Source organism: Misgurnus anguillicaudatus, chromosome 22 (assembly GCF_027580225.2).
Source record: "Misgurnus anguillicaudatus chromosome 22, ASM2758022v2, whole genome shotgun sequence".
NCBI lineage: Eukaryota > Metazoa > Chordata > Actinopteri > Cypriniformes > Cobitidae > Misgurnus > Misgurnus anguillicaudatus.
The window spans coordinates 19,998,394-20,142,572 of NC_073358.2; the positions used below are offsets into that span (position 1 = coordinate 19,998,394).

The 144,179-nt window shown below is 37.6% G+C and overlaps 3 protein-coding genes across 8 annotated transcripts; 1 reads left to right on the plus strand and 2 right to left on the minus strand.

The window, feature by feature from the left end:
* Positions 1-1,373: 1,373 nt before the first annotated feature.
* LOC129440676 (uncharacterized) lies at positions 1,374-6,909 on the minus strand. 3 transcript variants are annotated; one of them, XM_055200163.2, is made up of 10 exons: positions 6,592-6,909; positions 6,153-6,255; positions 5,817-5,951; positions 5,410-5,540; positions 5,159-5,295; positions 4,935-5,028; positions 2,720-3,055; positions 2,466-2,631; positions 2,080-2,216; positions 1,374-2,001 (listed from the first exon to the last, which is right to left on the minus strand). In XM_055200163.2, the coding sequence occupies exons 2-10, from the start codon at positions 6,244-6,246 to the stop codon at positions 1,660-1,662; spliced, it is 1,572 nt and encodes a 523-aa protein (XP_055056138.1). In that variant the 5' UTR covers positions 6,247-6,255; positions 6,592-6,909; the 3' UTR covers positions 1,374-1,659. The 3 variants fall into 3 exon arrangements, with proteins under 3 accessions (XP_055056138.1, XP_055056139.1, XP_055056140.1); XM_055200164.2 differs by having other exon boundaries at positions 1,374-1,983; positions 6,592-6,908; XM_055200165.1 differs by lacking the exons at positions 6,153-6,255; positions 6,592-6,909 and having other exon boundaries at positions 5,410-5,457; positions 5,817-5,954.
* A 737-nt stretch (positions 6,910-7,646) lies between these two features.
* Positions 7,647-16,931, plus strand: ccnh (cyclin H). 3 transcript variants are annotated; one of them, XM_055200167.2, is made up of 11 exons: positions 7,658-7,805; positions 7,901-7,930; positions 8,047-8,178; positions 8,342-8,464; positions 8,555-8,628; positions 8,703-8,913; positions 9,249-9,412; positions 9,515-9,585; positions 12,624-12,726; positions 16,526-16,589; positions 16,659-16,931. In XM_055200167.2, the coding sequence occupies exons 3-11, from the start codon at positions 8,062-8,064 to the stop codon at positions 16,689-16,691; spliced, it is 960 nt and encodes a 319-aa protein (XP_055056142.1). In that variant the 5' UTR covers positions 7,658-7,805; positions 7,901-7,930; positions 8,047-8,061; the 3' UTR covers positions 16,692-16,931. The 3 variants fall into 3 exon arrangements, with proteins under 3 accessions (XP_055056141.1, XP_055056144.1, XP_055056142.1); XM_055200166.2 differs by lacking the exon at positions 7,901-7,930 and having other exon boundaries at positions 7,647-7,805; XM_055200169.2 differs by lacking the exon at positions 12,624-12,726 and having other exon boundaries at positions 7,651-7,930.
* Positions 13,627-102,592, minus strand: rasa1a (RAS p21 protein activator (GTPase activating protein) 1a). 2 transcript variants are annotated; one of them, XM_055200162.2, is made up of 27 exons: positions 102,075-102,591; positions 101,609-101,964; positions 57,639-57,791; positions 54,548-54,683; positions 51,745-51,815; positions 50,968-51,085; positions 50,823-50,854; positions 48,429-48,481; positions 44,529-44,679; positions 38,500-38,578; positions 38,304-38,427; positions 37,182-37,338; positions 36,997-37,084; positions 34,031-34,111; positions 33,468-33,625; positions 33,309-33,385; positions 32,897-33,069; positions 32,508-32,667; positions 30,397-30,539; positions 29,180-29,295; positions 28,842-28,925; positions 28,689-28,756; positions 24,745-24,833; positions 24,542-24,619; positions 24,318-24,452; positions 21,032-21,111; positions 13,627-15,106 (listed from the first exon to the last, which is right to left on the minus strand). In XM_055200162.2, the coding sequence occupies exons 2-27, from the start codon at positions 101,857-101,859 to the stop codon at positions 15,058-15,060; spliced, it is 2,904 nt and encodes a 967-aa protein (XP_055056137.1). In that variant the 5' UTR covers positions 101,860-101,964; positions 102,075-102,591; the 3' UTR covers positions 13,627-15,057. The 2 variants fall into 2 exon arrangements, with proteins under 2 accessions (XP_055056137.1, XP_055056136.1); XM_055200161.2 differs by having other exon boundaries at positions 101,609-102,592.
* Positions 102,593-144,179: the final 41,587 nt, after the last annotated feature.

The following is a 144,179-nucleotide window of genomic DNA, read 5'->3' on the forward strand; positions in this document are numbered from 1 at the left end:
GCCATTGGACTGATTCTACATATGTGCTTCAAATGCGTCTCACAGAGGCGTTCCCAAAGCGTCACCTTGGTGACGCGACGTCTCATTCCCTTTTCAGGGAACCATGGTTACATGTGTAACCTGAGACGTTTGTTTGCTGAATGGTTATTTAACAGTTTTGAGAATCTCAGTAGATTGTATGACCTCCCACACAATCATTTTTTAAATATCCTCAAAGTTTTTTAAAAGACAACTTCTCCATTCATTTAATGTTGGGTTTATTGTGTCCCTAACACACTCTTGCTCCAAAGAGTTTAACTTATTATCCTGCATCTCTTCATATGAGCAATACCATGATAAGCATTGTAAGTTGAATTCAATATCCTGACACACAGAATTAGTTTACTATTAACAGATATTTATTATTAACACTTTCAATAAATTCAATGAGATTAAGAAAATGAAGCCAGATAAATTAAATGTCTTTATTCAGTTGCTGCCACTGGCAGAAATTATATGTAAGTTCAAATTCAGGGCTTTTCAGGGAGACTAGTTGAAAATGCCTGAAAAGGTTGAAACAGCAGTACGGTGATGTATGTATATTTCTTTCAAAGTTGACACCCTTCCCACATTAAAATAATAGTGATTTACTGTTTAAACATTTTGGAGATTGTGTGTGTTGTAAAAACAGAATTGCTTACTATCTCTTGTAGGTGGATCATGAAAGCTTTAAAAAGTTGAAAAGCTGCAGGTCGGCCAGTGGCTTAATAACAGTGGTTTATGTGAATTCAGTGACACAATCATGGGTAAGAGAGACCAAGCATGCACCTTATTTACTGCAAATAAGGAAGCTCAATCATAATTATACTCAAACTTCTGTTAAATCATGTTTTACATAAAATATGTGGAAATAACAGCCTGTGTCTCAAGATCAATATGACAATAGCAGACCCTACTCTTGTCTGACTCTATGCTCAACATCATTGCCACAAAACAAAGCTGATGCATTTGATGCATTTTGAAATGTCTCTTTTTACAAAATGCCACAGAAATTTAACTGTGTGCGTGTCTTTATGTGTGCACGCATCTGTGTGAGCTTTAGACCCCAACCCTTTACATCTTTGTTCTGCATCTGTCGCTGTATTTTTGCCAAATTCTATAAAAAATGCTCTCTGTGGCAGTCATACCTTTGTGTGTGTGTGTGGTGTCTTTTCTATACTGCATTTGCGCTCTAGTATCAGGCCTTCTTTTCTGTGTTGAGATGTTTAAATTTATTCTGGACGCATAGATTTTTTTGACAAATTAAAAAAGGAGTTTATGCATTTCCCATTCATTTTCAATTGGGGTCATTTTGACCTCCAAGGGCCTCTTCTGTAAAAAAAACACCTTCAGAGTGAATGAATCAAGCCAAGTTTTTATATGAATATTGACAGATAACGTAGAAAAATCACAAAACCTTATTTTACTGAGAGGAAGGGAACCATTATTAACTGAGGAAAGGCTTGGGGGTCATTTTTACATAAGGGTTAATAACAATCACAAAAACAGTCTGGTTTTTATTACCATGACATAAATAATGCCATGCATGGTCTACACATACATCCTGTTTATTGTATTACTGTACAAGTAAAGGCGATAAAAAAAATATGTAAACCTGCTTTGACCATAGCTTTATAAAAATCAATTCTTTCCACTCAAAAACCTTGCTCGCAACTCTCTGACTCTTGGCCTTTCTTTGGAAGTACCAGCATCAATGTTGTAAATGGCAGTTTGGATGAAAGTGTAGAAGCTTGACAAACTTTCACTGTATGATGTGCTAAACACAAAGTGTGCTTTAAAAAGTTCATCAAATGCCCCCACAGATGTCTGAGCCTTGCACGGAATTGCTTTCATGTCCACAATAACGAAGAACCTCTGTATGCTCTTCTTATTTTCTCCCACACATAACAGGAAAGGCTGTGCAGATCCAAAGCTCTCCAGAAATGCTGGAATGCTAGTTCCCTTCTGGAAAATACAAAAAAACTAATGACAATGAAAGTAAATCTCATGAATAGATTATGCAAGTGTCAACCTTTCCTAGCTTATACATTAAGAACATACCTTCAGAAATCTTACTAGATGGTCAGCTGCTTGAAGGGGACTAATTTTGCCTCCCTTCCTTTGGCCTTTTGAAGTTGGGGGTAAGAGACAGAGGAGCAACAGTAAGGCTGAGATGTCGCTGTCCCAACCAGTTGAGTCTACGGGTAAAACATAAACAAGTTTCCATCAAACCAAATGTTAATTCAACATGTTAACTCAATTGTTTTTGGTAATAACTTGCTTGACACTTATCTATGAACCAAAAAATATAAATAAAATAACGAATTCTAGTTTTAGTCAAATAATTGTCAAGAACAAAATTCAAAATGTCATCAAGGATCAGATCACAGATCATCATCTTTGGTGCTTGTGTCTATATGATTGCTGTGAATGTTATTTCATCTTACCGTCATCAGATTCATATTGAGCATCTCTGATGAGTTCCTCAATGAGGTAATTAGGAGACAATCCTTTGGCTTCATTGATTACTTTGGGTTTGAAGAATGTTGACCACTTTGCCAGAAACTTTTCGGAGATCACTTCTCCAAACAGCATGGAAAAATCCTGTTTAATCTTATACAGGAAAAAACAATAAAAATAAACAACAGCTGCAAAAATACATTGAGGGTCAAGAGTATGATACAGACAAGTTTATACTTACAAGGCCAGGTGTGTCCAGAAACCTAGGGAACAAGTCTAAGACCTCTTGGGACATCTGAGGATTACGAGCCATAGACTGTCTGTATTGGAAAGTTGCCTTCATTTTTTCCGTAACTACTCTCTCATCCGAAGTGTGTTTCATAACTGATATTGCCTCTCTGTACTCATCACCGGTCAGCTGTTCTGTGGTTGAAAAGGGTTCCCTCTCAGACAATGGACCACTGCTGGTGTCAGGTGACTCAGGTCTGTGTTTTTCACCAATGTGAGTATTTCTCTGCACTGTCTTTAAACGCCAGGCCAGGTAACCAGTACCACTTGACGCATCATAGAAATGTTCCTAAAATGTAAAAATGAATTAGCAAAATTAAAATTGGATTGCCATGAAACAAAAAAAATTATTTAAAGGTGCCAAAGAATGCATTGACACAATTTGTTCAATTGTTCTCTGATATCTACAGAGAAAGTATGTGGCTTTATTAAGTGCAAAAATTATCCAGAAACATTTTTGCATTTCCATTTACAACCCTGCTCGGCTCTGATTGGCTTTTTCTCAGAGCAGCTCCTTCAGTAGGTGTGTGTGTGTGTGTGTGTGTGTGTGTGTGTGTGTGTGTGTGTGTGTGTGTGTGTGTGTGTGTACAGATCTTATGTTTGAGCCTTTATCAAACGAAGATAGAGAATTTGAGGAATCATCAATTGTTTATAGGTTGTTAATGGACGTTTAATTTAATGTTGCGGCATATCATGACTGTAACGTCGCAGTTGGTGTTATGTTAAGATTGGCCTGTTTTCCAGCTGTCAGGGAGATGGCTGACGCAGTCTCGTCTCTGTCTCCCCTTGAGGTACATTCACATTATAAGCTACTTTGTCGCTGTGTGTCGCTCGTCTCTTTCAAAAGAGGCGTTTCTATATCTGGTTGTCATAAACAAATGAGTAACGTCTACTCCAGAAACTGACGAGAGGATGACATGAACTCCCCTGGCCCCATCCAGTCGCCAAGGATTACTGTCGCTAATAAAGCCGGAAATCGCCAAGCTTCCATTGAAATCAATGAGATTGCGTCGCTCTGCTACTGCTAGTCTGAATGCAGCTTAACTCAACCGTTTTTTGATGACGCTCGGTGGGTATCAATTTGTAGTGTTAACCCCACTGGTCAGTGGCGGGACTCTGTAAGGGATTCAGTGCGCTGGCCAGTGACTTATCCTAGTTCTCCCTGCCATAGTGAGGACACGCCGGTCATGACAACATGAAGTTGGTTCAACTCTTTAAAATGAGGGATTTACATACAATAAAACATTCATGACGAGAAATGTCAGCAAACTGGACTGACGCAGATATCAGGTAAGTTAGCTTGTCACTTAGCGCGCTGAAGCGGAGTTCGTTCAGCAGCATAAAAAAATAATATTGTGTGATGTGCTCATTTGAGCTTATAATAAACAAAAATGCCCGTGCGTCATCCCAACAAGATATATCATTCAGCTCCTCAAATGGGGGTTTTAAATGCATATTAACAATCACGATGAGAAATGTCTGAAAACTGGATTAAAGCAGAAATCAGGGAGCTCGTCAAATATCCAATCTGAAACTGAGATCATTCACCAGCATAGAACGGTGCGTCATGCGCTCCTTTATAGTCTTATCATAAACAAGAATGCACGCCAGTGGTTTCGGGAGAGAGAAATAATAAATATGCAAACTTTAGACGCTGCATAGAAGATAGTGCAGGACTTTCAACGGATCACTTGTCTTTCCGGGACCTTGCAGATGCCAGCAAATCATTGGCAGTGTGAATGAAGAAAAAACCAAACGATCCCCCCAGATGCACAGGATGGATTTTCCATGTATTTTCCAGAATGTCTGTGTGAAAAGGGCTACTGTATCTTCAATACCTAAACTGACTCTGTGTTCTCTCAAACGGGTATTGTTTACGAATAGTGAAAACTTGTATCTTGTTATAAGCACCTTTTGTACTATTGCCTCCCTATGACACATCACTTTTATGGTTTCCTAATCTTTGTAAGTCGCTTTGGACAAAAGCGTCTGCTAAATGCCTAAATGTAAATGTTTTTTTTTAATGCAAGGTTTATATAAGAAAGAGAAAACAATCGTATTTAAGGCTCACGATATCTCATTACCATGTACAGAACTTTTAATATTCTATGGTACCTTTAAAATAATTTACTGAACTATATAACTGTGTATAAGTAGAAGCAACTTACATATCCATTTTTAGAGTATGGGTCCTCCAAGTAAGGAAACACAGAAACAATTCCAAGAGCATACTTGGTTCGCACAGTTTGTGGAGGTGCCCTTCTGTTTTAGGTAATGGAGTAGAGAGATTGATTGAGAAAGAGAATTGAAAGCAACAACAAAAAAAAAACTAAATATTTTTTTGTTACATTAAATGCTATCAATAGTCCACCATGTATATTTTAATTCTTACCCATATACTTCAATCATGTCAGCAACAAGCATGTTAACCAACTGTCTGCGGGTGCTGTCTGACAAGGTTTGGGTTTTACTGTATTCAAACATAATTTTGGCTCCACCGGGTTTTGACATCAGAACCTCATTCACCATCTATAACATAAAGAAACAGACAAATGTAGATTAAAGATGCACATATGTACTACTATTACCATAACGGAAATCAGCAACAGGCAACGATGAAGAGTTTGTTTTGGAAAAGCTTACATTTTTTGCTTCTTGTTTATCAGTACAGTCTTCTGTCAGTCTTGGTTTCTTTGTTGGGGGATCATCAATAAACAAGGGTGATGCGTTAGAAGAAAATGATGCATATGAAGACATTGAAATGTCTGACAAATCTAGACAGAAAAGTGCAAAACAAAAATGCAGAGAAGTTCAAAAACTGTTCAGAAAACAAAATGCTTAAAAAAATATATGTACAGCCATGGACGAATGTTTTGAGAATGATACAAATATTATTTTCACAAAGTCTGCTGCTTCAGTGTTTTTAGATCTTTTTGTCAGATGTTACTATAATATTCAGATTATAATTACAAGCATGTCATAAGTGCCAGAGGCCTTTATTGACACTGTTTATGCAAAGATTTGTATAAAGCCAATGTACATAGACACACCGTCATCCATACAGGCTGTGAGAGTGACATTGCCTTGCAGCAGGAGTTCACTGAAAATGTCTGCATCAACCTCAGTCTCTGTTGAATCCTTGTATATCACGTCAACATCATATGGTAGGCCAAATTTTTTAATCACTGTGTTGGGATAAGATTGATTTAGATATCACTTGATAATGTTTATATAGACAACAGGGAGACTTATATTATTATTATATATATTATTATATTATTATTATTAAGGATAAAAATTAAATGTATTAATTACCATTACATTAAAGTGTACATAACAAAGATTCTGGCTATTAATTATACAGGTTATAACAACGGATTTCAAACCTTCCTGGTGAAACTGATGATAGTTATATTCTCCATTATTCTCAGTCACCTTCACATACTTCTGGGTTCCTCTGCATGCCACCCTCACTAACATACTTACTGTCTGAAATACAGATAAAAGACAACTGATTAAGCACAAGTTTGCTGAATGAAAATCACCTATAGCCTACCTGTTTTGTTATTATGCCACTATTGTACTTTAAAATGTATCTCATCGTTTTAGCTTGCAAATGTTCTTGTAATAAGTTAAATGTAAAATATCTTTCGCAGATTTTATCAGATAAAGTTAGTTGTTACTGAAACCACAGTTGCTTACATATGCATAAGACTATAAATAGCAAACCGCTAGCGCTCTTTCTCTCTCTCGCGCACGCAAACAACATTAAACATGCTGATACATTTCAAACTGAAAATGCAGTATAGCTTAAAGTCATCTTACCCTACTGCTGCTTCTTTAAGAGTTTTATGGCAGTTGCCAAATCGGTTTAAAGGTGCATTTACTGCCAAGCTTACAGTGCTGATCTGAACTGTATACAATATGGCGGCAGCTCAAAAAAGAATTGATTGTAAAATTGGTGTGGTTTAAAAGATTGGGCGCAGCCACAGATAAAAATTTTAAAACGGCTTTGATTATACTTGGGTTATGCTAGCGATGGTCGCTTTCGAAACACTGCTTCATGAGGCTTCGAAACATTTACGAATCTTTTGTTTTGAATGATTCGGAGCGTGTTTTGAACGGGCCAAGTCACGTGATTTTAAGATCCGATGGTTCACCACTAGGGAGAGGTGATTACTAATGACCAGTGTCTAATATGGTTGGTTCAGTTTTATTTATGCAAGTTTTATAAAACATTTATCCTTCTGGCTAATAACACTCTTATTTTGCCTACATTTGGTTTACTGACAAAATTATTTATTTACAAAATGTGGATACACTCTGAATACACTGCCTTAAATTCAATAACAAATCTTTGGCGCCTTCATGTGGCCATTTGCGAGAGGAACACTGCCACCTTCTCTGGCAACGTCTCCGTTACTCATAGCATTCAGATCATTATACAGATTCACAAATTTGATTTTGGTTGTTAATCTTCGTTGTCATAATAAAATAAGGTCATAAAATTGTTTAATGATATATTCTGTTATTTCTCTCATTGTAAACAAATGATGGAATATATAAAAAATGTATTCATTTTATTGGCAAAATATTTTCATAAATGTCTAATTAATAAATAGTTAAATAAATGATCAAATTTAATTTCGAAGCAGAAAATGTGACAAATCAGACCAAAATTCTCTGACAATGGGGCATTTGAAGACAATATGATGAATTCAGTAATACAATTACAGAAATTGCAATTCAAATAGTGTTACTAAATGTAAATACAATTTCATTAGTGAGGTATATATTAAGCAAAAAATTTAAAGGTAGTTCTTTAACTTTGTTGCGAAAATGCGAAAATGCGTTTTGATGACGCGCCGGTGACGTAGAATGAGCGTAAATAGCACGCGACACGTTTTCGCGATGCTTGGAAACACGCGAGTTCTGTATTGAAAAAGATAGCAGCGGAATTCTATAAAACCGGTTCATATTTGTTCTTCTGTTATTGGATTAAAACGCGACAGAGTCATCCTTTGCCTGAAAGGGACAAGGTTTGTAACGTTTTTTAGAGTCGCTTTTTGGAAAAAGTCAATTTTTAATGGGAAAGTGGCGCTTTTGTTGTAACTTAGTTCTCTCGGTAATACAGCAGTCTAACTTCAATAATCGTAACTAGTCGGTAGGTATTATTTTGCTTTTGCTTGCTTGCCTTATACCTACTGGCTTTACTTAATGACTGGTCGATCGCACGTAACTTAGTTGTTGTATAATCATAAATGTATTGTTTATCCTCAGTCTTGTCGGTCAACCATGTTTCACAACAGCTCCCAGAAGAAATTCTGGACATTTGATAAAGAGGAAACTTTAGACAAATTAAGACTGGAAGCTAATCAGAATTTCTTCAATAAAGCTCTGTCCAGCGGTAAGGTAAGTTACAATATATATACTGTATGAGGTTGCAATGCTGAAAATCATGACCTAACACTTTGTTAAGATCAGTGCACTTGAGTTACACAGCCGAACCTGCATTTTAGCTAACTTATATCAGTATTAAGTAATTCCAGTTCTCATAATTTCTGTTGTTTTCCAGCCCGGTATAAATGAATCAATGCTTCTCGATCAAAGGGAAGAGAAGGTGCTTTTTAGGCACTATGAGAAAAGATTACTGGACTTCTGCAGTATATTCAAGCCTGCAATGCCGAAATCGGTTGTGGTAATTAATTGCATATTTATAATAAGTTAATCATGAACTCTACTAACTTTTTCCATTATTGCCATTTTTTAACCCATATCTTTCTTTCAGGGCACAGCCTGTATGTATTTTCGTAGATTCTATTTGAACAACTCCTTAATGGAGTATCACCCTCGGACAATAATGTAAGTATATGAGCTTTGTATGTACTAAGTGAATGAATAGTTTTGGTGACATTAATTCCTACCTTTCTTTGTAGGTTGACATGTGCTTATCTCTCCTGTAAAGTGGACGAGTTTAATGTTTCTAGCTCGCAGTTTGTGGGAAACCTTCAGGAGACCCCAGCAGCACAGGAGAAGGCTCTAGAACAGATTTTGGAGTATGAACTGCTTCTCATACAGCAGCTTAATTTTCATCTGGTTGTTCACAATCCTTATCGACCCTTAGAGGGCTTTCTTATTGACCTGAAGGTGAGCGTGATGTAGAAGAGTGGCATGCCATTCTGTGCTGTAGTGCTGTACAATATTGTTTATTTTCTTTAAGTTCCAGGTTGAATTACTAAAAGTTGTGCACAACAGTGTTTTATACATCTAAGTCTGAAGGAGTATATGTGTCCGGCTTATACTTGTATTTATTTGCAACTGTATGACTTCTATGAGAAGTGTAGAGTTTTGTCATATCTGAAGAGATGATATTGGTTAAGCCAATGTAGTTCTACTTGCTATTGCACCATAATTGCTCTCTTTAAGAAACTTCTCAAAATAGGTCTTCTGTTGATATGGTTGCACCTTCTGTGTATCGTCAGACAAGATACCCATTGTTGGAGAACCCCGAGATGCTAAGAAAGAGTGCTGAGGACTTTCTCAACAGAGCAACAATGACAGATGCTGGGCTCCTCTTCTCTCCATCCCAGATTGCCCTCACCTCCATTCTAAACAGTGCTGCACGCGCCGGGCTCAAGATGGAGACGTAGGTTCATTTTTTTTTTTTTTTTTGCATTTAGAAATCTTTCATTAAACATAACAGTGGAGGTGACTGACAAGATGATGAAAATATTTTTTTTATTTATAGTTATTTGATGGAATGCATCGGACTTAAGGCGGACAAAGAGACCCTCTCAAAGATGTATGATTCCATGAGACGTAAGTATTTTTATATATTTATTATATATTATTATTATTATTATTTTTTTTGAAGAGTTTGCTCCAAAACGCAATAAATGCCTTTTTTTTTTAAACAAATTTGTTACTACCAAAGTCAGTATTGTATCTGGTCAGTATTAAAAAGTAAATTTTTAATTTTACGCAAAATTCAATATCCGCTGTGTTATTATTTAATATTTTCTCTCTTTTTCCATAACACGATAAATGCCAGTCCTCCAATAAATCTGCTTAACAAATAACATTCCACGCACTGTAAACAACATTGGTGGCACTTTGAATACACACAGAATCCTAGTTTTCCTCATCCTCTTTTTACTTCATGATCACCAAACAAACAAAAACAAAGTAATACTAATAAGGGCCTGGTGACTTATTTGTGTCCAACGATCTGAGTGCTTTATAAACGTCTGAATTCTTGAATTGTTCAAACCTGAACTTTTTTAAACGACTTTCTGCATTTATAAAAAACTAGAGCTATTTACTTCCTCTTAGCAATTTTATACTCTGCCAAAATTTCTTCTGATTATTTGAGCTAGCAGTATTTGCAATAAAATAATCAGCCTTAGCTTTTCTCATAGCAGCTGTACACCGATTTTGAAGCTGCCTGAAGCATATCCAATCTGAGCATGAGTCGGATTGTCTAGCTGTTGCCCAAACAACATCACGCTCACGAATAAGAGCTGATAGAGTTTCAGAAAACCAAGGGTTATCTCTACCTTTAACTCAGATTTTTTTTAAAAGGGGCGTGCTTATTGATAAACGACATTAAACCTTCGTAAAAATATTTCCAAGCAGACTCAACGTCAGGAATGAGGAAAATCTTTAATTTAATTGCTTAGTAAAGAGCCGCAAACATCGTCTTGTAATAATACGAGGCTTATACTTCGGTAACTTAGTATCTCTAACTGTAGCAAGGACGCCATGGTCACTAACACCATAGAGGGTTTTCACCGACATCACGTTCTGGGCGTTAACCCGGATGCGCGGCCATTGTGGAGGCATTCGGTGTAAAGAACTAAACGGAGTACAATGGATTATTGTGCGCTTAGAATACTTTAAGTGAATGTAGACATGTCTAAACAACAGAAAACGCATCCAAGATGCAAATGCATATAGGGAAGGACTTGGACCACAAGAAAAGGCACGATATTTCGAGAAATTACAATTTATAGGCGGTGCAGATCCTTACGAGTTAGCTCCCTCTTCATTGGATCCGTGACGACCCGGCGATTCTTTTTTCAGTTGCATATCCCGAAGTATACTTTTAAAAAGTACATATTAAATACTCTTTAAATAAAGCACAACAAGTAGATGCATACTTGTTTTATACTTTATGTACTTCAATCATATTTCTAATACAATACTACTCTTTTTCTTGAGCTTTGCCAACCACAAGCACCTCCTCTGATAATTTCTTGCATTCCTTTCCCTGGTGTTTAATAACTTTTGAAAGTCGATAATATTCCAAATGTTTTTCTCAATCTGTCCTATTGGTACAACCTCAAACACGGCAATAATTAACCATTTTCCTTGACGACGTTCGGGATATACTTCAGTGCCTGTGCTCTGTTGTGATGCGGAGTGCCTCCAATATGGCAACTACCGCTCTGATGGCACGTCGTGAAAACCCTCTATTTGCAAACACTGAGACATAAGAGTACTTATGGGGGGTGTTACTAAAAATTAGTAAAGTAATGTGAACTTTTAAGGATCCTTCAAATTTGGTCTAGTAGGAGTCTCTACTAACTGAATTCAAAGTATCGCAGATACTGCGCATGCCTCGGCTCCAAACTGACGTTTTTACGTAACATGGCGGCGACCGTGGTCGGACATTTTTGGCTTCAATTCATTACAAAGGTGGGAGGCGACGTCGCGTCATCCATATTTTTTTACAGTCTATGATCAACACATGTTCATAAGATGGCACTTCTGTTTTGGCCAAGTTATTAAAACAAACAAAATGCTAAATATTTAGCTAACGTTATTTAAAGAGTCACAAGCAGTGGGTTTGAGCAGTTGCATTTAATAAAAAATACGTGTTACAATCGTCAAAATTGTCTAAATATTTATTTTTATAACTCATGTGTTTAGGGTGATCAGAAAGGAATGAATGAATCAATCAATAACTTACATTTACAAGTTAGTTTGTCAGTGTTAGCATAAAAACAAGACAATTTAAGTGGTTCTGCTTTCATTAATCACAAATTACTGAATGACTGAAAATGCAGCGAACACACTCTCGCTGATGCAGGGATTTTTTTTTGAAAAGTAAACGTTTTTCTCCTGATTGCAGCAGGCAAACCACGCGATCCGGCGTCTTTTCGTCAGCTCCTGCACCGGCTTCCTTTGTTTTTTCCATGAATAAAAGCTGAAAAAACGTATTCCGTTGTTCAGTTTCCTCCCTGAACGATCGCGTGACCTGCTTGATCGAACAGCACTGACAAAACATATCGAAGTTTATTAAAATCTCGACAGAAAATACAAAAACAACCTCCAACACATGAACTCAAATACAGCGGGATAGGACGCGTGCCTGCAAATATGGTGGATTATCCATATTGCAACACCGCGTGACGTCAACTCCACATTCCCTATAGAAAACACGTTTTTACCGAAATTAATCAAAATGGACTTTTTGCGTTTGGAACTAAATTCTTAATTTATTCTTGTGGTAAACTATTAAGATATCACTAGGTAAAAAAGTCAACACTTGCACTAATAGCATTCTCAATATCATTTGTTGCATAATGTTTATTACCTCATATATCACTCTTTTTTTATGCACTTAAAACAGAAGTAAAGGTGACATTTACTTTAAAAATCTTTGAATATCATTGATTTAAAATTCCACTTCACATAACTGTATTTTAAACCTGATATGTGCCGATTGCCTGTGATTTTGTTGCATTGCACAATATTGTTTTTTAAGTGTAGACAGCTATATCATCCATGGTTAAGGCATTTCATAGTGACTCTGTTCTACCCCTGGGCCATCATATTATCATTTTTAATTATAGGTATGACAAGTCTTATTAAAGCATATGAGCCTCCTAAAGCTGAAGAAGTCAATATCTGCAAACAGAAGTTAGAGAGGATTCATGCTGAATTTGCTACAAACTTGTGAGTATAATTAAGGAAACTTACCAAAAGCATTGGTGGGAAAATGTCAAATTGATGCCACACAAAAGAATAGTTCACTCATAATTTACCGCCAGGTCAGCTCAGATGCGTGTGACTTCCTTTCTTCAGTTTATCACTAACAAATAATGTTATACTTAAATGTTGGCATTTTATTTTCCTGTACATGACTCAACATGTTGAAGCACTAAGAAGCACATACATAAATTTATAATGCAAATAATTTAAATGACTCCAGTGGATTCCTTTTATTATAGATGTACCTCTTAGAAGACAAGAACATACTATTTTGGAACTTTTATCAAATTAATTTATATATAATTGAATTGAATAAAGGAAGTTGTATATCTGTGATGGCATAAGGGTAATTAATGAGATGTTTATTTTTTTAAAGGGATAGTTCACCCAAAAATCTAAATTCTGTAATTTTCTTAACCTAATGTTGTTCTAATCCTGTATGAATGTCTTTTTTCTGATGAACACAAAAGAAGATATTCCGATAAATGATGGTAAGCACATAGTTGACTTCCATAGTAGGAATAAAAATATGATTGAATTCAATGGGTACCATTAACTTTGTGCTTACTATCATTTATCACAATACTTCCAAAAAAATATTTTCCTAATATAGAAGTCAGTATGTTTAGAACAACATGAGGATGAGTAAATGATGACTAAATGTTTGGGTGAACTATCCCTTTAACATTCTAGGGTGTATTCCAGAAAGCGGGGTTAACTTGCCACATCCTACTGGTAACCAAGAGCACACGGGGACCATATAAAGGCATTTTCAATTTCAAACCTACTCGTATGTCACATAGCCAGCTTTCTGGAATACCCCCCTGGTTAGAGGATGGTGCTAGTTTAAAAAACACACAAACCTAATCATAATAAGTGTTTTATTTAGCCAGGTTAGTCACTTGCTGTTTTGTATCTAAGATGCAAAATTGTGTTTTGTAAGTATAAAATAGAAAAATAAAATACATGAGCTACCTGAAATAGAAAAAAACCTGTTACATCTGTGTCATGCTGTTTCTGAGATCTGCTGGGTCATAAAATTCAGCTAAATGTACTGTAAAGAGTCCCTTTCCAGAACAGCAGATGACAACAACAAACTAAGTGAGATTTTTCAAGTCAGCATTAATGAGTTTACATCTGTTTTCATTAACAAAAAGTACAGTGGGAAAACCATGTATTGTTTTGGACATGTACCATGATAATATCGTGATATTCTTAGAAGCAACTTGGAGATACCACATTCATATTTCATAATCATCATTCAAATTACCATGACATTGCTATTACTGATCCACTTCATTGTAAGGATCAGCACATAAAGGACAATGTAAGTACCTGTAAAGTTGACCTTACATGACTGAGGTTTTATGCAATTAAGATCCAAGGAATAATTATCGACATCCTCTCAAGAAACTCACAAATAGACTCCTCGTGTAAATCTACTAAACTTGATTGTGATATAAAATGTAATGTACTTAACGGTCAGTGGATTTTGGGGTTTTTCATTTATTTCTAACAACCAGAAAGTCCATGTACTCCGCTCATTCTGAAGTAAAGCAATATATTTAAGTTGTTGCACCAGGTTAGGTGGAAGAACGGAGGGAAAGGTTAAGTAGACACATGAACCAAGCGAAGTGCCACAACCATAATCTGTTCTGCAAAAAAATGTATATTTCTCACTGATCTCTCACATGGTACATGTCATGCCACAAACAAATATCAGTTTGGAGATAAAAGGCAGGATGCAGCATCTTGTCAAGCCAACCAGCTTAGAAGGTAAGATCTGTAGAATCAAAGCCTACATGCACTTGAAACTGCAGTTAAAAACAGGAAGAGGTTGTGAGGTAAAACAGTGTGTAGACATTTTTAAGGCTTGCACCGTAAGTGCATCTTGCTTCCCTGATGGTCAAGAGCAGTGTAGTGCGAAAGATCTCATCTAATACTCGTGGCTCCAAGGTTGTAAGCTGTTGATGTCCTGACCATCATAATTTTCAGTGATGTAGTTCAGTGTCTGGGTTGTTTCTGTTGGTAGTCCTGGAGGTGGTCGGAGTCTCTCTAAGTGGAAACCAGACAGCATGTCTGATCTTTGAACATTTGGTAAAATAATACATTTTGGATTCTCAGTGTAGGAAGATCCAGAAGAGAATTATACAGAAATGTCTCTTAACTGTCCACTTGATGGTTCATCTTTGAGCTAAAGGTGAATTCGGTGGCAGTGTGTCACCTAACTAGTCGTGTAATCCTTTGCATTTGGGTAGAAATAAGTCTTGCTGTCTTTGCTATCAGTCTGTTCTTTCAGAGGACCTGGATAGTAGTGGCTACAGCCATAAAGGTACATTCAGTTCTGCAAAATATAAAGAACAATTTACATACAGTGAACTTTCAGGATCTTTAACTTTGAGGATCTGTTGTGTGCAATAGCAAATAAAAAACACATACTATAGTAAAGAGCTTGTTGCTTTTACTGTTTTTTTTTTTCATATACACTCACCTAAAGGATTATTAGAAACACCATACTAATACTGTGTTTGACCCCCTTTCGCTTTCAGCACTGCCTTAATTCATACTCGGCATTGATTCAACAAGGTGCTGAAAGCATTCCTTAGAAATGTTGGCCCATATTGATAGGATCTTGCAGTTGATGGAGATTTGTGCCCTGCATGCACATCCAGTGCACGAAGCTCCCATTCCACCACATTCCAAAGATGCTCTATTGGGTTGAGATCTGGTGACTGTGGGGGCCATTTTAGTACAGTGAACTCATTGTCATGTTCAAGAAACCAATTTGAAATGATTCGAGCTTTGTGGTGCATTATCCTGCTGGAAGTAGCCATCAGAGGATGGGTACATGGTGGTCATAAAGGGATGGACATGGTCAGAAACAATGCTCAGGTAGGCCGTGGCATTTAAACGATGCCCAATTGGCACTGAGGGGCCTAAAGTTACACCATTACACCATTGCATTAATGAGAAATTGAACAGGTGTTCTTAATAGTCTTTAAGGGGAGTGTACATACGCTACTAATTCACACCTTTTATTACACGGCTCACTGGAATTGTTGATTCTGATTGGCCAGTCGCAACATTTGCAGGTTTTATTTCCTGCTTAAAACTAAAAATGCAAGGTAACCCAGATGCTGCAAATAATTTTGATGGGTACAGTTTAATATTACACAGAAATTAAATATAAATATATTTTAACATAAATGACATTTTATTTACAAATATCTTGTCTTAAAAATCTTGTCTTGGGTAAACTGGTTTTCCTTCGCGTTTTTCGTCTGCATTCATTCAAAATAAGCAAATAAAAATATTAAATCGATATTTAATGTTATTTACCCTCCTTATGAGATAAATAGTCATGTAATAGCCGGGACAATGTACAGGCAGCTGGTTATCACCACAGAATAAGCTCCTTCTTTGCGATCTGCTTTGCGATGGGCCCTGATCACACTGTCGGGGCCTATTCTTGTGATAACAACCGGCTGCCTATAAATTTTCCCTTATTTAATACCTACCGTGTGCTTTTCTCTTGATGCAATTTTCAGTTAAATAACAAATTGACATGGACATTAACTACATGTATGACCTTTAACAACAGAGATATGAGCTACAAATGATGATGCACTAAATTGCATGCTTGTATGTGTGAGCAAAAAACAGTCAAAATGAATGTAATCCTCGGATGTGAAATTATTGATGGTGCTCTGATGTGAAGAATTCTTCATAAATGGTTCTCTTCTCTTCTGTTCCTGCCCTCCAGGAAAAGAAAACATGGATATGAAGATGATGATCACGTTGTGAAAAAGCAGATGATTACTGAAGAAGTAAGATTTGATTTGTTCTTCAGACGTGCTTAAAATATTCTGCAGTCTCATTGTTTGTTTATTTTGCAGGAGTGGACTGATGAGGATTTGGACGCATTGTAACGACATTGTAGCTTTTCCAGTGTTTTTAAAGCGGCGAGAGATCCATGAATTGTGGTTTTTGGACAACCTGTGTGTGACTCTTTCATGAGCAAGAGTTTAGGATGTGGACATTTACATATGAATTTGGTATCACTAAGAGTAAAGGGCAGGATCTTCAAGCCAATCAAGATTGTAAATATATTAAAAAAAGTTGTGTAATGTGAAACTTCTTCTCCTATGAAAATAAAATATTTTTTAATATTCAGTGTTTTTTTATACACACTGTCCTAAATGGGGTGATTTCAGGTGAAAAAGTAGTACTTAGTGCATTTTCACCTGAAATCACCCATTTTCTTAGTCCAAAACACACTTATAGCCAATCAGCAGTAAGGAGGGTGTCTACTAACCGACATCCTTGCCGGGTTGCGTATGTGTGGGGCAGGTCTATCAACAGAAGGTCCAGATTCTATTAGGGTAGGGGCGTGTTTGTTTAGGTGATTGTCCACTTGCGGTCTTGGCCACTTGAGAGCGGGTGCAGGCGACATGAATTAAGTGCGCAAGACTGTCCTGTGTTTTAACTGGCAAAGTGCACTGCCCTAAACCCAATCTCGAATATCGCTTTGGAGCGGTACTTAAACTTAATTGTATCTCATCAAACCTTGCAAATGTCGTTAAAAACTTTTAATTGCGAGTTAGTAAATGGATTTGACATTTGACATTTATTTTGGTAGTAAAACGGAAAGTGTTGCACATTTTATCGGTGCAAACATTATGTATTTTGTAAAACATCTGCAACTGCTTTTATCATATAGTTAAAAACAACATAAATAGTGTTGTTTATTTAGGGACTACTGTTTATTTTGTTCATGCACCTATATTAGAGTTTTTAACAGGTGGGGACGATCACGCGCATGTTAACATCTAGGGTAAAAAATAAAACTTTAAAATCTCTATAAAACACATCTGGGGCCTCATTTATAAAGCATGCGTACACACAGATTTGATAGTAAAGTGTACGTAGGCAAAAATCCACAGCAAAGTCCATATTTATAAAAACTGTCTTTGACGTAGAAAAGTGCTTGGCGCCACGTCAGGGTCTGAGCAGACATACGCACTTTTGCTTGTTCAATTGCTGCAGGTTTTTGGAAAATAAGCCATTTTTGCAGCTCGAAATTGGGTTTAAACATTGACAAGTGCTCTTTTATATGTCTGACATTAATTACGCATCGTTTAAAGGCAGAAATCTGGAACTGCTCAGCTGCACGCACAAGTTCAAGTTCATTTGCGATTTATAGATTTGAAAGGGGTACACACGTTTTCTGCGCGTACGTTCGGTTTATGAATCGCATGTACGCATTTTTGTTAAATGATCGTAAGATCAAATGTTGGATGTTTTTTAGGCAGCATTTTATAAATGAGGCCCCTGGTATTACCAATAACTTAAAGTTTACAAAACAGGTTAAAGTTTGTTTCTATGTGCCGTAGATCAGCATTCTGAAGATGATGACAAGTGGAGGGGTCAGGCATTATGGATTTGTGCATTTGTGCTCTTCAACAGCTCATTACAGTTTTTTACAGATGCTAGGACACACCTCTCAATACTTAGGTCACTTTTGCAAAACTCTTCACACAGTTCTCCTAACCAACTTTCAGCTTGGCAAAGCAGTTCATTTTACATTCAAAATGCACTACAACGACCAAAACACTTTATTCAGGTCTCAAATCAACTCATTCTTCCAGAACACTAGCAAAGGTTGACAGCTGACAAACACACTTTGTCACCCACAAAACAATGACCTAAAACACTAACAATATGTAGGATAGCACAATGTTTTTTTGTGTAAAACAAGGACAAATCTCTGTTTATAATTCACTGCAATATATGTGAATGGAATACTGGAATGAATCAGACATGATGCATAATTTGTCAATATTTTATGTTGTTTATTAATTTTTTTTGCACTGAGTAATTCCAAAATACAAGAATTACTGTAGAAAATATTACTGTAGAAATGTAGCAAATTGCTGCCTTATTCAGTTTTGTATCATGTTATTGTTTTGAACATAAGTGTAACAGTTTTGAAAACAGTATGTAAGCATGTGCAAATTGGCCTGTATGTAAAAAGAGTTTTGGCACTTGTTGTGCCCGAGTGAGAAAATAACTCATGAAATTTGAGAGATGTAGTCATTGAATGCATTTTGTGCCAAAGCAATGATAATTAATCCTCAGTTTAGCCCACATAGACTTCTGTTGTGCTCACTGTGAAGAGTTTTGCAAAAGTGACCCAAGTATTGAGAAATGTGTCCTAGTGTCTGTAAAAAAACCTGTAATCTGAAAGTAATTGTGAAAAATTTTACAAACTTTTTTCTTATTCTATTCTTGTTTTATGTTGTACATATTTCCCTTGATATGGTTTTGACATAGAAATGATGAAAACATATATATAAAGGGGTTTTAGAAAACTTTTAAAATGTGCTGTTCTGTAACTCCGTTACCAAAAATGCATTTCTTTTTCCCCTTCCTCAATGGCATTAAGCCCAAAAATAAAAATAATTCCCAAAAGAAAGCACCATGGTAGGACACTTAATTTAGTATATTTGATTTGAAATATTTCATCCAAATGTGGGAGCTATTCTTAGGTTAAAATGTGTAACTCCGTTATCTCTATATCTTTGACGGAGATGTTCTGAACTGCCCCATATTTGATGTGCATGGTCATGCTGATATCCTCAGGGTGAATGCCAGGTTTCGTGGAATTCTGTCCATCGGGGGCCTGCAATAATTTGTACAAGTGTACATCTCGTTTATTAGTTGATTGAATCCAAGAAACCATTTCTTGACTCTCTATGGTGGTCTGCATCAGCCATACCAGCCACTCACAGCATTCACTGTGTACGCACAGTTGCTTTCGGTCAGGTGCAGGTGGCAAGGATTTCTGTGCAGCAGGGCAACTTCAAACTTTGGTGCCTCAAACTCCAGCATCTACCAGAGTGCCAGTCACACCACCAACACAAAACTTTATACAGTCTAGGACCTCCTTCCACCCAGGGGACATCAAGGCTGGTGACTATGTTGGAGTGACAGAAGTGATCTCTAAAAAGTACTTTTTGATTGTCAATAAAATTGTAAGGAGTAAAAAGTACTTTAAAAAAATGTAAGTATTGATTTTTAATTGCACTCAAGTAAAGTAAAAATCCCCCAAAATAATACTTAAGTACAGTAATCAAGTAAAATTACTCAAGTACTTTACACCTCTGGAGCAGGGTCCTCTCTAAAGGCCCTGGGCATACAGTACATGGATTAACTCCCATAGGTTTTGAATTAAAATTTTGCTTACCAGCTATCCCACAATTGTTGCGCTGGGATTATTGGTTACTTTGTCAATATTATGCAACAAAAACGATCTTTTATTCCAGAACTGAAATCTTGACAATACAATACAGTTAGAGGCAGCACAACAGTTGTCGCATTATATTCAGAAGCAGTTTTTTCACAGGCTGATCTGAGACAGAAGCCAGTCAATACTTTATAAAACGTGTTTAATAAGTGCATGCATTCCTGATACAGTCTGGACTATAGTAAATCTAATGCTGTAAACATTTTTTGCCTTAAACGTTTCTCCTGAGAATATTTCACTTCTCACTTCTCCTGGCTTTAAATTTCTCTCAGGGAAGACTCTATCAATTAACTATATTGTACAATATGAAAAAAAAACAGGTTACCTCAAATTATATACTCATGATTCCAGCAAGAGAATTTATTGTTCTGATATAAAATAATCATACTCTCTGAGGATGGTAAAATGAAAAGATAAACAAATCCAGTCTACAGCACAATTCAAACTGAACGGAACGAGGGAAAAAACACATTTTTGCATATTCATGGCCATGTAAATCAGTAACAAATTACAGTATAAAAAGCATTATAGCTCATAATCCAGTTATAGAGAAGGATTGCTACAGCTGTGTCAGTTCAGATCAGTTTCAGATCAAGCAGACAAAGAGATACACTTTGGCAACCTGTATTTAAAAACACCTTTCTGCGAACTTTCCGGGTCGTTCGTTCGACCCGTTTGTTAGACTGATATGTACCCAAGATACTGAGAACAGTCAAACCGAACAATTTGGGTGCAGGATTATAAAAGTCATTGGTGTCAGACTTCAGAGTCCAGCCGTTTTGTTTTGCAGCTGTAGTTTGCATAGTTCTCGTGGCACAGGCAATGAGACAGAGGAAATGTGGTGATGGAAAATATGGGGAGGGGCAGGAGTTGGCATGGTGATGAGGGTGGAGCATGCTGGGGTCCCATTGGCTACTCCAGGGAGACGGAGACAAACTAACAGACAGACGGAGGTGGAACTACCTGTTGGTGTTGGACATGGCATAGTGCACCTGTTTCTGCTGGAGGAGCTCAGTGATGGCCAGCAGTTTTTTCAGTACATGCTGCAGAAAGAGACGGAGCAAAATCAAGCAAATATCAACAAAAAAGAATTCCATATAATACAATACAATTTCCAAAAATTAGGATTTCATGTCTATTCATTTGGCAAAAACAGTGGCGGATGCAGAAAGTAACATATGGGTGGGCATGGATATTAAGCTTAAAGTCGCCATGAAACAGAAGTAGCGATTGCCTTATTTTCCCCGTGGTGACGTATATCCAAATGAAACGGCTTCTGAGATGAAATAAGGCAGGGCTGGATTTGAATTTGTCCATCGAGATATGATTGGATCGTTTGAAGTTGGGTCGTGTTCCTAATTGCTAATCTCTGCGATCTTCTCCCAGACCCCGCCCACTTGCCTTACTTATGACTGGAAGTGAAGAGAGATCGTTTTGAGGAGGGGAGGGGATTTGCATTTTTGATTAACTCTTTCCCCGCCATTGACGAGATATCTCGTCAATCTGCAATACCGCTCTTCCGCAACTTATAAAAAACGGAAGTATTGCCCTAGGGCAAACAGCTGTAAGTCCGTGTATGTTTTAAAGATCGCTCTGCATCTGATCTCTATCAAAAGTCCTTCACAAAAATTGGGTTTTCTCAGCTTTTTGATTAAACCTACACATATTTGAGAGGTGATAAAAACAGAACACATGAAGGTAGGATGAAACGGATTTTTTTGTTTGAAAGCAGAGGGTCTGTTCTTTTATTTTATATATTATATGTTTATGTATTTAAAAAGGAGCATTTTCTGGAAGGCATTAAACTTTTGTGAAAATCATGAAAAATGCTGGCGGTGAAAGAGTTAAAGATTATGAGCACACACAATTTTTTTAAAAATAATGTAGCTCACATTTGTTAATAATACCACAATATAAAAAAAAGTTTTTCATTTCAATTTAATTGCGACTTTAACGCTACGTCGTTCTTATGCAGTGGCGTGTTTACCCACCACGCAAACCACGCAACTGCGTGGGGCCCTGCGGGCTTGGGGGCCCCCTACTGGCCACAAGGTGTGCGAAAGTATGTTACATTTATTTAGACCCAAATATAAGGTACGGATAAAGCACACACGAGGGAGAGATGTGCAAGTATGCACGCAGAATAATATTGGCGTGCATCCTCGCGAGGGCACATATAGGCTACTTCATAAGCGAAACTCTACAGGAAAGCGCACCTCTGCTCAACGCGCACAAATGCAGCCACACAAGTGCTGGAATGAGCGCTTGCTCGACTCTCTCTGTGCTCTCATAACTGCACTCCATTAACTCTATGGTTAAGTTTACTTTAAAGACTTTGGGCTTTACACCTGTTATTGGTGGTTTGGTTTGATCAATGACACGCATCTTTTGTTTCACGCTCGTACAGGTATAAACATGATAAAGGCACCACGCAGGGGATTAAATCACGTCGAAAATACATCAATCATATTCTGTATCTCATCATTGTCATTAAAATCTCATCTTTAGTTTATGTCTATATGCTTGTTGTATCTCACAGTAAGCTTGTTTTTGCAATATGAACATGAGAGTTATGTGAATCCCATCCATAAATTCAAGCAATAACCAACTTACAATGTTGTTTGCTGGTGTTTGTTAGTTCAGTTCAGTTTTTTATTAAGATGTCAGACACTGAAGTTGCAGTATTAATTACATTGTTTTAAATACATTCTATAAGACATTTGCAAGCAAAAGATATCTGAGAGGGGCGTGAAACATTTTTTTAAGCCAAGAAATTTTGTCACACCAAACTGTAACAATTTAGTGTTATTTTAAACATTGTAAAACAAAATAAACATGTTTTATATATATCTCAATTAATTCTTTATACTGAATATTGTTGTTGTGCAATTCAAATGAAAAACCTTGGGCAATGCTGGGGCATGGGGGGCCCCGGTTCTTGGACTTTGCTTAGGGCCCCTAAAAAAAGTTATTGGGCTGTTTACACAAAAAAGAGCCTGCACACAATGACAGGAAATATAAATAAACACAAAAAACCTAACACTTTTTAAATAGTCCATTAAATTAAAGTGGGTGAATAATGTGTTTAATTATGCTTTCACTTCATTTACTGACCGTTTCACTTGTTACTTGAGGATACTAATGACTGACAAGACGACGCCGAATTACATACAATATAGACCCCTTCACGGTTCACGTCACAGGAAGTTTCCACTGCGCATGTCAGGGTCAGAAAACCCATTACAGCAGATTGAGTTGCGTATTATTCGGTATCGTCAAAAATGCCTACTTACGTCGTGGGCTGTGAAAATCGCAACAGGTCTTCCGTTAAGTTTTCGCGATTCATGCAGAATCTCAAAAACAAAAAAATACAACATATGCGGCTGCAAGCAATTAACGTGCAGACTGAAACAATACAAATATCAAAGAGGCTTGTGTTTGTAGTGCTCACTTCATTTGAGGTAAGTCATCATTTTTCAGCCCTGTTAGATTACATTATAAAGCCTGGATGGTATGAACAGTTTGACCCCATGCTGCGCGCGCACCCGATAGTCATTCAATGTTTACAAACTTTGAAGGGGTCTATAATTACCTAACTAAATGTGAGAGAATGCAAAAACATTACAATATATTTTTCCTCCCTATGATAGCCAGACGAGCAGGGTGCAGATACATTTTGGTAGCCCGGCAGGAATTCGCAATAGCCCCGGGAACGTTGGGGCTAGCAATTTTGCGAGCCCTGCATAGGTTTGTTTTGTAGAAAGACTTTCTTTAAAGTGAATTTCGTTTTGTATAAACTGTATCTTAATTAATTATTCAAAATACGTTTTCCACTTGCTTGCAAAAAAAGTTCTCAAAGTGATCATTGCTGAAAACTGCTTTGGAATATTTTTCTCATTAGAATCATACTGTAACACAACATTCAAACTGCTTTATAATAGTTTTTAAATAGTTATCAGGCTTACTTATAATTTTACTGTTTTTAACATAACATGCTATAGATAAAATACACCACATAAAGTAGTATCCATGTTTAACTATACAGAGTAGTATTTTTTTTTTTTTTGATTGGCCGGCCAGCTGTGCCCACCCAGGCCCACCCATAAATCCGCGCCTGGGCAAGAAGCTACTGTATGAAATGAACAAGATAATACACAATCCAGCCAAAACATTACCATCAGGCTGTCAGGGTTTATGTTGCAAAAACAAACAGCTGCCTATAACTCATATAACATACAGACACCCATACCTGCTGGGCTCCTCTTTCATTGCTGAGGGTGCGGAGTTCATCAGAATGAGTAGCACAGATCTCATGCAGGGCAGCAAGGTCACGGGACAAATCAGTCCTAAAGTGCTCAGTCGATTCTGGAAGATCAGGAACATTCTGGAGGAGAGAAAAAATTTATTCAGACAAATTAACCGAGCTGTAGGCAAATGCATGCTGGTACGGAAAATGGATGTAGGGCCGTTTACCCCCAGCTCATCCAGAAACATGATCATCCTTTGTTTGTTGTTCTTGATGAAAGGATTCACTCCCTCCATGTAGGGCTCCTGCAACACAAAAACATCACAATGAAATCTTCTCAACTCCTCTGTCATGTACTATCCACAGTGACTATTATAATGTCTGTGTGTGTAACTCATTCACCACAACACAGCATGAGAAATAAAAGTACCTTAGCACCAAACTCCACCAAGTTAGCCAAGTTCTGCACAGACTTGGCCACCAGGGTGAGCGTTCGACCTGCTGTGGTTGATGGAGGGTCTGTAAAGAAATACACATCCATTTTTTTGTCATAAAACTGTCTGTGTTACTAGATGGCATAATTTTCAACAAAACTGTTTTTGTTATTACATTTCTTTATCAAGAGTATGTATCATTTATATCTAGAGTGGTCACTTGCATTTATATTGGTAGGTAATCTGTAATTTTGATGATTAAATATTTTCACAGTTTAATTTAAAGTTTTATTCAAAATTAAATTCACAAATAAAATGCATTACCTACGACTTCAGTGTTTCCCACAGATCTGAAATTTACTTGTGGTGGTAGCTCGTGAAAAGGGCAATCATTATATCCACCGACAAAAAATGGTCTACTATACATGTGACAAAGAACTAATAATGTGTGACACAACACAATACTTTGATTTATTAATTTCACATTATAGTTCATTAATCTAACCACCCCAAACTTTCTTTGCCATAAACAAAGCTGACACTGTTTGTTAAAGCACCACGAAAACACTTTATGTTTTACTGATATATGAAGCAATTTGATGACCCCTTTTATCAAACTCAATTATATACAATACTATGTACAGTATATTAATAGACAGTGCAGGTCTATAGATTATAAATGTGACTGATGTTATAATGTTAATAATTTCTATTAGTTAGGCACTTTTACTGCTTCTGCTTTCTATTTCTCTTTTGCCGATTAAAAAAGCTTAATCCGCTCATTATTTCAGATTTAAAAGTCTACTTGCTGTCCCGATGACAGACTTTACATTACAGCTTTGCGTTTTTTATATCCTGAGTCAGCTAGAGCTTTGCTCATTCAGTATTAGCACTGCTTTTTGCTACAATCTCCGTGCAAACTGTTTAGATTTTAGTAAAGATACGGTAGGGCTGGGCGATTAATCGAAAAATAACCGAAACCGAAATTCAGAACCTCTAACCGACATTATTTTATCATGTCGGTTATTTCGGTTTTTAATCCTGTTAATCCTTTCCCTTTAAAAACAAACTGCTGCATGTGATGTTGCGTAACTCCGCCCCTTCCTGTCAGTGGCACAGCGAAACATGGAGAAGAACTCAAACACTGTTTAACTGAGCAGCAGGATCATCTAGTGCCCGAAAGAAGCACAGTACTTTTTTTTAAGAAGTACTCGCGAATGTGCAGGCACCTGTGACAAAAATACGGAATGCGCGATCTGGTTTTTACCGCACACGCGCTCAGTTTAATCTACCGATGGGTCTCTAAGCAGCCCGGGTAATGTCATCACATCTCACTCACTCAAACCCGCGAAAAGACGCGCCCGCGTGAGTTTAATTAGACACTTCAGAGATGACGGAGAGAGAGAACGGGAGAACTTCTAGTCTACATTAACACCAAAAGCATTACAGATGAGAATAAATGTCTTAGACATCAGTGCCCAGTTAAGAAAAATGGATTGAATACAAGAAACGTGTAAAGGATACAGTCCAAGTATGTATTTTGCCCTACTCATCTCATTACAATATGCTATCTGGATACAACTTATTATGTATGTATCTTATGTCTATAATTAGTCATGGGGGTTGTATGATTCTTTGGTTCATAACTTCCCATTCTGAAAGTTTCATCAATTGTACATAGTGACATGCAACATCTGCATAGAGTTAAGTCTATTTAATATTTTTTCAGTAATGCAGTTATTTTGGGAAAAATGTGAATAATTGCATTGCAGGCTGATTTAAGGTGTGCCCTAAACTTTCCAACCTTGTCAGGGAACTATGAGGCAAAAAAATAATCGTTTATTAATCGTAACCGATGTCAAATGTTAGATTAACCGAGGTTTTGATTTTAGGTCAAATCGCCCAGCCCTAAGATACGGTCTATTAATTGTAAGATTATAAAAAAATGGAATAAAGAAAAAATGAAGCGGCGCGTGGTCGTGACAAGAGCCAGCTGTTATCGCCAAAGAAACCGGAGGCACGCTGAAACAGCACTCGAGCTTTGCTCTAGCGGCCGTTCTCCGATCGACTCGGGTTTTACACACAATATTAATCAGACTTGGGACCCGAATTAATGAACTAGGACCGACCCGGACCCGTACGGGTCCCGCATCCTCAGTGAAGAAAGACCTCTAATGGTAAAACTCTGCTCAAGTTCAGAAACATGAAAGGATACAATGTGACACTGAGGTTGCTTCGCGTCGCACCCAATTCATTGAGAAACAGAGAGCACGTGAACGGACACTCAACGGGAGAGACACAACGTGCTTGCACGCAAAATGAAGCCAACTTGGATGCTATAAACACATATGCACATAAGCATATGCGACCATTTTGGTCGCAGTGTAGTTCCCTGGCTGCTCAGTTACCTCAGTATGTGCTGCAGTTGATCCAGTTTGCCGCGCTGGATGATGAGTTTATGACGCGTGCATCATCTTCACGGTCACCCGGCCCTCACCTTTCTATCTCTCGCTCGCGCTCTCTCTCTCTCGCGCTCTCTCTCTCTCTCTCGCTTTCTCCAAAACACGGGTCATCCAGTCGAGTTCAGAAAATACGGAAATTCGTAAAGTGATTTTTTTTACCTGGGCGGGTGGGTCGCAATTTACCTGGGCGCACCGCCCAAGTAGAGCCGATGTATGGGAAACACTGGACTTTTTTTACCTTTAAATAATGTCTCTAAAATTATTTCAGTGATAGAACAACTTTTAACTGGACAAATTGTACTGTTGCTGCAACCTGAGCAGCCTCCTAGCTGCTACAAGAACACTCTGAAAGTGGCGGTGGAGGGTAGGAAACACAGCCCCGCCCCTCCCACTGCCTGCAGAAGAGAGTCTGATACCAGGCACTTTTGCGCTTTTCAACCACATGGGGGAGCTGTAAGTCATTTTTACATGGAAACTACATAGTGTTGCTTTAATCTCCCCAAACTACAAATATTTCAAAGGTCACTTTTTATTCAAATATTTGACCACTTGTTTATGATGTTCATGCTAGATCTGTTCCATCTTCTTAATTTATAAATAAACCTCTTCCAGTGGTAAATGACAAACCATAAATTCTGTCTATGTTACTTGTAGTTAGGCTAAAGTAAACATTTGTAAACAATATTACATAAAGTTGTATGACTGCATTGGTTTAAGATACAAATAATGCTGTGAGTCCACAAACACCGTCAAACAAAAATATAAACACCAAACGAGGGTTTATTTGTGAAATGAGTAACCATTGAGACATGCAAAGCCCACTTACAGTTTTCTCCAGACATGACGGACCATGTCTTGTCTCATTTTGGCCGTGTGGCGCGCGTGCACGCTCGTGGTGTGATGCATGTCCGCGCTATTCTCCGAGATGTTTTATCAACTGGCTAGTTATCCTCGAGATAGTGACAGTCCGGACCATGTCTTTCTCTATCGGCTGTGTGGTGCACATGCCTGCTCGCGGTGTGAAGCACGTTTACGCTATTCTTTGAGATGCACTTGAAGGCCTTTTGTGCATTAATTTTATTTTTATTTTTGGACGACCTAGTTAGGGTAGGGTTTCCCAGCTTAGGCGGGCCACCCGAATTGCAAAGTGCTGCAGGAAACCGTGGTAGTACATGTCATGCTGTCTGTAACAGTTCAGACATGCAATGAGTACTCCAAAACATAATCTCAGACAAAACCAAACAGAGCACAAACAAATACAAAAGGCTTTAACTGTAAACTAGTATAACATATTACGACTTTACTCGAGCTTGAAGCTATAAAGCAACACATTTCATCCATTAAGTCCTATTATGTGAGGCTCTTGCATGTACAAAATAGAAAAATTACAAAATGATATATTGAAATGTACAGTTGGTACTTGACCTAAATGGGTTGCAACTGTAAGATAAAGCTTGAGATGAAAGCTGTGCACTCACCAGCGATGATGTTGAACATCCTGGGGTTGAGAATGGCAGGACAGATGAGCCTCAGGAAGACAAAACCACTAGAGAAGAGAGATAAACACATTTTGACACTCTGCAATATGTTCCTTAGTAAACATATGCAAATGCAGCTTAACAACGCCTTACCTAACAACCCGGGTCTTCATTGTAGTGTTGGGCCATTTCTGCTGCACAGACCTCTGCAGACAGCCGTATATGTACCTCAGGGTCCTAGAAAAGAGATAATCGAGCTTGCCATATGAACAGTGTATTCCTGCCACAAGGTTGTATAAACTGTTGTACTGCAATATAAAAGTGTACTATGGTACAACTTAGCATTATATAGACAGATCTGCATAAACACAATGATAAGACACACAAATGAACAGCTCGGGAGAATCAGTATAGATCAGTATAGACCGTTTGGTCAGACAGTACTGCTATCAGACTGCAGTGTTATTTGAACTATGTGCTATTGTACTTACGGAGGCAAGATCTCAGCAGCCATAAAGATCTTCTCCACCAGCTCAGACAGGATAATGAGCAAGTTAGCTAAATTCATATTAACATCCTCATTCTTTTCCAGTTTAGATGGATTCAGCTGTAAAGGGAGACCAAGGAAGACTCAACATGATGGCCAAGAATATGGAGCTAGTACAGTCTATTAATCCAATTAAGTCAATTGAAAATTAAAACACATTTTTCCTCCAAAATTTTTAGAGTAGGGTTGGGCGATAAATCGCCTGCCCGATTTATAGTTGTGCGTAAGCTCTACGCCGTAGGTTATCCGTAGCCTGTGCGTAGCCTGACGTGTACCTCACACATTTTTTGACAGCACATCAGTTCTACGTGGACCGCATGCGCTGTGATTGGTCCACCAGAACCCCTCCGGACAGGTAAAAAAACGGCGTCATAGGTATTTACGTTTGCGACGGTGAAATCAAAGATGGGCCAAGTTAAGGAGTGATTTAACTCCAACTGCAACAAAAGTCGCTGTTTATTTACTTACATCATTGCTGAGCTTCTCAAATCATACACAACAAGTTGCTGTTTCTTCTTCTTTTGTGGGTTAACTTGCCAAGCTTCTTCTTTGACAGTCACGCTGCTACTGTGGTTACATGTGTGGATACTGCCTGCCAGCGGTCTGGTCTGCGCGTGTGTTTGCACGACGACGCGGACGACGACGCAAAAGTAAAAATGAAAACCGATGCAGAACCTATGCCGTTGCAGCTACGCCGTAGGACCTATGCACAACTATAACAAGCCCTTTATGCATATCTCTTTTGATAAAATCGCATACATTATCGGGGGCGTTTTGTCCACAATTATGAACGCAAATTTGCCTAGTTTCTCTGTGAAAAATGGCTCTGTGTAGTAAATGCCGCTCCATCTGAAAGCAAGTGATGGCAATTTACTACTAATCACAAAACCGGCTTTACTGATGAGAATCGCAGAGGATTTATCGCCCACCCCTAGCTTAGCGTAATGCATTTAGTTTTTTTTATAATTTTATTTTAATGTGTCATATTAAAGTAAAGAGTTTTTGCAGGGAATGGTCCAAATGTTCAAGGAAATAATGTGTAGAATAAAATAATCTAAAAATGAAATGCATATCTGTGATAATACAGAGCTTGAGATGCTCAACAGAAAATGTAAGCCAGTAACAACATATGAACCCATATGGCATGTTTCGTTACATTACCTCACAGGACTGCTTGCTCTCCATGATCTTCAGTATGCTGTCCTTGAGGGCATGATGGACGAAAGGTGTTGCTGTGGCCTTCATGTACTGCTCCATCAAAGTACTGGCAAGAGTAGTGGCACGAAACAGCGTTGTCGCTTCATCTGCAACACCAGAACAAAACAGCTATAGGTCGGCTTTAAACTAGGAATGTCAAACATATCGATACTTCAGTATCACCACAGAAAACTGTCAATCAAGCTTTTGGGTTATTAACAGTAGTGTAGCAACCTTGAATAGACCTGTCAGAATAGCTACTTTTCATAAGTCGGTTAATTGGCCCAGAAATAATGGCAATAATGAATATTATTGTCATTTTAAGGCCATTTTATGTTGTTGACTGTGTACTTGCTATTTTATGGTCGTTATATAGTTAGAAAAAAACTTTCCAGTTTTATGTCTTGATATTCCTAAAAAAAGTAATGCAAGAAAAAATAAACATTTCAAATAATTAAAACATAAAAAATTAATATTATAAAAGGTATACCAGTAATTGGTTGAGCTGCACTGGAGTTTAAAAGAGCTAATAGTCATTGTTCAGTGTAGATCATGGCTTTATGGTTTATTGCTTTAGACGAGTGTTACTCTGATCGCATCTGTGAGTATGTGCCATTACGTGTGGTCACATTTATAATATTTATTTTATTTATAATACATTTATAAGCATGTAGAACGCCTCAGATCTAAACACTTAGGGGTGGATTCCCGGACAGGGATTAGACTAGTCCTAGACTAAAATAAATGTAAGAGCGATCCAAACTGACAACAACTTGCACTGAAATATCTTAAAATACATCAATGCCTTTTGTTTTGCCTCAAAATGCACACAGTAATGTTTTTAGTAAGGCGTGTGTGTTAAAACTAGTTATCCTCATCAAACTAATGCCTAGTCCTGGCTTAAGATAATCCATGTCTGGGAAACCATCCATAAATGTTATCTTTTTGAAGCGATTTCATGCATTCTGAAGCATTTTGAATTAATAACACTGTTAAAGAGTTGGATTCCTCATGCAAAACATAGGCCAAAAAAGCTGTATGATGTATGACGGAGTATTTCTGTGCCGAATGCGTTCGTATATTTTTCAGAACTTTTTTTACATAAAAGATTCATATGTAACAATCTTGCTTTATTTTTTTATGGGCAATTTCAGTGCAGGAAGTACAGTGAAATAGCACATGCACACATCAAACCAAGAGCTGACATGAATTCAATGTCATAAAATAAGTGTGTTGTTGTTTGTGAGGGAAATTTAAGCTTGTTTAGCTTCTTAAAGAACCCAGCATAATGAAAACAATGGATATAGTTTGTTTATCCGGGGTAGCAGCGGGGATGTGCATGTGTGTCGCAGGCGCCAAGTAAAACTGCATCAAATGTCTGTGTTTTGCTGCCAATCGGCACGTGCATATAATGTAAGAGACAAAGTAGTGAATCATTAGTTATTCAGACGTAGTGGCATTATGTTTTGTGTTCGTTGTTTGCGACTCGCTCCGCCCGTGATTCATGCCTCAAGGAGCTCGGGCTTATACGGAAAGAATCAGTACAGCTGATTTGCCTTTTATAAATCTAATAAAACTAAAGACTTTGGATATATGAAGGATGTAATACTACTTTATAGATACTCAATATAAACATAAGTTAAGCAAAAACAGTGTGTTATGTGAGCGTTAACTATCTGACTTTATTAAAGACTTAACTTATGAATATTTATTAGCTCATGCTGACATGGCTTTATAACCTTTCAAGAACGTGAGGTTATACAACCTAATAAATAATAAAAAGCTAAGCTTTCACTTTAACAGGATTCATAAATTCTTTACCATGACAGCCCTACTCAGCTGCACATTTTGGACTTTTATTGACACAATCTACTCAAATGAATCAATTTTCCAAGTCTATCAGCAAAATAATAAAGTTCTTGAGTAAAGGCACAAACAAAACTGTAAAGGCTTTGCTTTTCACAGTGCCTACAGATAAAACATGATGAATCAAGCATGCTGTCCAGCCTCAATGCAGCTGTGAGATGTTTACTGATAAATACAGCACTGTGAATAATAAACGGAGTGTGTCCTACCCTCCATATTAATTTCTCTGTCGTTCAGCGTCCTCAGTAACGGAGCTTCAGCTCGCTCATGCCTGAATATCCGGAGTAAGATGCTGGCCAGCAGGGTACGGTCCTGCCCACACACATGAGCCAAACCATAGATCACATGAAAGTCTTTCTGCAGGATGAGCTGGGAATGGACAAACAATGCATTTAAGGTTAACATGAAGGCAATTTAAATTATGCCGTAAGATAGCAGTTTTCGGAAGTATCAGGTAAGCTGGGACATATATCTGCTGTGTTTTTAACGTGAAATTTGTAGTGTTGCTACATTATACCTTGAATGCACTTGTAATCGTTTTGGATAAAAGCGTCTCTTTGTGCATAAACGTAAGTGTAAATATTTTCCTTCATATCACCTCTTTGAATTCACTGTACTCTTCTTCCGGCATGATCTTCTCCATGGAGTAGCGTGCTCTCACACGAAGCGAGCCTGGCTCAGTTCCCTTCAGAGGCACATAGGAGCTCAGAGGAAACCACTCATCTATCATCTGGCCCTTCTGCAGCTTGCTCAGCTGGCAGCGCATGAACACTATCCAAAAATACAAAAGACTCTTATAATCAATCTTTCCAAACACCACCAGCAGATGGCACACTTGTGCAAGGAACTGGAGTAGTATTCTACAAAGAGATTTTTATGGTGTAGGCTACTGTTCTGAAGACAAACACTAGAAAATGTTTTACAAAAGTAGTACACTACATAAAAAAAACTAGAACCCAACTAGTAGGTAACCTGCTTTCAGAAACAACAACGTAACAAACGATACTCACAGATATCACTTTCTTTGCTCTTTTTGGTCTTGTTACTTAAGCTGATTTCAAATCTGTTGATTTCGCTTGACAGATCACTGTGAGGGAGAAAAGCATCAGCACTTCAATCATTATATGCATCTCCAAGATGCATTCTATAAGATGCATAACAAAACTCACTCAAAAATGAACTCCTCCGTAAACACTGGGTTCTGTCCCTCTCTAGGATGAGTTTTGGCCACCTGCACGCTGTTCAGTGATATGTTGCAGTATGGGTTGGTGAAGTGCTTGATGGGAAGTTTGTGGGCCTCCTCCACATACAGGACTAAACTGCTCACCTATTAGGAGGAAATGGCACACAGACATTACAGATTTTGTTATGCTTCACAATTATTTTGGCCAGAGAAAATAAGGCTTGAATCGTTCATTGTTAATTTCCTGTGTATATCAGTGAAGCTTATTTTGAAATAATCTCTATTGTATAAAGAATTATGTATTTTAAATGATGAATTGTATTTTCTAAAAATATCTCTGTGTTCTTTTTAGATGTAGTCCAGATCAGGGATCAGGTGGTGTTAATGAGGCTTACATCCCCAAGCTGACCAACATCGAGATGGCTCAGCTGTGGCCTTTTGTCACAGTAAATTCAGAGCGTTCCAAGCAACTCGATTCAGAATTACAGCAGGGCAACAGCTTCAAATTCATAAAAACAGAATTGAGACCCATCAGTTGGTATCTCTTACCTGACGCAAACGCTTGTTGGATGTGGTCTGTATGGGTTTCCTAAGGTTATTGCAGAATGTCTGCAAGCATTTCATCCAATCCTGTGAATGCAAGACACATTGTTAGTCTAAAGATTAATATGACACGCCACAAAGGTGAAATTTGTAGGCCTGTAACATTCTTTATTTCCCAGAAACAGTGAATTACGTAGATTAAGCACAGCATATGATGGAATGTGCAAAACACCGTATTTCCAAAGATAAACAAAAGAAGATGGGACAATGACATATTTTGCTTCTAATTGTAAGTTGTAGTGAATGACATGACAGTGACTGTAGATACAGTCTAAATCAGATGTCCCCAACCACTGGGTCGTGACCCACTACCGGGTCGTGGACAAGTTGCCACTGCGTTGCAAGAACGTACTGAAAAAAATGTGTATAGTAGTAGGGCTGCACGATTTGGGTAATTTTTCCCATTGCGGTTATTGCTGCTAATATTGCGATGTGCGATTATATACTAAATGGTATCATGAGTCAACTTGATGGGTTTTAAGGAAAATCCACACACAGTTTAGCTAAAATGTGTATTTGTAAAACTAGAAATGTTTTCTTATTGCCACGTGATGTAGAAACTGCTCAGTGTCAGTAATCCTAAATCCAAAATACCGCCGTACAACAGACATAGTTTTTTTTTTGCTACCAGATCACTGTCAACCTCCTCTGCATCCATCTTCGCTCTGGTATAAGTGACGACGCACACCACACACGTGCATGCCACACGGTGCACTGCCTTTTTTGTTCGTTTTTCTTTCTTTTTTTAAACAGCAAGGAAAATCATCAAACTGTTATCAGAAAGTTTGTGTTAACAAGTCCTCACATTTATTTATTTAATATAATTGCAACATTTTGCTGTCATATAATTGCACAGGCTGACATTGCGATTGCGATGCGATTAATTGTGCAGCACTTTATAATAGCTAGTAGAAATATGTATAGTAGAAAATGTCTTATATCTTTCAGCTGCTAAACAGTAAAGTTACGGGGTCCACTTCCTTCAAGTCCAAAAAATGTGCATATATCCTTCCCCAAAGAAATCCAAACGGCTCCAGGATGACAAACAAAGGTCCTCTAAGGGCAATCCGCGCAGTGTTGCCGCAAAAATATCCACATCCAAAACTTCAAACGAAAATAACTACCTTCCGGTAGACTCCTCTGTATTCAGGAGAGAGTATTAGCATAGTGTACACACTTATTTTAGTGACGTATGACAAATTCGGAGGGCGGGGGCACAGAGCAGCAGCAGAGAAACCTCCGTAAGCTGCGTAAGCTCTAATCCTGAATGCGGACGCGACTAATGCCGAGTTCAGACTGTATGATTTTCAAACTAGTCGGGTCACCCGTGGATTCACACTGCGTGATTATCTGGGGAAGGGTTCAGTCGCTGCTGTTTCAGACTGCATGATGGATTGGCGACAAGGGTTTTCATACTGCATGACTTTACCGTAAGAAGAATCGCCGATAACTTTTTCCCGGTCCGCAAACTACATCTCACAACCAAACGCACGCGAGAAGTGACGCGTAGGAAACAACGCGAGGTCACGCGTGCAAGACCGGAGTTCTCACGTGAGACTGGGATTATTATTAAAAATGGTCACCCGCAAGAAGTTTAACATACAAATTGCATGTGCGCTCATTTGCAGCAGAAAGAAGAAGAAATAAAAATTATGAAGAAGGAAATGTTTTGAGAGACTCCTCCCCGAACTTCCAGCTGTCCTGTATTTGCTCTCTCATTGGATGTAGGTCATCGCCGATGTTATTGTCAGTCAAAACACATTTCACACGGCATGATTTTGAATCGCCGACCGGTCCAGATATTTAGCATGCCAAATATCTCACGGGTGTCGGCGACTCGTCGGCGATCCTCTCAGAACGCGTCTTTTATAATTCACACTGTGTGATTGTCACTCGCGTGCACGAGCATCGATTTGCCTGTGATTTCGGGCATTTGTCGGCGATATCTCAAAACCTGTCGCCGAGTCAAAATCAGGGCTAAAATCGTGCAGTCTGAACTCGGCATAAGATGGCAGCATTACCGGAAGAGAGTTATTTTAGTTTATAAAGCTTTATATGTGGATATTTCCACAACAAAACTGCACGGATCACCCTCAGAAGGCCCCCGTTCATCACCGTGGAGCCGCCCGGATCTATTTTGTGAAGGATAGATGCACATTCGAAGAACGTGGACCCCACAACTTCACATTTGATTAACTGAAAGATCTAAAACACTTTCTAAAATAACTGAAAATGTGTTTGTCTGAAAAATTATGGACATATGCATCTCGGACAGCTTCGGGCTTAGTAAATCGTGTGTTTAATATCATTTTTGGCCGAACTATCCCTTTAAGAGCCGACTTCAAATAACATTGATTATTTCTAATGGCCCGCGCTCTCTCTTTTTCTCCGTCTCTCTCTCTCTCTCTCTACAAGCGCAACTACAAAATTATCCAGCGATCGTGGCACCATGATCAAAATAAACTCTTTTACCGCAGTAATAATATTTTAATGAGTACACTTTTACGTAGGTTTGAAAGGAACCCAAACATTTAGTCCTGTGTCAATCATTATTAAAATCATATGGCAAACGAGAGTCTCGTGCCTCTGCACCCACATACACGCATCTCTCCTCCTCCTCATCGCCTCCATTACTGCACATTTATTTTAATATTACTGCAAAAAAAGTCCTGTTCTGTTACTTGAGGCTCGAGTCCGACCTGCCTTCGACACCTGCCCCTCCAACCTTCCCCCCCCCCTTTTTTTTTAAGCTGAAACTGGTCCGCAGTGTAAAAAGGTTGGAGACCCCAGGTCTAAATGACTGGACCTAATTTCATAACAAGCAAGAAAATCGTTAATTTCAGAACATAAATCAAATTTGAGTGCTATGTAAATAAAACCAGCAGTATCACAATGATAAAAGTAAAGTGTACCTGGGCCTGCTCAGGTGTTTCCCCGGCAAAGTAGAAAATGTACTGCTCTTCACTAAAGTGCTGAACCACAATCTGGAAACAGTTTGGCCTGCACATACAAAATAACAGTTTAATGTGTTAAAGTGGTTTTTTGTGCTTTTTAAATATATTTGTGATGTATATGCTAATGCACTACAACTGCTTACCTGCCAAACAAACTGTCATGAACACTATACACAGAACACACACTCAAGTCAATTAATCCTTTGGGCTTGGTGGCTCTTTTCTCACTCTCAAAATAAATGAGCTGAGCGTCGTTCCCCTCCAGAATGAAGTACAAGTTCTTCCAGCGTTTTCCCTTACCTGCACATGTGTGTGAGATAAAGCAATTAAGACATCTCTCTCAATTTTTAAGGGGTTCACATCAAAGGTTTTACATCAGCCGTCAGCATATGTTTTCAATTGTTTCCAATGGAAGCATGGCAGTTTTTTCGCACTGAAATTTGGCGCTCGCCGCAGAGAGTTGAAAAATATTCAACTTTGGGTGAAAAGCTCAGCTCGTCACATGGCCGTCCAATCACAGTGGAGGAGGGGCGGGACAAATATCACAAAAACCAACCGGTACATCGTACAATGACTGATTAACAAAGCAGAAGTTTCACAGCAACTAAAGCGCTCAGCTGAAGAAAGCTGTCAGTCGGCTAAAAAAAGCTGTCTGTGGGCGTCCGTCTGGTGTTTTCAGCCGCGTTTAAAAGCTTTGGTGTGCACACCCTGAAAGCTTCAGAGAATTTTCACATTTCTTCAAGACTTTACTGGTGTTTGGTGCACTGCAAGTTTTGTTTCAGATACAAAAATTTAGCTAAATACTGAATTACTGAATACAGCATTCGAATATTAACAAGAAAAGGTGTCAGAGCTACGCCAAATTCGTTTGAGTACCCAGAAAGTCACTTTTTCCTTTGATCGTGGCATACAACCTACCAAGCACCAAATCTCTTAAGCACAGGTAGGAACAGACATTGAGCAAGACAGCTTATGCAGAAAACCCATTTCAGGTAAACGCTTCGCTTTTTTGTTCTGCTTAGCTCATTCCTGATCTGTCTGTGAAGAGCCCTGCTGTGTGGTTCCTGAGGTGATCAAAGCTTCTATGAAAACCACAGACACACCGGGCTTACGTGCGCTACAGATTACCCACATCCTCCTGTGATCAACTGCACTAAGTGTGAGCGATCATTAAATACAAATGCCTTACAAACACATTTACTGTGCAGATGATTAGTCAATAAATAATTTGTGAAATGTGTTTGAATTGCTTTAGCCTGCAGTACCTTTGTTGAAGAGAAGATATCCTTTCTTCACAATGTTTTTATAGAAAGCATCTTTTGTTTTGCGTCGAATAGTGTTATAGATTTCTTTGCCGTCAACCAGGTCGGAGAGGACTTGTTCCTGTTGCTAAAGAACAAATAAATGTTGGTGTCATGGTTGCAATTCACATCTTTAGTAGTATCTCTGCTTTTTCTTTACCTGGACCGATACAGGATCTTTCAGCGTGTAGCCTTCCACAATCTGCTCTTTTCGGTAATGTTCGATAATTTCATCAACGCTGCCAGGAAAAGCATTCAGGCAAAGCTGTTAGACAAATCCGCTCTAGGTAAAGCTAGATTTTCATTATTGTTGTTAAAACAAGATAATATTACATTCTAACCAGCGCTGTGGCACACAAATAGACCGGGGCTTACCTTTTAAATACAGGCAGATAAAGTCATTTATGTCTTTTGTGGGTGTAGTGCATATGAAAAACATGGCAATTTTGCAATGGCAAAAGTTTTAATTTCCAGTCTTTTCGAGACTTAATCTATTTCAGACCACATAACAATATCAGATGCGAGGAATAATTGCTGACGGGCCGTTGAATTAAAAAAAAATAATGCACACATAAGGTGGTAATGCAGCACGACATTAGCAGAGTGTGCATTACTTTCAAATAATTCAAAAAGTAACTTTTTTTCAATTACTCCGCTTAAACCACGGTTAGCACAAACATTGCTCTGGTGGTTATTTTAAGGCATTTGAAATGGTCAGGTCAGGTGTGCGTTTATTGAAACAACCCCCGTGTCTCTACGATGTTCTGATGCGGAGATATAAGGCTTTGTTTACTCTGTTGCTAGGGTGCTCAAATTTGGTTGCTAGGGGCGTGGCTTGGGAGTGGCCAATGATGTGCCCAATTGTTACACCCCTAGTCACAAGTAAAACGGTCCAACCCCCGTGTCTCTACGATGTTCTGATGCCGAGATATAACTGTTTGAATTTTATGTTGCTAGGGTGCTCAAAAGTGGTTGCTAGGGGCGTGGCTTAGTAAGTATTTAAGGATCCTGAGAGACTGATTGGATGCCTGAGTAAAATGAGCCCACCCCCATGTCTCTGTGACAATGTGATGCAAAGATATCCATCTAGGCATTTTATAATGGCAGTGTATGGGATAGGTTGCTAGGGTGCCCAAAATGGTTGCTAGGGTAACCTTACACCCCCTTGTGGGGGACGTCCTGACAAAGTCTAGCACCCTCTTCAAATTTAGTAACCCACATGTTTCTATGAAATCCTCACTCGGACCTATGACCCGTCAAAATTTTTGCAATGTTAAGTCTATGGGATTTTGCCCCATTGACTTTTCATTGGGCATTTTTGGGCACCTCTTACACCCCAGGGGTACAACTTACACCCCATTGTGATCCATGTTCTTACAGAGCCTACCACCCTCTTCAAATGTTGTAACCCACATGTTTGTACAAAATCCTCGAGCGGAGCTATGACTCGTCAAAGTTGGGCGCAATGTTAAGTCAATGGGATTTTTCGGGTGGTTTTTCGCCCCCCTTTTGGAAATTCTGCACCCGACCGCTTATAAAAGTCATAGCCACCATCTCTTCAATATACCGGTCGATTTGAGCCCTCTTTCATGGGACTACGGCAAACCGTGCGGGACGAGTTACGCGCCGAAAAAACGTGCAGACATAAGAATAATAATAATAATAACTAGATAGGTACATTTCCTGAAGAAAATGTGAAGTGGTGCTTGCCGTGGCAAAATTCTGGGGACCATATATGATTATACTCCAAGACAAAAGTAAAACGATCCAACTCCCGTGTCTCTACGATGTTCTGATGCGGAGATATATGGCTTTGTTTACTCTGTTGCTAGGGAGCTGTATTTGGTTGCTAGGGGAAAAAATGGCATCCACTAGTGATTACCCTCCGAGTCACTAGTCAAACGGTCCAACCCCCGTGTCTCTACGATGTTCTGATGCGGAGATATAAGGCTTTGTTTACTCTGTTGCTAGGGTACTGTATTTGGTTGCTAGGGAAAAATTTGGCATCCCATAATGATTACACTCCGAGTCACGAGTCAAACGGTCCAACCCCCATATCTCTACGATGTTCTGATGCGGAGATATAAGGCTTTGTTTACTCTGTTGCTAGGGTACTGTATTTGGTTGCTAGGGAAAAAATTGGCATCCCATAATGATTACACTCCGAGTCACGAGTCAAACGGTCCAACCCCCGTGTCTCTACGATGTTCTGATGCGGAGATATAAGGCTTTGTTTACTCTGTTGCTAGGGTACTGTGTTTGGTTGCTAGGGAAAAAATTGGCATCCCATAATGATTACACTCCGAGTCACGAGTCAAACGGTCCAACCCCCGTGTCTCTACGATGTTCTGATGCGGAGATATAAGGCTTTGTTTACTCTGTTGCTAGGGTACTGTATTTGGTTGCTAGGGAAAAAATTGGCATCCCATAATGATTACACTCTGAGTCACGAGTCAAACGGTCCAACCCCCGTGTCTCTACGATGTTCTGATGCGGAGATATAAGGCTTTGTTTACTCTGTTGCTAGGGTACTGTATTTGGTTGCTAGGGAAAAAATTGGCATCCCATAATGATTACACTCCGAGTCACGAGTTAAACGGTCCAACCCCTGTGTCTCTACGATGTTCTGATGCGGAGATATAAGGCTTTGTTTACTCTGTTGCTAGGGTACTGTATTTGGTTGCTAGGGAAAAAATTGGCATCCCATAATGATTACACACTGAGTCACGAGTCAAACGGTCCAACCCCCGTGTCTCTACGATGTTCTGATGCGGAGATATAAGGCTTTGTCTACTCTGTTGCTAGGGTACTGTATTTGGTTGCTAGGGAAAAAATTGGCATCCCATAATGATTACACTCTGAGTCACGAGTCAAACGGTCCAACCCCCGTGTCTCTACGATGCTCGGATGCCGAGATATAACTGTTTGAATTTTATGTTGCTAGGGTGTTCAAAAGTGGTTGCTAGGGGCGTGGCTTAATACCTATGTAAGTATCCTGAGAGACTGATTGGATGCCTGAGTAAAATGAGCCCATCCCCATGTCTCTATGACACTGTGGTGCAAAGATATCCATCTGGGCATTTTATAATGGCAGTCTATGGGAGATGTTGCTAGGGTGCCCAAAATTGTTGCTAGGGGCGTGGCTTAATAGCTCTGGGATGATCCTGAGAGACTGATTGGATGCCCGAGTGAAATGAGCCCACCCACTTATCTCTACGACACTGTAAAGCAAAGATATCCCATCTGGAACTTTTTTATTTCCTTATATGGGCATGTTTCCTGCCCCATTATAAGTCAATGGGAATTTTCGGGCTCCTCTTACACCCCAGGGGTACAACTTACACCCCAATGTCATGTATGTTCTTACAGAGTCTACCACCCTCTTCAAATGTTATAACCCACATGTTTCTACAAAATCCTCGAGCGGAGCTATGACCCGTCAAAGTTCGGCGCAATGTTAAGTCAATGGGATTTTTTGGGTGATTTTTTGCCCCCCTTTCGGAAATCCTGCACCCGATCCCTTATAAAAGTCATAGCACACCTCTCCTCAATAAACCGGTCGATTTGAGCCCGCTTTCATGGGACTACGGCAAACCGTGCGGGACGAGTTACGGTGCCGAAAAAGTGTCCAGATATAAGAAGAAGAATAATAATAACCGAAAGCAATAATAATAGTGATGCTTTGCATAAATGCAAGCACCACTAATAATAATAATAACTAGATAGGTACATTTCCTGAAGAAAATGTGAAGTGGTGCTTGCCGTGGCAAAATTTCTGGGGAACAATATATGATTATACTCTAAGTCACGAGTCAAAACGGTCCAACCCCCGTGTCTCTACGATGTTCTGATGCGGAGATAAAAGGCTTTGTTTACTCTGTTGCTAGGGTACTGTATTTGGTTGCTAGGGAAAAAATTGGCCATCCCATAATGATTACACTCCGAGTCACGAGTCAAACGGTCCAACCCCCGTGTCTCTACGATGTTCTGATGCGGAGATATAAGGCTTTGTTTACTCTGTTGCTAGGGTACTGTATTTGGTTGCTAGGGAAAAAATTGGCATCCCACTAATGATTACACTCCGAGTCACGAGTCAAACAGTCCAACCCCCTGTGTCTCTACGATGTTCTGATGCGGAGATATAAGGCTTTGTTTACTCTGTTGCTAGGGTACTGTATTTGGTTGCTAGGTAAAAAATTGGCATCCACATAGTGATTACACTCTGAGTCACGAGTCAAACGGTCCAACCCCCGTGTCTGTACGATGTTCTGATGCGGAGATATAAGGCTTTGTTTACTCTGTTGCTAGGGTACTGTATTTGGTTGCTAACTCATAATGATTGCTAGGGTACTGTAGGCTTTGGTTGCTAGGGAAAAAAATGGCATCCCATAATGATTACACTCAGAGTCACGAGTCAAACGGTCCAACCCCCATGTCTCTACGATGTTCTGATGCGGAGATATAAGGCTTTGTTTACTCTGTTGCTAGGGTACTGTATTTGGTTGCTAGGGAAAAAATTGGCATCCCATAGTGATTACCCGCCGATTCACGAGTCAAACGGTCCAACCCCCGTGTCTCCACGATGTTCTGATGCGGAGATATAAAGCTTTGTTTACTCTGTTGCTAGGGTACTGTATTTCGTTGCTAGGGAAAAAATGGCATCCCATAATGATTACACTCTGAGTCACGAGTCAAACGGTCCAACCCCCGTGTCTCTACGATGTTCTGATGCAGAGATATAAGGCATTGTTTACTCTGTTGCTAGGGTACTGTATTTGGTTGCTAGGGAAAAAATTGGCATCCCATAATGATTACACTCTGAGTCACGAGTCAAATGGTCCAACCCCCGTGACTCTACGATGTTCTGATGAGGAGATATAAGGCTTTGTTTACTCTGTTGCTAGGGTACTGTATTTGGTTGCTAGGGAAAAAATTGGCATCCCATAATGATTACACTCTGAGTCACGAGTCAAACGGTCCAACCCCCGTGTCTCTACGATGTTCTGATGCGGAGATATAAGGCTTTGTTTACTCTGTTGCTAGGGTACTGTATTTGGTTGCTAGGGAAAAAATTGGCATCCCATAATGATTACACGTCTGAGTCACGAGTCAAACGGTCCAACCCCTGTGTCTCTACGATGTTCTGATGCGGAGATATAAGGCTTTGTTTACTCTGTTGCTAGGGTTCTGTATTTGGTTGCTAGGGAAAAAATTGGCATCCCATAATGATTACACTCTGAGTCACGAGTCAAACGAATAATGCATACCTTTGAAACATTTCTCAAACAAATCAAAATAAATCAAATCAACAGCCCCGTGGTATAAAAATATAAATATTAAAGCTCAGGGGAAACAGTTCTTAGTTTAACATAGCAAATTAAGCTATTAATGGCAGCTTGTTACAGGGTTTCCACACCTTAGTTAACTTCTAATTCAAGGACCTTTCAAGGGCTTTCCAGGTCCAATACCCTCAAATTCAAGGACTAAATGTGGGGACACATTTCAAGTGAGAGCAAGGTTACATTGTGTTACCTTTTAAGATACATTGTTACAGTTCCCTTTCGAGGGAACTCGCACTGCGTCACTGCGGTGACACTTTGGGGATGCCTCCAGGGGTCTGAATGTGTATATCAAATCCAACCAATTGTGAGGCTTAACGACAAAGACAGGGTGAAGCGGGAGCCAGGAAGTATTTCAATCTCTGAAATATTGCCAAAAGACGGCGTTACAGGGACGCAGGAAGTATGGCAAGGGAGACGCAGCATTTCATTCCCTTCTCAGGGAACAACAGTTACATACGTAACCCGAGACATTTTTATGTGTCAAACACAACTATGCAAAAAAGCATTTTGATATGAAGCAACATTCACATGCAGAAGATATAGGCATTTAATGCGAACAGTTTAGCACGTGTGTTTAAAGAGTCTAGAATTTTTATGATATTATCCTACACTACACAGGGAATAATATGGATTCTTTTCCAGAAAACTTCTCGCATAAAATAGATTCAAGCACTTTCAATGACCTGTAGCCATGTATGTATATTTTCAAAAATTTCCCAGCACCGTGATATTTTTCCCCCAGATTCAAAAACTTTCAAGGATTTCAAGGAGCCGTGGGAACCCTGTTGTTAAAAAAAGGCCCAAAAGAAGCTTTCATATATCATCCCAGCTCTTTCTGCAGTCGTACCTGTTATAGTACCGCCCTCCCATCATATACTGGTTGTTGGGAGTCGGGCTGATCTTAAACCTTTGGATGTTCTCATTGGTGCGGAAAAATAGTGAGTAATCCCCCGGCGTGTTGTCTGACGGCCTGACCAGAAAGCTGCATACCTGGCCAACTGTAAAGAGCAAAAGGAAAATAGATTAGTACAACGACATTGAAAGTTTGTCATATGCTTTGTTTAAGTCTCAGTGAGGTCACATGACAAGTGTAATCCTGACAAGTAACTCCAAAGTGCTTCGTATTGTATAAATAATATAAATAATACATTTAAGTTTCCAAAAAAAAAATGAAAATTGTGCCATTATTTACTTATCCTTATGTTACGCTAAAACTTTATGCTGCTGAGAAAATTAAATAATGATAAAGATTTTCTTTTTCATATAATTGTGAAGCTGTAAAGCTCAAAAAAGAAACCTCCATTACTTAAAGGGACATTTCACAAGACTTTTTAAGATGTAGAATAAATCTTTGGTGTCCCCAGACTACGTATTTAAGGTTCTAGCTTAAAATACCATACAGTGGGGCAAAAAAGTATTTAGTCAGCTACCAATTGTTCAAGTTCTCACACTTAAAAAGATGAGAGAGGCCTGTAATTTTTGTCAAAGGTACACGTCAACTATGAGAGACAAAATGAGAAAAAAAATCCAGAAAATCACATTGTCTGATTTTTTAAAGAATTTATTTGTAAATTATGGTGAAAAATAAGTATTTGGTCAATAACAAAAGTTTATGTCAATACTTTGTTATATACCCTTCGTTGGCAATGACAGAGATCAAACGTTTTCTGTAAGTCTCCACAAGGTTTTTACACACTGTTGCTGGTAGTTTGGTCCATTCCTCCATGCAGATCTCCTCTAGAGCAGTGATGTTTTAGGGCTGTCGCTGGGCAACTCAGATTTTCAACTCCCTCCAAGGATTTTCTATGGGGTTGAGATCTGGAGACTGGCTAGGCCACTCCAGGACCTTGAAATTATTCTTACAAAACCACTCCTTCTTTGCCCGGGCGGTATGTTTGGGATCACTGCCATACTGAAAGACCCAGCCATGTTTCATCTTCAATGCCCTTGCTGACGAAAGGAGGTTTTGAGTCAAAATCTCACGATACATGGACCCATTCATTCTTTCCTTAACTCGGATCAGTCGTCCTGGTCCCTTTGCAGAAAAACAGCCCCAAAGCATGAGGTTTCCACCCCCATGCTTCACAGTAGGTATGGTGTTCTTTGGATGCAACTCAGCATCTTTCTCCTCCAAACACAAGAAGTTGAGTTTCTACCAAAAAGTTATGTTTTGGTTTCATCTGACCATATGACATTCTCCCACTCTTCTTCTGGATCATCCAAATGCTCTCCAGCAAACTTCAGACGGGTCCGGACATGTACTGGCTTAAGCAGGTGGACACATCTGGCACTGCAGGAATTGAGTCCCTGGCTGCATAGTGTGTTACTGATGGTAGCCTTTGTTACTTTGGTCCCAGCTCTCTGCAGGTTATTCACTAGGTCCCCCCATGTGGTTCTGGGATTTTTGCTCACCATTCTGGTGATAATTTTACCCTACGGGATGAGATCTTGCGCGGAGCCCCAGATCGAGGGACATTATCAGTGTTCTTGTATGTCTTTCATTTTCTAATAATTGCTCTCACAGTTGATTTCTTCACACCAAGCTGCTTACCTATTGCAGATTCAGTCTTCCCAGACTGGTGCAGGTCTACAATTTTGTTTCTGGTGTCCTTTGACAGCTCTTTGGTCTTGGCCATAGTTGAGTTTGCATTTTGACTGTTTTAGGTTGTGGACAGGTGTCTTTTATACTGCTAACAAGTTCAAACAGGTGCCATTAATACAGGTAACAAGTGGAGAACAGAGGATCCTCTTAAAGAAAAAGTTACAGGTCTGTGAGAGAAAGAAATCTTGCTTTTTTGTTATTGACCAAATACTTATTTTCCACCATAAATTGCAAATAAATTCTTAAAAAATCAGACAATGTGATTTTCTGGATTTTTTTCCTCATTTTGTCTCTCATAGTTGAAGTGTACCTATGATGAAAATTACAGGCCCCTCTCATCTTTTTAAGTGGGAGAACTTGCACAATTGGTGGTTGACTAAATACTTTTTTGCCCCACTGTATAGATAATAGATAATTTATTAAAGCATGTTAAAATTGCCATTTTGTATGTGTGAGCAAAAATTTGTTGTTTTGGGGTGTTTCCTTGTAAATGCAAATGAGCTGAACTCTGCACTAAATGGCAGTGTCGTGGGTGGATAGTGCAGTTTAAGCGGCTGTATTATTATTAATTATTATTAATAATAATAATTATTATTATTATAAGATCCCCTTTTGACATCACAAGGGGAGCCAAATTTCAATTACCTCTTTTATTACATGATTGCAGAGAATGGTTTACCAAAACTAAGTTACTGGGTTGTTCTTTTCACATTTTCTAGGTTGGAAGAAGCACTGGTCATAGCACCTAAACATGTCAAAAAGTCAGTTTGTCATATGTCCCCTTTATATCAAACTTAAATGCTTAAAGCCTTAAACGTTTCCAAAACGTCTTCTGAAGCTATACAGCCTTACAAACTGAAACCATTATTCACTGAAAATCTACCCACTGCAACAGCTCTCAGACATCTTCCTCAATTCGGCATATTCACTAGCATGCCACATCTACTATGAAGCAGATAAACCAGTGATGAGCACGCTTTAGATTTAAGAGGTGCAGCAAAGCGGAAATTTATCAGTAAATAACAGAAATGTCAGTCTCCCTCACATAGTTTCCTTGAAAAGCACCACTGCAAAAAATATTCAAGTCAGTGTGAAGTTTGATATTAAATGTCTTCTAAGTTTGTCACACCACAGAAAAACGTGTTATCAACAATCCTGGACCAAGACCTGGAACACAAAACCTTAATGGTATTTATAAGTATACAAATTTTTCAATGATGTGCTGTTTGTTAGGATTGGACAATATTTGGCCAAGAAACAACGATTTGAAAACCAAAAATCTGAGTATGCAAAAAAATTGAATACTGAGAAAATGGCATTTAACGTTCAAATCCAAATTAAGTCATTTAGCACATCTTTGTAATAAAAAAGGTTTGTTTTAGTGCTTGCTACTAGCTGTAATGACGTTAACTGAATGGGGAAGTTGTAAGCTTTTACATAAAAACCAACTTGAATGGGAAATGCCCTAAGAATGATTTAGTAACGCAAAGTTTGTAAACGAGTTTCTGGCCAATTTTGCGGCATGCAAAACAATTTATGCTAGGAAATTTACAAAATATCTTCATGGAACATGATCTTTACATAATATAGTAATGATTTTTGCCATTAAAGAAAAAAATATTATTTTGACCCATGCTATGTATTTTTGCCCTTTTCTACAAATATACCCGGGCCGTGCAACCTCCGACTGAAAATAGGCAGGAAATAAGCAGGATTCTCAGCTCTCAAACGCTGGGGGCGTGACCGCTCTTGTTACAGAAACTACGCCCACTCGTGGTAAAGCTGCCGTCTCTCTTAACTTTCCAATACCGCTACAGCCTGAATGGATGTTCGCGATTGCGTTAGAGACAGGGCCATGCTCAGTGGCTCCAGTGCGTCATCGAGTCATGATTCTGAACTCAAAAATAAAGAAATAACATTTAACGGCCTAACTCCTCAAGTCAGTACTACACAGTTCACAGTCTTTGTAATGCGTTTCGGCAATACATCTCTATTGCTGATGTTTCTAAAAAACAAACACATTGCTTGCTCTTTTCATTTGATTGTTGTACAGCATTGTAATATCATCTGACCAGAGAATATGAACAGGGTTTTATGCTGACAACACAAACATAATACCCAGTGGTTAATGTCACAATCATGTACCTGTCATTAGCAGGTTGTACGCCTCTTGTTTGTTGATCTTCCCATGGTACCAGCTAGGATGATGGATAGAAGAGGAAATACAGCGGAAAACAGGAAATGAAACAGTATATGGGAAAAGCACAGGAGGCAGCAAACCGGGTCTGATGAGTCAGGTCTGAATCAAAGCTGTGATTTCATCTAAATAACATCAATCCATCTCTGATTAAATCTGCAGCCCAAGATATCTACATGCACTTCAGGGCAGTTTTTGACAGATTCTAGCAGATGCATCCACTTGGAATGGTGGAGAAAAATATCGTTTTACAATTTTAAAAAAAATCTATACATTTTGACAGAATAAGGTCAAAATGAATCACATGAATATCTAGAAAAATATCTAGGCTCAAGTAGAAATCAAAAAAATATATTTAGCTACTGTGTAACTAATTTTGAGGAATACAATTACACATAAATACTACATTCTTATTTTCCAAAGGCTACAAAATGTTAACGCCACAATCCAAGTGTAATAGCAACTAGTGCTGGGCGATAATTCGATAACGCTAAATTCACGGTTTTAAAATTTTCCAATAAAACGATAACGACAGTTCAATAAGTGATCGATAATATTTACACACTGTGCGTAATATGTTGCACAAGCACTTTCGGATGCGGCACGCGCTCTTGGTTTACAATCACAGTGTGAATTAGAATTGAAGGAGTGGAGTAAGATGAGGTAAGTTATTCATTTATCAGTAGAGCCCTGTGATTTTCGCGATGCGGATAATCCGAACAGAATCACGGAATCCAAATGCGCGGAAATATTTTCCTTTTGTGTAAAATCGAACGCGCAACGCCCAGAACACAGCAGACAAAATAGGTACAGTATACTGTACTTTCTTTCAGCATCCGCCTTGCGCACGCACACATCCACACAGCTTTAAAAGTATATTTACAGGACATTCACAAATTCAGAAAACTGAGGAAAAATAGCAGATCCACCACTGCAGTGAATAAACTGTATGAGTGTGTGCTCCCACAGCAACATGACATGCTCTTGACATCCATTTATCAGCGTGTATATCTCGTATATGTATAACACATGTGTGATCACTGAACTAAGTTTTTTTTTCTTGTTTAAGTGAACATAAACAGCTGGATATTACTCGGTATATTGAAACTTAAAGCAGTCTGTCTTGAGCCTTAAAGTGACAGTAGCCTGCTGCTTTCTGTGTCAGAAATGTGTTGATTTCATAACAAATATATTTACATTTAAAGGTGCAGTGTGTAATTTTTAGAAGGATCTCTTGACAGAAATGCAAAATAATATACAAAACTATATTATTAGGGGTGTATAAAGACCTTTTTATAATGAATGGTTATGTGTTTATTACCTTAGAATGAGACGTTTTATCTACATACACAGAGGCCACCATTTTGTGCAGCCATGCTTCTACAGAAGCCCTTAACAGACAAACCTTTTTACCAAGTTGTCTCCAACAATGACTTGTTTGTCCAGTGGTGGCTACTGTAGCTTCTCTTTGCGTTTCAAAAGGAAGATGTGAGCAGTGGACGGGGCTTTTGGTTGCAATTCACAACCTCACCACTAGATGCCGCTAAATTTACACACTGCACCTTTAATACAAATGCCTGAACATTAAAACAAGATTTAAGTATTTGTATTTGTCATGTTGTGAATAAAAGGTATTTTAAAACCATTAATGGTCTGGTTTTTACAATTTTCATTCAGGAGCAAAAATTTGCCTTTAAATTTGACAGGAATTAAGATTTGTTATTTATCATGACAATTATCGATATCGAATGATTTTTTTTTGCCATATCGCCCAGCCCTAATAGCAACACAAACTTAGCATTGAACAACATATAATTTCCATTTGTTACTGCTTTAAGTTGTTTACTTTTAAACTGCACTGCAAAGAAATGACTCTCTTTCTTAGTATATTTGTCTTGTTTTCAGTAGAAACATCTACAAATTCTTAAATCAAGATGTATTTTCTTGATGAGCAAAATGACCTAATTAAATAAGTCTAGTTTTTAGAGAAAAATATACAATTTAAGTAAATTTGTGCTTAAAACAAGCAAAAACATCTGCCAATAGGGTATGAACATTTAGCTTGAATTAAGTGTTTAAGAAAAAACTAAACTTTTTTTTTTAAAATTCTCACCCCATTGGCAGACATTTTTGCTTGTTTTAAGCACACACTTACTTAAATTGTATATTTATGTCTAAAAACTAGACTTATTTTTTTAGGCTCATCAAGAAAAAGTATCTTAATTTAAGAATTTTTAGATATTTCTACTAAAAAAAATTAAAATATAAAGACAAAAATATTAAGTAAGAAAGTCATTTTTTGCAGTGTGCAGGTTACAGTTTACTAATAAAAAAATACTTACATTTTTCCCTCATGGGGATCTTCTTCTCGTCCCTGAGAATAAATTCAAAGCCATTAATGAAACTCCATAAGCAATCAGAGAAATCTGTCACCTCCTATTTTATAAGTGAGCTATAACTCAGATTATATTAGACAGAGACACTTACCACCTCCTCCACAAGATCATCCACTATAAGGCCCTGCTCCTCTGTCCGAACATTTGTAACCCACATCCAACCATCTTCCAGTTCATTGTGAACGATAAACATGTCTCCTTTGAGAAAACTTTAAGACACACACAATATATACATTTATAGATCGATTTTTCCCCCCAAATAAAAAAAAAACACTGCATAACTCAGTACAGTAAATGTAGATAGATTACGAAAACATTATGCTATATCTAAATCAACTCTTACTGGGTGGAAGTAATGTTTTGACATTTGACTTGTGAAATCATATGGCAACTGTAAATGTCCTAAATGTGGTTTGCAAAGGTCTAACATTTGGGGCAAAATAAGTCAGCTGTATAATCTATATTTATAGCAGAAATATCGACAATTGTATAGACATTTACAGCAGAAAATAAGAGGGCTAATCTACACTTGCAAACTAGTATGCAAAGCTATAACTGGTTTGGGAATGCCACTGAACAACACAGAAAAAGAAAAGCCTCCTAACATGCTACTTGGGTGAATAATAACTCTCTACTTGCTTGTAGGGTTGGTGCAATGGGATAACGCAAGTGTTTGCAAATTTAAAGGAATTCAACCCAAGAATGGCTTACTTTTCTCGGCATTTTAAGCTGGAATAGAAAATATTTAAAAATGTAACCTTACACATATTTAGGTACTAACAAATCAAACATGCAGGACACCTTTTTGCTAAACAGAGTTATAATAATACATTGAAATGATCTAGAATGACTTTGTTGGAGTCTGTACCTGATCTCATCAGTATCTGGCACTTTGGTGTATGGAAGTATGGCCCTCACTCGTCTCCTGTCCTCCACTGGCTGCAAAAACATTGACAGGTTACAGCAACTTAGGCCTAGTCCACACGGATATGGGTATTTTCATAACCGTGAGTTTTTTCACGCGGTTCGGGTGTTCGTCCACACGGAACCACAGTACCAGGGCACTGAAACCGAGCATATTTGAAAACCCCGGCCAGGGTGAGCTTTTTATGAAACCCCGGTTACAGTGGTGTCGTGTAGAGAGTAAAACCGGGGGTTTTGCCTTGCGACGTCAGAGTGCGCGCCGTTATCCACTGTGTTTGACGTCAATATTGTGCGCTGCTGACTGCTTTGTTGATGCTTCTGTGCAATGGCGAACGTATCTTGCTAATAATAACTGTGCTAACAGGGCTTCTAACATGTATACAGATAGATGCTCAGTTATCTCACTATATTGCGGAACACGATTTGGGTTATATCCCCGCCTGCTGGTGTGGCATGCTCTTGACAGCGCTTAATAGCGTGCTTTTGCTTTATCATGTGGATGGATATTTAATTTAAACCGAGCATGTGTGGACGGGATTTTTTTTAGGGAAAACTCCGGTTATAAATATACCCGTGTCCGTGTGGACTAGGCCTTAGAGAATTATCCTGCATAATACCCATATTATTGGTCAAACATTGCTAAAATAAAATCCTGCTGCTTAGCAATTCGAAAATATTCTAATATGAAAAACTATAGCAAATGCACTTAAGGGGTGTAGAAGCCTATGTTTTAAGCATGTACTAGATCAGGGTGTCCAATCCTGGTCCTGAAATGCCACTATACTGTAGAGTTAAGATCCAAAACCAATCATACACACACAAAACAACTAATCTGGCTGAAGTATGGTCTACTTTTTTAGCCGTACACTAGGGTACACTGTGCGTGTTGAAATTTACTCATCAGAAGCGCAATCTACTAAGAGCAATGCAAATTAGGTCTAGAGGTCGACCGATTTATCGGCCGGCCGATTAATTGGCCGATTTTTGGCATATTTAGAAAAATCGGCTTTGGCCGATTTTGCTGCAAAATTAGGCCGATTAATAGGCAGGCGCATCTGCGGGCACCTAAGCGCTGTTGTAGAACTCGTGACGCTGCCTCTTGCTGCAAGCAGATCGCTCCCGTCTCGGGTGTGTGCAGCCATGCCTTGTTCACAAACAGCTTTACTAAATGATGGCGGATCGCGCGAATTAAGCAGCCAGTACAACAGCGCGACGGGCTTATGTCTCGCGGTGCACTGTCCGTGCAAAGATTAGGCTCATTTCATGTGATTAATGAGTGATGATGAGTTTGTTTGCGTGACAGAGAGAGAAGAGCCGCGCGTGCACGCTCTCTGTCTCCCTGCTTTTATTACTCAAAACAAAACTGACTCGATGGCGAAAGGTCGGAAGACCAAATCATATCCACAAAGGAAATGTTTTTCGTGTTGTTACAGTAAGACTTTGTTTACAGTTTTGCGCTTCTCAGCCTGGATTACAACACAGCGTGTCCGATTCACGAACTGACTCCTTTGAACGGATTCGTTTGAATGAACGGTTGGAACAACAGATCTGTCCCAACACTAAACTCACAAGACGTCACCGTCAGCACAATCAGTCACTTATAGCGTCTCAGAAATGAGAATGTAAATGTGTTTAGAAAGATTTGCCCTAAATAACAGTCTCAACTAAAAACCATAGACATTTACTATGTTAACTTTATGATGAATAAATATTTTATCAGGTCTACCAAATAAGGATTTTATCCTACAAAGCAATAAAATCCATGATAAAAAAACTGATCAAAGATTATGACAGCAGAGTGTCAGGTAATATCTGTGTCTGATAAATGCATGGTGCAGAGGAGGTCGTAAAACTCTTCAGAAAGACCAGTCATATATTTTTAAATACTTTGACTTAAATAGTGACATTTTTGCATTTAAAATATCTGCTAATAATGATGAGAACATTTTGATTATTATGTGCATATAGAAAATCGGCCCAACATATCGGCCATCGGCTGCCCTGATTTCTAAAAAATCGGCATCGGCCAGAGAAAAAGCATATCGGTCGACCTCTAATTAGGTCAGGGTCGCAAATAAGCAGAGCTGATGCTCCTCAGGTGCAGGTGATTTACTAACGCCTGATGCACTTAAGTTCAGCACCACGGACAACATAGCTGAAAATTTGGGGTGTGAAATCCAAGCTAACAAAGACAAAGTACACTGAAACTGAAGGACAAAAATTAAGGTTTACAAGATGCTTTCAAACACCTGGTATTGTGTGATGACTTATAGCAACCCCTCTTTTAATTCCTCCGGCAAAAAAATAAATAACATGGCTTGGCAAACAATATTTTTAAATAATATGTTCCTCGGCATTCCAAATAAACTGTAAGTTGTTAAAAAATCCTCAGCACTGTACAATGCTATCTTTGAAGCCTCTTCAGATTATTTATTTCGGTGTTAAATAATGGTGCAAATACCAGTAATATCACACATGCAAACATTATTAAATTGCGTTAAATAATCTCCTCCCATAAATTTTGTATGGTTGTTACAAAAACAACACAGTAGGCATTTATGCATTTAAAAGAAACCTACCCAAGGCAAGCTTTAAGGTCTTATCCATTTCATTACCTATGCTTCTGTAGAAGCTACAAAATGTCTGCATAAACTCACTAACCACACTGATTAAACAGTTGCTTAACTAGTCATCCATAATATAACTTGTCGTTTTTGTAACATCATTTCCTAAAATGTTCTGATTACCTCTGGGGGAGCCACCGGAGACAATAATTTTTCACCTTTCAGCAGGCAAGACACATAGCTGTAGTAACCAATGAGGTCTGACAGGGATGAAAAGCGCCGTCCACCGATGTAGTAATCCCCACACATCGCAATGATCCTGAACACATGCACACAAGCACCAAAATGTTTGCTTTACTTCATGAAATTCAAACAATGCATGCATGAATGGAGGAATTATTCCTAATAAATGCAGCAACAGAATAAGAATATGTTTAGCAAATACTTGTATTTATTTAGATGTGGGAACTTTATTGTAAAGAGACAATGTAATACTTTGCAGGCGTTGACACAAAGAATCTAAAATTCCTAACCTCCTATGCTAATAAAAGACAGACCTACTATATTCCATATATGGACAATGCGTTTTACATCAGTGCTTGTTTGTTCATAACTAGACCTTCATGAGGTAGACGAGAAATTATAAAAAACAGCCATAACTGGAACCTTTGCTATAAATGTCTACTATGTTATTGGATCAGTACTTGGAGATGTGATTTTTGAAATACTGATACATTCCCCTTTTGCAAGGTTTATTCAAATAATATTTTTTTTGTATTATGGAAATGCTTTGTAATTCCATATTTAACTCTTAAAAGGGTAAGAATATAAAGATATCTTAAACGAAAACTCAATTAAACTATACAAATCCAAGTTTTATTAAAAAATATTGATTTTTATACAACAGTTCTTTCTGGTTCTCGAATCTGATTGGCTAAGAGGTATGCGATATTGTACTGATAACGGCACTGTAACCGCTTCACCTTTCGTATCATTCCGCCACCTAGTGAATGGAGGTCCTAAACAGGCTCATCTCTGAATGGAAAAACACAGACGCGCTGTTTTTAAACACCCTCCGTGTGTCTTATTAGTTCACTAGCTCGTAAATCAGTCGGTGAATCCCAATCGGAAGTTATTATTACGTTAAAGATCAGCGCTCTTGGATGTTACGTTAAACTTAATGGGATTAATGTCTTGTCACATCGTGTGGACACTTGGAAAGAGGAATCTAAACACTCGGTTTTTCTTCTGGAGCTATATCTCTTATCAGAACGCGAAAACACCGTGGAACTGCAGGTAAGCAACGGAGCTTTTAAATGTGGACATTGATCATTTATTTAATTGCGACGTGACTATTAAAACATGTTATGAGAATATCGCCACTGGTATATGTATAAGCAGCATGCAAAAACATCTCTCTGACACTTATAAAAAACAGTTTTATATAGTACTGACAAGAACAAAGTTTAAATAATAATCGAGTGCTCGTATCGCTTTAAGAGTAAATGGGAAACCAATAGTAACATTATATAAGTAGAGTTTTATTAACTTTTACCTCGCGCCAAAACAATAACAACACAAAAGACACTAAATATGAATAAGAAAACAAGTAATAGTTTTATCATGACACCAAATACTGCTGATTTGATCTAATTTTGACCATCAAAAACAAACAAGGCGAATATCAGAGCCAGGGAATCCCTGTCAGAGATGTAGCCCAGAGAGGGCGGTGGTCAGCGGGGCGAGTGAACACTGACGTCCACTCATGATTTGGTTCTCATACGTACCGAATCTCACTAAGCAAACGTTCAAACAGGCGCTATCTTTACTAATCGACTGTAGATTTAAATATAATAAATATATATTCTCGACTGAACTAATCTTAAAACTACACTTTGTGACCAAGAAATGTTAATATTAGGGGTGGCACGGTTCATGAAAAAAATCCGAACCGTTCGGTTCGCTTGTCTCGGTTCGGAGCGCGTGTGTGACGTACGGTTCAACGGTTCATGGCATGCGCAATGTAACCTCATGCCCTGTATGTGACCCCAGATAGCGTGTTTCCCTTTCGCGAAGAGCGCGAAAGAAGAGGTGACTGCTGTGGAGAGTGAGTGCTGCCAGTCATGTTACGTGTAGAAATGTCAAGAGGGAGAGAAATGGAAGTCTGCCCGGAGTTGGAGGATGCCCTAGCGTCGTATAAGTTTGGTGTGTGGAAACATTTTTTATTTCATGTTACCTATGATGATATAGATATATAGAAATGCAGGCGATCTTATTTCATAAACTGCCCCTTAAAGTAATCAGGACAGAAGTAGTCAAAAGTGGACAAAAGAGACGGATTTAAATATTACAGGTATAAACGTTATGTTTCTCTCTCGTCCACATATACTCTCTGCAGTAAAAAAGCAGCCTCTCAGTGATAAATCTTAGAGCTACACTGAAGTTGGGATTTTGATAAATGCAAGTTATCTTTGTGTGCTAAAAAGGCACATAAGTTCATGTAGATGGCAATACACATTCTCTTTTTTGCCAAATAAATGAAAAGCATGTTGAAATCATCAATGTCTTCCCTCTTGCTGTATCAAAATCTCACCTGGCTTTTCTCAGAGATGGTCCCAATAATGTGCTTAAAGTCAAATTCAGTTTGTGCATGATTACATGATATAACTTTTTTAATACTGTATCCTAAATTATGGATAATTAATACATTAATAAGATAATACATTTCTGGAGTGTTAAAAATTAAAAGAAAAATAACAACAAGAACTGTACTGAACCGAGAACCGTGACCATAGAACCGTGATACGAACCGAACCGAGGGTTTTGTGAACCGTGCCACCCCTAGTTAATATAAAGAAACGCCTATCCGTCCATTGAGTTATTATGAGATTCAAAGCAGCCGAAAGTGTTACCTGTCATTCTGGCAGCCCTCAAATCCGTGGCGGAAGAAGTAGTTCTCAAACAAAGAGGCTTGTTGTATAAAAGCAATACTCGAGGGATATTGCTTAATTATTTACTATTTGTCTCTATTAGGATGGCTCATTTGACCCAATTCATAACTTAAAATCATAAAATGATCCAATCATTTAGAGAAGTTTATAGATGTATGGTTGGATGAGAATAAACTTTTTTGCAATATGCTCCATTAAAAAATAAAATACAAAAAAATTCCTGTGCCTTCAAGGGGACATAAAATGTTAACTGGATGTAACAGGGTTCCATGTACTTAAAAATTGTCCCATGAGGTCTCTATGGTCCAGGCAGCGCTACTCACCTGAAATGATTGACCACGTTGGTCATGCTGAGGAAGGACAGCACAAAGGAGCCAGGCCGGCGGTCGCTTTCCCGAATGAGGTAGCTGCCTGGTGTCCGAGCCTGACGCAACCTCTCTTCTGCAATGGTTCGGTCCAACTTTCCATGGTACCATCTAAAAGAAACCAGAGATTAAGTTAGAAATGCATCAGATTTCTGCTTCTTCCTATTTTAGTCCATCAGTATTGATTTTAATGCCACTCAAAATGCTGTGGGGTAAGCATTTTATTTTTGTAAGTATTACTTGTTTTTGTATATGCTGACACAAACAAGCAAGATTTATTTTAAAATGTACTTAATATTTATGAAAGAGCTTCGATATTATGTATCTGGTCCAAAAAGAGCCCTGAACAGATTGAATAGGATCTATGACAAAAAAGAAGGCTCTACCACTGTAGATTTCACTTGACAAAAGCTCATCTAGAAATAGACTTTTACTCCAAAAACTTTTACGTCAAAGCCTTAGCCATTAAAGCTTTAAAAATCACATATGGGGGTTTTACTGGTGAGTTTTATGTGATAGAATAAAATGTGAAAATATCTTGGGCTGGTATTAACCCAAGATCTTATTTAAGACATTCAACCAAAACCCAATTCAAAATATTATCCCTGCGGCACTCTGTTGAGTGACCAGCTAAGACATATGTGTATACAGGGTTTCCCGCAGCACTTTGCAGTTTGGGGGGCCCGCCTAAGCTAGGAAGCCCTACCGCCTTAACTAGGTCGTCCAAAAAAATTATTTCGCTGCACAAAAGGCCATCAAGTGCATCTCGGAGAATAGCGCCACACATTTAATTCATTAATAATCTTTGTTCATTTTCTGTCATAGTTTCTTCAAAATTAAGTTTTATTTGAGTGTTTCAAATAAAAAATATTTTAATTTTCATCATGACGTGTACGCCCCGCTCCTTTGATTGCCACGCCCCCAGAAAAACCCTACCACCCTAACTTACAAATTTCCTGCTGGAAACCCTGGTATATGTATATATGATAACTTCCTCTGGTCAGATTTTCTGCATTGTGCATGCCAGAGTTGTAGGGCAATGATTGACAGGTCAGTGATTCCCTGTTCATGTCAACAGGCCTAGTAACATAAGAGCGACATGATCTCATTCATTCTAATGGAGGTTTGGCTACTTTCAGTGACATTTTGCAGTGACCTTGCCTTCCGTAAAGGTAGGCTACACTACTTTTTTCTACTTTATCGGCATTTACTGTGAAAATGCATCAGAAAGCTGCTCCTGTTTGACAGGCATGACAAACACAACTCACTTTCCCTACAAATGATTCCTCATATTAAAAAAGTGAGCTTAAAGTGAGTGAAGAAGAGCAGCATGTCTACATGATGAAATGTGACACTCCATCTGCCATCATTCCGGTATACTAAAGTGAGCAAGATTCTTAAAATATCTCATAGTGTTCCTGTGTCATAGTCTCATCTCACACCTCCTCCGTTCACCCGCTGTCACTTCCTCCACTGCACAGCAACACATCATGCACACATACAGTATATGTGCTGACTTCTTTGCTGTAATTATTTTTAATGTTCATCATATGTACTTGGGTCAACCTCTTCTAATGGGAATGTGAACTGCTGTTGATTGTGACAAAGAATTTATCCAATTATTATTACTTATAAATACAGCTACACTGCTAGTCTGGCTAAACATATGAAAGCACATACATTTAAACAGTGTGCATGTGCTGTGTGAGTCAATGTAAAGATTATTTACAGTCCAGTTGTACCGGAAAAAAAATTATTTCATGCTTGCCTTTGAATAAATATGTGACCCGCTCTGGCTAAATGAGTTCGAAGTCGCAACGTTCTATTTTAAGATACGAGACGATATTCCATGGAAAAACAATGAAATTGTCAAAAAAATATTTTTAGCTAATTTCAAAGAACAGACATATAATAATCTCCCAAAGTTTTGTAGTCCAAATAATTGAGTAAAGGTGTTTAAATGACTATTAAAGTTGAAACAGTTTTACTAAATTCGCTGGAAATGAACATTGCTTTTCTCAAATCCTCTCGTCACCTCCGAGCATTTCCCGGGTATCCCCTGAAACATCACTATCTCTCCAAATATGTGCTGTGTCCGAAAACGCAAGGCAGTGACTCGTTGCCTCGCTGCCTCATGAGGAAATGACTTCGGAGGCATGAAGGCAGCTCAGAGAAAGACTTTCGGACACACTTCAAAGGCACCGTGTTTGAAATGAGCACGTGACGCGATATTATTTTATGCTGCTGAATGATCTCCGTTTCAACGCAGTAAGTAACGAGCTAACTTACCTGATATCTGCTTCAGTCCAGTTTGCTGACATTTCTCGTCGTGAATGTTGTAAATCCCTCATTTTAAAGAGTTGAACCAACTTCATGTTGCCATGACACGCGCTTCCAAACTACGGCACGTGCGTCATTGTTTATGCGTCGCATTTATCATTTCCTGATAACTGCATCAATATAGTTTGCAACATTTCTCATGGTGAATGTTTATATGCATGTTAACTCTCGTTTAAAAGAGCTGTACCATAACTTTTGTTGACACGCCCATTACGGCATTGTTTCGGCTTAGATTAACGGGACGAGTTTGTGTTCACACAGACGCTTGTCTGGCAATTTTACGGGTATTTTCTGGGACCATAGGTCTGTGTGAATGGGGTTTAAGCCTCTCTCAATTTCTCTCTCACGCGCGCGCGGACACACGCGAACATGCACATGCGCGCGCACATTCTGGTTTCCATGTTTTGTGGGGACATTCCATAGACGTAATGTTCTACTCCCTTTACCTAACTCAAACCCCAACCATCACAGAAACCTTTCTGTTACTTCACATTTTCAATAAACATCATTCTGTTTGATTTATAAGCTTGTTTCTTGGTTTACTGTTATAGCATTTATATTAATGTCTTTGGTCAAATTAAGCTGTAAAATATGCAATGGATTTTGAAAGATAAGACAAAAACGGGCAAAAAACTTTAAAGGCGTTTTTCTCAGGTTTTCAGTTGGAAAAAGAGGACAGACAACCTAAATTCAAATGTCTAAACCATTCAAGGTATGACTTTGACTAGGATATCATTTGAAAGCTTATGATCTCCTCTTTCCAATGATACCAAAATCTCAATTTTTAAATTTGGGTCACTGTGACTCATTTTGCTGGATCATGTCACAAATATTCTTTAATGCAGTATTTAGGATGGTTTATTAAAACCATGTTAACAGCTTTTTAATGTAAGTGTCTGTGATATATATAATAATGCAAATTAGATGGACGGGTGAACTTATGAAATGTTGTTTGGGCTGCAATAGAGTTGTGGTTGGAAAATAAGACATTGGCCGATAAACCAGATAAAAATACTAGTTGACACTTTCACTAATTAGTATTTCAAAAGCATTAAACAGATGCCCCGAACTTAGAGCCAGACCGATTTATCGTTTTGCCGATTTTATCGTCCGATATAAGCCGCAGATATGCAGCCAATATGAACGTTTCTTACAGATATAATGTGTTCTTACAAAACACATTATATGCTTTGATGTAAGTACTTGTTTGTTCAGCAGAGTGCTCTGACCCAGGTCACTCACTGTAATGACACCAGCCAACCCCCCTTCAATTCAGTCATTGGGTCTCTCAGTTCAGGTGGCAGCAAACGCGGTGCCTTCACAACATTTTTACACCTGGTATTAAGACGCGCTTTGTTTGATTGTATTAAAAGTGGACGAGAGAGACACATTCCCGTTTACATTTGATGTTTTTAATCCATCTCTTTTGTCCACTTGCGAGTTGTTAAAAACGCAAGCGGGAGAAATGACACGAGGCAGAGAACGGTCACGTTTAAACTGATGCACAGTCTGTGGGAGTACAGCTACTTGTGTTGTTACTGAACATGCTCATTTCAAAGCAATTGATTTAATAAGCTTGCACAACTTTACACCCTCGCTAAATAAAAGAGGCGGAGAGCAGGCGCTTTATGTTTATAAAAGTTTAAAGTCAGAATACTGTGGATTCGCGTCCTAAAAACGTTGTGCAGTACATTACACAATAGCCTACATCAATATGTTGTCAGTAATTTGTGAAGTACATAACTTACTGTAAAGTTAATAAACAATTACCCTATAAGTTTCCTTTTCAATACAAGTCAAATATAATGTTATTCTCGTCAAAACCGCCAATGATTTAAGTTATATATATTTTGTTTTGTTTGTGATTTAAAGTTATTTATAATATGTCAAGTTTACTGTTTTGTGCACTGATATAAGAATCAATCTGTTTAATTTAAAGAGCTACATGTTTTTTAACATGTCTTCAAAAGGGTGGTTGTTAACAAGTTACTACATGGGACTACAAACGTTGTTCTGGACATTAAATGTTATCACGCATGAAACAATGCAACATTGGACATAATTCTCAACAAAAATTAATCCTCAGAGTATTTCCTTTTAAGGAAACATGTTTTAAACGTGTTTAATAAAGTTTGAAAAAAACAGTCAGAAGCTTGGTGGTGATGACATTAAAGTCGAGAGACTGTGGTGTAGTTCACTTTTAGCCTAAGGTTAGCTTATTATTTCTAGCGAAATGCAAGACTTCAAAATCATGCAACTTTTAAGAATTATCTTGTTGGAAAAAATGTGTAAGTGTCAAAATCCTTTGTTAAACACTAAGCTTATTTTTTGCGATAAATCAAACATCTAAAAGGAACTGACTTTTTGGCAACAGGTTATATTGCAGGAATCATAGAGATGAATTTACTACCTTTTTTACCATCTCCTAGGGCTGGGCGATAAAACGATAACGATATGTATCACGATAGACACGTGATCGATAGCAATAAAAAATGTGTTCGATAAAACGTTCGATAATTTTTTTTTTTCGTCAGAAGAAAACGGAGGTTGCAAAGCAAGTTTCGTTGCATTAACAAAGGCACTCGCTCTCCGGCAACCCAGCAACGCAGGGAGCGACACGCCAACAGCCAATCATGCAACAGCATCAAGTTTGGTTGCGTTGTCTCGTGCTCGATTCCTCTTCAGTAACCGGCAGAAAACTGAGAAGCAGAAAATGAGTGCTGCAGAGAGCGAGGAAATTGTAAATAAAAAAGGAAAATTCAGCTCGCCAGTATGGCAGTTTTTTGGATATTATAAGTCTGACCGTAGTCAGACCAATGCCGTCTGCAAATTATGCAAGACCGTCGTCCCAGCCAAGTCCGGCAACACCACGAACCCGATGCACCAGCCCAGCCGCGCCCACCCTTTGGGGAACTTGCACTAAATTCTCAGGTTTCTATGTTTATATCTAACACTTTGCACTATTTTATTATTTTACTTTATTAAGAATGTCTTACATTTTCTCTTATTGTGCACCTTAAATGTTAGATAAGATAATTGTTAAGTGTTCATTGTAAATTTATACTCATGTTTAAATGTATTTATTTAAGTTTTCTATGGTTGTTGACATTTCTGTCTTAATACCTGAAGGGATTATGATCAGAGGAAGGTTAAGTTTAAAATAAAAATGTTTAAATGTAATATATTTTTCTCCTGGTCCTTATTTTAAATGGGTCATAAAAATATCAATAATTATCGCTATCGAATGATATAACATGCTATATCGATGATAAACATTTTAGCTCTATCGCCCAGCCCTACCATCTCCACAATATTTTTTACTACCAACACGACATTAAGCAGCAGACCTTTTTTGGGGGTTGTGGGAGGGGTATGCAAAGCATCACTTACTACTTACTATAAGGTATAAGTGTGACACTGTCACACCCATCATTCATATTAGGTACACTAATGTATTTTATTTATTTATTTATTGTAAATCGTATTAATTTTAGCATTAAATTTTTTTAAATATAATTTAAAACCGTTAACATTAGTTAATGCACCTTAAACTAACATCAATTGCATTAATAACATAAACAAGAATTAATAAATGCTTATACAGCAGGGAAAATAAGTATTTGACACATCAGCATTTGATCAGTAAGGGGATATCTTGATGATAGGGGTGTGCCGGTTTCACAATTGGAGATGACGGTTATGACGCGAGTCAAATGTGACGGTTCGTAACATAACCGTCCTTGGGCAAAAAAAACATCCGGGGTATGCGCGTTGCGATGTTCGTCTGTTATAGGACAACTGACAAACGAGCAGACACTGATTAGCTACATGCTCTACGTTTATTTAAAATTAACAGCAAGACAACTAGCAGTGAATGTGCTTTCACCGCTATCACCCAACGACCCCCTTCTTTAGACTAGGAAGCATCTCCCTCTAACCCGTCGTTTGAAACAATTGACCCTTGGCAAGGAGCTTGATTGACAGGTGATCTGACCAATCATACTTCTTCGCCATCCAAAGCAGTCAGGAGAGTTAGTAGATTAACATTGGAGGACTTGAACTTGAAAGTGTACAGACGCCTTTCCGCGGTTAAAACAACATTCCTTCTTATGATCATTCATGCATAGTTGATGCTATAAATTAACTAGATGGAAGATATGATTTGAAAGGTGAGGCTTTGTTTAACTCTTTCCCCGCCATTGACGAGATATCTCGTCAATCAAGAGAAAACGCTTCCCCGCCAATGATGAGTATTTCTGTCTTTCTGCAATACCGCTATTATCCACCAGGTGGTGCCCTTCCGCAACTTTTTAAACCAAGAAATATTGCCCTATGACAAGCAGCTGCATGTCCGTGTTTGTTTTAAAGATCGCTCTGAATGGGATCTCTATGAAAAGTCCGTCACAAAAATGGAATTATCTCAGCTTTTTGCTCAAAATTTGGTGTTTTTGCAGAAACCTACTCATATTCAAAAGCTGATTATAAAAGAACTGCTGAAGGTAGGATGAAACTGTTTTTTTGTCTGAAAGCAGAGGGTCTGTTCTTTTATTTTATATATTGTTTGTTTATATATTTAAAGAAGAACATTTTCTGGAAGGCATTAAATTTTGTGAAAATCATGAAAAACAGTGGCGCTGGCTGGCAACTTTTTTAAAAAACGCTGGCTGTGAATAGGGGGTGTGACGGTCATTATATAACCGTGAGACCGACGGTTATAGTTGAACACCGTCATTTGAACTCTATAACCGCCAAAACCGTGTTATTAATTTTTTTATCATAAATTTTTTTTAAATACTAATTAAAAACAATTGTTAACAGTCTGTGTTACACGCCCCCTCACGTTCTTACACAGTGAAAAATACAGAGCGGAGCAGACACTGACAACGCGCTGACATACAGGACAAACCAGGTTACTTTTGGGTTACTTTTTAGATTGAACATATTAAACAAAGTCTCACCTTTCAAATCATCTCTTCCTTCTAGTTAATTTATAGCATCGAATAAACATGAATGACCATGAGAATGAATGTTGTTTTAACCGCGGAAAGGCGTCAGTACACTCTGCTTTTCAAGTTCAAATCCTCTCATGCTAATCTACTAACTCTCTTGATCGCACATTCACTGCTAGTTGTCTTGCTGTTAATTTTAAAGAAACGTAGAGCAAGTAGCTAATCAGTGTCTAGTTTATTCAAACGCCGGGTGAGCACTGTGCAGGGCGTCTGCGGAGAGCGTTTGCTGCGCGTAGCCATTGTGCTTTTACACCGGCTGTGTTTAATAACAATCTCAAGTTCACAACATTACTTTCTTTTACCTGCATTTATGAGCAAAACCTCGCGCGTTATTACTGTTTAAAACACACTTGGCATCACATTCGTGATTTTATGGTAAAATGACACTTTCCTGTCAATCCACAAGCATTTTAACTAGCAAAACGCCCCCACCGACGGTTATGTTACGAACCGTCACATTTGACTCACGTCATAACCGTCATCACCAATTCTGAAACCGGCACACCCCTAGCGGTGAAAGCGTTAATACGTTTAATATGAAAAGTAATCAAAAAGTAACCTGGTCTGTCCAGCGTGTTGTCAGTGTCCTCTCTGCTCCGCTATGTGTTTTTCAATGCATGAGAACATAATGAGCCGTGAAAGCGGCGTATCTTGTCGAACATAGCGACAGTAACTAAGGGGGTCAGGTCTTTGCGAACGGTCAATTGACTTGATATATTCTCCACATCTCACTTATGCCGTTTTCCAAATAATCAAATACAGTTGGAAACGACGTAGACAATTAATAACACAGACTGTTAACAATTGTTTTTAATCAGTATTTAAACATTCTCTATGATAATAAATGTTTAACAAATATATTTTTTTATAATAGTTATAGAGTTCTAATGACAGTGTTCAACTATAACCGTTGATTATAAAATAACAATCACACCCCTACTTGATGAAGCATATTGTCACTGATGTAAACATCTCCCACATCACACACATCTCCTGGAAATCCTATATAATTAAACCAATCCAGGGCTCAACGTAAAAAAAAAAAATTCTACTGGCCCGGTCGGGCCAGTGGTTCAGGTTTTCACTTGCCCTGCCAAAATTTTCACTGGCCCCACCAAAAAATATTTTTGTCTCACATATTAAAATAATAATTCAAAAGTCGAATATAATTTTACACATTGTATTCATCATTAGCCTTTTTTATGGCTATGGTCTCAGATATTTCAGCATACAACTGGACAAAAGATAATTCATAAAAGAAATCTTGTAGCAAGAACGTTAACTAACCCATATTACTAAAACAGTGTTATTACATGTTATACAGTGTTGTTTTTGTTTGTGCCTGCATGCTAATAAAGTGGATTGCCTTAATCTCACTTAACATCTCTTTCCAAAGAACCTCAAAGATAGTGTCTGTGAATCTAGAATTATAAATATTTAGAAAATGTTATAATAGGTCAAAATCATAGTGTGATGGAAACAAACAGAAGTATGGAAAATATATAACGTTACTGCATATATTTCCATGCAGTTCTATGCATTTTAACTAATTGTGGAGCATTTAGTGGACTTATTTCTTTATAGCCAGCCGATTTTTTTTTTAAGTTGCCAGCCAGCTGCAGCATTTTTTATGATTTTCACTAAAGTTTAATGCTGACCCCTCTGCTTTCAAACAAAATACAGTTTCATCCCCTCTTCATTTTTATTTATCACCTCTCAAATATGGGTGGGTTTTAAGGACGTTTGTTAGAGATCAGATAATAACAGTGAATGCTCCAGTGTTTTATAAGTTGGGTAAGTGCGCCACCTAGTGGGTAATAGCGGAAATATAGATTGCCTTAAACTCATCATTGGTGGGGAAAGAGTTAAGACATTAAACTAAATATTTCTTACCTCCGACATATCTGTGTGGTACTGAGATCCCACATAAACTCTGTTTTCATTTTTTTTAAGCAAGTCAATACATCGTTCGAATGGCTGTTCATTCTTGATGAGGTGAAATGCTGTGTTGATATGTCTCTCGATGCGCTGGAAATTCTCCTCATTCATACGTCTCGCCATTAAGTTCAGTGGACCAGATGAAGCGTTATCAGACTTTTCTCATCGGCTTTGCCTTTGACGTTTGTTTGCGGTAGTTGCTAGTCCTAACGAAGACAGAAAATATGTTTTAGTGACTGAGGGTGAAGCACTGGCCTGATCGGGCAAGTGACAATATGATATACTGGCCCGAGCTTCTCTCCCACTGGCCCCGGGCAACCGGGCAGTCCCTTATGTCGAGCCCTGCAATCAGAAGACGACTTCGTCATCTGCTTAATTGTTTTCAGAAAAGCATCAGATGTCATTTCATATGCATTAGATGTTCAGCCAACGGTCCATGGGCATGACATCTGTGGCTGAGACTAGGGTCCCACTAACTTCCGGGTCATTCCTGTGGCACTCTAAACCAAGTGTAAACAGGACCTTGGTTATATAAACTACTGGCCACATCATCAGCTACAATGATAAACTGTATAGGCATAATAGCACACATTGCAGCCTTAAGGAAGCCAAGTTCCCTTTCCCTTTTTTAATTTATTAAATAGACTCATGAAGCAGTCCTAAACTGAAGCAGAATAAAACTGCACCGTTAGCAGACAGAGTCCCTCATAATTCTCAGAGGCAGCGTTTTCACCGCCTTGCAGCTCTGTATGCTATAAAAATGACATCAGCAATACAGGATTATAAGAAGATTGGATAATGTGCTCCATTAAAACTCTGTGGTCACATGAATCACAGGTTAGTGAAAACACAGATAAGGTGGGGCAAATGAAGAGGGGCTGGGGTCATAAATAGTGAACATCATGCACACTGTCAGAAAAAGGTACAATGCTGTCACTTGAATATAGCCTTTAAAAAGTTGGGATGCAGCGATTCTTTGCTCAGTAAAATGAAACAGGCGAAGGGCAAATGTTTTTTATTGTCCCAATCAATTTTCCTTTTTTATTTTATTTTAGCATCTTTTTTTCAGACACTTTTAAAAGCTTTCACCAACACGTTTTGCTGCATTTATGAAGCGTGCTTGTGCTGGTCGCTATTTGATTGCGTCAAAGACCTCATTGTTAAAACTGTAAAGTGTATTCTATCTTTTCACCTGTTCAGCCGTTCACCGAAAGTGACTTTGATATTTTCAGATGGTTGCTGAACATTCGGTGCATCCCTATTAAAAAGTCCTATTATGTACTATTTAGGTACAGATATTTACCTTTGATGTACTAATATGCACCCTATAGGTACAAACATGTGTTTTTTTAAGAAACAAAATTCAGCTGATGCTTTCATTCATTGCGAGATGGACTGTATTTTGTATTAAACCAATGGCAACATAAGCATTCTGAAGCATGTTTCTTTTTCACAAAGGCTATTATGGCCTTAAAATACTTCAAATGTCAAGAAAATTAACACGGGCATTATTTTAAGAAAATTACATTAGACTGTTTGTGAATAGGCCTTTAGGCTAATCATTCCTTTGGTATTCCTTTAGCGGTGAGGTAGTTCCTGTACAGACAAAAATGCCTAAGGGTAAATAACATATGCCACTTCACCTCTAGATGGTATATAGACAAGTACAGCATTTGTCATCTTGAGGAATGCCTGATCGTGTCAGTGCATGATCATTGGCTGGCGTCCTCCCTCCATGAACAGAAAACATAATAGCAAATTACGTCATAGTTTTTTCTTTTCAGGAAACTGATACTCTGATTAAATGTAAAGTCAAATAGCTGACATTTGTATAGTACGTCTCATATATCTACTTGTGTCAGTATGTAAATATGTATAACTGACACAAATAGAGAAGTATATGTTCGTCTGCTGGGTTGATGTGAGGAAACAAAAGTGATCCAAAAATGTACATCTGATTCCATTTGTATATGACTTTCACTAGAAAACAGAGTTTTTGTTTTATTATACCAGGGGCGGAGCGAGGGGGTGGCTTCTGGGGCTCAAGTCCCGAACGCTTTGTCAAAAGCCCCGAATCCATGTGTTCATAAATATCGTGACAAACACAGAGGTCTGTGGTTTGCCACAAAACCAGAATTCATTGCAAAAAAAAAAAAAAAAGAACAGGAAATGAGTGAAGGTGGACAAGTGACACGCATAACAGATGACATTCAGACCCAAAACACACCTTAACAAAATGAAGGAAAAAAAAGATTATCACTACAGACAGAAGCATGCCATCCGCTTAATTTAGAGTCGGAATAAACTGAATAGAAGATGTGTGTCAAGGTTAAAGTGCAGTTTAGGAAAAATGGATAAAGATTTATGAACTGGTTATGAGGAGCTCTAAACCACAAATAGAAGTGAGAAATTACACACTAGTTATCCATATGCTTGTTAACTCGTGCATAGGACATCACAATGACAATACCGCTGAAGTGGTACTTCACACAGAAAGTGAAAATGTTAATTTGACTGCAAATTAACTCCGTAAAAAGATGATTTAGTGTTCTGCCACTTAAACCTATGCTGAAGCAAAAAGCACTTCAGCACTTAGATATGTTATGATTTCCAGACAATACGTGTATTTTTAGATCCGAACAGCCTTAGAATGGAAGAGCCTTGTGAATTATTCACAAAAAAGATGACTAAAGATCCAGACAAGATACTAGGGAAGCACCACAATATCCCCACAGGTCTATACCTTCATGGTCAGTTCAATAAAAACAGGACATGACCTTTTTAGGTATAGTCTGTGCCATCAAGGAAGGACCTAGACCTCTCAATTTATAGAGCCTCAATCTCAGAGGAAATAAGGGCAGGGACGCCGTGTTGAGACTTGACTGAGTGGTCATATTCATTCTCTCCTGCTCTCTTGAGCGCTCTCATCTTATCTGTCCCTCTTGATGGATCTCGCCTACCTCAAAACATTCACACAGCAAGCTGACACTGGAAAAGTCCCATAAATTGTCAGTGTTCCTTCTGTGTGAACACAACGTCCTATAATCGTTTTTGGGATCGCTACAGTAAAATGGACCTACTAACATTGCCATAACATTTACAGAAAGCATCCTGTTTGAACAAAGCCGAAAAAAGGCCATAAGGGGTGTTCCATGGTGAAGGTGTGCCATCGCAACAAAGAGGTCATTATCATTTAGCTTTCACAGGGGTCTTAGGGGCACTCACACTATCCAAACCAAACTGCGCTCAGGCACGTTTGATGCCTTTTGAATTTAAGGCGCATCTCAATAGTAAAGCCGATTTTGTGATTAGTAGTAAACCACCATCACTTGCTTCAGATGGAGCGGCATTAACTACATAGAGCCGTTTGTGCACTGGTGTTAAAAATTAGAGCCAGACCGATTTATCGTTTTGCCAATTTTATCGGCCAATATGACCATGTTGCAGATATATCTGTATCGCCGTATAAGCCGCAGATATGCAGCCGATATGAATGTTCTTTACAGAAAACATTAAATGCTTTTGAAAGATGTAGGTACTTGTTTGTCCAGCAGAGCGCGCCCTATTGGTTGCTAATGGCGACCCAGGTCACTCACTGTAGTGACACCAGCCCATCCCCCACCCCCTTCACTTCAGTCAGTCTCTCAGTTCAGGTGGCTGCAGTCACGCGGTTTCTTCACAACATTTTAAACCTGGTATTAAGACGCACTTTGGTCGATTGGATTATAAGTGGACGAGACAGACACATTCCTGTTTACATTTGGTGTTTTTAATCTGTCTCTTTTGTCCGCTTGCGAGTTGTTTAAAACATAAGCGGGAGAAATGACGCGAGACGGAGAAAGGACATGCTTAAACTGACGCGCAGTCTGTGGGAGTACAGCTGCTTGTGTTGTTACTGAACATGCTCTTTTCAAAGCAATTGATTAAATAAGCTCACGCAACTTTACACCCTCGCTAAATAAAAGAGGCGGAGAGCAGACGCTTTAGTTTTATAAAAGTTTAAAGTCCCGGCAGAACACTGTGGGTTCATGTTATAAAAACGTTGTGAAGTACGTTAAACATAAGCCTACATCATTATGTTGTCAGTAAGTCAAGCATTGTCGTCTTAACGGTAAGTTTCTAATTAATTTGTGAAGTACATAACTTACTGTAAAGCTAATAAACAATGACTTTATAAGTTTCCATTTTAAAATAAGCCCAATATAACATTATTCTCATCAAAACTGACAATGATTTAAGTTATATGTATTTTGTTTTGTTTGTGTTTTAAAGTTATTTATATTAAGTCAAGTTTACTGTTTTGTGCACTTATTGTGCAGAATCATTTTGGATTATAAAGTTTATTGTTAAACACACCTGCCTATATTACATATCTTCATGTCATTTTAAGTGTTTGATCACCACATTTGTGAGTGATCATTGCAAAAAAAAGTATTTATATATAGTATGTTCTGTTAATGTATATAGTGTATTTTATGTACAGTATTGTAGTAGTATAATATACTGTAGTATATGTGTACTGTACTATAATATGCACATAAAGAATATCGGCCGATATATCGTTATCAGTCTTTTTTACTCCCTAATATCTGTATCGGCATCAGCCCCAAAAAATGCATATCGGTCGTGCTCTATTAAAAATTAGCATGCATGCTAAAACAAGTGGATATGGTTTGTCCAATGTAACGATGATGTCCATGTTAAATTGCATTCATTATCACAGGTGATGCGACCGCGATAATGAATCCCATAATCCCATGCTCGTATCACAACCCTAAATCAAGGAGCTTGTCACTATCCGCGCTGAAGTGGAGATCATTCACCGAAATAACAAAACAGTGTGTCACTGCACTACTGATGATCTTATCATAAACAAAAATGCATGCACATAGTTTCTCTAGAGAGAATTCACAAAAATAAGCAAACCTTAGATGCTGCGGAAAACAACTACCAAGTACAGGACTTTACAGGATCTTTATGGGATGTGTGTTAGGGCGCACTCACATTATCCAAACCAAACCAAACCATGCCCCAGCGCGATTGTCACCCCTCCCTACTCCCCCAGGTGCACGCACTCACACTGTACTTTTTATAGATCCGAGTCCGGGCGCGCTTTCGTCATTAAAATGTGATTGTTTTGAAAAAAGCAGGAAGTAAAGCTCTCTCTTAACACTGGAACCCACCGTAATGATAAGTCTGTGTTTTTTATTCAGAGTCGTTTGGTGCGCGATTACAGACAGCCTGCTCACATGTCATCATATTGCTTAGTTGATCTGTCACGTGCGCAGCTCGGACATTCATGTAACCCCGCTGCGCGCATCAAAAGGTTTTTACGGCGGCAGATGAAGGTGAGTGGTCGCGCAGGTGACGTCTTCACCTTTTGAATCGCACTCAGGCGCGAATGCGCTCACACCACAGCCTTCCGCGCCTGAGCCCAAGTGAACCGCGCTCCGGCCCACCTCTGCAACCCGGCCGTGGCGCGATTAACCAATCCGCACCCGGGCGCGGAACAGAGCGATCACACTTGTCAAACAAACCAGGCTTTGGGGGTCAAACGCGCCTGAGCGCGGTTTGGTTTGGATAGTGTGAGTGCGCCCTTAATGCATGCACAGACTCTGAAAATCATTGGTTATATGAATGAACCAAAATCAAATGCAAATTCCCAGACAAATCCTGGGATGCATTTTCAGTGTATTTTCCGCAATTTATGTGTGAAAAGGGCTTTAAAGATGTTAAGCCATCACTTATTAGCACCAACAAGTAATGAAACAGCTCTGCACCCCTTGACTACTCTGCAAGCTGACATCCGGGAGCCTGTCTCCCATTCTGAACAATAAGAGCAGAGACCTATCAGATGTCTGTTTATATCTACATAAAAAGAAAGTGAAAAGCATAATAATTAAACTGATGGGAACTGCTCAAATATCCTCAAATTGTTAAAAGGGTGACAGACACTGTTGCAGTATCTGGCATGTTTTCCAGATGGTTTCAACATTCATCTATATTATTCATTATTATTACACGCTCATTGGAATGCTTGATTGTGATTGGCCAGTGGCGACATATATACAGGTTTGTTTTTCCCAGTTAAACAAAACACTTAATACTAATAATACTAATAACACACAGTTACCGAGATGCTGCAAATCATTTTGACACATAAAGTTTAATATTACACAAAAATTAAATATAAACATTTAAAGGTGCAATTTGTAAGATATTTGCAGTAAAATGTCCAAAAAACACTAGGCCAGTGTTATATATTTTGTCCAGCTGATTACTATCAATATCTGTAATGTTTTCAACTACTTGTAAATCGTGAGAAAATTTCCATTCAAAACATTGACACAGGGCAGTGCAGTCTCCTATCAATGACGTTAATATCCATGTGACCCTTTGTCACCGCCTTTACTGACGTAAAAACCACATGTCAACAGTGGTCGAGTTCGAAAATATAAAATGGCAGCCAAGGAAGCAACTGGAGCACAAATTTAGTGAAAATAAACGTATATTTTCACTTTTTACACATTTTAATTGCATTTCTAGCGAGAAATTAGGATTGTAGTTTTCAAATATGTGATTAGTTATCACAAAGGCGCTCTCTGTTTATATTTCAAACGCGCTGCCTTTGAAGTGCGTCCGAAAGCCTTTCTCTGAGCTGCCTTCATGCCTCCGAAGACATTTTCTCATGAGGCAGCGAGGCAACAAGTCACTGCCTTGAGTTTTCGGACGCAGCCAGTGTCGTGGACAAATGCGGAACTATGCGTTAGCGCCTGTCGGGCTACGCGCTGGCTTATCGACTTATGGATTACTCTTTACCGTCTGCCGCTGGTTGTGTCAGCAAAGACAGCTCCCGTAAGTGTACGGCCCAACCAAACGACCCAAGAAGAGTGTGGAACAATTTGGTGTTGCATTATCTGGATGGAGAGAGCTTCGCGACAACATTTAACTAGACCGAGATTCTGATCCTGCTTGTGTTTTACGCGATGGGTGAGTTGTTTTGATTCTTAAACCTTCAAAAACCATATGCTATTACATTGATCACAACATTAGTGTGTAGATTGTAATCAGTGCGTCTTCGACGATATGCACATCAAGAGGTATTGTACAGCAATATAAATGGTAATTTTAAGACACTTCACAATAAGATTTGTACTGTCAATATATTATGTGAAAAATCATTGTAGATTGTAAGTTGAAAACTTAATTCTGTGCTGTGTTAACCATCGAATTTGGACTAATACTGTAACATCTATGACTAACAATTTCGTTCTGAACATCACATATAAACTTACATAATGAAATAAACGATGTCATCAAACGCAACATTTATAAGACTTGATTACCTTATCCGTCAACGTGATTTCCCGTTCGGGTCTGATTGCTGGCCATCAGCGGTTGAGTTAAAGACTACAAATCCCATAATTCCACACTGCTTCAGAGCGTCATTAAACAACGTCATTGTTATTGATTTGATCTGGCGCCATCTAGCGGCGCAGATAATACAAATTGCATCTTTAAAGGAGCGGTGAATCAAAAACTCAATTTTAACTTGATAATTTGTTATATAAGACGTCATCATACTTAAATGAACATCCTGCAAGTTTCAGAACTGAAAACGTCCGTGCTACTGAAATATAACCGTTTTTGGCACCAAGCCAGCTAAACACTCCAGTAGGGCTGTCACTTTTGTGAAAAAATCATTTTCGATTTTTAATATATAAGTGTTCATTGAATCGATTGTAAAATCGATTTTCCATGTCTAAAAAAGACGTTTCCATTTTCAACGCCAAATAACAGCCAAATGTAAAGAGAGCGCCTGAAACGCACAAGTCAGCAATATTTCTTATTCATTGTCATTAAGTTTCGTGCAGAATAAAAAACAGCAACAGTAGTGCAACATTCTCTAAAAAATATGCAGAGTGGACTGCTGCCATAAATGAAAAACATTACTGCAGGCTTCAACCAGCTGCTTTTATGATTTAGGCAATTCAAAAATTATTTTAAATAATGATTCGATCCATTTCAAACAACTGTTCAAAAATGAAACTTTAAATAGACTTACTTGAAGTTGAGAACATGTTGTGTATTTTTTTATTAAACGTAACCGAAACTTAGGTGGCACAAGGCAGGCATAATGAAATGCGCAAAAAGACTAGGGCCATTACAAATTATTGGTGAGGAAAACAAGTCGATCAACATTTTAGGGGTCAAGAGCAGAGCGCTTTTCATTCACTTTATGTCCATCTGTTGAGAAGACGCACTCTGACCGCACTGATGTCCCAGGGAAACTCGGGTGCTTCGTTGCCAGCTGCGTATTTCGTACTGCCAATCTTCCATCACAAAAGCGGGTCGCTGTCAGCTCGCAAGGTTGGCTCCTTGTCATAACTCATCATCTCCTGTAAGGTCACAATTACGACGCTCTCTCGTGTTGCACAGGTTTATTGACGTTGTCCTCCATTTTCTTTGCAAAACACTAGATGCAGCGATTGAAAGCGTGAACATATAGGTGCGTAAAATTGCTGGGTATTTTCTGTCTAGCTTTCGCACACCTACTGCACTTTCGGAATTCTTTATTTTCTTTTTCTGCTTGTTTGTGAGTTTTGTTACATCTATATTTTTTACTGTTTAATTATTTTAAAATTAATAGTGTACATATTTGGTTAAAATCGATTGCCTATTTTCGTTTTCGAAACTTTTTTTGGTTGGTCCGATCGATTGTGCAATCGATTTTCGAACGAAAAGTGACAGCCCTACACTCCAGTCTAAAATTCGGAAATCTATGACGTCAAAGTAGAATTGAAACACCTCCCCATAACCAAAAGGACACGTCTACTTTTGTAGCCCCGCCCACAGCTTCGCGACACACGTGTGTCTCAGTAAGTAAATATGTCTTTAAAGATTGACAAATTTAACCAAAATGACTTTTTAAATAAATTTTTTCTGAGAGACTTTTATTTTGACGCAGTGATCTGTTATGATACCATGGAAACGCATTTTCGGTTGTGGAAGAACCACGTGGGAACAACACAGAAGCTAAATAGTTCAATTCGGAGGCTTGGAACATAACATTAGCAATATGCGTGGATAAAGTTTGCTTTTGAAGAAGTTTCAGCTCGTGTGGGGAGTGTTTGTTAACGTTGTGTACACGAATTCATTTGTAAAGAAGTTGATGCTGGATTTGCAGAGAGACTGTGATTAAAAGCACCACTTATATTGGATCTGACAACAATGACACAGCAGTATAATACACAGTAAGACATTTTACTTTATTTAAGTTACTGCGTTTCACTATTGCTTAAGAGATCGCTTGATATGTCCTGTTGTAACATCCGTGTCTAAACACGTTTGTTTGACTGTTTTAATTTACTAAAAACATTAAACGATTAATAAAGGTACAACACTTAACAATATGACTGTAATTTAAAGGTAGAAATATACAAAGTTAGTTATAAGGAAGTATTTATTAGCCGCAGTTTAGATTCTGATGCCCGTTTACTATGTTGTATACGGTAATTTAGGCGAGTTCCGTTTGAAAGGTCAAACACTCAACAAAGCTTATTTTTTATCATATAACTGTGGTATGTAACATTACGTGAATGTAAAAGCAACCTCACAAGCACAATAGAAATATACAAAGTTATTGATAAGGATTTATTAGCCGCAGTTTAGATTCTGATGCACGCTTACTGTGTTTTATACAGTAATTTAGTCACGTCGAGTTTTGTTTCTACTTTAATATATACGTATTGTCATTTATGTGTATCATCTTTAGCACCCAGAATCTTTTGTGGCTCAAACATATTTGTGTTCGGCTGCTATTTTTATCACATTAATGTTTTTAAAACATTTCCCCACATGTAATGACGGGGAATGAAGCTGTCCAATCATAGCAGTGGGTGTTTACGTTCAGGTCTTCAATGCGGCCCGCCTCTTCAAACGAACCATTTCTCCAGAGAGCCACTAATCCATGTTACAAAATAGCCTATTACTTATTGCTTTTGATGTTTTTGAATGTAAAAACCATGCGAACATCATAAGTAGACATCAGACAACAGTATAAAACAATAAAATCAACAAATTCACCGCCCCTTTAATAGATATCTGAAAGTCTGGTCTTATCTTAAAACTGAAAGTAAATGTGAATTCCTTGCAGAAGGTCGGCATACATTAAAAATTAGCTAATAAAATATTTTGCGCCGTCTGGTCCTGATCACACTGTCAGGTCTTATTTTTGCGATAACAAACTACTGCCTGTACATTATTCCTTACTAAACAGTGACATTTTTATGCAAATGTTTTAAAGAGATTCAAAGGAATAACTAATTTTAAATCAAATACAGGTAATAAATCAAATGTATAAACATATACATTTTCTTAAAAGTCAGAACAGAATAGATCGCAAAACCAAAATAAGTTAACTTCATATTCTGTCAGTCTGAGCAGGGAGCAAAAGCACTCATCTCCTACTTACACAGAATTCATCCTCTGCTGCATTCTGGGGTGTCCGGCTCACTCTTCCTCACTCACTTACAGTATTCCACTGCTACCGAATCCGTTTTGTCTGCATCACAGGGCATAATTCACAATCACAGACCTCAGATCTGGTCTTTGCCATGTTCAAAGAACCTGCTGTTCCACTGTGTTCAACACAGGCTCTTCAGTTTAACAAGCAGAAACTCTGTCTGCATGCGAACATGCACGGGCGCTCCACCTTACATATGTTCAGCACAGTCTTAGCTGATGCTCAAAAGTCAAACAATCTCCACACAACTATAAGAATATCCGCTTTTCTATGTGATGCTGGAGAGTTAAGGCTATTTCCTAAAATTTTCTGAATTCCTGTAAGATGCCTTGTATTTGCTGCCTGCTTGTCCTTCCTCTGTAAAGGTAGCCACTTAAATGATGCAAAGTATGAATGTGAAATGGCTCAGTGAGGAGAGCACACAGTGTGGGAAGGGAGGGGATGAATGGGATGTTAAGATTGGTTGCAGTGTTTCCCATACATTGATTTATCTGTGGCGGAAAATAAAATAAGAAAAAATCAAGAAATTACAAGCATATAAAATAGAAAATAACAAAGTAAAAAATAAAGTAAGATCTAACAGTATTGATTAGGTAGAGAAACAGTACCAAATTAATATAACACTGTTTTTATGTTTCAGATAATGACTCAAACATAACCATTTCTTATAAGAGGAACTGTCCCTTTAACGCTGATATATACACTGATACATTTGATCAACTGCTCACTTTTTTTATGAGAATACTTGCAGAGACTGTGGTATTACAAGATTTGTGCATATATCTCCGGTCAAGCCCAAAGAAATTATGTGTTTTTCGTGATTTTTGAAACATGAGTTTCCGTCTGTGGGCTTTTGAGTTTGTGTCCATGTGTGTGTGCGCATATGCGTACAGAAAACAACTCACTTTAGCATCTTTGTCGCTCAAATAGTCTAAAATCGCTTAAATGTTAATGTAAACTGTAAGCTTTCTTATTAAGAGTATGAGTAACAGTAGGCTATGTTCTTCTTAACAGCATTTCATGCAATATTTTGCAGTTTTACCATATTTACATTAAAGTACTTACAGCCGTAGGCTAGTAGACCAACATGACTTACAAGCGAGGAGTATGTCCAGCATTCGTTCCAATCTATTCCAATAAAAAAAATTTGGGGTCACTTTGCAATGTCAGTGTATGTACAGGTATATATGTTTTAATCGATATCATTGACGCCTTAGAATTCTACAGTGATAGTTTTACAGCGTTTTGTGTCTTACACTTGACTTTACGTCCCGAAGGCAGTCACTCTATGCATTTTCAACAAGCGTGTATGACGAAGAACACAGAAAAGGCGGATGACATCCAAGTAGCGCGAGAGCGGTTTTTGAATGTAAAGTTCTTATGACTTCTTGATTCACTCTCGTGGTATTTTGATGTCACATGCCTGCCGGTTTTTGCAGCGCAGCATGAACTCAAAACAAACCTAATGTCTTGGATACATGTTGGATGACGGCGAAGGTCACGTCTACAAACAACGCACGCGCGCATACCCCACCAAAAAAGTTTTCTCATCGAATCTACGATTCACGTGGGTCACCTGTTTTGGCTTCAAAACGGCAAATTTCGCCGAAAGGTGAGGGATTTTCATCCCTGAGCTGATTGGGTCGTGGGTCGGTACTGGGTCCTGTTTAGTCACTATTTTATAGACAACAAAACTGATAATATGTAAAAATAGCATTCAGTTGTGTTAAAATGTATTATAGTGTGACAGATCAAAGAGTAAAACACAACGCAATGACGTCACATATATGCTAATCGGCGTGTGACACATCACCGCCACAGTCTCTCAAAATCCTGTGGGAAACACTGGGTTGGGAAAAAGCTAAGGCTGGTCAACCCTTAAAAGAACTGCAGTGCCAATTATAGACGCCTAAACTTTCATAACCAAAAATTTAAACTTGACAAGCACATTGGCAAAAGTAAAAAAAGTAACTTTAAAAAATAAGAAAACTCAGTAGGTCATAACATCAGTAACCTACAGGTTTGTACAACAAATAACAATTTTGCAAAATGCTTGGATTAACAATTTTATTATTTAAAAAGGTGGAAGTAACAAGATCTGGAAGCAGCTGCCAAACAGATTTGTTTTACCTTCACATACGGTGAAGTGTCATAGCTTGTTAGAGTCAGCACACAAGTACTGTCCTCTTGCACAGATGGATGACTACAGAGCCCATTTTCATTGAGCAGTTTTAGTAAAGCAGAAGCCAAAACAGCGGTCACACGTGATGATTCATACATCTTTAAAGTGCCTTACACCGATTCACGAAGGTGCCATGAACTAAAAGAGACTTCACGGTTATGTGCTGGTTAAAGTTCAGAGTTCTTAAGCATTCTCAGATTTGATTTTAAGTAACTTAATCATTTGAATTAAAGCAAAAAAGTCAAGATTATACCATATTCATTATGGGTAAACAGATATATATTTTTTGTTTTATTGTTTTTGGTGGTCAATGCCAACTTCTAGAAGACAGGGTGGCTGATACAATACTAATATATAAAAGTTTAGTTAGATTTAAATGTGGGCTGGATCGAATTGAGGTGAATATAAAATGAACACAAATATTTACAAATTTTGTGCAGTTTGACAAAGGCTGCTGGTAAACTAACAAGGTGAAATGACTACTACTGTTCTGGATAAAAGACCACATTTCATGTCCATAATTGCATTTCAAGATATTTCAGTTTATCACTAATATTCATGGAACATCATGAATATATCCTGAAACCTTATGATTCAGTATGACATTCTTTTAAAAGGCAAAACAAAACAGTTTTTAAATAGCAAAAGCATAACCTTTGCATTTGTACTTATTGCATTTATTTTGTCATTTTTTAAAAGTTATAGTGCATTAAAGATATACATTTTATCATTTTGTTAGGGCTCTTTTTTACGTTCAACATTACACAAAAGGAAACCCTGTCTGTGCGCATTTCTGTCATTTTATAAAATAAGTTCTAATGGGTTTAAATAAAAAGACAAAATCTAAAATTTGCCAAATTCTGTGACATTCCGCATTGTACATTAAATTCAATTTTTATACTTGAATTTTGTGATTCTGTCTGCGTTTTCTGCAACGCTCTCAAACCGATTGAGAGAACACCACATATAGATGGTTTCAGCAGTAACAACATAAACAAGCAGCATCCGTGGTCAACACATAACTTCCGGTAAACTCCGAAAAAGAATACCAAGAATACGACTAAGAATAAATACAACAAGTATTTTAAACGTAGTTTATTTATATAACAAGCAAAATAAACAACACGTAGATTACCTAGGAAACCAAAACATTTGTTATTTTCGACAAGGTATTTGTTCAAGGTTCCAGTTTGGCAAGTCAGACTATTAAAAAACTGAAACCGGAAGTAAAGTTCGGACCGTATCGCATCACCGCACGTGCGTTCGATGAAACCGTCTATAGAGGCTGTTATTAAAGGTCCCATTTTTTCTGTGTTTTTAAAGCGTTGATTGTGTTTACAGTGCACAATATAACATGTGTTCATGTTTCACGTGAAAAGAAAACGTGGTATTTTTTAGGGCTGGACCAGAATATTCGAATATTCGTTCCGTGGGTTCACATTCGATTTTCAATTTTTAGATTCGAATATATATATATATATTTAAGCAATATCGCTCGAGTAGGAGTGTGATATAGCTCTTTATACAACAGTTCTTTCTGGTTCTCGAATCTGATTGGCTAAGAGCTATGCGATATTGTGCTGATAACGGCACAGTAACCGCTTCACCTTTCGTATCATTCCGCCACCTAGTGAATGGAGGTCCTCTAAAGGCCGGGGTATACCTTTTTCCCGGCGGACGCATGCTTTTCGAGTATACTCCCCGCGGCTACACGCGGATGGCCGCGTTCGACACTATACGCAATACAAATGATTTCTTATTCAAATTATTAGTCTAACAGGCTGTCAGGGCAGCACTGATTTGGCGACATTTACAGTACATTAAAACATTAGGATATGTGAAGAAAAGTAACTGATCCACCATTGCAAACACAGTTTAGAACAAACAATAAGACAACGAAGAACAGGAATCAAACAAACATGCTCCAGGGCTTTCTGTTCTTGGAAGAAGTAAAAGTTAAAGAAGAAAAACAATAGTGTGTGTGCAAATGCTGTCTATTTCCTTTGTATAATTGTTTATAGTGGAGTGTCCCTGTATAATTGTTTATAGTGGAGTGCCCTGTCTAAATATGTTCACGCGCATGCGCTGTTGTACGCGGACTGTACGCGCACTGTCCGCACGGTCTCAAATTTTGGGCTGCACCCTCTTGATGACGAAAATGACGTCATGCGGACGGCGCGCATACGCGGACGTCCCTAGTATACTTTCGGCTTAAACAGGCTCATCTCTGAATGGAAAAACACAGATGCCCTGTTTTGAATCACTCTCCGTGTGTCTCATTAGTTTACTAGCTCATAAATCAGTCTGTGAATCCCCAATCGGAAGTTATTATTCCGTCAAAGATCAGCGCTCTTGGATGTTACGTTAAAGTTAGTGGGAGTTATGTCTTGTCACATCGTGTGGACGATTAACACTTGGAAAGAGGAATATAAACACTCGTTTTTTCTGGAGCTATATCTCTTATCAGAACGCGAAAACACCGTGGAACTGCAGGTAAGCACCGCAGCTTTTAAATGTGGACATTGATCATTTACTTTATCGTGACGTGACTATTAAAACATGTTATGAGATATCGCCACTGATATATTTATAAGCAGCATGCAAAAACATCAAATATTCCTCTTTCCAAGTGTTAATCGTCCACACGATGTGACAAGACATTACTCCCATTAACTTTAACGTAACATCCAAGAGCGCTGATCTTTGACGGAATAATAACTTCCGATTGGGGATTCACAGACTGATTTATGAGCTAGTGAACTAATGAGACACACGGAGAGTGTTTAAAAACAGGGCGTCTGTGTTTTTCCATTCAGAGATGAGCCTGTTTAGGACCTCCATTCACTAGGTGGCGGAATGACATGAAAGGTGAAGCGGTTACTGTGCCGTTATCAGTACAATATCATATAGCTCTTAGCCAATCAGATTCGAGAACCAGAAAGAACTGTTGTATATATATATCTCCCGCTCTATAGGTGGCGCAGAGAGACCAACATCCATAGCCAACAGCCACCAAACCCCACCAGTAGAAGAGATCGCCTCGAACATAAAGCGCGCTTCCTGCTTTGGCATTCACGCTAATAGTGTTGTAAATAACGTTCAGTTTCTTGCAAAAACTGATTGATTTGCTTCACAAGACGTCAATATGTCACACGGAGTTATGGGGGATTACTGTTGTATTGGATATATATGCTTTAGCTCTTAAAGTGTGCGGATTGGTTGACTTGCATAACGGAGCACTGGGGTTTCTGCAAAATATCTTCTATATTGTTCTACTGATGAAAAAACATATTGGATGGTGTAAGGGTTATAAATAGACTTGATTTTGAAAGTATGCTACCGTTTTAATTAGTTTGTTGAAATTAGTTCATTTATTTTTGTTGTTTTATTTAAATGGCCTACCCTTTACGTTGTCAGTAATTACTGTGCTGCTAATTTCTGATACAGGAATGTTTGTTGGTTAGAAAAATGTTAGGCTACCTTATTAAAAGTATTGCTCTTGTGTTTTGTTTCACTAATGCTGTTCTCGCAGGACGTGACAGGCACGCCGCTTCCGGCTTGCGCTGTTCTGTAGTATTTTTAAAGTTTATTAATTCTAAACGTGTCACATGTCCATATTGCATAAAAAAAAGGCACTACACTCCCTTGGGTCCGCAGCAACACATCCACCACATAATAAAACTGTAGACAGACAGACGCATACACACACAGAGAGATTCCTGCCTTTATTAAAGAGAAAAATATGTTCTGCCCCTCCTTCCGAAACTTCGAATATTCGATTTGATTTCTACTAAAGCTTCGAAGCTCAAAAAATGGTATTCGGAACAGCCCTAGTATTTTTTACACAATTTACTCATCTGTATACCACTGTTTTCACTGTCCTCAAAACGAGCTAATGTCTTTCTTGTTCTATGAAGTCCCTCCTACGTATCAATTTCTGATTTTGTAGCTTGCTTAGTGTGTTGTAATTCAATAGCAGCTTAGCTTGCCGTAAGTTTAGCTGGTGACTGGCGTATTCCTGTGGGCGGAGTTTAGTCAGAAAACTGTTCTAGTGACGTCATTAAATCAGGAAGTAGAGGGCTGTAGTCCAAACTGGCCGTTCACTGTAGGCTTTGAAAAGCGAATTCTGTTAAAGAAAATATATCGCCTGGCAGTGAACTTTGAGCTTTATCATTTTACAGGTATTATTTATGCTATTATAGCAACATTACAAACTAACTAGTGTTTAAAAAATAGGATCAGGAAGAATGTGACCTTTAAGATGTGTTTTTGGTCGTATCACAAGTGGATGAGAGAAACACATTCTGTTTACACCTGGTATTTAAATCAGTGTCTTTTGTCCACTTTCAACCGCTACTGTCCTGTTTACTTTGAGGGGGTGGTCTGTGGAGACTGTGGTTGAGTCCCCCTGCTTTCGTTTAAACACGAGCGAGAGAAATTTAACGCAAACTAATATTAGGTCAGAGTCCGCTGCTTGTGTTTTTAGTAAACATGCTGCACAGTGTTTTGTACACATATATTAGGGGAGCAACAAACCTCACAAAAATCACGGTTCGGATCACAATACGGTTTTTGAGGCACAGATCGGATAATTTTTCGGATCAGCAAAAAAAGGATGGGAAAAACCTAATAACAAATCAAGAAATTACAAACATTTATAAAAAAGAACGAAGTTGCACATTAAGTAAGGTCTAAAATTATAAATGGGTATACAGAAATCAAATCAACTAAATAATTACACTTTATTTATTGTATTTATTAAATGTAATTATTATTTTTTATAGCTTCAGAACTGATTTTAATGTTGTTTGATTAACATTAATGACACAGCCATAAGTAGGTCTATTGAGGTTACCGTGTCTTTAAGACCTAATAGACACAGACTGGTTTCTGCTTCTAATTTATACACACACTTTAGACATAAACAAATGTTTTATTGGGGATGCACGATCTTGATTTTTCATGGCCGGTTTTTATACCGGTTTTCTTAACAAGGACATAAGTGGTTAAATGAGACCATGACATGGATGGTTGAGTGAGGGTTGATGGTCTTGCCTGTTTTGCATTATCAACAGACTTTTGATACGTATTGTGTTCTATCAGGTGATGAACTTAAATGTCTGACCAAGTTTGTTGTGGTGAATGCAGTGCTCTTCGGTTTTATTTAACAGTTTGGAGTGAGATAACATCTGTTAGGGGAGGAGCCCCTCTGCCCCACCAAATTCTCAAGTTTTTGCTAGCAGTTAAATGTTACCTATTATTCATAACTGACCAGCACAAATATAAATTATAACAATTGGTAAGTCTGATAAAAGACAGACAAATTTATTCAAATTAAATAAATTGCTCTACATATTAAAAAATACAAATGTATCTAAATTAAAATGAAATCTGTATTATATACAGTAGGATTGCAGCACTTGCCATCAGCGTGTATTTTAAGCTGTGTTTAAGAGAGATAAGGTTACATGTTCAGTACTACGTGACAATAATAATGAAATACATCTCTGGTCCTTTCATTCATTTCATGAAGCCTCTACGTTATTTCAGGTAAGATAAAGCTTCTGATTGCAGAGCATTTGGAGAGTTTTTTTAATAAATCAAGCATAATTTAACACGTAAAAAACGCGCAAAAAACGGCCAGTTCCGATCTCTGGCCGGTCAACCGGTGCATCCCTAGTTTTTATTAGAAAAATAAAACGGTGGAGATCATTTCATTTGTATATGCCCTGTCAAGAAGATTTTATGTTTGTTACTCTATAAAAAAGCGCCTCTCTGTGTGTGCAGTATTGAGTGCCCTTACGCACACGCACACACAGACAGAAGGCAAAGTACAAACGGCACATAAATAGTCGTCCCACATAAAAACATTACGTTGTTTTTCATTGCTCTATTAGCCAAATGCATTTTAATACACTACAGTATGAAATACAGTGACGCAACTCTCTAAAGTTTACCCATCAAGAGTTCTGAATCTGCTGATCTTTAAAGGATGATCACGTCTGACTGGAGATGGACCAGACACATTCAACCGCACGTGCGTTTGTGCATAAAGTAAACTGCTCACTTTAGCGCCTTTTTGTGGTTGTAAATTGTAAACTAATGAAAGACGCGGAGAGCAGGCGCTTTGGTTTTATCAATGAAAGCCTAAAGATAGCGCTGTACACTGTGTGTTCGTTCTAGAAATCAGAAATGATTTAAAACATTGTGCTCAGTACATTACATTAGATCAAGAGGCGGTCTTTTGTGGCTGCTCGAAAACATTAAACTGCATGCGCGTTTACACCACAAAAGCAATCCGATCAAAAGTGTTTTCGACTACCTTTGAATGTGGTCAAAAGTGGACGAGCTCAAAACATTTTACACCTTGTTTATTTCCCCTTGTGATCCAATCAACGAAAACGCATCTTAATACCAAGTGTAAACAGCCCCATAGACTTTGACCACAAATGACAGTTCTTCTAAACAAAAACAGATGGAAAAGAATGTCTAAAAGCAATGGATTATGATCAAACATGTGCAACACTTAAGTAAATCTTGGTGCCATTTTTTAAACAAGCAACAAGATGACTGTTTAGTGTAAATACAGAAGACATTTTATGAGAAGATTGTAAGTGCTTACAAAGTAATGCTTATCAAAGAAAATTGCTCACTAAACTAAACGCATACTGCCATGCTTACGAATATTGTCAAAAGGAATGAACCGATATGTTGTTTAAGGCTATTTTATACAGGAAAGAGTTGCCTTTTCTAATGTGTACGCTTTTCTTGGTTGCATAAAGAATGCATTATAGCAGAGCTAACAGCAGTCTGTACAATTCAGTGTGTCACTTGGCTTTCCAAAGACCCTGCGTTTCAGAAAAGGTAATTAACCAGCATGGGTGCTCATTTGTGTGGGTAAGTTTGGTAAATCATTGCTTATCTAACAGACACAATATTCACTTCTGTTGATCTCAAAATCAAACTCTCTCTTTCTTCCTCTCTCAAGCTCTTGAGGTAAACGGTAACAGTGATTCAAAATCCTTTCTAATCTTTGTGGAAACTCAAAATCAACTAGCTCATTTATCCATTTGGCTGTTTATATTAAGCTTAGCTGTTCATATTAAGCTCTTCTTATTCTCCTTTTTGTCTTTGTTAGGAAGTAGAATGCATCTGTGAAATGTTTAAACACTGGTGTTGGCATCACTGTTTATGAATGAACTGCACAGCAGAGAGGCGTGAATGATCACGGCTGTCTAAAGCACTATGTTTAGATTAGAGGCAAGACCTCACGCAACCCATGTGTGCCACAATGTGCTACCGTTCCCTTAACCTATACTGCTCTGTGATCTTACTAGGGCTGTCACTTTTTATTCCAAATTCGAATATGCATTCGAACATGATGTGAAATATCCGTATTCAAACTATAAAATAAACCAACGTTTTATTTTAAATGCCATGTGTACCGCATTTTTTACAGTAACACCTCGTAATAGGATGGAGGCTGAGAGTGAGACCGATGACGGCAACTGTGCGCAAGAGAGGATATCAAATTGGACCAACATGAACCTAATGTGCATGTCAAGATAGAATTGTAGTTTGTATATAAAATGACATTGTTTATAGTGTTAAATATTATAGCAGAATAATAATGGTGTTAATACGTTCGTTCGCATTATGAAATTAGCATGTATGAAGATAATTTCATCATTTTTACAACGCAATGTAAACTTTATATTAAACAACAACAGCATTTGTCTTGTGCGTCACACAGAAGTCAAGTGAGATCTGCTTAACTCAGCTGTAAGTTTAATTTCATCTCAAATATCAAATGGTTTGTGCTCTCTATCATTAAAAATGGTCAAGCAAACAGCACGCGCAGGGTTAATGTACTTGTCAATGACGGCTCACAAACGCGCGGGATAGGCTATGTATGTGTGCTTGTTGTCAATAAGATTACTTCTCACAAACACGCTCAAGCGCGGGATGTGTGCTTGTCAGGGTTTATACAGAAATCCTTGAGTTAAATTTACTACTTTTTACTACCTTTTTTACTACCTTCAGAATATTTTTTAAAACCATCACGACACTGAATTGCAAGTGTTAATCAGCGACCTTTCTATTATTTACACAGATTTTGATATATATAACATACAAAAAAGAATTAAAGTGAAAAAAATTCTTTTGACTGAAATATTTTTCAGGCCAAGTCATATTCCTTTACCTAACACTTTATGTAAGCGAGACCAATAGCATTTTAAGGGGAGATTTTTTTGCCATAAATTCCATATTGAAGTCTCATGTGGCATATAGGTAGCTGTAGTTTGCAGGGCATTTCAGATTAAGGCAAAACAGCTAAATAACTCACTATACTGTATAAAAAGAAAACATGAATATCACCACCTTTAATTAATCTTTTATTAATTATTTATTAATTGTAAATGTATTTATTTTAGCATTTACTAATAATTTTTTAATCAAAGTTGAAACTGTTAACATTAATGAATGCACCATGAACCACCGTCAATTACTGTAATGACATAAACAAGAATGAATTAATGATTATATACTCTATATTTTTCATTGTTTGTTTATGTTATATAATGCATTTACTAATGTGAACAAATACAACTTTTTCATATCATATTATTCAGTACACATAAACGAATAATCCAGGGTCTGTTCTGTTCACACAACAGCTTACAGTCACAGCTCTAATACAGTAAGGTTATGTGTATGAATATAAACCCTGAACGAGTAACTCGAGTCAAACTCGTGTAGAATTCGCACAGGATGTCTGTAACCATAGTGACAGTTGTTAATTGAATGACTGTAACTTTATCAACAAATTATTATGTTACAATAGAGGCAGCGCTGATGTGCTAGTTTATGCGCAATGTTTCTGCTGTTTACTTTCTCTTAAGACCTAAATGGTCGTGTTTATATGAGGATATTTGCAAAGACGGGATTTTTGAGGCATATGTGTTATTTAAGGCCAATAAAGCGGCAAAAATACGTACAACACAAGCTCAATGAGAAACGAATGCGCGGCTAGCGTGCTCCTCTGACACAGAAACAGCGGACGCACTGTTGTTTGTGTTTGAATGGCTTAAAATCACTTGTTTTTAAACTGCTGTGCTTAAATATATGTACAAATGTTACGTTTTTGTGACCACACGCAAATGCAACTGCAAGAACCGACAGGTCGATGACATCAAAGTCGCGCGAGAGCATTTTGGAAGCAGTCTCCTCTTATGATTCCTCGTCAATCGCTCTCAAGGGATTTGGATGTCATCTGCCTTTTGGTTGTTGTGGCGCCACATGAAGTTTACCCACGACTTAAACAAACCCGTTGTACCAGCCACTGGCTATATCAGCATAGCATTAAAAAGCGTGCCGCGGATGATCAGTAACGTGAGAAATCATTTACCCCCAAAAAATACAGGACCCCTTACGTTAGTCATACTGTGCAAAGACACGCAATTACCTGTTTGGTTTTCTTAGCCCACGAACTGAAAGGCTTGCCAATCTTCATCATTTCGCTAAGCCTTTTACACCTTTATCGATCTTCAAAACATCGGAGCCTTCCTGCATTATAAGTTTGACCATGCTAGCTGAAATAAACTTTTACCTCAGCTCAACGTGATACAGTCAGAAAACCCGGAGTGGATCCGGTCCGTAGTGATTACAGAACGCTTACTGCGGAGAGAGGAACGTGATTTGGCTCCACTCCAGGCTTTGATCACATCCCAGAGACGAAAGATCTTTGATTATTTGCCCAGATATGCGGGTGATTTGAACTAATTTCCAGGCATCATAACATTACAAAAGGCAATCGAAAATTTACTACCTCGTCAGATGACGTTTACTACTTTTTACTACTTTTTACTGGCCTTAATTTGGCATAATGTAATTTACTACCTTTTACTACCTTTTACAACCCCGCGGAAACCCTGGCTTGTCAATGACGGGCATTAAATCCACAGAATTCCGCTGAGTTTTCTGCCAAAATCTGCGGGTGCGGATTCTGTTTTGGGCTTGGCTATATGCCTTACTCCTGCTGCTCTTTAAATTGTCATGTTATTGTTTGTACCTGGTTAATTTGTAATAAATTGTTAAGCTGATAACCTGCTGTTTCAAACATTAAGTAAAAAAAGTAATCCAGACAGTCCTGTTTATGACTGTCACTGTTAATAAATTTGTGATAGAATCTCCATTACAGTGTTTTTTTATGCGCACGGGGGGCACCTAGTTATTCGAATATATTCGGATACATTGCATGATATTCGATATCCGTTCAAATTAGATTTTTTTCTCAAAAGTGACAGCCCTAGATCTTACAGAAAAAATAACATTAAAGCAACTGTCTTATGTTAGGGCTGGACAAAATATGGTATTATTCTATATATGGGCGGTATTATTCTAAATACTCTGTCGGTACAGTATAAATCCGATAATGGTATAAATGTTAAAAAAGCCTTGACATGAACTGCAAAGAATGCCCACAACAAATGTCTGTACCTACAAACTTCTGATCAAATGATTTTGCCAAGTCTATGAAGCCGCCTCCTCCTATAAAACTATATATTTTTTCAAATGAAGGTATAAATTTATGTTCATTTTTAATTTATATTTTGCCTTTATACAAAATTAAATTAAACTCACTGTCAAATAATAAGCATAACACTTTTAGGCTCACCTTTAAAATGAATCACGTCAGTCAGTGATACATGCTGTAATGCAGGGGTCTCAAACAAATAAATAATTCTAACTCCCCAGTCCCCGCCATTGAGGTGTTAACTTATAGCAAGCATCATCGACCGCTTTATCTGTCCATCCCTATCTATTTCACTAAATAATCTTAGATATAAAGAAATTTAGCATGTAGGACCATTTTTTTCTCACATTGTGACATTATTGTCATGACAAAAAATAAATACGTTTGCAGTGTGAAAACATAGTCTTTATAACACTGATAATAATCAACACAAAACATGATAGGAAAAGTAAAATTTAACAATAAAACATGCTTGGTTATCTGCAACAATGCATATCTTAAACTTTAGTTTCTATATTCATGTTGGCTAATTCCACACCACGTTTTATTGTAGTAAAAGGCAGAAATATGATCAAGACATTTCTTGAAAGTCTTTTTACCAAACACAGTTACACATCACTGACCCTGCATTTAGCTAATGTCACCTGCAATGTGTGGGACACACATAGTTGCTTCCTCTTTACTGCAAAGGCGTTGCACTTTGTAGATGTGCACCCAGCCGTATACCGACACAGACTTCTATTTTGCCACAGACTAAGCCATTTTTAGCAGATAAGGGCTGAAATGTAAACAACAACAACTTATAGCAAGAATTGTGCATTTGCAGTGAATAAAATGCCTCACAAATTTTGGAGCGTCTCTGTCATAACTATGTAATGCAAGAGTAGTCTATAAACTAATTTTATGAACATGTACAGCATTTTCTTTACCAGGCAAACACTGAAGGCTGTGTTTCATGTATTTGAGGAGTGGAGAGAAGTTTTTAGTCCAGCATTTTTTGTCGAGTCATAGACAATACTGTCTTATAGTTTTATATAGCCTACATATTTTATGTTTCGCCAAATATTAGCACATCTGTCAATCATCATTATTGCATAGTGGGGATACATGTGCGCTGTGAACAGCAGCATTTGTACAGATATTTGTGTTTTTGTGTGTGTCATTGCATAAATGTGAGTATACACCAATTTTAAATACAATCTTTGTCAATTGTAAAACCTGTTTCAGTGTATGTTATGTTTTTTTATCATTATTAAGTGCATTTAGATTTATTATGAACGGTTAAATAGCGCTTTTGGCACGGTTTACCTCAGAGTTACCTCAAGAGTTTTTTCATATTTTTCATATCATTATGAGAGGGAGAAGGGGAGTGGATTTTTCAGGTGTGACTTTTTACTGCGCCGAGTCAAAGCACTCCCAAAAGTGCCATTCCGCCATAAATTATAGTTACCCTTTATAACCCGCTTAGAAAAGCGCCAGGTTTTATTTTCTGCCACCATACTTGGTTGTATAACTACTTATTTTAAATAGGGAAACGTTGATGTGTTTGGTCATTTCTAACTTCATCTCTGTTTGGTACCATTGAATGAACTGGGCTAAGCTAAGCGCTATCAAAGTGTCGCCGCGCGTCACAGCGATTAAGTGCACGCAGTAAGATGATAAAGGTAAGTATCAACTAGTGATGCACCGATGTATCGGCCACCGATATTTATCGGCCGATTTTTGATTAATTTGAAACCATCGGCATATCGGCAATAGCACGAGAAAGGCAGATACCGATTGTTTATTAATTAGCTGCATAAAGAAATACATTATATGTAAAAAATGAGTTGATGTTGTTAATAAAATAAATGCTGAATAGCAAAAACCACCTTTGAAGATTGTCATGCTGTCTTATTATATTTGTTTTAGCTTAATTTGTGCCTCTCTTATTATGTTGGTCAGTTGAATGTTAATTAGATCCAATTTGATGCAAAAATAAACTAGCTAATAGACCAACTGTATAGTATTGTATACAAGTGTTTAATATCGGTATCGGCATCGGTATTGGCCAGAAGTCGTCTGTTTAAATCGGAATCGGTATCGGCCCAAAAAAATCCTATCGGTGCATCCCTAGTATCAACTCTTCTTAGTTAAGGTAATAACATAGTTTAATATGACAAAACGATGGAGTATTCCTTAAAGTTTAAGATTAAAATGAGTTTATTAATCTGTGGCAAAATTTTCTTACCAGGACATCCCTGAAGACTCTGTTTTGTAAGGACATCTGTTTAAATGCTGCAAAAAAAAATTATTTAAGGCTTAAAATATAAAAAAAAAATGGTAAAACTCTGTAGTAGTGTGTGGCTTTCACACTTTTAAAAGTAGATTTCTACATGTGAATACCCTAATGAGGTGTCTCCATCTGAGAGCAGCTGATGGCGATTTACATCTAATCAAGAAACTGGCTTTACTCATGAAACACGCATGAGAATCCTCCGAGATATATTGCCCAGCCCTACATTTAAGCATAAAATGTTTAATGTACTTGAAATGTTACACATTGCTAATTATATGTTGATAATTTACCTCAGGGCTTTAGACTGCATCCAAATGAGACAGTGCACGCATTTGTACTCGTGCATGTGCGACCTGCAAATTTTTTATTTTTTTCTAGTTGTTATTTCACTTACAGAAAGATGAGTACAAAAAGCCCACAAAAAAATGAATGTGCGACCATCTATTCTTTGTCACCATGAGCTCAGTAATCTATCATTAGACATGAGAGACAGAGAGAGCGGGAGAGCTTATACATTAACACCAACATTACAGATGAGAATAAAGGTATCAGGTACACAGATCAAGAAAACTGGATAGAAGACAAGAAATGTGTAAAGGATAACAGTATGTATAAAGCCATGCCACTTATCTCATTACAATATGCTACACTGTAAAAAAAAAATATTTTAAAAAATTGTGGAAACTGAAAGTTAAGTATTGACTAAACATATTGCTTTCAAATAATTCTCCCCAAACAAAAATATGCATTGTGGTAATTAAAACCCATGGTATTGGGGTAAAACAAAAAAATATTTTCACAGAACATATTAAACTCTGCTCAGCCAATTCATCATGTCAAATGAAAAAACTGAGTTGACTGAATGTAGTTTGAGACAGTATGGGCATGCACCTGAAAATAATTGGCTTCAGTGTGGATGCGCGGGAGTTGATGATCGACATTTTCTACAATAAAGTTATGGTAAGTACTTAAATATTTACATTTAAGTAATTTTTAAGTCTTTTTAAAGTCATTTTCAAGTTAAACTGAGTGAAAATCTGAATAATTACAGCATACAAACAAAAAGCATATTGCCGAGCCAGAGGAACTGAAAGCAAGACAGATTTTCCGATTGTTTTAATATTTTAAAACGAGTGTTTAACTTTATTGTGATTGTATTGATTGATTGAGAGACTAGGTTAGTAGTTATACGATGTTTGTTATAAAACTGATATTTTTTCTCCTCAGTGTAACGCACCGAGCTAACGCTTCATTTAGCGATAAAATGGCAAGGCCACTACAACTTTCACAGTAAGTATATTATATTTATATTTCTTATATAACATATTTGTGTTAAAACTGTTAGCTTTTTCGAGATTTATGTGCGTTATTTTTATTAAGAGTCGTTGCGCCGCGCCCGCACGCGTGCACACATAGACATGAAAGGCTGCTTGCAACCTGCACCTTTCTAGAGAGAAATTGCAATGTTTTTTAATTAATGTATATATAACGAGTGTAGGGACATCTGTATTTGGCCTGGACGTAACGAAAAGGACGCATTGTTTACAAGTATTCGACCGTATGCAGCCCTGCGCAGACAAATCAACCTATGACATCAAAGTTCTGCGAGAGCCATTCAAAAGCTTATTACTCTCGCGATACATTGATCTCATGTGTCAATCGATCTGCGCCGTGCATGCTGCTGTCGTCATCTTGCATCAGGAAATCCACGAGGGGTAGATATGAAAAGGACGCTCTCTATCAGCTGGTGTTGTAAAGCTGCCGGTTATACTCAACGGCGCGAGTCTCAAATAAGTGCAAGGACACCGCCCAAAACGGATGAGATGTTCAAGTAATCAGCGCGTTAACTGTACTGTAAGTAATCGAATATAAAACCAACACGAAGTAGCTTAACATTAGTACCTATAGGTTTGCTTGAACAATTCATCTCTTAGAAAATTAACCATAGTTTTTGTATGTAGCAACCATAGTTAATTAACCACACTATTGTTTGTGTTGGATAAGCATATAACCACACATTTACCATAGTCTCACTAAAGGGTATTTTCAGTCAAACTATAATAAAGTAATGAAAAATGTCCAATACCAAAATAACTGTACTTCTATATTAAGATTGTTTTATTTTTCATAATGTTAAACAGCAATATAGCTAAGAGCAGCCGTTTTTTTTATGTTCAGAAGTGTAAAGGATATTCTGGATATTCTGTATTGATCTGGTTTTATTTATTACATTTGGCTTCATTTGGTACATGAACGCTCAGTGATAATTTTTTACTTCTTACAGAGTTCCAAGGCTTTGGAGATTTACACACGTGACATGAAAATGGGAATTCGTGAAACTCTGAACAGTTGCTGATCCATGTCAATATTCATTTCCAGTGAGCAGGTTGTGCTGGAAATTTTGTGAGACTTTATGCCTTTAATTTGTAGAATGTTTTAGGTGTTTAATGTTTAAACTGTTATGAGGCATTGTTTAAAATGTTTTCATAAAGTTTCATAAGCTCTTACTTAGTGTGAGAATGTTAAATTCAAGTGAAATTGTGATTAACGTTGGGTGACATTGTTTCCCCTACCATTATATAAGGGGGGCGCCCCGCCCTCTTAACGGCTCGACCCGCCCCCCTTGAAGGTCAAGTATATTTTATATGATTTTCTTTATAGCGCCAGATAACAATTTGTTATTTTATTAAACAAACTAAATAGCCCTCAAGTAATATGTTATTCATCTTATTTCTACGATGGCATGTCTTTTTGTCTGTGCCTGCGCGTTTAAAATTATCCAATTGAGTGCGCACATTTATATTTTACTGTCCGGCTTAATTCACTGAATGCGCGCTCTGTCATGTTGCGTCTCATAACTGAAAAGGTGACGGTGTTTTCCCACACACACGCGTGCATTCTCTCCCTCTCTATCATGCTGTACAGTAGCTATATGCTATAACTCTGTGTAACAGTAACAGTGTATGCTGTCATATTTCTGAATTTGGATCGATTTGTCTGCGCTATTAGGCTACGCGTCCAGGGCTTGACATTAACACCCGCCACATGCAGGTAGATTTCGGCTGTGGCGGGTACAGCCAATCCCACTAGCCACTTTGGCTGGTTGAATATTTTTTTAATTGTAGTCATGCGAAATTATAAACAATGCGCAATGACACTGGGAAACTACAACTCCCATGAGCACTCCCTGCACCCAGCGCAACGTACTGAGACGCGCGCACGATGCAGCGGAGGCTCGCGTTGCGGACCAAGCGCCAACGTTTTACCAGAGAGCGCAAAAGCTGATGGATTTGCGAAAGCACAGGATGCAGTCTGACGCTTACTGAACACTTGGGCGTTTTCCCGTACAGGGTCTAGATCAATCTAGAGGACTAGGCCTTAGTTATATTAGGACATTTAGGTAGTTTTTACAAACGAACCTTATAAAAAACATTACTGATGTGCATCTTGAGACAAAACCAGGGCATTGATATTGGTTAAGATTTGTCGGTGAAAGATGCTTTTTAGTCTGGAACTAGGATAAGCCCTGTCCAGGAAATCGTCCCTTGGGAAGGTACACTCAGTTACTTACATTTTATTAAAATTTTCACAAAATATTTGTGACTGTTATTGTATAAAACTTTTTATTAAAAATAATTATTTTCTAATGTCTACTGTGCAATTGTATGCAGACCATTTCTGTATGTTTACAATTTTAAGGTATTAGTAATAAATAAAAATGAATAAAATGTTACAAAATAGTTTGAGTGTTTCTTTTTCTATTAGGACAACGGGAAATAAACAATTCAGCATGGTTCCTTACCAATATAATTTTACCAATATACATTTTCAGTTTGGGTAAATTAAAATAACAAATGCTACCACAATTTAAAAAATTTAATTGGGCAAAAACATGGTTTCTTATTTTCAATTGGCTCAACCTGTTATAAAATTGATAAAATTCAATTCACAGAAAATCTATTGGCCCAAGTGAAAACTGTCAATGTTACCAGAAAATTTTGAGTTAGGGAGGCAAATATTTTTACAGTGTAACTGGATAATACTGGATAAACCTATTGTATATATAGTTTAATAAAATAATGTGCGTTACATGCAACAAACCAATTACAACTTAGGTTAACTACTTACTAACTGCAGACCTAAAATCAACATATGGAATCTCTATGGCAAATTTTAAAAGACATAAAAACTTTTAGAATAGGAAACAAAATATGGATCCATTGTGCATATGACATGTGCAACAAAGCATATTGAGTTAAGTCTATGATAAAAATATTTGTCAGTAATGCCGTTATTATGGGGAATAATGTGAATAATTACATTCACTGATATAAGGTGTGCCCAAACATTTTCTGCTTGCACACCTAAAATTTTCATTCAGGGGCTATAATGCTTCTAGTAAAAAAGTTAGATTTTGTGGACTTGAATAAAGAGACAAAAGTTGCACTTAACTTTTTCCTGGACATTTTTGTCATAGTTTGTTAGATATCAATGTGAGGTATCATCACAGGATTAGCAAGCAATACATTGATTATCGGAGAACCACCACACTGTGACACTATCAGTACATTGAGCAAATGTATTGTGTATCGTATTGTATCGTGAGGTACCCTGTGATTCCCACCCCTATTTACATCCTCTCAACTAAAAACATTATCATATTTTACCCAGCCATACTGAACACGCAGCATGCATGTGCATGACATCAACGTTTTTACAGATTTTTATTTTTGTAGTTTACACAGAAACAATAATAATGTCATTTTCAACAACTTGCATTTTGAAAACCGTTTTGATGTTGTCGTGTAAGTAAAAAAACCTGTTTCCTGTTTATGGTTGAAATAGTTTTGTAAACACCCCCATAGTTATTTTCTATTTTGCTCTTCACAACGAAAGCAAAATGTGTCAATATGTGGTAGATGTGGCAAAGTCAATAGGACACTAAAGCCCAAGAGAATCAGCATTTTCTGAGAACTCGAAGAAACCAATAGCCGTGTTTGCACTACCGGGCCACGAGCGGGCGTGCCAGTGCCTGTCGCATTTGCACTGTTACTTCCGGTAATGTTGTGCCTCGCTGGGGCTTAGTTGGGGCTTAAGGCCGGACTTTTCTGACCCGCCGAATACATTGGGCCAGAGCAGGCCTATCGGGGCTAGAGGACTGGTAAAGGTCAAAGGTGGAGTTTATCTGAGTCTCTGGCAAAATGCCCACTATCACCTTTATCTCTCTGCAGATTAAACTGCAGATTTCACCAGTACTTATCGACAGAAGACATCTGCTATGTTCTTTCTTTGGACTGAAGAAAATGATCAGCATCTGTAGAAACAAAAACGTGTTAAAATACAATGCCGAACTTGCCATGCTAAGGATCCGGCACACAACGGTACCGGTTTGGGAGAAGTTAAAAAAGTTACGGGTACAGTAGCCTACAAGTGTTTAAAGTACAACAGTGCTGAGAAATGATAGATGGCGTGTTGGATCATCATCACTGTATTAAGGGGCAATCACTCGAATCAAGATTGTAATGACAGTCGGTGAGTGAACATATTTGCTACATAATGTTTACATACAACACACAAATATTATGCAAATTGCAAACTATTGCATACGTGTCTTACATGCATGTTTATTTTGTTTGTGTGTTATATTGTCATCTCTGTGTTTCAGATAGAAAGGTGGGGGCCGGGTGACCGTGAAGATGATGCACGCGTCATAAACTCATCATCCAGCGCGGCAAACTGGATCAACTGCAGCACATACTGAGGTAACTGAGCAGCCAGGGAACTACACTCCGACCAAAATGGTCGCATATGCTTATGTGCATATGCGTTTATAGAATCCAAGTTGGCTTCATTTTGCGTGCAAGCACGTTGTGTCTCTCCCGTTCAGTGTGCGTTCACGTGCTCTCTGTTTCTCAATGAATTGGGTGCGACGCGAAGCAACCTCAGTGTCACATTGTATCCTGAGTTTTACCATTAGAGGTCTTTCTTCACTGAGGACGCGGGACCCGTACGGTTCCGGGTTTATATTTTAAATGGTCAGTCGGGTCCGGTTCGGTCCTAGTTCATTACTTCGGGTCCCAAGTCTGATTAATATTGTGTGTAAAACCCGAGTCGATCGGAGAACGGCCGCTAGCGCAAAGCTCGAGTGCTGTTTCAGCGTGCCTCCGGTTTCTTTGGCGATAACAGCTGGCTCTTGTCACGACCACGAGCCGCTTCATTTTTTCTTTATCCCATTTTTTTATAATCTTACAATTAATAGACCATATCTTTACTAAAATCTAAACAGTTTGCACAGAGATTGTAGCAAAAAGCAGTGCTAATACTGAATGAGCAAAGCTCTAGCTGACTCAGGATATAAAAAACGCAAAGCTGTAATGTAAAGTCTGTCATCGGGACAGCAAGAAAACTTTTAAATCTGAAATAATGAGTGGATTAAGCTTTTTTAATCTGCAAAAGAGAAATAGAAAGCAGAAGCAGTAAAAGTGCCTAACTAATAGAAATTATTAACATTATAACATCAGTCACATTTATAATCTATAGACCTGCACTGTCTATTAATATACTGTACATAGTATTGTATATAATTGAGTTTGATAAAAGGGGTCATCAAATTGCTTCATATATCAGTGCAAAAACATAAAGTGTTTTCGTGGTGCTTTAACAAACAGTGTCAGCTTTGTTTATGGCAAAGAAAGTTTGGGGTGGTTAGATTAATGAACTATAAAGTGAAATTAATATTAATGTTTAATAAATCAAAGTATTGTGTTGTGTCACACATTATTAGTTCTTTGTCACATGTATAGTAGACCATTTTTTGTCGGTGGATATAATGATTGCCCTTTTTTACGAGCTACCACCACAAGTAAATTTCAGATCTGTGGGAAACACTGTATACACAAATCTAAAACTAGGACTCGTCAACAATGTTCTTTAAAATATTTTGTATATTTAAAGCGTAACTAAACCCCTGGTCAGAGCCTGACTCCACCCACTGGCAATATTTGAAAAATGCAAGAAAAGTGGGCAGATCCCAACGGAGATAGAGGGGACGAACTAAGCTCGTACCAAGCATAGATAGGTGAGATCGTAACAAGGGCGTGGTGAGCTTGAACCAGCTTACATCACGAGTTACTTTTTGGACCCAACATCCAATAGGAAAATTCAACTGCAGTAGCCACCGTTCAACCTGAAGAGGGCAGCACTCAGACGTTTTTACACCATATATTGTAGTATTGAAACACTTTATATCCAAATGTCAAAAAACGTACTAAAATCAATGAACAGCACTAATAAAGCATCATTCTTACAGATCATTAACAAAAAAAAGTTGGTTAAGGGTTTAGTTACTCTTTAATGGGTAATCACCTTGCAAGGTTAACTATTGCTTATTGATTTGATAATGTCTCGCCGCGAGATCGCTCGTGTGCATCCAACATAAACTTTCATAGTAGCACCGATGAAGCAAACCTCTCCATCTTCTCATCTTGGCTTTCACCATGCAAACAGCCACGTCGTTTTTTTTCCCATTATGTTTGTTGTATGATGATGCTATCTAACTCCTGTCTACTGTCAGATTGAACTGACTTCCTCCTCATTGTAAAACAGGTGGAACTGTGTGCATTAGATCCAGGTAGGCTGTTAAGGGCAGAGTGAATAGTCCAAACGCATCTTGATTTTGGCTTGCAGCTGGAGGTCAGAGGCTATTGGCTCTATGAGGCCCATTTGAAGCCCAGGCTCGCACTGGCCTGATAGTGCAAAAGCGGCTTTTTGACAGGGTATTAGTTATATCCTAAACAACACTATGGAAAATACTTAGATCACACTTTTTGCTTACAAGATAAATTGCTGGGCTCAACTATAAAGATGCAACAAGTCCACAGAACTGTCAGTTGGCTTCTGTTAATATCTCATTACATTATCTAAGTAACATGAATAAAGCTTTGTACAAACTGAAAACCATGCGAGATATTCCAGAAGCATAATTTACATTATAACCACTTTTACAAACAGGGTGTAGATGAATCTAGGACTAATGGCACTAAAATATGTTAAGATATGTCAGTACATACAAGGTGTTTTTTAAATAAATAAAGCTCCAACAAGCATTTTAGTCTGGGACTAGGATAAGCCACCAAAAAATATAATTGTCATGAAGTTAATTCTTATGGCTTAGCCCTTATTGGAGAGCCACTGTCAATTATTAAAGAATTTTCTCGTTAATACAATTAAAAAATAAAAAGTAAAAAACTACCTTAGCTAACCACTAGCTGAATAAGCCGTTCACTTCTGTTCACTTGTTTTATTAGCTTAGACCCAAAATTAAGCAAGTCATAAACAATATTAAACGTCAGACTCAAATATTATGAGCCTGCTCTTGAGCAACCAGAGATATGAAAGGGACACAACCACTTAGTTTATTACAAAGGCATGTGAAAAACATATGGCACTACTGCGCACTTATACTTTTTTAATAGATTCCAGCACTGATCCTAATGCTGATCTAATGTGATTATGGCTGATATACAGAAAGAAGTCAGCATTTATGGCATTTATCAGAATTTATCGTTCCACAATGTGTGCAGAAGGAGGGTCTGAGTATATGATCACAGGGCCATTTAGAGACACTGTTTTCATTTAAAAACCACCATGTCAATCCAATTAACAAATCAAAACAAGAATGCAGGAGATCATGTAAGCCATCTCAATAGTCCAAAGCAAAGGTATACCCATGATTAAATAGCATGACAAGTGGTAGAGTTATAGCCTACGGTCTAAAGCCATTTTTAAGTCACATCCTGTGAATGAAGTCAGTAATATAAAGGTAACTTTGGATAGTAGAAATGGTTAAATGTGCTTACGCACGCGAATTGTAGCCTAATATTTGTTGCACGTTTATTGAATGTGTGTCAATAGGCCTGTCTCAACCCAAATGGGCCGCCTAGTAGCGCCTACCTAGAAAACATTTTTGTACATCACCGCTCCTAATGCTGTCTACGCAGGAAGTTTACCCGGTTTAGGACACAGCCAAAAACCTGACCATAGCAGGCCCACAACTTCTCCTACCCCCATACAGTAAGCAATGCATTCCCGTCATGAATTATTAAGATATGAATCCTTACTGGTTGGTGGGAGGCGCGGATAGAGGGAACACAACCTCCTCTTCCTCATATTCCGGTCCATCCTGTTGATCACTTTCATCCACACTCCCGTGCGCCCCGAATAAATTCGGCGGCGGCGGTAAAGGTGGGAAGACCGCAGGCCCATCGGTAGGGGACATCCGGCTGCTGCCTGGGCAGTCTGAAGAGGGGGAATCGCAGCCAGCAGAAGCAGCTCTCCCTGCCAGATCCTCTCCTGCGCCCGGGTAGATCATCACGTCAGAATCCGTGACCCGCACTCGAGCGGGTTTGGAGTAATGGGGAAAGTGGGTCGAGTCGGGGCCTCTACTGCCGTCCGATCCCCTGTCCTCGCCCCTTACCTCCATGCAACAAAAACGAGAAGAGAGCCTTAGCTTATTCTTTAACTCTGTTAAAGCTTTTAACCAGGCTTTTAAAGCAAATTGAGAAAGTTTCCCGCACACACACTCACACGCACTCTCTCGCGCTGGGCCAGCTCAGCTCAGCGGCTAACACATGAGTTAGGTCTTCATTGTTTCCTGAGTTTTCACAAAGACAAGAAAGAATCTTCAAAAATAATAAAGGGTGGACGTCCGAGTAGACGCAGTGCTGATGTACTGAATCTCTTGTTCGGTCTGGCGTCAGTTGTGGGCTGAAGCCCGCGGGAATGTTTGTCTTTTATTGTCAGTCTTTTCGTGGTTGTTATTTTGTTTCCAATGAGTTGAGAAACGAGCGATTTGTTAGTTTAAGCCCTTCGGAGTTGAACACTGGTTCTCGGCACTCTTCTTCTCACTCGAGCCCGCTTACTGAGCGTAAGTTTTCTTGTTCTGTAAATTTCTCCTTCTTTTCGAGATTGCTGGACTGGTGGAACATTTGCCACAGCTGCTCCCAGTCCCACTCCTCTCCCTGCGCGTCCCGCTCATGCGCAGACCGAACTAGCAGATCGCCGAACCGATTCAGACACATGCGCCCAAACCAATCGTGGGATCTGCAATCGACTGAGCGCGATCAACGGAGAGCATGGCGACTGAAGTAATTCAGCGTAATTAAAAAGCATAGTCGCTAAATGATGCTGAAATTGTTTAAATTATTTTTAGTCGCAGCACAATTCCTATAGTTTGTGTTTACTATGTGAGTTTATTCTTATTATAAATTGTGACAATAAATATTTATAGCCTATAGTGATTAAATTATCCTAAAATACTGAGTATAGGCTTAAATTTGTATGTGCGTATTCTGAAACTAGGAAAATTACCCAGGAAAGATAATGAAATATAGAATAAGTAAGTAAGTAATTAAGCTTTATTTAATTATAGCACTCATCACAGATACAAAATCACAAAGTGCTTTACAAAGTGCAAAAAAACAGTACACAGAGATGTAAACAAAATTTTAAACATAAATGCCCAATCAACTAAAAGCTTGTCTAAATAAAAATGTCTTGCAAATTTTGCGTTTTAAAATACAGATTCAGCCATCACGTAACGACAAGGGCAGAGCATTCCAAAGCTTAGGGAAAACTGTCTAAAAGGGCAGGTCTCCCTGAGTTTTAAGACGTGTTTTGGGGCCCCTTGGAAGATCCGAAGAGTGCGAGATTCAGAGGGCTCAAAAAGTCTGTGATGTATTTAGGGCTCTGTACTAGTGCTCTAAAAGTAAAAGCAAAAATTTTCAAATCAATTCTGAAATTGAATGAAACCCAATGGAGTGTAGTTAGAATCGGTGTGATATGTGCCCTTCTGTTCCTACTGAGGCAACTCAGTGAAGATTTGTTAAAACAGATAAAAAATAGAATCACAGTAATCAAGACGAGAAATATGTCTAAAATTTTAAGATAATTCTTAGATGATAAAAACATTTACTGACCAGCTGTCTAGGATGACCATCCAGAGACATTAATTGGTTAAACAATAGATCAAGGTTTCTTAGGCTCGGTTTGACAGACTGAATACGGGACACCTAAATTTACTTCAATATTGTTCACGATAATATCTAATAATCACGACAAACTATATATCGTTAGAAAGGTCTATCTCATCAATGAAGAGAGTGTGCTTCAAAACATTTATATCCCGCTAAATGTCACTGTCCCAACAGTGGGACGCCTACGTTTACTTCAGTGTTTTGCATTTGAATTCTCATCTAATCATGACAAACTATATATCATTTAAAAGCACTAAGTGTGTAGTTTTCATTTTTTCAGTGGGATTTTGGTAAAGGAATGACATAGTGAGAGCCATTTTCTAAAATGCCATGGGTCCACAGGTGGGTCCATGTTGCTATTATTTATTTGTAACACTATTACTTAACCTAAAAATCTTGTGTAGTTTCACAATTTGGGGGAAATTGTGATGTAGTGAGAGTCAGTTTTTTAAAATGTCACAGGCCCACAGGTAGGCCTAATTTGTTTTTATATTTATAACATTAAACCCCTACTCTAAACTCAAAAATCTTGATAAACTATATATAACTGAAAAGCTCTCGGAATGTAGTTTTAATATGTCAAGGTCATCTGATGATAGAAATAATGTAGTGATTTTGTTTGTGAGTGTTACATGACCATAGGAATGCATATTAATATTTTTTGTATAAATCTACAAAAGGAATTTAGCGTTCATATTTCAAAACATTTTAGCAGTAATAATAATGCAGTGACAGTAATTTATACATTTTTGACAAGAGTATGCAGCAAACTGTTGACACCTAGTGGCCGTTGTTGGTAAAACCACTAAAAGTGTGAGACAAACCTTTTTGTGATTTAAACTTGAAATTTGGATCACAACTGCTTGAGACTCGCGGAGTGGAACCAAAAAAACTACTGGGAAATTTCATAGACCACCTGGCGCCGTTTGTTTTAAAAAATAAATAAAAAAATAGGGTCGAACATGCTTATAAACAGGAAGTAATAAATGGAATAATGTGCATCTTTGAATAACTGTAAGAATATTTCCTTTAAATATAATTTTTGTCAAGTTTTGAGAGATAATAATGTATTTTCCACTGTTATTGTTTATTTAGACTTGTTAGTGCGCTTAGAAGCATGTTTGGCGCATTTACCTCAGAGTTTATTTCAGTAATATTGCTGTTTTTCCGGTAAAAATAATACAATTTCAGTACTGCTTCCTTCTCTGTTTATTTATTTCATTATGCTGTTATGTTAAGTTTATTGCCATGAGACGTTCATTGTCGTTATATGACTCTCGTCTAATATTTAAATAATATGCGGAATAATTTGTGGATCTTTGAATAACTGTAAGAATACAGCTTTGAAATTAATATTTGTCATAAAGGTTTGAGAAATAATAATGTTGTGAGGACATTTATTGCCATGTGAGATGTTTATTCCCATTGAATACTTATGTATATAATATGGAAATCATATATACATAGTAGGAAATACACTCACCTAAAGGATTATTAGGAGCACCATACTAATGGCGCTTTTCCATTGCATAGTACCCCACGGTTTAGATTAGTTTAGGTCGGGTCAGCTCACCTCACTTTGGCTTGGTTAGCTTTTCCATTGAGTTTAGTATCACTTCGCAGTGGGAGGGATTATAGGCGTGTCGTTATATTTGCGCTGCCTGCTGTGACATCATACAAGTGAGAGCGTCGTTGTACATTCCCATTTATTTATCAGTCCGCTACAAAATTAAAATTGACCACCACAAATAGATGTTTGCACATCGCGTTTTTCACTAACGTTACCTCTGTCTCACATGACAGTTTCTGTACAAACACCCGCGGCGTCAGCTGACGGCGCTCCGCGGAGCCTCATATGGGTTGGATTTAAGAATATATAATGCTGACGTGCTTGTCGCAAATGTTCCGCCACAAACTGCAAGTCTGGAAAAAACTGTTGGGAGTTTGGGAACTTATAGCAGAGGAGATGACAACATGTTTGCTCGAGGCAGTGCAAGCTAGCATTGAGGTAAAGCTAATCTTTTACATTATAGCGATGACGTGACGATTCTCTCAGACCAATCAGTGATCTACAGTGTTTTCGCGTCACGTTTGGTATCAGCTCGGGTCACTTGGAACCCCAACCGAGGTGGTACGAAAAAAAGTATTGGGTACTACGTACTGCACACAATGGAAAAGCTCCCAAAAGTAAGCTGACCCGACCCAAACTAAACCAAACCGTGGGGTACTATGCAATGGAAAAGCGCCATAATACTGTCGCCTTCAGAACGTCCTTAATTTTATGTGGCAATGATTCAACGAGGTGTTAAAAGCATTCTTTAGAAATGTTGGCCCATATTGATAGGATAGCATCTTGCAGTTGATGAAGATTTGTGGGATGCACATCCAGGGCACGAAGCTCCCGTTCCACCACATCCCAAAGATGCTCTATTGGGTTGAGATCTAGTGACTGGGGGGGGGGCATTTTAGTACAATGAACTGATTGTCATGTTCAAGAAACCAATTTGAAATTATTCGAGCTTTGTGACACGGTGCATTATCCTGCTGGATGTAGCCATCAGAGGATTGGTACATGGTGGTCATAAAGGGATGGACATGGTCAGAAACAATGCTCAGGTAGGCCGTGGCATTTAAACAATGCCCAATTGGCACTTGTGTTCTTCAAGTGTTCCGAGAAAACATCCCCCACACAATTATACCACCACCAGCAGCCTGCACACTGGTAACAAGGTATGATGGATCCATGTTCTCATTCTGTTTACACCAAATTCTGACTCAAATTCTGTAACGAGTGGTTATTTCAGTCAAAGTTGCTCTTCTATCAGCTTAAATCAGTCGACCCATTCTCCTCTTACCTCTAGCATCATCAAGACATTTTCGCCCATAGGACTGCCGCATACTGGATGTTTTTCCCTTTTCACACCATTCTTTGTAAACTCTAGAAATGGTTGTGCGTGAAAATCCCAGTAACTGAGCAGATTGTGAAATATTCAGACCGGCCGTCTGTCGCCAACAACCATGTCACGCTCAAAATTGTTTATATCACCTTTCTTCATATTCCATTCTGACATTCAGTTTAGATTGTCTTGACGAGGAACACATTACTAAATGCTGCAATGTCAGCATAAAAGTGATAGGACACATTATTAAAACCATGCATTATTTCACCAAGGGAAGTAATAGAAACAGAATAGGACCTAAAACTGAGCCTTGAGGGACTACACGTGGTAACGGGGTCATTTCTGACAAAATATTGTTTAGACACGCAAAAGGATCTGTCACTCAAATAAGATGAGAACCATTTTAGAACAGATCCTGTGAAACCTATTTCTTTTTTTAACTTATCAGAATAGAATAGTCCAATGTGTCAAATGCAGATGATAGATCAAGTAAAACTTACACAATGTACTGTCCAGAGCCATCATAATGTCACTTGTATAGATCTCACAAGCACTGAGGATTATTGCAAATGTACCTTTAATTTTCTATTTTGTATATTTAAATTATCTATTGTGAATTCTATTAAATTAAATATAAATGTTACATTTAGAATTATTTGTTTGTTATTACTTCTTACACTTTTTATTTTTAGATATTCCTACCCTTGTGGGAATTCAGCATGGTTTTATTGTAAAAGTGTAGTAAACCATGGTTTTACTACAAGAAAACACGGTTAAAATAACTATAATTACTGTAGTAAAACAATGGCTTATTTCTGGTAACCATGGTTTAATTATAGTAACTGGTTTATTTGTTTAATAAGTTGTACCAATGGTTAATTTTTCTAAGGGTACAAAAACACTACCTAACTGAGACGAGTTTATATGGTTTTACAGTGTTATGACATATTTCAGCTCTGCCTGATTTAAAAAAGATGTTGCTGGATGTAATCGGACATTAATGTGATGTAGTCATGGGAACTGAGGGCTTGCAGAAGCATTTGTGTTCATTATTGCTCTTAGTAAAACCATATTTGCCTTCAATGCTAAGAAGACTATGAAGCTCAATGACATTTCTCAAATGTCAGATTGAGCAAAGAAATACTTGCCTTTTCTTGAATGCTACCTGTACAATGCTGTTGTCATCCCTAGAAGCATTCAGAGAAAGTGCCACATATGGTACGATGCCCACAGAGACATGACCTTAGCATTATTATATTAGTCTAGGATTACATGAAGAAACAGGCAGTTGAGAGTGAGAGACCATCTGAATTCATAGTACTTTGGCAAGTTCCTCATGCAAAATGCTTCCTGCACTTTGCAAGAGTGCACTTTGCAATTAACTTTGCAAGAAGATTAATAATAAAAATACTTACAGCATATTTTTGTTAACATGCTTACTGTGCAATACTTTTATTTGTATAAGTTTTTTGTCTTTTTCCTATTAATCATATACAATTAGAATCACATTATTTGTTTATCATGAACTGAAGATCATAACCGTTCATAATGTGGATTATATAATAAACATTAAACTTTTAAAATATAAGGAATTGGTCTGCATTTTAATAATCTATTTATTAGCATAAATAAATTTATTAGCATTTGAATTCACACACTGATTTCTCTTTAATTTCAATCTTTGACAGGCTTAACTCAAGTCTATAATAAAAATATCAAGGTTATATATTTCTCAGAATATTCTTTACATTATGTAAGATGATAGTAGTGAAGTGGTTCTCAACTGCAGTCAATGACAAGTAAGTAACAGTAATGCACATTTTGTAAATCAAATGTGCAGTGCTGCTGGTATTGCTCCAGTCTAATGTGAATATTCATACACTCCCAATGGTCGGAGCCACTGAACCAGCTTTCAGGTTAAGGATAGCTTATTAAGACTTATGAAAGCTTTTGTTCTTTAAACATTAATTGAGAATTCAACATTGTCCTACATGTTTGTTTAAAGTCCCTGTATAGTCAGATATTAAATGTTTATCACACCACAAAAAAAAGTATTATTAACCACCAAACCAAATTTAAATTATGGAAAAATGGCAAGTAAAAAAAATTATTTATCAAAATCTTGAAAAAACAAGGGCGTTTCCGCTGTCAGTGCTGAAACCACGCCAACTCGCAGGAAAGCTGCCATATCTCTCCACTTTCAAGTACCGCTATAACCTTAATGTATGCTTGCTATTGCGTTAGGGGCAGGCACATGCGCGGTGGCTATAGTGTGTCCTCGAGCCACCATTTTAGCCCTGCCCAAATAACCAAAATGTGGATAAACTCTTTGAATCGCACATAGGTTTTGTGGCGTGTTTTAACAATACATCTCTAACATATTGACTATAATACATTTTGTGTGATATTGTTACTTTTTCACGAAACAAATGTTTACTTATTTAGAACATTATTCAGGAAGAAAAGAGGTTTGTTTATCCTTCATTTACACTATTGCACACACTTGAACTATAGTCAGAACTGTGCAGTGTATACTGTAAAGAAACTGTGCAAGATAAACACTCTCGCCCATACAATCTGTAATAATTCATTCCTTTGTGCTCAGAGTAGGAGTGAGGCAGTGTTGTCTCAGTGGTGCGATTGGGCCGCTCTGCTGGAAGCCAGTTTGTGTTGTCTGGATGATTTGTAGGGAAGAGGGACGGCTCTTTGTCCTCCTGCACAGGCTGCTGCTGCCATGGCGTCTGCCAGACCCAAGATAATGAGATTGAAAGCAGGGTGCTGCTAATCGTCCATCTTAGAGTGTTAGGCCAGCAGAGGAGCACATGCACCTGCTGAGAAGAACTAGTCTGTCACTTTGTCATTATGGACATCTTTGTATATGTATGTATGTATGTGTGTGTGGGTGTTTTACCAAAAACATTGGCAAGACACTTGTTTCGCAGTAAAACTGAGGTATTTGAGAAGAGTATTGTATAGGATCTGTTCATAATAACCAGTAAGGTAATGTTATATAACAAGAATTAATTTACATTTATTATTTACATTCTATTTGGTAATTCCATTGAAGCAAAAAAATAATAATAATTGGACACAAAAAACTTTTGAGTGGATGTTCGATGTTCATTCAGAAAGTATGTTTATGTTTTTACTACATTTAAAAAACAGAAAGTGTCTGAATACCAACTCTATACTAAATGTTTTTTAATGTTTTGCATGCATGCTTGTAATATCTATACTTGCCACCTGACTTAATATTTTATCTATTGAAGAAAAATGCATTTTAACTTTTGAGGCTGCTGTAACTAGGGTTGCCAACTTTCTCACATGGAAATACAAGGCAAAATATGGCCCTTCGCAGCATTATAACTATTATGCCATATAGGTTTATTAATAATAGTTTGTTAAAGTTGGTAATGTCTTTGGGTATTTCAGATTGAGGCATTTTAGACCAGTCTGGGTCAGCAATCTCTTTAGAATTGAGAACGAACTTTGTTACTATGCAGATCTTATACATGCACAAACAGCTACATAACACACATTATATTAAAAAGCAAACATGAAATCATATTATGTGACCCCCTTAAACGTATACTGATTGTGCTTGAAAGAGTCTGTTATTGGATGAAAGGTGTCGGAGATCATTATAAAGTGTCGTCATTAGCGCTGCTGCTGGTGGCGTCGCAAGAACTGACAGGTGGATGACATCAAAGTACCGTGAGAGCATTCTCTATATGATTTCTTAAATCGCTCTCATGGGATTTTGATGTTATCTGCCTCTCGTTTCTTGTGGCACCAAATGAAGTCAAACAAGCCTGTTAAATCACTGGTTAGATGAGCGTAGCAGTCATAAAATGGAATGCGGGACGTCCCATACGCAACAAATTAAGATATGCTTAAAATCATACAAAATGTCAAAGTCAAAATGTAAATGACTCTTTCTGCAAGGAACATAAAAATTAACTCTTTTCCCGTCATTGACAAGTTAACTCCTCAAATAAGAGAAAACATTTTCCTGCCAATGACGCTTTCCTTTTGAGTTTTTACAGTAATCTGTAATTCCGCTATTATGCACTAGATGGATACCCAATTTATAAAAAACTGAAGTTTTTTATAAAGAACTAATTTAATAACATTGTAAACCCGTGTATGATTTGATCATCGTTCTGAATCTGATCTCTAACAAAACTCCTTTACAAAAATGCTTTTTGCTCAAAATTTGTTTTTGAAGAAACATACACATATTTAAAAGGTTATAAAAGAGAACAAATGAACATAGGATGAAACGTTTTTCCCCCCACGTTTTGTCTGTTCTTTCATTTTATATAGACTATTTGAATGTTTATATATTTATAGAAGAAAATTTTCCTGGAAGGCATTTTGTAAAACTTTTGTGAAAATCACAAAAATGCTGGCAGGCAACTTTAAAAAAAAAGGCTGGCGGGGAATACGTTAAAACAGGCAGCTTGAGACAAAGTTTAGGTCAGGAAGTGTCTATTGGGAATTTTAGCATTTTCACTTTTTAAAAGTCTAGGAAGGGAAAATGTCCAAGCCAGTGCCCTTAAATATAAATGAATGTGAATTTTATATTTCTAAAATGAGTGCACTTTATGAATGTTTAAGCAGTACTCAAAGCACTGGAGGATGGGGGGCTTTTGCACACATTGATAAAAAAATATGGTTGTAGACAAATTAGGGTAAAACCATCAGCAATCTTATTAACTTTTATGTCTGGGTACCTTAATTCCCTATATCTGTTTTGAGACATCCCGTATTTCTAGATCTCTTTTGAAGGAGCCTGGTCATAAGACCATGATAAAACGCCTGGATCCTTTTTACTTCACTGAAAACACTTTTTCAATCATAAATGTCATGCATAACCTCATGATTTATCTGGCTAAAGCCTTTCAAGACAAACCAAATCCCACCATTTTTCCTCATACTCCAATTCCACACATCACTCTGGAAATGAATAACATACTTCACATACGTCTTTCCTCACTGTATTTCTCTCATTGTATGGAAAGCTGACAAGCTACAACAGTTCAGGAGCAGATGTATTTGTGTGTTTTCAACAGATTATGTATGAATTTGTCTTCCATGTCATTTTAATTGGGCGTATTTTACCACAGCGCTTTTCCTGGTTTCAGTCTTCTCATTGATGCAAATGTGTTAGAAAATATATAAAGTATCCACCCCACACTTGCTAGTGTTCCCCAGGGGGACTTGGGAAATCAAATAGGCATTCACCAATGATGCTTTGCTTTTGGGCCACCTCACACTTTACACAGTTTTCTGTTCTTTTATATGCAATTAGATGTTTGGTTGCTTGAACGCAAAGGTTTATGAAATATTTATGAAGCAAGAGCTATCTAAAGTATGAATGTAAAACACAAGTTAAAGAACAATTAGAAATTGTACAACTTATAATAACATAAATTGCATTCAGTATAAAGTGTTTATGGGTGATAATTAATTCCCAAAATGACATTTAATTGCAGCATAAACACCATTTTGTTTCACTGTGAGGAAAGCAACCCAATGAACCAAGCAACCCACATACTCCAGAAAGGCAGCTGTTTTCATTGTATTTGCCCCAAGAGACACAAAAGAATGAAGTAGAATAAGATATGTGTGCTAGTATAATTTATCATCATGCTGTACACATAAATGTGTATGGTGTTTAGAGAGTAATGACACGTTAGCTTGGCTGATCTGGGACGAATGATTTTTAAAGGGGGACAGTAATGCAAAGACATTAGAATTTTTTTGTGTTGTTTAAGAATGAGAGTAATGCTGTAGCATTTGTGTCCAATCTGTGAATTTAATATATATATATATATATATATATATATATATATATATATATATATATATATATAAAATTATTATTATTATTATTAAATTATTAAACGTACATTTGTTTTTGATGTTCAATGACTATTCATAAAAACAAATATTTTTCAAAGTGTTCTCTTGGGCTTTGACATCATTGGAATTATGTTTTTTTATGTGCTTATTGTTTCAGGCTGTGTAGTTAGCAATCACTTTCCAAGCCATGTTTGTGTCTTGTTGCAACCTAATGTAATTTCTTGTATGGAATCGATGTCCATAACTAAAACAAAAGCCACACACACGCACACACACACACACACACACACACACACACACACACACACACACACACACACACACACACACACACACACAGGCGCGCACACACACAGGCACACACATAACACACACTTTGTGTTTTGTCACTTTGAGAAATGCATTCTATGGCACTCTGCAGAACAGTTTTAATGGAATTCACAGTTGATTTTATCGCAGCATTCATTGCACGGTCAGCTCACCTTTATCCTGCCTAGTGTTGCCGTGGCAAGACTGACAAGAACATTAGCTAGCTTGCAAAAAGTTGTCATCTCTTAAAATCTTTCCTCTTTCAAATTTACTAAGCTGACATATCAATAACATGCCTAATTGAAAGGGTCCTATAGAAGAGAGTTTTGCCCTTTCTTCTGAAAATGAAAGCTAGCTGGATGACATCATCAGAAGATCATCGATAGTAACATTAATCTTAGTTGAAAGTGGGTCATATTTGTAGTCGAAATGTAACATAAATTTAGAATTTTGTGCCTATTTGACCGAGAAAAGACAGAACGTGACTTTAGAGCACATTTGTATGAAAAACTACAACTCCCACTATGCACCACAATGCACAGCTCTGCAAGCCGCTCCCATTAATCGGAACACGGCTCAGATATGCTATTGTGTACATAAATGCCACGTTAGTAAAACAAAGAAAAAAGCCACCACTATGTGTGACAGACACCAATCATGACTTTCTTTTAAACGTGATGTTACATTGTGTTACACACAATAACACTCTGGCCTGGTGTGTAGCAAAGTCTTATTCAAACAGTAACGTGCGGTTTCAGATCCGCAGTACAAATGTCTTTCCAAGTACTTAAAAAAGGGTATGCATATTAAATGTTTATTTAATTTTACCAATTTTCATTTTGTCTTTTGTTTACTGTAATTACATCTGTGTAATATCAGCCTCATTGCTTTAACATAGACATATAAAACACTGCTCAGATATGCTATTGTGTACATAAATGCCACCTTCCATTTATCCCTGCATCCTGCACACAAACGCGTCCCCTGCACAATATCTCCAAAGATGCGCTGCCTCAGCTCTTGGAGTTTGTGCTCGTAAGCTGAAACACGTCTTTGAAATAAGCACGCGCAAAGTGCCCGAAACATTCACAAAACAAACGTTCATATCCTTATCTGATGGAGAAATGTTAAACAAAAAGCACACAGCGAGAGTCCGTCCAAGCTCATATACTCCGCAGCGCGTCTGCTCGTAAGCCGAAACACGTCTGTGAAATAAACATGTCCAAACATGCGCAAAGTTGCTCTCTTGCCTGGAAACATTCACCAAACAAACGTCCATATCCTTATCTGATGCAGAAATGTTACGTCTTCCCCGGGTTCCTCTTATCAGCCGAAGCCCAGACTCCGGCCTACTCCCCGAGCTTCTGTTCCTCCATCTGCCTGAGCTCTTTGCTGTATTGTGGCTCATAAAGGTGCAATGAACAGCGGATTAGAGCATCACGCTTGCGAAATCACCCTCTTCTATATCATATTGATTAACTTCCGCTGTTATTGTAACACGAAGTCTGACTCGCTCCACAACTTCTGTTTAGCTTAGCTTAGCATAAAGATGGCGGCTGATCATTTTTTTCGTCTGTGTTCGTATATTTTCGTAATCCCACCCACTGATCTGTAATAGGTCTTTAGCGTGAGTGGGTCCCACCCATAGCTCCCACCTTGGAAAAATGAGGAATGAGTGTCTGTAGTCTTTCACCCTCAACAGAGATACATTTCCTTCTTTCAATGACGCAAAATGACGATTTTTACATAATTGAAAGAAGGAAGTGCCTCACTGAAATGAGTATTTCTCCCGTCTCAGGAGAAACTGAGGGAATGATGAACGACCATTTAAAAACATGACTGGGGTTCTAACGATACAAAGCTTAATGCAAATGGGTGAAGTTTCCCTTTAAGACTAATAATAAATTGCATTTAATATGTACACATTTTCCCAAATAAAATAAATAAATAAACATGGCTTTTTAAAGGCTTATTTAAATGTTATTACATGCTCCACCCAATTATTAATCTTTTATGTCACAGATTTCCGTCCATCTCTTAATTGCTCATGAATCTTGATTTTCAGGAGTGTAGTGCACTTGAAGTTTAAAAAAAGTTGTTCCATTTTAGTATACTATTTACACTTGAAGTGTAGTTAAATAGATGTTATGTTGAAGTTAATACATAATGGACTACACTTAACTAAACTTGGATTTGACGAAAAATAACACAAAATGTAGAAAATTTACTAGTACACTTTTTTTAAAGTATATTTTTAATAGAATTATTTTTCAGCTGGTAAATCATGTTATTTGTGTCAGAAATTATTGAGCAGATGATATAATTTGCAATAAAATGCCATATTGTTCTACTGAGATTAAAATATTGTGCCTTTGTAAATGTTTTCTCATAAAAGGCTTTATGCATTTATGCATTACATTTTTTCATCAATCAGGTTATTAGGAGCGGGCAATAAAGAAAGAAACTTGTCACCTACGGCTATACAAAAGTGAAACATTCCCTCAGCTCATCTCCTTTATCCAGTCAACCCTACCCCCAATATACACAACTCACTTCTGTGCCAGTGACAACATGTGCATCACAATCTGCATTTCGCCCTTGCTTTTAAGCACCCACAGTTTTATTCATGAGCCTCATATGGTTGCTGTCAAAACGCATTGAGTCCACAGGAAGGCTGACTTTAAATAATAGAAATTCCCCCAAGATGTGTTCTGAATTGGCCTGCCTTTCTAATCTGCTCCAAAGAATGAAGTGAATGCTTAGTTTTGACCATTTAGTCTTGATGTTAACTGTAATTTGCAAAAACAGTACAATAGTTATACATTTTCTGTCATATACTCTCAGGAAAATGTACAAAACTTGTCACTGGGGTGGTATCCTTTCAAAAAGTACACAATTGTTGCTCAATGGTACAAATGCCTTTTCTGACAATGGGTGCATTGAAGAAACATAGCCATAAGCCAATGGTCATGCTAATAAATAATACAAAGGTACTTGAAGTATCCCCTGAAATATAGAGCAATGCATTAAAGTAGCATATCACTTGTAAAATCTCTAATAGTTAAACTAAACCCCAGATTGTGTTAAGATGGGTCTTTGTCATTCGAAGGCATCAATGGCAACAGTGTCTTTTGTAGCCGATCAATGACAGAGATTCTCTAAGAGCCAATAAAATTCAATAAAGCCACTCATGAGTAAACTGAATCAATACTCTTCCACCAGTCCAGGGAGTGAAAGGACGCATACAGTACATTTAAGACTTTTCTCAATGAACCTATATGCTGTATTTATTCTATGACACAGCAGAGCCAGACATCTGTACCTTCAACCCATTTATGCTGACCATATGTGAAGCCATCCATTCTATTTGGTATAGGAGTTCTGGGCAGTTGCATGGCCCAAGCCTGAGAGGTTCTGAATATTAAATAAAGCTTCTTTATTCTAATTTCTATTGCGAAAGTTCAAACTGTTCTGGGTCTGTATTCATGAAATATTTTATCTTACCACTAAGAGTTCTCCTAAAAATCAGTAAAAGTTCTTAGCTAAGAGTTTTCTCCTAAAACTTATTCAAAAAGCTGCTGAGAGCAACTTTTACGTAGGAATTGATAGAAATTTTAAGCTAAGAGAAAAGGCGGAGTTGCTATGAATGATGTAATCAAGATTACTAACTATGGCCACAGTGATTGGGTGATAGGCCATGTAATCATAGGTATATTGTAAAAGTAGTATCATGATGCCATATTTAAATAAAGATTTTAAAATAAAAATGTTAAACAATTATCTGATTTTTCAAACACTTTTCAAAGGTTTACAGAAGGTTTCTCATAGTATTTCAATAAAATAACCATTTTGGTTCCCCAAAGAACCATTGAGTCAAAGGTTATTAAAAATATATTTCATGCCTTTCTATCACAGATCATAGGAAGACATGCAAACATGAAGGAAAACCAAACTGGATACAAGAACAGTTGTTACGTCCTGCCCAACTTGTAGATGAAAAAAGGCAACAGGCATTTTAGTATTGTTTGTGATTTGGTCTTAGTGACTTGGGAGTCCTCTACTACCCCTGACTTTTCACAGATTTAGGAGCTAGTTTTGTAGCTGAAATGCTTAGAGAAATACTCTTAATGCGAAAAATTAGGAGTTTCTTCTAAATCAGCAAGTTAGGTGCTACCTTTAGCCTTAAAATGTTTTGTGAATATACCTGAACTGTAAAGGTGCAGTGTGTAATTTTAAAAAGGATCTCTTGACAGAAATGCAAAATAATATACAAAACAATATTATCAGAGGTGTATAAAGACCTTAAAATAATAAACTATTATGTTTTTATTATCTTAGAATGAGACGTTTTTATCTACATACACCGAGGGTCCCCTTACGTGGAAGTCACCATTTTGTACCACCATGTTTCTACAGAAGCCCTTAACGGACAAACTTTTTTATTAATTTGTCTCTGTCGATGACATGTTTTTCCGGTGGTGGCTACCGAAGCTTATGCGTTTCAAAAGCAAGAAAAAGAGCAGTGGACTGAGCCATTTGTTTCAATTCGTAACTTCACCACTAGATGCCGCTAAAATTTACACACTGCACCTTTAATAGCACATCTCTCCTCAACAAGTAACATTGCTGAAAAAAATACTGTGGGACAAGATGTCTAGTTTAATTCAGATTTGGTTACATTCGTTTATAATTTTCCATATAATAAATGTATAATTAGAGCAATACTAAAGGGTCACAACATTAATACATGCATTATTACAACACACTATGGGCCAGATTTACTAAATGGGGCAAATTAGGAGTCAGAGCGCAATTCCAAAAAAGGGCAGAATGAAGGTGGTTATATATGCGGGTTAATTACTAAAAGATACAAATTAAATAACACAGGCGCAACAGGTGATTTCCATAATGACCAACACAATCTACTAAGAGCAGCGCAAATTATGGTCAGTTTAGGGTCGCAAATAAGCAAAACTGATGAGTTGTACATGATCTACTAACGTGTGATGCGCTTGAGATCAGCACCACTGACATACCAGCTAACAAAGCCATAGGACAACGAAAAGTGAAGGTTTACAATAAGTTTTGAAAAACCTGGTATTGTGTGACTTCTAGTGACTCCATATTTATTTCCTCTTTATATTTGGTATAATACAATGTGTTTATGGTTAAAAACATATTATTTTCCACATACCGTATATTTTGTAGCTCCAGATACTCAAGGCAAGTGTTGTATCGTGAATAAGTAACGGCTGAAGGGGTTGTGCCTAACAACGCCTTTCAGCCGTTACTTATTCACGATACAGCACAGCCTCTCGTATCTTATTGCTTACTTGAAACACATTGACATCTATTTTGAATAACAAAATTCTACTCTGATTCTGTACTGTAAACTCATAAATCACATTTATGTATTTTTTGCAGCATTCATGGTACATTTCATCTGGAAATCAGACCCCTGACTTTGTCATTGCCAGTGAAATGCTCTACCAATTGACAAAACAGGACATATAATTCAAAATGATTAATAAATAAAAACTAGATATTTTAATCTCTGTAATGGTTTAGTCTCTATAGCACAAACTTTAGATTCTATAATGGAAATCAGGAGCCATTTGTGGCTCTAATTATACTGATTCTGAGTGCACATGACAGCTGCCCATCTGTGACGCATACTGCTCAAGAGCCCTCAGAAAGCACTGCTGTCCTGAACTGCTCAAGCCTTCTGCTCAATACACACACAGCCATACAGAATACAGACTGATAAGCATAAACAGACTTCTACACAAACATATGGAGGATGAGGAGAAGTGCAGATGGGTTGCAATGTAGGCTACATGTAATTGCTCAAATACTGACTGTTTTAATCACCTTCATGTAGAACAGAAAGATAACTTTTTAAAGAATTTATTCATTAAAAATCAATGGGAAATGGAAAAAATTATTTGTAATTAAAATGAGTAACAAGCCAAACAGATATGGAACGAGTTAATGTATGTAAATACTGCCAGAATGTTCCCTGTTGGGTGAAGTATATTTTGTTTTTTTATTTTGTAACAAAGAATGAATCAAAATCAGTCACTCTAAACAAACGTGCTAAATAGCACCAAAAGTGGTTCACTGGCTCGTAATCATAGGGGAACCATTTTAAGTGCCATATAGCACCTATGTAGTACCTGTGGCCTATGTAGAACCATATTGTGCTATACAGAACCATATGTGGTGCTATAGTGGTACTATATCACCCCCGTATGGTTCTTCAAAGATGCTTTAAAAAATGGTTCCCCTATGATTAAGAGCTTTTAGTGCTATTTAGCACCATTTTTTTAGAGTGTATGATATCAAATTTCAAGTATATTTATATTCAAGCAGTTATTCTTTTTATCCTATTATAAATCAGAAATATTTGGCTTGCCAGTTCAGAAGCAACTGACCCTTCGCCAAGCCCCACCCTCCTTAATTACTGTTTCTACGCCTGACAAGCTTTTGTGCCTGGCAAGTCTATTACAGTATGTATGCACAATTAGTCATAATTTGTCATTTTTGGCGAACAGGTGAAATATCTGAGAGAGCTAGACAAAAGGCACTGCAGTTTGCATTCGAGGATTATATCCATGACATAATATGCAACAGATCAGAAAATAATTGAATAAAAATAAAGCAAAAGCATACACTGCAAAAAATCTTACTATTTTTGTCTTGTTTTCAGTAAAAATATCTAAAAATTCTTAAATAAGATGATTTTTCTTGATGAGCAAAACGACCCAAGAAAATAAGTCTAGTTTTTAGACCAAAAATATCAAATTTAAGTGATTTTGTGCATAAAACAAGCAAAAAAGTCTGCCAATGGGGTAAGCAATTTTTTCTTGAATTGTTTCTTGAATTTAGTGTTTAGGAAAATGTTCAAGGTTTTTTGCTTACATTGGCAGACTTGTTTTGCTTGTTTTATGCTCAAAGTCACTTAAATTTTATATTTTTGGTGTAAAAACTAGACTTATTATCTTGGGTCGTTTTGAAATCATCATCAAGAAAAAGCATCTTAATTTAAGAATTTATAGATTTTTTTTACTGAAAACAAGACAAAAATACTAAGAACGTTTTTTTCTTGAAATTTTTTTTTTTTTTTTTTGCAGTGTATAGGTCCCAGCGCAAGCAGCAGACGCCTCATAACAAGCAGCAGCCATCTTTAAACAGCGAAAAATTATATTAGTTCATTAGTAGATCAAAAGAAATCCACTACACCATGTTTAGGCCCTGTTAAAAATAAAAGTCATGACATATTTGCATTACTTAAGATTTCATGAAAATATAAACATGAAAAAAGCATTTTTTACATCTTAAGGTTTTATAATTATATATTTTTTCTGATAGTTGTACTTACTGTAATATTGCATTCCTGCCAATTGTCTTTTTGGGTTTGTTTAATATTTCTACAATCTTTATTGTGACGGGGCAAATTAACAGAAACAACATCAATGAATTGTATTATACAAACTTTACTATGAAGAGTTAGTTTCAATATTTCTCCAGAGAGGACTATTTACATAATAATATTATTTGATGGGAAAATTAACTTTCAATGATTCCAGCCTGCATCGTCTTTCAAGAGAAAATGTGTTTGTGTTGCCCTCATTTGGTTAATATTGGTATTACACTAGTTGGAATGACAATAAACAAAGGGCACTAAACGGTATCCAGTGAAAATATTACAGCAGCTATATAGCAGAGATAATTTATTTAACATTGAATCAACGTTGTTGAAAATAATTTAACATTGATTTATATAAATCATATATAAATTAAACTTAAATAAATTCTTAACCAAGCTCCTACGGTTTTGATTCATCAAAACATATTTACACTGAATGTAGCATTCACTTTGTAAGATGCTTTTTCCAGGCTGCTAATAACATTAAATATAAACTATGAAAAGAATGGGGCCTGTGCATATTAAAGCACATTAAATTATTACTGTATAGTAAAACAAATATCTCAGCAAGTAAACAATGCACTGCTTATATTTATTATCTTGCAAACAGTGCACAAATGGGACAAGGAATTGGCTACATAATGTTTATTGCGTCAGCTTACACATTGCACACAAAGAATAGCCTAGTAGCACTATGTTTGAGATTTGTTATTTCTACAGGAAAGCCTTTAATAAAATAATTACAAACAAGACACAAAAAACATTGGATCTTCGCTCAAGTAAAAGAAATGTGTTGCCTCTCTCCAGCAGGGTTCGCTCTTTCCCCAGCAACAAAGGCACTTTGGTCAACCACACAATGTTTAATTCCGAAAGAGAGTGAGAGTCTTTTTATTTTCTGAAGGAATGATATATTCCCACTGAAGCTATAGACAGTCAGAGAACAACCATAAAAGTGACGGGGCAGCAATTTTATGAATAGTTTATTATGAAGGACAATGAGAATGTCTTTCCCAATTCGCCTATCACCAAGTCTCAGTTTAACTTGAGTCGCAAAGTTTTATATTTTTCTAATATGGCATCTTATATTAATGCCACAGAAGAGACTCTGCAGCAGAAAGTAACTCTTGACAGATCTTACTTAAATGTGATGTGCTTGCCTCAGTCTCACCTCATTACAGGCATACAATATAGACATTATATAAGTTGTGTCACTCTCAGGAAGCATTATAGTGTGCTAGCTTGACAGAAAATACAGAGAGTCACAGCCGTTGAGATGTAGATTCGTGGTGAATGCTAAAATCACCCGTGAGATCATTCTGTTGCCTCGGTTTCCAGAAGTAAATATTTTCCTCGTTTCAACTACCTGATTTATTGATTCCGTAAATTTTCAATTACCAGATCCATATATTTGATGCATGACTTTCAGATCCTAACACAGCATGTTGTCATGCTTGGCATGGGTACAAGGATTGTGTCCCCGTCTCTTAGGAACAATGAGAGATACCAGAGGCAAATTCCCCAGACTCTAGTAACGGACCATTTCCCTTAGCCTTGCCTCTTCACTCATAAATAAAAGTGCAAATGCTTAATTAAAATACATAAATCCTGTTTACAATTCTCGGGCACATTCTCGGCAACATTTCAGTTGACGCTCACCTCTTACACACACACTGAATGGAAAATACACAAAATTTGTGTTGGACTTCTGAATTGTGTGTCTTACTAAAGTATGCCTTGATTTATTTATTTAATTACGCTGATATGGCAAAGCTGCTGCCCCCAATGCCAGACAATGAACCCAACAATGAACAAATAACCAGTCCTGGCAATGAAGCCATCTTCTCCAAAATCATTAGTGTATTTCCCTGGGTGTCATCACCTGTTTAAAAAGAAGCTGATATCATTTCAAATTTCATTTTCCTTCACTACTCCCTGCTGGTGGAATGATCTTCCTATAGGAGTCTGGTCAGCCACATCTCTTGCAACATTCAAAAAACAACCAAAAATTTATATTTTCCAAAAACACTACTGACTACAGACACACAATACATTTTTAAACTAATATTAACTAACTTTTCTTCTGTTTCATAACAGTAAAAACTTTTAACTTGGTATAAGCACTTCTTGTATTATTGCCTCCGACAATACACTTGATTGTTTCCTAATCCTTGTAAGTTGCTTTTGATAAAAACGTTTGCTAAATGCCTAAATGTAAATGTTGAGCCATGTGAGCTATGGACCGACATTTTCTCCTGTGAATCACTATTGACAGATTGTCAACATAAAGGGCCCTATCTTGCACCCGGCCCAATTGACTTTGTCAGTGACGCATGTATCATTTCGTATTTTGCACCGGCGCACAGCGGGTTTTTCCCTCCACAGGCGCACGTCGGCAAACTAGGGAATGAACTTGCGCTCCCTGGGCGGTTCAGCGCAAAAAAGGAGGCGTGCTCCGGCGCAAACCATCTCTTATGCTATTTTGCAGTTTCAAAAAACAATTGGGCTACTAACCAAAAAAACTAGTCTAAAGTCATTGCCGGGTTGCGCGTGGTTCATTATGCTATTTTAAGGGCGCATGCTTGACCATAATGTATAGCGTGCACAACGCGTATTACTTATCTAATCTACACAGACGCAACAGTTATTTTTACAAATCATAAATTGTTACAATAAAAAATATAAGATAAGGGAAATCATTAAATCATAAATTGTTACAATAAAAAATATTAATACATGAGATAAGGGAAAACATTGTGGTGAGCATTGTGGTGATAGTTTTTATTTATTTTGTGTGGCAGCGTTAAACAATTATCATGCAAAAACGATTAAAATATTTTCATAAGTTTGTTGTGTGGCTGTATTACGTTTATTTTATCTAAATAATAATTAAAATGTTTTCATAAGAAACCTTAATGTATATGAACTTGATTTGTAAGTGTACTTAGGGGTTGGACCTTGCTTGCGTTTCTTGTGTCCGATTTCAAAGCCCCCAAACCCTTTCAGCGGTGAGGGTGGACGCAGCGATGTCCTCCTGTGTGCCCGGCGTGCCCAATTTATGCTGGCAAGCTTGGGATCCCCCCGTCTCCTGACATCATTGTAGTGCTTGGCGCAGCTGATGAGACAATTGCGGCTATTTCCTCTCACGCCTGTTTAACCAACGCTGATTTGGGCGGGTTTCTCCCATCCCCATACAAAACAACTTCTCTGTCTTTGACTGCTCTTACAAGAGCGTGGGTCTCCTCGGCTGTGAACCGCTCCTGGCGTGCGCCTGGTAAATCTGTCATAATAATAGCAACCCACCATGGAACTTGCGCCCTTGCATTTAAAGGGAATGTTGGATAGCGTTCTGATTGGTTTATTTGACGTTACGCCCAAACCACACCTATGAATAATGAACCTACTTCAGACCAACCCCTTATTGATTTGCGCCCGGCGAAAGACTTTTTTCTCCCGCCGGGAAAATAGCAACAGCGCCCAAGATCCGCCCACAAAGTCACTTGCGCTTTGCGCTTCGCACTTGCGTTTCAGATCGTTAAAATAGGGCCCAAAGTCACAATGATCATGCCTTTGATTAGAGTTATTTTTGCATCATTAGGCATGCATAATGTGCTTAAAGAACAGTCTGTAAGAAATGTATATCAATTAATCATAAAATGGCCCTGATATGTCACTAGACATTAAGAAATAATTTAATTTCAAATACTTAAATCACTGACAACAGTGGTCCGGCCAGGATATTGTCATTTAAAAAGTGGAGTTGCAGCCCTCAACTGATGTTTATGTTGTCATGTTGTGTATTGGCCACCAGTTGTGTGATTGCAGTACCATTTTTAGCCACAAGTTTTGTGATTGCAGTACCAGTTTTGGCCACAATCCTACATACTGTTCCTTTAATATTGTACAAGAGGAGCTATAGACGGGTTGGACGGCGACATCATTAACTGGTTGCGTGCGCAACCGAGAGGCAGAAAGAAGAGACGTGCATTGTGTTGTAGGCTAGGAGCTGTGTCTTTAATAATAATAAATAATACAGTCTTATATAGCGCTTTTCAAAGGACGCAAAGACGCTTTACAAAATGAAACAAACAAACAAAAAATGAGAGTACTAATTAAGATTGTATGCCATATGAAACAGGTGGGCTTTTAACAGTCTTTTGTAGGTGGTCAGTGAGTCCGAGTTTCTGATGTGGATAGGGAGTGAGTCCCAAAGGGTAGGGGCAGCAATGGCGAAGGCTCGGTCCCCCAAAGTTCTGTGTTTTGATTTGGTGATGGGTTTGAGAAGGTTTAAATCGGCAGAGCGGAGACTTCGGATAGGTCGGTGATGCTGTAAGAGGTCTTTGAGGTATGGAGGGGCTAAGTTATTGAGGGCTTTGTAGGTGATGATTAGAACTTTGTAATGAATGCGCTGTTGTACAGGGAGCCAATGAAGCTGTTGGAGGACAGGGGTGATGTGGTCTCTGGAGCGGGTGTGGGTGAGGAGACGGGCAGCAGAGTTTTGAACATATTGCAGCTTTTGTAAATCGATGGAAGGGAGACCATATAGGAGGCTATTGCAGTTGTCGAGTCTTGATGTAATAAATGCATGGATGAGGGTTTCAGCAGCAGATGTGGAGAGAGTGGGCCGTAGACGAGCAATGTTTCGCAGGTGGAAAAAGGCAGTTTTGGTGATGTGATGGATATGAGGCTTAAATGTGAGTGTGGGGTCAAAAATGAAACCAAGATTTCGGGTCTGGAGAGGTGGTAACTGTATGGCCATCGACAGATATAGTGAAATCTTGGGAGGAGGGAAGGAGTGATTTGGGACCAATGATTATGATTTCTGATTTATTGCAATTGAGTTTAAGGAAGTTGACATTCATCCAGGATTTTATTGCAGACAGGCAGTTTATGATGGTTGATAATGTGGCAGGGGTGATGGATCTGGTGCTTAGGTATAATTGTGTGTCGTCAGCGTAACTATGGAATTTTAGTCCATGATTATGAATGATGGATCCAAGGGGAAGCATATACAGAATAAACAAAAGGGGACCTAACACAGAGCCTTGAGGGACTCTGTGATTGACAGATATGGTGTGAGACATACAGTTATTGATGGATATGAATTGAAATCTGTTGGTGAGATAGGAGGTGAAGCAGGAGAGGGCTGAGCCAGAGATGCCAAGATGTTGTAGGAGTTGTAGTAGAATGGAGTGGTTAATGGTATCGAAGGCGGCAGAGAGGTCGAGTAGAAGGAGAATGGAGAGGGAGCCGGAGTCAGAGGCGAGCAAGAGGTCATTTGTTACTTTGAGTAGTGCAGTTTCAGTAGAGTGATGAGTGCGAAATCCAGACTGAAATGTTTCGTAGAGCTGATTGGAGAGGAGGTGATGCTTTAGTTGATCGGCGACCGTGCATTCCAAAATTTTAGACAGGAAAGGTAGGTTGGAAATGGGGCGGAAGTTGTTGGGGTTTTCAGGATCCAGGCCAGGGCTGCGTTCCCCGAAACCTTCTTAGCTCTACGTCGTTCTTAAGTTGTACCTTAAGCTGTACCTTATCGTTAATACGTGTTTCCCGAAACGTTCTTAGTTACGTATCCCTTCTGTAAGTCCTTCGTTCGGAAAGGTTGGTCTGGAGCACTCTTAGCTATACCTTATCCCACTTGACTCGGCTAGGGGCCATGACTGTGATAAAAGCTTATGTATATTGCAGTCTATATAACTAAATATCTATAAAAAAAAAGTTGAAGTACACTCCGTGTTAAATTAGGCATTTTTTATTTAAAGAATAAAAGATTCACATAATTAGAGATCATTACACTGATGGTTATTTTAAACTATTAAAAAAACATTTTGGGTTTAGGAGTTGGTAAAACTATGGCAGGCAACTATACAGCGAATCTTACTATTTCATTTATGCATTTCATATCCGTTAAATCTTTAGTTTACCGGCTATTTTAGCTGCAATAAAACAAATCAAGTAAAATCGCATGCCACGGGAGCACATTCATCACAAAATCATAATTGTTGATTTTTCTAAATATTATTATTGATGTTAAGTCGACTTTGCATCAAAGTTTTTTATGTTTTCTAACTTTGAGGCAGCTGCATGCCATATTCTTTATAAACACTGAAAAGAAACTGCTCCACGTGATTATTGCTTGTATAAGGTCAACAAATTTTCCACATTAAAACTAATCAAAGCTAAAATCCAAAGCACTCACAATATACATTTATATATCACACAACATATATTTCTATGTTACATTTAAGGCAAACAGACAGGCGCGGCTCCTGAAATGCGTCCATCAAGCGTTATCCGCATTGTAAATGCGCTGTTGCGCATCCAGTGTCCAAGCACATAAACGCGTGAACTAATAACAACAATTTGTTTTTATATATTTTAAGTGTAATGCCAAGCCAGGTGACTTGCACGACCCACCTTATTCCCCTGTGCAACGCATTTATTGGGAAATTATCCTTTAAAGTGAAGGAATAATGGATGCATTGGAGCAGTTTATGCATTATACTTTTGGACATGAAGTTGCGGGTTTTGCATGGATTTGATATAAAATTAAATATTCAACGTTTATATTTAGTTGTTTGCAATTTGAAATATTTTTACAAGATATTCCCAATAAATGTAACTTGAACTATTTCTGAAATGTTTCTTTAATAAATAACACCGCTATCTGATAACGCAGTGAAGTACCTATTACATAAAGTGAACAATTGATTGTCGAGCAATCGATATCAACCTATTCAGCACCATCGCCATGGACAGCACCTGGTAACGTCGTACGTAAGAAAGTATACCTTAAGAAACCCGCTAAGGTACAGTTCGGGAAACACGGCTAGAAAAGGTAAACCTGTAGTTAAGGTTTAACTTAAGAGTCTTCGTAGCGCGCTAAGAGTCAACGTTATCCGGAAACGCAGCCCTGGTTTTTAAAGTATTGGTGTGATAGCTGCAACTTTGAACTTTGTTGATTTTTTTTGTATTAATCTTTCCAGAAATGTATTATTATTCTCTCTATTAAACGTAAAGCTAAATTATATGAGACCCTGGACCACAAAACCAATCATAAGGGTCATTTTTTGAAAATCTGGAATCTCTGCCTTTAAGTCAAAGCCAAGGAGTTGTTGCGTGGAAAATATAGTACCAACAGAGTTAGTGCTGGGTGACAGATGTTAACATACCAGTAGATGCGACTATTACATTACTAGCCTTACATTATAATTCATGCATGTATCACAGTAACACTGCAAAAATAAAGACAGAAAAACAGATCCAACTAAAATCAAGTTTTATTTGTATACAAACAATAAAGAAAGCTTCAATAATTAAGGTTGTTGCAGTAGCGGATATTGGCTACCAGTTAAATATCGCATACAATTTAAAATATTACTAATCATCTACAAAGCCTTAAATGGCCGAGCGGCCTCGTATATTAAAGAACTACTATCAGAATACAATCCACCACGTAAACTCCGCTCACAAAATTCTGGTCACTTAATTATCCCTAGAATATCAAAAGTGTCTAAAGGTGGTAGATCCTTTTCCTACTTGGCCCCTAAGCTCTGGAATGATTTACCAAATAATGTTCGAGTATCAGACACAGTCGATCAATTTAAATCTAAACTTAAGACATTCTTCTTTAACAAAGCCTTCACATAAAATGTCCAGTAAATGTACTTTTCCCGCAGTAGTTATTTTGTCTAGAACAAAGCACTTACATACCTTATATGGGTAATATACTATTGCCGCAATAATTAGCCTGTCTGGAACCGAGCTGACTTAAACCACTATAATGTATGACAGTTGCTTTACATGCGAACGGCCCCTACGCTAATAGAACTCTGTTTTTGTCTCCCTGTCTTGTCCTCAACCCTGAGGACAATGACACAAACAGACCCAGTTCCTGTTGCTGTGAAGGTCATCGCACCACTGATCTACTGGCTGTCCTTCAACGTGATGCCTAGCCGATGCGCGACCGGCAACCACCGGCTAAACCAGTTTAACCCGCTTACCCGCTTCCTATAACTACCGTATCTATATTTATAAATATATTAATTTCTCCCAAGGGTTTTTGTCCTTCTAGAAGTTTTTCCCACCGGGTTTTCTCCTAGGGTTTTTTTTTGTCCCAGGGAGAGTCAGCCAACTTTGGCTTAACTTAGCACTTTACTGTATACGTTACATTATTAACAGAGGCGGACAGAGTACACAGCTTCAGTACTTGAGTAAAAGTACAGTTACCCCTTGCTAAATTTTACTCAAGTAAAAGTAAAAGTACTACAGTCAGATGTCTACTTAAGTAAAAGTACAAAAGTACTTGTTTTTAAAAGTACTTGAGTATCAAGAGTACAAGAGTACATTTTCTAAATGTTGCATTACTACAGCCACAGTGCACGTTGAACCATGTGAGATGATTGACAGCTGTACAGCAAATGATAGAGCTCTGAGGTCAAATCTGATGCAAATCAGGTAGAGGAGACACAAATCGCTCTGTTCACTGTTTGAGCTCTTCAGATCGCATAATTCAGTGGAAAATTTATAAAAATGTTATTCTGTATGACTAAATATTTTACTAACATGTGATAATTAATCATTATTTCCCCAAATATGCTCACCATTGTACTAATAGCCCTGGCGGATTCTGTATATTTTATCTATTTATACACAAATAAACCGGAGAAGAAGAGAATAAATGTTTTACGAATGATGATTTCTATTCAAAATAACAAGCGTTACAGATTCATTATTTTGGACTCCTGGCATAAATTAAGAAATTAATGTTACTGCAAACCAGTTTAATCATAAACAGTAGTCAAATGTCGAAACTGGAGTCTTAAACCTGTCTTGTGATGCTGAGTTTGTCCAGATCAAGTAAGAGTGTGATGTTTTGACGAGTAATTCATTTTGAACAACAATAATCCGGGCTCACCAGTGATTCCTGCCGCTGAAGTTTTGTTTTGGTAAACACAGCAAACACTTGAAAAGACAACTATCATTAACTTGTTCAGAACATTTAAATAGTCTGGCGAGGTGGGGCCACGGGTTGACACATTCCCAGAATGGACCTGCTGCGTCTTCATCACTGATCTATAGGCTATAAATGACTGGATTGCGCATGACGTCACAACTGTGAAGCCACCGCGCCGCCATGTTGGTATACCCAAACATTCTATTAAATCAATGGACGCGATCAGATTTTAAAGATAAAACATCATTTTACTAGTCTTTGTTTTTATATCTGAAGTTACCCTGTACATTATTACAACACAAACGTCCTAAGCATGTACATGGTTATTTACTGAAAGTTGTACATTTTAGTTTTTAATCAGTTATTATACATTCATCTTCATTACAGTATCAGATCAGCAGACAGACCGCAACATATTTAGTATTAATGACAAACGTGCTCATTCTGAAATTTAAATAAATAATCACACTTTGTACCGTATGTGCATGCAATAATTTGCTGGTTTTATGTTATCTAAACTTAAAAGTTACCTCAACTTATTTAGAGAGAAATAACGCTGACCGTGTAGCTGAATGTCAAACAAAACTTTATTTATACCCGTGTCATTAACAGAACGCAGCAGACACACTCACCTTAACGTTTTTTTTATAAATCCATTATCCTGCCCGATTAAAAAATTGCAAATAACACCAGAATTAACAGTTAATTGACGTACACATATCATAAAAATAATCTTGCGTGACTGATACGTTGTAAAGCGGGTGAATTTAAAACATGATTTTTAATGGAAGTCAATGACACCGCCGGTTGGGCATACCAAGATGGCAGCTCGAACTCTGCGCTGGCTTCACCAAACGCTGTTACGTTAAGCGTTCTATGCGCAATCCAGTCATTTATATAGATCAGTGGTCTTCATCCATTGTTTCGTGAGTGGTTTCGTCGCTTATCTAAATCTGACCATGGTGACTTTGGCGGAAAGCTGAAGGTGATTGCTGATAGGCTGTCCCAATCAGGTGCGCCTGCACAATCCAATCACGTTTAAGAGAGGGAAACAACAAATTGAGGGTTTCTGAGATTTTTATTTTTTCCTTTTTTTTAAGAAAAAGTAACGGGTACTCACGGTTATGGATAGAAATGTAGTGGAGTAAAGAGTAAAATATTTGCCTCTCAAATGTACTTGAGTAAAGTCATGAGTACTCCAAAAAAATGATACTCGAGTAAAGTACAGATCCCTCAAAATTGTACTTAAGTACTGTACTCAAGTAAATGTACTCCGTTACTGTCCGGCTCTGATTATTAATGCACATGGTTTACATGACATTTTGACATGACGAGCAACTCCCATGATACCCCGCTGAATGTGAATGTACAGTCACTGAGCAGTAACTCAAGTTTGATGACGAATTTTTAAAAAATGCGCATTACCAAATTCCTAATATTCATTACCTATAAGGAAACAGCTACAGATTTGGATTTTATATTATTTAGGATGTGAGATATAAACTTGTTGATTTTTTTGTATTAATCTTTCCAGAAATGTATTATTATTCTCTCTATTAAACTTAAAGCTAAATTATATGAGACCCTGGACCACAAAACCAATCATAAGGGTAATTTTTTGAAAATCTGGAATCTAAGGGTGCAAAACATCCAAATATTGAGAAAATCACATTTCAAGTTGTCAAAATGAAGTCCTTAGCAACTGCAACCATTTACAAAAATATTTTTTTATATATTTACAGTAGGAAATTAACAAAATATCTTCATGGAACATAATCTTTAATATTCTAAAAATTTTGAAAAAAGAAAAATTAGACATTTTTACCCTTACAATATATATATATATTTTTTTTGTTCAAAAATGTAATTTGACTGCTTACTGCACCTTAATGTTGCCCTCTTATTTATATCTTTCAAATCTATATAGCAAAAAGTTCAGTGTTAAATTAACTCTCACACTAAGAGTTATATCTCCACACTTGTCAGAGTTAAATGAACACTTTTAATATCACTGTAAAAAATTCTTGCAACTGGTTGCCAGTAAGTTACTGTAGAAGATAAAGACTGAAAATGTTTCATGTTCATTCAAATTTGAACAAACTGTTGCCAGTAAATAACATAACTGGAAAATCTGTAAGTTACTGGCAGCTAGTTGCCAGTAATACCCAGTAATACTGTAATTTCTACAGAATTTTACATTGTAGTTATATTTTTAACACCAGGCCAGAGTTTCTTTGACTCACAAAAGTGTTAAAGGGGTCATACCAAGAGATTTTAAGATTACATTTTTTTTTAATTGCCACTTTGTAAGCAAAATGTGCCATTTTGGGGTAAGTCCTTTATAATGCAAATGAGCTAATGAAATGCAAACACTGATCACAATGATTGTGACTTTAACTAAAACGGCCAACAAACTCTACAAGTAAGGCTATGTTTACATTAATGCGTTTATCCTTTAATATGCGTTACTTTTGCTACGTTTACGCCTTTCATCTACACTACATCACCATTTTCGACCCTCATAAACGGATTCGTTCGCAAACTCTGCAGACCCTGTTTTAGTTTGAGAACTCAGACGTTGTGTTGAGTGTAAATGAACATAGACGGAGTCTTATGTAAACGAACAGCTGATGTTAACGTGCAGCGCATCATTTTCAAAGTAAAAATTATTTTATTCTGGTAAATGGAGGTTTGCAACGGAGGTTTTGCCAAAAATAGTAAACATCTACCAACCAGCTATTATAAACGCTATATCGGATTGTTTTAACATGTATCCTATTAGATAATGTCTGGTTTATATTTATGTTTGAGTATTGTTGGGTTTGAATATTGTTGTAATGTGTTTATGTTTTGTTTAAATTTAGTTAGCTTATTTCAAAAGATAGACTGTAATTTTAAACGCCATATAGGGCGTTGTAAAGGCCAATATGAAGGGAGAATTGTAATGGGTCAGACATTATTTTCGAGTTTAATTTAAGTTTTGTTTTCTACTTTAAAATGAATTTCGTTTCAGATAATTTGTCTCTTAATTTTAATCGATGTTTTGTTGATAAGTTTTGTGAATATAAATTAATAAAAACAATAAACTCAACGTCATTAATATTTAATGCTTGTTTGTGCATTTAGCTATTTCTGTGTTGCTAGCGGAGGAGGTGAACGGATCTCGCACTCTTTTAAAAACTCAGGTATGAATTTTTGTCAATATCGCACACCCCTAGGCTGCATAAATGCGCAAAGTTATTAGAGTAATAAGTTATTTTACACTTTTATGCGCATGCCCAGTTACGTGATTGGTCATGTTTCATGCGTTTATGGTGGTGTATTGTGAATGAAGATTCTTTTTAAAATGCAAATGCTCTAATATAAACAGGGCCTAAGATGTTTAATGCAATTTTAGGTTTCAAACAGAGTTGGTGATAGAGAGGATAAAGTTACAGATTGCATTACAGGAGCATTACATTTTTTTAACGGTTTTATTTACCATCCAATCTGCATGACACATGGAAACGGAAGACTGAAATGTGTGTGTAATTTCATCTCTAAAGAGTTGGGTTAAAACTGGCATGATTAACACTGTCAATTTACTCAAACTTTAAAAAACAATTTACTCTTAAGGTGTTGAATTAAAAAAATGTTTAAAACTAAAATTTTAACTCTCCAATTTTTGCTGTATAGCAAGCTACTACACTTGAGTGTATTAATGTAATGGTGGTTACAGCTGAAATTGTTGTGTTATTCATAATATTGTGGCTGCATTTTATTTAGACCAGTCAAAATAAACTTTTAATATTATTTGTTAGTGCCCTTTCTGAATATTATGCTTTAACATTTTTCTATTATGAATTCACAAGCTCTCAAACAATGAATGTGAAAAATGTTTCACTACTGTATGTGAAGACTGTTTGTAATGCAATGCATTTATTATAGAGAAGGGGAAATAGCTTCTCACAAAAATGGGTCTCTTACAGAAATGGTAATGCCTGTGATTGTAGTGACTAAAGTGGTGTAGCTTGAACCCAAAATAGAGGCCATCAGAAATGTCCAAGCTCTAGAGGTGACAGGACAAGCCTCCAGTCCATCTTGCCACTTAGAGATACCTAGGAATCCATTTAGCCTATAATTTTCTCATTCAGTTACGCACTTGTGTTTCGGTCAGAAAAGACAAGTAGAAAAGCTCTTTTCGTTACAAGAAGTGAACTTTTGGATGAAATACTTATAGAGTACATGTGTGTTAAAGAGATAGCATTGTACTAATAAAAGTGAAAAAAGTGCAAACATTTTATATATAGGGTTTATTTCCTCATTTAAAATATATAAAAAAAATATTACACATTCAATTCCAATCAAAGCATTAACACAAATGATCAAGTCTGTCTTGTTCTTTTAAAGGAAAGCAAAGAAAATGAATATTTCAAACACAAAAAATGGCTGGGTTATTTTTGACCCATAATGGGTAAATATTGGACAGGGCTGCGTTCTCCGAAACTACCTTAACGCTACGTCGTTCTTAAGTTGTACCTTAAGCTGTACCTTATCGCTAATACGTGTTTTCCGAAACGTTCTTAGTTACGTATCACTTCTGTAAGTCGTTCGTTCGGAAGGTTGGTCTGGAGCACTCTTAGCTATACCTTATCCCACATGACTCCACTAGGGGCCATCACTTTCATAAAAGCTTACATTGTAGTCTGTATAACTAAATATTTGTAAAAAAAAAATGCAATACACTCCGTGTTTAATTAGGCAAATATTTTTATATTTAAATAATAAAACATTTACATAATTAGACATCATTACATTGATGGTTGTTAGATTTTTAATTATGTTTTCCAAAGGGACATCAACTGCGAACTATTAAATGCTACAGGATTAAGAAACTATTTAAAAAATATATTTTGGGTGATGGAGTTGGTGAAACTGGCAGCTATACAGCGAATCCTACTATTTAATTTGTGCATTTCATATCCGTTAAATCTTAGTCTAACGGCTAGTATTTTAGCTGCATAAATAAATCAGGTAAAATTACAAAAACGAATTATGATTATTAATGTTAATTCGACTTTGCATCGAAGTTTTTTAATGTTTTATAACTTTGAGGCAACTGCATGCCATATTCTTTATAAACATTCAAAATAAACTGTGCACTTGATTACTGCTTGTATAGTCTAAGGTCGACAAAATTTCCATATTAAAACTAATCAAAGCTAAAATCTAAAGCAATCATACTATATATTTATAGGCTATTAATATTATATAATATTTGATATGTTATATTTAAACAGACAGGCTCCAGAAATGCGTCCATTAAGCTTTATCCGCATTGTTAACGCGCTGCTTGTGCATCCAGTGTACAAACACAATAAACGCGTGAACTAATGAACAACAGCAGTTTGTTTTTATATACTTTAAGTGTAATGCACAGCCAAGTTGCACAACCCACTGTATTCCCCTGTGCAACGCACTTATTGGGAACCCCTAATATAAATGATCCTTTGAAGGCATAGCGGATGAATTGGAGCAGTTTAAACATGATACGTTTGGAAATAAAGTTGCGGGTTTTGCACGGGTTTGATATAAAATATAGAAGGTTGAATTTAGTTGTTTGCAATTAGAAATATTTTTTACCAGATATTCCTAATAAATTGAACTTGAACTATTTCTAAAATGTTTATTTAATAAAGAACACCGCTATCTCATAACGCAGCGAAACCTATTACATAAAGTGAATAATTGATTGTCGAGCAATCGATATCAACCTATTCAGCACCTCCACCATGGACAGCACCCGCTAAGGTCGAACTTAAGAAGGTTTACCTTAAGCAACATCCTAAGGTATAGTTCGGAGAACACACGTAGGAAAGGTATGCCTGTAGTTAAGGTTTAACTTAAGAGTCTTAGTAGCGCGCTAAGAGACAACGTTATCGGAGAACGCACCCCAGAACACGTGACCCAACTATTTTAACCCAAATGCTGGGTTATTATACCCCATGGTTGCATAACAGCAACCCAACATTGGGTCATTGACCCAGCATGGGGTAATTTTTAACCCAGCGTGTCTTCTTTCCAATATTTAACCATTATGGGTAAAAAATAACCCAGAGTGAAAAAACCAGTGTCAACATTGGATTACCTTCACTGTAAAAAATAGCTGTAATTATGCAGCTGGTTGCCAGTAACTTACTGTAGACGATAAAGACTGAAAATTTGTAATGTTCATTTAACTTTGAACAAAATGTTGCCAGTAAATAACATAAATGTAAAATCTACAGTAAGTTACTGGCAGCTAGTTGCCAGTAATACCCAATAATACTGTAATTTCTACAGAAATTTTTTACAGTGTTGTCTCTGTTTTACCTGCCTTGTTCTGTGTTTTGTTCAATAAATGTATTATGTAACATTGTTTCTAGTTCTATGTTCTGTGTATCTACCATGTATGGATTATCTTGTTTTAATTATATTAAAAAATCGACTTGCATTTGAATCTGCTGTCTTCCCGCGTTTACGTTCCACACTGCAAAAAATTTATTTTCAAGAAAAAAATTCTTAGTATTTTTATCGTGTTTTCAGTAAAAATATCTAAAAATTCTTAAATTAAGACTTTGGGCTCTATCTTACACCCGGCGCAATGCAGCGCAAAGCGCGACGCAAGTGTATTTTGTTAGTTTCCACATTGCGCAATTATAATTTTCACGTTTAGCGCCACGTTGTTTAAATAGCAAATGCATTTGCGCCCATGTTTGCGTCCATGGGCATTCTGATCTAAAAACGAGGTGTGTTCAGGAGCATTGTTGGCGCGTTGCTATTTTGAGGCAACTAAAATAGACTACGCCATTGACCAACAAAAACCTGGTCTAAAGTCAATGGCGCAATATGTTTTTTGTTATTTAAAGAGCGCGTTAGAAATATGCGCTATATAAACGGGAAGACAACGCAGGTTTGCTCATCACATATGAATGCTCAGCAGCACAAAAACGCTTTTCAAATATAAAAAGATTAAAGGATTGAAATGTAAAAGATTATTATTATATCTCTTGGACATAAATGAGGACCGATTATGAGACGTTAGAAGGCGCAAAGAGCTGCTTCACCTGTAGCCTGGTAAGTAAATAAATGCTTTGCTTTAAACAAATGCATCTATTTTTAAATGTTCTTTTAAATGCTACCCTACGGATTTACTGTATATGATGACTCTGTACCTCTGGATATGATGAGATGAGAAACATTTTAAGTAATGCTTTTAAAAAATCCCATATGGCGCTGTCCCAGTGCTGAAACGACACGTCCCATGTGCTCCGCACGTTAGTAAATTCTTTATCTCTTGTTTGTTACAAATAAAGTATTTTTACAGTACAAACCTTTTCTTGCATATTTGCAAATTATTTTATGAGATTACAATGATTGTGTTCATTTACAGCAATTTAAAGCCAGCTATTTGTACTTCTATGACTGAAAGAAAACGGGTTTTAAAGGTTTTAATCCAAAAAATTTAAATTTCAATAAAAATGAAAACAACACATTTTTTAAACATTCTTAAACTGGGGGTTTTCATTCTACGCTTAGTTTTTCAGTTTACAAAGTCCATCATCTAAATAGGCATTACACATAGCGCCAGCGCAACTGGCTTTTAAAGGGGATGAGAGATAAGACTCTCATTGGTTTATTACCCGCTATGCCCAAAACACACCCATTACTCATTACTAGAATGGGTACAACCCTTTTCGACCATGCACTCGATGCACAAACCATTTTTCCTGTCATTAAATTAGCAAAAGTGGCATCGGACACGCCCATTTAGACCGTGCGCCATGCGCTTTAGACAATGCGCTTAGATCGTTAAAATAGGGCCCCTAATCTTGATGAGCAAAACGACCCAAGAAAATAAGTCAGTTCTTAGACCAAAAATATCAAATTTAAGTGGTTTTATCCATAAAACAAGTAAATAAATCTGCCAATGGGGTAAGCAAGAAAATCTTGAAATTTTTTCTTAAACACTAAATTCAAGAAAAATTCAAGAAAAATTTGCTTACCCCATTGGCACACTATTTTTTGTTCAAACATTTTTTGCTTACCGGTAAATTACTAGTAATCTTACAACTCTCTTACTGGTAAATTCACAGCACTTATTTACCAAAAAGGTTAACAAACATGACCTGTTAACTGCAATTTACCAGTAAATTATCAGTAAAGACTGTATGTGTGAAAGGGACTAAGGGGTCTATTGTCTTTCTATTACATCTGTAAATAATTTGTAATGCAGAAATATTACTAATACTAGTAACAGTTATTTATTAGGTTACTGCTATACTTTATCACAACTGTAAGTTCAATCTTCATAAACAAATGGCAAAATACTATTTTTGATGCCAAGACATATTATTGACTTCCAAAATAATGTAAATACTTTTAACTCAGTTTTGTTTGTATGAGCAGATTGAAATGTTAACTTCTAGAGTGAAATGTTTGGAGTGACATTTGTCCAAGCAAAGTAAGATGAAGGGTCATTAAATGTCTTTACAAAGAAAAATACAAAAAATTAACCATGGTTTTACTACAGTAAAAAAACATGGTACTGTAATAAATGGTTTCCACAAAATAACAAAAGAATGGTTTTTGAAAACCATAGTTAAACCACGGTTAACGTAGTACAACCATGGTTTTGCTAATAGTAATCAATACACCAAAAACCATGGTTACTGCACAAAAAAATAAGGGCATCAACTCTGTGAAACTGAATCCTGATAAAAGTCAAGACTGTTGAGCACATAGCAAAAAGAAACCACAATGGTACATTTCTTGTGATTCTATATCAAGGCTGAGGGTGGTGATAAACAAACTTTGATGTTTTTGCTGAACAGCATATCGTCCTCCCTGTTGGAGCTGGAGCTCATATATAAGCAGTCATTTGCCACTTATACACACATAAACTAACTCCTCCTCTTTGGTACTCTGAGAGCAGATAGAAAAGGCCATGTCAAAGAAGACAATGTTTGGGGTGGGATACACTGTATTACAGAATAGAGAAAATGTTGTATCCCGTGCAGAACATAGTCTTCCCTTTTGTGGTGTCCTAAATATTACTTAAACACTGATTACAGTGACAACTGTGGTTGTTACTTCAGATTCGAAACATTTTGTAAAATCCATTAATTAGCATTTAGTCGCTTGTCTCTATTTCTGCAGTAAGGGATGTTTTTGGATTCATAACATGTTCAGCTCAATCAACATCATTTTTTGTGTTGATTACCACAGGAAATTGTTTTTGTTTCTTATAAAACAATAAAAAAGCAAATAAAGACTTCTGATAAAGTCCCCTGTTTCTCATGTTTTCCTCCTGAGAAACAGACCATATTGTCATTCCCCAAACAGTTCTCATCAGTTTTCATAGATCAAATTAGAGCTACGGTGAAATCAATGTCAAATCAATGAGTGAAATCAAACGTTGTTCCTAATCTTATTATTAGATATGAGACTTTACCCTGATTTCACAGGCAGGGTTGAACACATTTAGTCAAAATATTTTATTGAGAGGATTAGGCTACCTAAGCGAATTGAGCTATATCTACCATTTGCTTGAGGTATGTTATGCCAAAAAATCCACTAGATGTCAGTGTGTCAATCAACAGCACTTGTAACAACACTTCTTTTTAGATGGATGTCAGAGAAAAAGAAATGACTCCTGTCATGTCAACTGTTCTTGGTGAAATTTTGCAAGGAAAGCATTTTCTTTTTTTTACATATTACAATGTAAGAGCCCTAACTTCACAAAATCATATTACTTTAGTATGCTTTTAATAATTTTTCAAAAGTGTGCTTACCAAACGGTTGATTTGTCAATTTATGGTAAAAGTAGAGAAGCTAAGCTAATGCGCTAAAGATGCGTTTTTTTTTCATAACTTGGCTGGTGCTGCGTCTTATAGTCAGGTGAGCCTTGTAAGTCAGTATGAATTAAATTGGACATTTATGAGGCAAGAGACAACATTAGCGTCTACAGCCACGAGAGTCCGCCATATGCTGCTTCTGTATTTATGTAATTCAATGGGTTCAGTGATATGGAATGACGAGTATGCAAACTTCACGGTATACACTCAAAAAAATGATTCAAGCCCTTCTTAGAAATGACACATTAAAATTGTGTTTAATACATTTAAAATACCTCATTAAGAGCAATAAGTATTTAATTAGTCTAACACAAAATGAATATGTACTATTAGTTATTAATTTCTTTTTAATTGCGTTAACACAATTAGTTTGAGTTTGGGTTCTGGAAAAATAATTTCCCAGCATGCTTTGCATGCAACTGCTTTTGGAGAGTAATTTTTTTAATTAAGTGTTATTTTATGCATTTTTAGGTAAAGAGAAAGACTTAATAGTGCTTAATGTCCGATTATCTTATTGATTTAGACGTGTTTGTGTTGTATTTTTTCAAATTGTTTGGTTAACATCGTGCAGAAGAGTGGCGCTTGTGGTTAGGTTGTGGATGTGAGGTATATCTCTCTATGAGCACTAACTGTGTTAATGCCTGTTTGGAGATCAGTCTCTTTTCACAGGCTCTTCCAAAATATCATATGTTATTATTATTAGCATGCTAACATGTGCTTATGTTAATTAGTATGATATAAAAACGTTTTATATAAAATAACAGAATTGAGTTATTCAGACTACTCTACATTGAGTTATTCAAACTACGTTAAATCGAGTTATTCAGGCTACACTAAATTGAGTTGAGGCAACTAATTGAGTATTGCTGTTTACTTTAAATTGAGTTGGGCTAACTCAATATATTTTATTGTGTAAAGCAGTTTTTTTAGGGGTACACATTCATATTGGATGGAAATCCTGCCCACAATTTTATTGAGTTAATCCAATGAATAATTTTTTGAGTGTAGTTGGCTTGTTCTGTTAATTTACCCTATTCAACCTTCCAGGTAATTTCTGTATGCTATGGTTTATCGTTTAAATAATTGATAATATTACTTTAATGTACAGACATCTATTCAGCCTGCTGTTCTGTCTGCAATTGTTTAGTTGAATAACTTGCCTTTCCAGATTAAATGTCTGTTCTTCGGCTTGGATTTTGTGAAATAATTTTCTAAATAAATGCGACGTATCTGTGACTTATATATGTTATTTCGTCTTTATGATGCATTTTTGAATGATGCGGCTTATAGTCCGGAAAGTACGATATTTGCTGAGAAATATACATTTCTGATCATTCACAGCTATAAATATATAAAACCCAGGCAGTAAAGGGAATAATCAAATAACTATCATATATTTTCATGTGTTTAAATGCAAATCAATAAACATATGCAGAAAACTGTGTTTTGCAGATTTGTAGATTTGTCAGGTTTCTCACATGCAGTGACGTCACTGCCTATAGCACATTAAGTCATTCAAACAGCTGACAGGAAATCTGTTTTAAGCTATACTGTTGTATCTCTTCTCATGTCTGCAGTGTAACCTGTAAATGTAACATGAGCTTTTATTTTCGCAGTTTCTCTGCCAACTGCTTAAGTCAAGCTCAGGCTTTTATCCATTACTTTGCACTTACTTACGCATGTGACATTTATTTTTCACACTTGGAGACATGCGCACATGAACAAAACTGTGAGAAAGCCAGTTAACGTGTTTACATGCAACACGAAATCGTGGGAATGAGCAAAAACTACCTTAGCTGTTTTACGTTTACATGACCCCACACGTTATCAGTTTATTATAATCAGTTTAAGGCTGTTCATGAATATATTGACGTAATATATATCATGTAATATATAATATTCATTTTATTTTTATCATATATTGTTTACTATATTTGGTTTAATATGGAATTTATTGAAAACATATTAGAATTTGTATAATTATATAGGGTAAATGTATTTAAACACTTTTAAACACAGTTGTCTCATTGTTAATCAGAATTCACCTATTATTGTGTCTTTGACTATATTATTTTTATTACGCTTATGTTCCCAGAGAACACACATAAAATGTATACCTGGAAATGAACTGCATAAAGCATCTGCCAGATTCACAATGTAAATGTAATGTTAGCTCTATAGTCTGGTTTTATTTTCATTGTAAGTGCCTTACTGCAAGTTAAAAATATTTTTTCTGTGGTAGTCAATATGCCCCAAATGCTATGACCTGAGTTCAACTGAGTATTGAACCCACAACATTCATGAACCAAACCACCTTCAAATGCCACATTCACTCCCCATAATTTATTTTTCCAATTCTATCCGTGTCTGTTCAGTGTCCGTTCTTTGATCCTATCTCTATATTATTCCTTGTGGAGTATAAGATTATATAAAGCACACAAATGTAAGCCCTTGTGTGTTAAACACGTATACACATGTGTCTGTGTCTTTTTATCACTCAAAACTCATACACCGTGTATCTCTCTCTGCAGCTGGAAGCAATGATTTGATTTAGTGCGTTTGGGAGATTTGACTCCCCACCATTCATTTTGCCCCGGCCGTTCCCAGACCTTTTCCTAGTGTCTGTACGGGTACCTCATAATACAGTATATGGGTTAGATTGTCTGTTTTCAAGGCTTGTACCTTTAATATTGCTTTTCCAATTCAAAGTCAACATCTGTGACATACAGACAAATAACCTGGCCCACACACAACAGGTTCATATGATGAAAATGTTTCTTTTCGTAATCTTTACAGAAATATTACACTTGAAAAATACTTTAGGGTTACATTTTTCTGATGACATCAATTGACTTCATTCTTCCAATTTCCTAAAGATATAAAAAAAGAAAGGCCCATGTTAAGTCCACTGTCTCTTTTAATTTATCAGAAATGTTCTCATTTACCTCATGATTCATATGAAGCTTTTAGTTGAAGTCACTGGTATGACCAACTTTATTGTTAGGGAATTGTAAAAAAAAAAAAAACTAGGATACAAATGGATTAAACTACTTAATTTAGTGAGTATATTGCGATAGACAACATCAGGGGTGCGTTTTCCAAAAACATCATTAGACAACTACTGTCGTAAGTTTCGTCGTTACTGACAAAGTTCAACGATTTGGTGATTTGGTGTTTCCCGAAACCATAGTTCAAACGAACATTCGCAAGCTGCATCGCAAACTCTTTACCTGTTGTTAGAAGCATTGTTCCTTGTTATTATAATATGTAGACTTACGTTGCTCATGCTTTTGAACAAAATAAGCAAAAAACATGTAGTACAATGTATATCCATCATTTTAAATATATTCAAATTTTATTTAACTTCTTTAAGTTTGTAAACAGAATTAAAGCGCTGCATTTGAAAACTGCTCATGTGCACAGTCATACAAGCTTTAAGACCCTGGGGAATCCCTGGGAGGAGTGACGTAAGAGGGAACTTGCGCATAAATTGAATATCTTGAAAATAAACAACACATAGCAAAATCAATCTTCCGATGCAATATATGTTATTTACAGGAAAAATCTGACATTAAATCGATTTGCACAGATTAATTAGTACTTCACGTGACATCATCAATATGTTGTTAAACCAATATGGTTCAAACAACAAATGTTACTATGCTTTCAGGAAACAGTCGTGACAAGGTAGTTTGTTCTCCAACTCTGCATCGTACTATGTTGGATCTGTTTCGACCTCACTCTGACCGTCACTACGGTCTAAAAAGGAATGATCACCTTCGTTCTGCCTATCACCGAGACCATATGTCAACAAAGTCATGTCCATGACCTCCGGAAGCAGAACGACCCGCGTCTATAAATAGCAGAGAATGCTCCCGGTTCAGTCTCTCACCTTGATCGCCTCATACGAGACCGTGAGTAAGAGAATACGTATTCAGGTAAGAAATTCCTGACTGTTTTCTTGTTGCATTCCACTAATTCGCTACCTAAACGGTGCGGGTGCCTTGTGCCCCCGAGAATTGTTGTGGTTTGTGTATTGACTTATTATTTTTAGGTATATACCTTTCATTTAAACTTATATGCACTAGATTTCTGGGTAATTTAAGTTGTTTATCCGTGTGCCTCTACTGCTGTTCGCAGCCGTGGGCTTTGTGCGAGCCCACTAAGTGCGTTCGCGCGCTGGTGTGGGCCACCATTTTACCTGTGTTTGTATTTACTGCTGTTTTCAGCTGGTATATTGTGTCTGCTGCTAGTGCTATTTTTTGTTGAATTATTTGGTTGGGGGCTGTTTTTTCCAGTACATTATATACAGCCCTGTTATTATTTTGTTTTCTGTTCACTATTTCAGTCTGTTAGGTGCGTTTACGTGCTGGTGCGGGCTGTGGCAGTATTTCCCCACACCCTAGACCCCTGTTCACAGCTGGTAAGGGGTTAGTGTGTGCCTGCTAAGTGCATTCGTGCGCCGGTGCGGGCCATCATAATACTGTGTGTTGTGCTTTTCTGCTCTTAGGTGCTTTTTTTCGCCTTGAGTGGCGGCTACAATCACACTTTTTCCTGCAATACTCCCCTCTGACACACCCTATACCCCTGTTTGCAGCTGGTGGGGCTAGTGTGCGACCGCTAAGTGCATTCGTGCGCTGGTGCGGCCCACCGTATTACCTTGGCGGATTGCTGGAGGAGGACTCCACGCATTATATTGGGATTCTGTGTTGCTGCAATGGCTTCCCACTACTGCAGGATCTGCAACGCCTCCATGAGTTCCAGGGATGGGCACAGGGAGTGCCCCACATGCATTGGAGCTGCCCACGTGCTGGAAGACGTGGACAATCCCTGTAGTGCAGCCTGCGATCTCTCCAGGGACGAGCGACGGCGCCGGGCCAGCCAGGTGCGCGGCCATGTGCGTGAGGAAGGGAGCGGGAAGCGGCGCTCCCCTGACCAGCCGTCCCTCTCCAGTAGGCATGGGCATAAACACAAGCGCAAGCGTTCACGTTCGCGTGATCGACAGCGGGATTTCCCCCATGGAGTTACCCAGGTTGAGCCACCCAAATCTGTTAAGCCCCCTGCCTCAGCTGCGGTGGCAGAAAGCAGCAACACGGGGTCACTCGAGATCCTGGCGGCTCTCCAGGCTCTGTCACGGAGGTTGGACAAGTTAGAAGGTAACCAACAGGACTTATTACATGAGGATCCCCTCTCAGCCAGGCCCGAGAGCTTCGGCGAGGAGGAACATCAAGACAATGTAGATGTGTTATCCCTATGCGCTTCACACACAGTGGTGGACGACACCACAGGTGGCGACGACCTCGAAGGGGAGCTATGTTCCAGC

Excerpts from the sequence above, each read along its gene's own strand:
- LOC129440676 (XM_055200163.2), bottom strand. The coding sequence starts at position 6,246 with ATGTTAGTGAGGGTGGCATGCAGAGGAACCCAGAAGTATGTGAAGGTG. Across the intron at positions 2,632-2,719 it reads TTCTGGACACACCTGGCCTT|ATTAAACAGGATTTTTCCAT; the intron begins GTAAGTATAAAC and ends TTCCTGTATAAG. Across the intron at positions 2,002-2,079 it reads ATCTAGTAAGATTTCTGAAG|TTTTTTTGTATTTTCCAGAA; the intron begins GTATGTTCTTAA and ends CATTGTCATTAG.
- ccnh (XM_055200166.2), top strand. The coding sequence starts at position 8,062 with ATGTTTCACAACAGCTCCCAGAAGAAATTCTGGACATTTGATAAAGAG. Across the intron at positions 8,465-8,554 it reads CAATGCCGAAATCGGTTGTG|GGCACAGCCTGTATGTATTT; the intron begins GTAATTAATTGC and ends TCTTTCTTTCAG. Across the intron at positions 16,590-16,658 it reads AGCAGATGATTACTGAAGAA|GAGTGGACTGATGAGGATTT; the intron begins GTAAGATTTGAT and ends TTTATTTTGCAG.
- rasa1a (XM_055200161.2), bottom strand. The coding sequence starts at position 101,970 with ATGGAGGTAAGGGGCGAGGACAGGGGATCGGACGGCAGTAGAGGCCCC. Across the intron at positions 38,428-38,499 it reads AAGATCCTGTATCGGTCCAG|CAACAGGAACAAGTCCTCTC; the intron begins GTAAAGAAAAAG and ends TTTGTTCTTTAG. Across the intron at positions 24,620-24,744 it reads TGGTGGAGTTTGGTGCTAAG|GAGCCCTACATGGAGGGAGT; the intron begins GTACTTTTATTT and ends TTTGTGTTGCAG.